General features: G+C 38.7%; 8 protein-coding genes and 2 pseudogenes across 9 annotated transcripts; 2 read left to right on the top strand and 8 right to left on the bottom strand.

Moving 5' to 3' along the window:
* Nucleotides 1–3,226: 3,226 nt before the first annotated feature.
* Nucleotides 3,227–4,336, top strand: LOC117637280 (beta-glucosidase 18-like). Its single transcript, XM_034372134.1, has 4 exons — nucleotides 3,227–3,473; nucleotides 3,669–3,771; nucleotides 3,860–3,953; nucleotides 4,055–4,336. The coding sequence occupies exons 1-4, from the start codon at nucleotides 3,261–3,263 to the stop codon at nucleotides 4,215–4,217; spliced, it is 573 nt and encodes a 190-aa protein (XP_034228025.1). The 5' UTR covers nucleotides 3,227–3,260; the 3' UTR covers nucleotides 4,218–4,336.
* Nucleotides 4,337–21,949: 17,613 nt separating this feature from the next.
* Nucleotides 21,950–24,821, bottom strand: LOC117637266 (F-box protein At3g07870-like). 2 transcript variants are annotated; one of them, XR_004587173.1, is made up of 4 exons: nucleotides 23,536–24,821; nucleotides 22,319–22,358; nucleotides 22,076–22,239; nucleotides 21,960–21,999 (listed from the first exon to the last, which is right to left on the bottom strand). XR_004587173.1 is itself a non-coding variant. In XM_034372119.1 (3 exons), exons 1-2 carry the CDS (start codon nucleotides 24,695–24,697, stop codon nucleotides 22,333–22,335), a joined length of 1,188 nt encoding a protein of 395 aa, XP_034228010.1. In that variant the 5' UTR covers nucleotides 24,698–24,821; the 3' UTR covers nucleotides 21,950–22,239; nucleotides 22,319–22,332. The 2 variants fall into 2 exon arrangements, 1 of the variants encoding a protein (XP_034228010.1); XM_034372119.1 differs by having other exon boundaries at nucleotides 21,950–22,239.
* Nucleotides 24,822–30,779: 5,958 nt separating this feature from the next.
* On the bottom strand, nucleotides 30,780–33,416 carry LOC117637290 (F-box protein At3g07870-like). Its single transcript, XM_034372145.1, has 2 exons — nucleotides 32,592–33,416; nucleotides 30,780–31,406 (listed from the first exon to the last, which is right to left on the bottom strand). Exons 1-2 carry the CDS (start codon nucleotides 33,190–33,192, stop codon nucleotides 31,372–31,374), a joined length of 636 nt encoding a protein of 211 aa, XP_034228036.1. The 5' UTR covers nucleotides 33,193–33,416; the 3' UTR covers nucleotides 30,780–31,371.
* Nucleotides 33,417–39,067: 5,651 nt separating this feature from the next.
* LOC117614990 (probable acyl-activating enzyme 16, chloroplastic) lies at nucleotides 39,068–54,067 on the bottom strand. Its single transcript, XM_034343950.1, has 18 exons — nucleotides 53,649–54,067; nucleotides 53,046–53,237; nucleotides 50,896–51,010; nucleotides 49,829–49,916; nucleotides 49,146–49,351; nucleotides 47,990–48,108; nucleotides 47,397–47,546; nucleotides 47,013–47,080; nucleotides 46,198–46,303; nucleotides 43,661–43,819; nucleotides 43,298–43,351; nucleotides 43,137–43,217; nucleotides 42,229–42,366; nucleotides 41,403–41,562; nucleotides 40,289–40,368; nucleotides 40,007–40,152; nucleotides 39,562–39,619; nucleotides 39,068–39,482 (listed from the first exon to the last, which is right to left on the bottom strand). Exons 1-18 carry the CDS (start codon nucleotides 53,889–53,891, stop codon nucleotides 39,390–39,392), a joined length of 2,256 nt encoding a protein of 751 aa, XP_034199841.1. The 5' UTR covers nucleotides 53,892–54,067; the 3' UTR covers nucleotides 39,068–39,389.
* A 3,842-nt stretch (nucleotides 54,068–57,909) lies between these two features.
* Nucleotides 57,910–59,863, bottom strand: LOC117615779 (probable glucan endo-1,3-beta-glucosidase A6). The gene is made up of 4 exons (XM_034344930.1): nucleotides 59,818–59,863; nucleotides 58,699–59,709; nucleotides 58,106–58,417; nucleotides 57,910–57,947 (listed from the first exon to the last, which is right to left on the bottom strand). Exons 1-4 carry the CDS (start codon nucleotides 59,861–59,863, stop codon nucleotides 57,910–57,912), a joined length of 1,407 nt encoding a protein of 468 aa, XP_034200821.1.
* Nucleotides 59,864–78,276: 18,413 nt separating this feature from the next.
* LOC117616743 (receptor-like kinase TMK4) lies at nucleotides 78,277–81,658 on the top strand. The gene is made up of 2 exons (XM_034346145.1): nucleotides 78,277–80,707; nucleotides 81,094–81,658. Exons 1-2 carry the CDS (start codon nucleotides 78,442–78,444, stop codon nucleotides 81,558–81,560), a joined length of 2,733 nt encoding a protein of 910 aa, XP_034202036.1. The 5' UTR covers nucleotides 78,277–78,441; the 3' UTR covers nucleotides 81,561–81,658.
* Nucleotides 81,659–85,021: 3,363 nt separating this feature from the next.
* On the bottom strand, nucleotides 85,022–88,553 carry LOC117637705 (receptor-like kinase TMK4). Its single transcript, XM_034372685.1, has 2 exons — nucleotides 86,128–88,553; nucleotides 85,022–85,883 (listed from the first exon to the last, which is right to left on the bottom strand). Exons 1-2 carry the CDS (start codon nucleotides 88,388–88,390, stop codon nucleotides 85,369–85,371), a joined length of 2,778 nt encoding a protein of 925 aa, XP_034228576.1. The 5' UTR covers nucleotides 88,391–88,553; the 3' UTR covers nucleotides 85,022–85,368.
* Nucleotides 88,554–99,937: 11,384 nt separating this feature from the next.
* On the bottom strand, nucleotides 99,938–101,239 carry LOC117616264 (agamous-like MADS-box protein AGL90). Its single transcript, XM_034345522.1, has one exon. The coding sequence runs from the start codon at nucleotides 101,229–101,231 to the stop codon at nucleotides 100,014–100,016; it is 1,218 nt and encodes a 405-aa protein (XP_034201413.1). The 5' UTR covers nucleotides 101,232–101,239; the 3' UTR covers nucleotides 99,938–100,013.
* Nucleotides 101,240–104,320: 3,081 nt separating this feature from the next.
* Nucleotides 104,321–108,751, bottom strand: LOC117614642 (annotated as a pseudogene).
* A 9,493-nt stretch (nucleotides 108,752–118,244) lies between these two features.
* Nucleotides 118,245–132,199, bottom strand: LOC117614651 (annotated as a pseudogene).
* Between the last annotated feature and the right edge of the window lie 9,044 nt (nucleotides 132,200–141,243).

Raw genomic sequence — 141,243 nt, forward strand, 5'->3', positions numbered from 1 at the left:
GGCATCTCTTGTGCTGAATAAGGACGGGGTGCCGAAGGCACCACACACGTCGGAGAGCGTGATGCCGAAGACACCTCATGCACCGAATGACTAAGGCTTGTATAACAAGCTTGAGTCCCCATACTTTTACTGTACGAAAGGGTGCAGAACGACACAATATCGCGTGGCGATTGTTGAAGGTATGAAGCTTGCATATTATGCCAATGTTCTAGTTAATAGGCTTGTGCTTTTCTTTGAGCTCATTGTGGAAGATCATCACCAAAGGTTATTGCTGATGGCTAATAATCTTGGGTTTTTTTCTTTTGGCTTATATGCCGATGATCTTTACCAATGACTATTGCTGATGGCTTAATAATCTTGGGTTTTTGCTTTTGGCGTAAATGCCGATGATCATTACCAATGACTATTGCCGAAGGCTAATAGGCTTGGATTTTTACCTTTGGCATATATGCCGATGATCTTTACCAATAATTATTGCCGATGGCTAATAATCTTGGGTTTTTGCTTTTGGCGTAAATGCCGATGATCATTACCAATGGCTATTGCCGAAGGCTAATAGGCTTGGATTTTTACCTTTGGCGTATATGCCGATGATTTTTACCAATAATTATTGCCGATGGCTAATAATCTTGGGTTTTTGCTTTTGGCGTAAATGCCGATGATAATTACCAATGGCTATTGCCGAAGGCTAATAGGCTTGGATTTTTACCTTTGGTTTATATGCCGATGATCTTTACCAATAATTATTGCCGATGGCTAATAATCTTGGGTTTTTTTTTTTTGATGTAAATATGGATGTGCCGAGGGCAATGATGGAAATGGTGATGATGCTTATGTGCTGAAAGGCAATGTGGTATGAGTTGTACCGCTTGGTCACTTTGTGAGTGACTGAAATATTTTGCCGAAGGCATATTTATGCTAAATGCCAAATAAGCATGTTAGTACTGGCTGCCGAAAGGAAATATTGAGTGGTGCCGTGCGGCATGTTGCATTTCGTGGAGTTTCAGAGAAGGGAAAACATACTTGTATCCATGCTTCTTCTTTTGCTGTACGCTTTTTCTCTTCTTCTCTTGGAGGCATAATGCCAAGTGCCACAAGATCAGTGGGCTTGAGAATTTTGACTTGCTCTTTAATAACTTTGCAAGGCTTCAAGTTTAGTATATTGTCAGTCAGCATTTAAGGTGAGGCTACCGTTCGGCAACTGGAAGAAATGCCGGAATAAGTGTGGCTTTGGTTGAGGGGCAATAGCGCTGCCGTTGGTGCAGTAGGGGATGCCTTTCGGCAGCCTCAGAATATTTTCCAAATTGAAAGCTGGATTTCGCAACTCTTGATTTGTCATTTAGCAGTCCCTGCAGTCCCCTTGGATTCTGATTACCATTCGGCAATTTATGCAGAACACAAGGACTAGACAATATATGCTGGAAATGGGCTGAAGATGTGTCAGCCCCAGCAAGCACCGGAGTTGCCGTTCGGCAAGAGACAAATGAGGTCTGTCTTTGAGGCTCTGATAGACCATTCATTAGAGAGCTTTTGTCCAGCATGGTGGTGCGACAGAGCTTCGTGGTTGCTTTCAGCACGGGTGGTACCAAACGGTAATGTCGTTCGGAACCCTTGGATGGCTTGAAAGATTGTGGTATTGAAGAGAGTGCAGAACGGCAATTTGGTTTGCTAGCCCTGAACAAGGACGTTCATCCTCTGTGGGGCACCAATCGGAAGCTGCCGATCTACTGGAGGTCTGGGAATATCAGTTGGCTCAATTCTGTCTTACCGAACGGTAGGATGATTTGTCCGGTTAGGAAGGTGGTTCCCAGGTGAGTCATGCCCGGCATTACCGTTCGGCAATTTGGGAGTTCGGACGAGAAGACAACACCTTGTGGTGCCAAGATTAAGATTTCGGCATGGGCCATATCTCCTTCGGCAGCTTCTCTCATGGTGGGGATGCACATGGGCATCCGTTAGATTGGAACAGGTTTTTGCTCCTTTAACCATGCAACGTGACAGCCACATTTGGTTTAGAAGGTGGCTGCTTCCTCAGTCACGGAAGTCATGCAGAGCAAGGGGCCGAACGGTAAAGGCTTATGATTTGAATGTGTGTGGCGTTCAGCATTCACCATTTTCTCTTTGGAATGATGAATTACGTGGTCTTCCCCTTGGAATTGAAATGGAGGTATTGCAGAACGGCGCTTTTGGATTTTATTGAGATGGTGGTTTCACCATGCAAGCCATGCAAAATGATAGCCACATTCTGATTGGATTTTCCTTAAAATATCATGTTCTGCAATTTGTTGCCTTAGCATTCATGGTGCTCCAACATGGGATTGCCGAACGGGAACTTAGGTGATGCTAATTGTAAGGGTGCCGAAGGGCACTGAATAAAGGGAGAACGATAGAAGCCTTTTGTGTCGATTCCCACAGACGGCACCAAACTGTTGATGCGAAAAAGTGGTTCAGCACTTTTTGGCCCAACTTAGTGATAATGTATGATGGATGATAGGTGAAGGTGAGGACCTTTAGCATGTGTGTGAAGATTTAGGCTAGGATAAATATACAGAAGACAAGATATACGTGGTTCACCCTTAATGAATGGGCTACGTCCACAGAGAAGTATATTCTCATTATTATAACAATGTGTATTTACATTTGTACATGGGGTTGGACCCAAATATAAAGGTAAGAAGGGAGAAGCCCTTGACTAAAGATCAAGCGCAACCCAATGATCCCTTCCTTAGTGGAGAGTGGTCTCCTTTTATAGATGAGGGGGAGTCTACACATCTTGTAATATTCCAATGTGGGACTCTTTGCCTTGCCTAGAGTTGCTTGGTGAGATATGGTATAAACAAGATTCACCTGCCCCACACAGATATTGTAGTTGTTAGCCCTCATGTTAAAATCCAAATCCCTCTTAGAATTTTGTTTAAAATTTGGTACGATGGTAAAGATGATGTCATGAGATATTGTTACAAGTTTATCCAAATTATAACACGTATGTTTATTAAAATCAAAACTGTAAATTCTAAATGATGAATCTTAAACCTATCACAAGTGTTATAAATTGTGTGAATTTGAGAATAGAAGTGTACAAAGAGTACACAAATCATACTATAGGTCTTTAGTTTTGTGTATTCTATTTACTGTTTATACAATAGAAGTGTACATGGAGTACACAAATCGTATGCAAAAAGTACGTACGTGACTTTCTTTTTTTTCTTTTTCCAAACAGGACATTTGATCCTGTAGTGTATGGAGATTACCCCGCTGAAATGCGCCATTGCCATGGCTTGGAGTTACCAAGGTTTTCCGCCAAAGAGAAACAGCTTTTGAGAGGAAGCATAGATTTTATCGGTGTCAACCACTATTCAACTCTATATGTCAAGGACTGTATTCACTCTCCTTGCCCCTCTGGGGGTGACCGTCCCATCATGGGATTTCTAAACACAACTGGGTATCGAGATGGGGTTCCAATTGGAGAACCGGTATATAAAACATACTACATTGTTATATCGTAAAACAGTATGACATAATATGTTGTCAGACTATCAACTTATACGATCTATAGTTTAGATTGATAGTCTGAGAACATGATCTTCTTTGTTGCCTAATTGGTTTTTGGTTTCCTTTCTATATTAGCTAACAAGGTCATCAACTCGTGTGTTGTCTTTCACATACAGACTGGACTGGCTGATTTCTTTGTTGTTCCAAGAGGCATGGAGAAGATCATTGACTATGTTAAGCAAAGATACAATAACATGCCCATGTTTGTGACTGAAAATGGTTAGTGGATGGCACAACTTGTTCATTTCATTGATTGTAAACAGATTCATATATCGAACAATTTTTTTTTGTTTCAACTATGTGGCAGGATGCACTTTACAAACACAAGAGAATGAACTAGAAGACAGGGATCGGATCAACTTTCACAGATCTTACCTTGCCTCTTTAGCCAGAGCAATAAGGTTTTTGAAAAACAATTAATTTGAGTCTCTTCGATATTCCTCAAAGCAATGATATATATAATATAAACGTGGAATATTAATTTTCTGATTTTAATTGACAGAAGTGGTGCTGATGTACGTGGATACTTCGTTTGGTCCCTGATGGATAATTTTGAATGGCTCAATGGATACACCAAAAGATTTGGCTTATATTATGTTGATCGGGAAACACTTGAGCGAACTCCAAAGCTTTCTGCAGGATGGTTTGCTAGTTTCCTCAGTTGATAACCAAAATAAAGTAATTAGCCAAATGGAACCTGAAGTTGCTGAAATGTAGTTTATATCACACATTCACTTCCATTTTGTTGCATGTTTCTCTCTTTTATTTGGAGGCATATATGGATATTGAAATTTCTATCTTATGTCCAAAGTTATGATTCATGATGAGTTTTCGGTTTTTTTGTTTTTGTTTTTTTTTTAAATTCAACAATTGTTGATGTCCATCACAACAAAAAATAAATGTCACAAGACCACATCGTTCTATCATGGCCATTATGTTTCTTTAGTTTATTTTGGGTTAATTTCAATTTAATACTCTAGACTTGTGCTAAAATATGATACGGATGCACTATCTTCCTATTTTAAGGTTTAGGTTCTTAAGGTTCAATCAATCACACGTTTTTTTGGGTCATATCAATCACACGTTTCTGCTAACAAATAATGAAGTCTTCTTGATCCATCAAACACAAAATATCTTTTTTTGGAAGAGAATGATGATGAGAGTGATGGCTATCACAATAACGATGAGGAGGACGAGGATGATGTGTAAGCATTATAAGGTCACACACTCGTTGTACTTGGCTGGGACTCCGAGACAGATACCAAAATCAATTCGAACAAGTATTATGAAGCTTATACATATGTGATTAAGATATTCTATTTAAGCATTGAAGTCCTAATATAATTAAAAAAGTTGGACATAGTGATCCGATTACTTGGTGATTAGGTTGAATTCTAATAGGATTGTAATGGGAGAGTCCTATTAGAATTACACCAACTAAAGCTCATTATAAATAGGATAGGTCTGTGCCTCTGTCAAGCACTGAATCACAAAAGTTCTTGAGCCCCATTGAGATAGAGTGATATACATAGCTTGTTAAAGAGGTGGAAGACTTGTCTACTGGAACAATGGTTTCTTCTGCAGGTATTTTGTGTATTATTTGTATGTCTGCTAAGATGTTGTAAGACTAACATGTGGTATCAGAGCCAGGTTTTGTCATACTTGTAATACCTATAAAGGCAGCAGCGTTTGCTAGAGGATAAACCAAATTCTGCAGTTTTTTGTTGTAAATTTAAAGATTACTTTTATGATTGGTTTACAAACCATTATGTAGGAAATTATACAGTCAATCCAAATAGTTCCTAAAGGATATCATAATCAAATAAAATAGCCAAAGCAATTTTTGTTGGTTATGATATATCAATTGAACAAAAGAAAAGGATTGAGTTAGTAACACATATTGAGATATAGAGAACAGTTTTGCCAAAGCAAAGATGTTCTATATGTTTTGGTATGTGTTAGCATAAAATAGTGCATGGCTTAGGAAAACTGTTCGAAAATTTTCTACTCAAAAGTACAAAAGTCTCAATGAAAGTCAGTTAGCATGTATCTGTATATTGGTTTTATGATCAAGTATTGCATATTAGAAATTCAAAACAAATGAATCCTAATATGTTTCCAGTTTTGGGGAAAAGATAATTTACTCTAGCATGTCCTATTCTGCAGCTTTGAACCTATCCTTTGTGAGTCACCACGCAATTGTTCCATTGACTGGGACAAACTACAAGAAGTGGTAAGAGGATGTGGATATAGTCCTGGGAATTATGGATATGGATCTGGCCCTTAGAGAAGATGAACCAGCAAGACCAGCAGATGGAGCAAGTGCTACTTAGAGATCAAAGTATGAAAAATGGCAAAAGGGAAATAGGGTTGAACTGATGATCATCAAAAGATCTATGACTGATCCTGTTCGAGGAGGTGTTCCTGATCTCAAGGATGCAAAAGCTTATTTGGCTGTAGTGGAAGAGAGGTTCCAACGATCTGAGAAAGCATAAACTAGTGCGCTTATGTGTGAACTGACAACAATGAGGTATGATAGGGCTGGAAGGGTCAGGGAATACATTATGAAATTAATTGAAATCTCCAGAAAACTGAAGGAACTAAAGGTATCTTTGTCTGATGTTTTTCTTGTGCATACCACTCTCAATTCATTGCCTGCTGAATTCACTACACTTAAATCAAGTTATAATGCTCAATGAAAGAAGTGGAATTTGAATGAACTCATAGCAATATGTGTTCAAGAAGAAGATAGGATCAGAAAGGAAAAAGTGGATCTCACAGTTAACATGATAACTAAAATCAACTCTCCAAAATCCTACCTAAATGGGTCTGCTAAAAAGGAGCCAGTCAAGAATGCTCACTTCCCCAAAAAGACCAATGACTTTAAGGCTAACAAAACATCCAACTATAAGTGTTTCTTCTGTAAAAGGCCAAGGCACATGAAGAAAGCTTGTCATAAATACAAGCGATGGTTAGAGAAACAAGAAGCTAAAGGTAATCTCCAGTCTTTTGTCTGTTTTGAGTCTAATCTAGTTGACGTTCCTTCTAATTCCTGGTTACTTGATACTAGTTGTTCTGTCCATGTCACAAATACTTTGCAGGGCTTTCTAAGAAAGAGAACTCCAAATAGGAATGAGGTCAATGTCTTCGTAAGGGATGGAACAAAGGTTGAAGTCAAAGCAGTAGGAGTCGTCAATCTTCAGCTAGGAAGATCGAGTCATTGTCTAGAGCTAGATGATATAGTCTATGTACTTTCCATGAGAAGGAATCTTATTTCAATTTCTAAGTTAGTTTTGTCAAATTATTCTTTTCAATTCAATAAAGAGGGCTTCAGTTTGTTTCATAATTTAAGTCTAGTTGCAAAAGGCCCAGTTGAATGTGGTTTATTTCACTCAAATTCCATTCCATATGCTCTAAACACTGAAATCATTCCAAATCCAACTCAATCTGTTAGGCATGGGCATCATAGGTTAGGTCATATCTCTAAAGATAGAATCCAACGCCTAGTTAAAGACCAAGTCCTACCACCAGTAGACTTCTCTGATATAGATGTCTGTGTCAATCATATTAAAGGGAAATTAACTAAAGGAAGAAAGAAAGGCTCAAACAGAAGTGGTCAACTCTTAGAAACCCATTTCCCATGCAAACTCTAGAAGGCCACAGATACTTCATAACCTTCATAGATGACTACTCTAGGTACGGCTACTTGTTTCTCATTACAGAAAAATCTAGTGCTTTAGAAGCTTTTAAAAATTTTTAAAACAGAAGTTGAAGGACAATTGGAACTAAAGATAAAAGTTGTTAGGTATGATAAGGGAGGAGAATATTATGGAAAATTTGATCAAACTGGCAGACACCCTGGACCTTTTGCTAAGTATTAGCAGGAATGTGGAATTGTTGCACAACACACCAATCCATGAACTCCAGAGCAGAACGGTGTAGCTGAAAGAAGAAATAGAACACTCAAGGACATGGTGAGGAGCATGATCTACAATTCACAACTACCTAATTACCTATGAGGCGAGGCAATAGGGATAGCAAACTACATCCTAAACCATGTACCAAGTAAGGTAGTATCAAATACCCCATTTGAGCTATGGACTAATAGAAAGCCGAGCCTCAACCATTTGCACATATGAGGGTGCAAGGCAGAAGCAAAAGTCTGCAATCCACAAGAGAAGAAATTGGATCCAAGACCATAAGTTGTTTTTTTGTAGGTTATCCAGAGAAGACAAAGGGGTACAGATTTTACTGTCCCAATCATACAACAAGGCTTGTGGAAATAGGTAGGACAGTTTTTCTAGAAAATGTCCATGAAGAAAGAAAGGCCACAGATTTCGTTTTTGAAAAGCTGGGTGAAATTGCAATTGAGCCAGCAAAGCAAAGTGTGCAAGTTCCACATATAAGTGAAATACAAGGAGAAGATATGGAACCTGAACAAGAACACGGGAATGAAATCCAAGTCCAGGAAACTCAAGATGTGAACAATGAAGTAGTTCAGCCACAAGAAGCACCAGCCCCACAGAGAAGATATAACAGAAATAGAAGACCAGCAATATCCCAAGATTATGTAGTGTATTTACAAGAATCAGAGTTTATGGCATCAGATTTTGAAGATCTTTTATCTTTCAATGAAGCAATTAATAGTCCAAAGGTATTGAAATAGAGAGAAGCAATGAAAGTGAATTAGATTCAATGAAAAACAATCAGGTGTGGGATTTAGTGGAGCTGCCAAAAGGAGTGAAGCCAATAGGGTGTAAATGGGTGTTCAAAACCAAGAAAGACTCAATGGGCAACATAGAAAGATTGAAGGCCAGATTAGTTGCAAAGGGTTTTACTCAAAAAGAAGGAATAGATTACAGTGAAACTTTTACCCCAGTTTCAACTAAAGATGCATTTCGCATTATCATGGCTCTTACTGCACAATATGACCTGTTTTTACATCAAATAGTTGTAAAGACAGCCTCTTTAAATGGGAGACAGGATGAAGAAGTATATATGGTGCAACCTGCGGGTTTTATGAAGGGTGGAGGAGAGCATTTGGTCTGCAAACTCAAAAAGTCCAATTATGGACTGAAGCAGGCATCAAGGCAATGGTACTTGAGGTTTGATGAAGTTGTAAGCTCACAAGGCTTCACAGAGAATCTAGTGGATGAGTTTATTTATCTAAAATTTAGTGGGAGCAATTTCATCTTCTTAGTACTTTATGTCGATGGTGTTTTACTGGCCACTAACAATTTGTCTATGCTTGCTGACACAAAGTTTTTCCTGTCATCACATTTCGAGATGAAAGATATGGGGGAGGCGTCTTATGTGCTAGGAGTGGAGATACACAGAGACAGAAGTCGAGGTATGCTTGGCTTATCAAAGAAGGGATACATAGAAAATGCTTAAAAGATTTAATATGTTATCTTGTGCATCTGGAGAAGTTCCTATTACAAAAGGAGACAAATTAAGTAGAGCTCAGAGTCCTCAAAATGAGTTGGAGAAAAAAGAGATGAAGATATCAGACCCTATGCATCTTTAGTGGGCAGCTTAATGTATGCTCAAGTATGCACAAGATCAGACATTGCCTTTGCAATTAGTGTGTTAGGCAGATTTCAAGCAAATCCAGGGAATGCACATTGGATGGCAGCCAAGAAAGTCAAGACATATTTGCAAAGGACCAAGAGTTTTGTGCTGGTTTATCAAAGACAAGAAAGCTTGGAGTTAGTAGGATATTGTGATTCTGATTTTACAGGTTGTCTAGATGATTTAAAGTCTACATCAGCATTTGTTTTCTTGTTAGCAGGAGGAGCTGTTTCATGGAAAAGTTCAAAGCAAAGCACTGTGGCTGCTTCAACGATGCAGGCTGAGTTTGTTGCTTGTTATGAGGCCACCATCCAAGCATATTCTTGGTTGAAGAACTTTATAACAGGTTTATGTGTGCTGGATTCGATTGCTAGACCTGTGCAAATTTTCTGTGATAATAGTGCAATAGTATTTTATTCTAGAAACAACAATAGGTCAGCTGTGTTGACGTGAGTCTCCTAATTAATCAAGGAGATTCACTTCCTTGATTAATTAAGGGATTTACTTTCCTATTTTTTTTTATTTATATAAGTGATAAATCATTGTACAATTAGGAGATACTTTCCTAATTCTTCACTATATCTAATTCCTTGTAAAACCTTCATATGTAAACTCCTATATATATATATCTCATTATGGAGAAGAATAAAGAATAACCCAAAGTATTCAAACCATATTCATATTTTAGCATGGTATAAGAGCCAGGTTCTCTTGTGACCTGTGCTTGCGTTCTTCTTGCAATTTAAGTGCTCTCATCACCTCATCTTCAGGGGGGGAGGGGGGGGGAGTGAAATAGATATGTTTCTCTTTCTCATGAAGATATTGCCTATTTCTTGACTCCGACGAGCCCATCTCTTCAGGGGGAGAAGGGGAGTGAAGAGAAGTTGTCTCTAAACCCTTATCTCAAATTTCCCATATTCAAATCCAAAACCCTAAATCAAATTCCTCATATTTTTTCCCATATTCAAATCCAAAACTCTAAATCAAATGCCTCATATTTTTTCCGTTGATGTCTCTAAACCCTTATCTCAAATTTCCCATATTCAAATCCAAAACCATAAATCAAATTCCTCATAATTTTCCCCAAATCCAAATCCATCAAATCTAAAGTCCTCAAATCCTCTTATCAAAATCCCTAAACACATACCCTCAAATCTTATACACATACCTCTTAAATCCAATTCCTACATCAAATTCATACATCAAATTCCTCACCTCAAATTCCTCACCTGCTCATATCATATCTTACTTCCGCTGCGATGTCAAGAACTCATATGATTCTCCATCTTATTGCAGACTCACAGAAGCATGCAGTGAACCTAGACTCCTTCTTCTATCACCACCACCAAAGGTTCTACTCTTCATACGTCCTCCAAGATCAGATATTGCATATGTTGTGAGTGCGGAAGAGTATTTTATGACTCACTTACCAAATTGGACATTCGGGACATATATGCACCAACTTGAGAAGGAGTGTTGACGTGAGTCTCCTAATTAATCAAGGAGATTTACTTCCTTGATTAATTAAGGGATTTACTTTCCTATTTTTTATATAAGTGATAAATCATTGTACAATTAGGAGATACTTTCCAAATTCTTTACTATATCTAGTTCCTTGTAAAACCTTCATATGTAAACTTCTATATATACCTCTTTATGGAGAAGAATAAAGAATAACCCAAAGTAAACCATATTCATATTTTGGCTAGTTTCGATGATGCAGAATTGTGAGAGTAAATTTTGCAGATCATTTTCAGTTATTAGATATGCATTGAGGTAGAATTTTTATATTTTGATTTTGCTTAACTATGAAGTTTCATATTTGGTTGATACAGTTTCTCATTATACTTCAGTTACGTATTATTTGTCTTCATGATTTATTTTCATGAATTAAAGTTTGAATGCAACCATATAGAGCTTCGTTTTAGAAGCATTAAGTGGACTTGGTGTATCTATATACATGCAGTTCACATAGAAAGAGCATATAGAGTATAAAAGCTTGAGCCAAAGCATGACAACTTCATTGGGGTTTTACAACAAACACTATATGTAATTTACCTTCTTTTGAAACATATACATCTCGTGAGATTGATGTATTCTACCTAGAACACAACTAACTTGGTTAACTCCAAATTTATGGTAGAAAGATGGGGATTGTTGCTTAAGAAGTCTTGTTCTTGCAAATATGGGCTTAGCCAAGTTGGTAAGAGCGGATGTGCTCCCCACTCTGCACCCGAGTTCAAATCTTCCTCCCCATAGTTTATATCGCTTGTATAAAAAAGAAGTCTTATTCTTTGTTTATTATTATGTTTTGGATTTAGAATTCTAGTTCCTTATAATATTACACTTTGCTTCTTTTATTTCGGCTGGCTATATTGTTTCTATTGACTTGGCTAACTTATTAAATGGTTGAATCGTTTACTCTAACATGGTGAAAGTTATAGATCAAATCAAAGTGATATTTTCTGTTGATAGCTAAGAAGGCCAAAAGGCCCGAAAAGAAAAGCTCAAATCCAAGATGCCCCCGTTCCTAGAACCTTGAATATAGGGGGAGATGGGAATCGAAGATATGTAGTAACCCAAAGTGAAATTTCACTCACATTTACCATGATATTACGTAATTATTTACTGTGTAAGAGGATCTTACTTATATACTCACAATTACCAAATATTAGCTTTCATAGTCAATATATTGTAGGATGTTACATGGGCCATATAGATATCCCTTTCCTTTTCGGACTGAAGACCCCACATATGAGATTGCCTGATTTCATATATATAACATCGAGCGCTAACTTTTGACCCAAAAAAAAAAACATCGAGCGCTAATTGATTAGTAAGTAAATAATTAATAATAATTTATTTTAATAAAATATAAATAAAAATCACCTATTCATGTACCATAAACACCACCACTTTTTCTTACTCATAAATTAACTACTTCGCTCACACATGCATAGCATGTGTAAGGTCTTTGCTTACTTGCATAACATGCATAAAATGAAAAAGATGGCATGGTCTCTTTAGTTTGCTATTTACCCAAAAAAAAGCATTTAGAATGGGTGAGCAGTCTTTACTTTCCTCATCCTCTAGATCTGTTAGAAAATTATAATATTTATATTTAATTTTTTAATAATTTAATGGAAATTAAATTGTGGAACTCGTGACTTTAAGTACATGACTTTTTGGTATGTATCCATTGAGAATAGTCATGTTCTTAATCGAAAAAAAATAAAATATTATTTATTTTGTTTGTAAAATAATAATATTTTATGTGATAAGTTGCATTGTTTCATAGAAATTGAAATATTGAACTTCTTGGCTTAAGTTGCATTGTTTCATAATAAATGAAACATTGCACTTCTTGGCTTATGGTTGCAACATGAAAAGACACATTTGTTGATATTTTTCAGTCACATCTTTTTTGAATAGAGGCCTTGTTGCTTATAAATAGAGAAGATTCTACAACATTTCATTTCATCCAATTGTCATCCAACAATAGTAGTTTTAAGAGCATTCATAGCATTATATTTTTTAGAAATATAGTGAGTGAGTAAGAGAGAATTCATACACAAGTTTGAGTTCGCTTTTCTTGGGAATTGTAGTGCTACTTCAACAAGAAGTCGATCATTGTATCCTGGGAGACGTTTGCCAAGTAAATCCTAAAAGCACCTGTGAGGAGGCAATTTCTTCTTAAGGAGATAGAACCAAGTTCTATACTCGATCATCTGTAAAGTATTCTTAATTTTCCTTATTGTTATTTTCTTGTATTTATTTCGAATTTATAGTGAAGTTTTATTTTCAAAATTCTATAAATATAGCAATTATCTTTATATTTATACCAACAAAATCATCATCACTCTTTTCTTCTCCATGAAATATCCATTTACTGTAGTCCATAACCATTTCATTTGCATATAAATGGTCCTCAACTTGATGTGGAGACCTATAAAGTAGGTTGTTGCCTCTATTACATGGGCATAACATTTCAGTGATCCCTGGTTTCATGTGCCCAATTGTGAAATTAATGAACTCTTTCACCCCATGAATAACTTGTGTTTTTCCCCTAGTGTGCATATGAATCCAACTCCTATCCATCTCTAATCAAACCCAAAAATGAAAGAAAAAAAGAAAGCAGTGGTGATTAGTCTAAATTTGGGTTTCATGGTCTTCCAGGTAGATGTATGAAACTAGCCTAAAGCAAACAAAATTGGTCAGAAAATCAATGGATTGTGAAATTCCACACAATATATAACAGTCTAATCAGGACATGCATTGTTTATATTAGAACATGTCCACTGCAAACTGAAATTCAAAACAAGCAGTAGATAAATAAAAAAAACGTAATAATCAAAACTGAAATCAAAATTGAACCTAAAATCAAGCTCTGCTTGGGTACCAAAAGAAAACCTAGCTGATTTAAGGACACAAAGTTTTGCTTAAAGCCTTTATTTATCAAATCAAACCTAGAGAACTAGGGAATTAGGGAATAGAGAATCAGACTCAGAGTCATAATCGTACTCAAATCAAACTCAAATGAAATCAAAACTAACATTCAAAGCAAAGAGAAATAGAAAGCTCACATGATATTGGGAGAAAACTTAGAAATCGAAACGACAAAGACGAAGAGGACGATACTCATCGAAGAAGACGATATCACTTTCTCTAGTCTCGCTCTGAGCTTGCTCGTCGAAGAAGACGGTATCGCAGGTCTTGCTCTGAGCTCTCTCTGGTCTCGTTCGTCAAAGAAGATGGTATCGCTCTCTGTAATCTCGTTCTGAGCTCGCTCGTCTTTTTTATTTTTTTTAAGATGCTTTCGCTCTTCTCGCTCAAAACACGCGCGTTTTGAAAACAAAAAATAATGTTTAAAAAAAGTTAATTGGTCACTGATGTATTAAATAACATAAGTAAGGCTAGCTTGGCGTATGTGTTGGTCACTGACTTTATTATTTAAGTTGTTTTGAGTGACTAATTTAAATACTGGTAAAAAAATTTAGTCATTAAAAAATGAAAAATATGTCTTAATTAATTTACTGACCATGTAGTATTATTGGTCATTAAATTCATTGTATATGTAACCATTATTAATGTGGTCACAAAGAAATTGATCACTACTGACCTTTTTTTCTTATAGTGGTATACGATTGTGGTTGGATGGGCCTTGGATTTCCAGATAGGAGTATCTGATAAAATCTAGAGCCCTAGAATTCTTGATAGTTTTATTTTTTTATTTATTTTTTTATGAGAACCTTTCCTATTGAGATGGACGATAACATACTAAACTCACACACTACACGGATGCTAGAACTTGAACCTAGGATCTTGTTTGAAACCACTCCAAGGAGTAAATACTTCAAACCACTCCAAGGAGTAAATACTTCAAACCACTCCACTCTTGATAGCTTAAGAACTTATCATTAGAGGTTTAAGCGAATCTCACAACGCATCAATGACTAGAAGACTATTGTTAACACAATTTTTTTTTTATCCTTCTCGTATTTGCCAGCTAGTCTCCCATGTCCCAGGGAAAACTAGCTTTATACCTTATTAGGCGTGTGCCACAAGGATTTGCCATCTTGTAGCAGACATGAATAACGTAGTCTTTAATATGATGGGACTTTCTTTAAGGATTTGCCAGTTAACAGTCATTTTTATCATTCATTTCTGTACCACAAGACAGCACCAATCTGTCACAGCGACAGGGAAGAATGCCAACTGGAAGCTAAAGTTGCTGAAATGTAATGATAATTGTAATACTTTTGGCCAAAATAATTTTTAAAGAGCTTAGCTGGCTACTTCATTTGGCCACACTAAAATCAATTTTGGGCTCCACCACTAATTGGGGGCATAAGAGAAATGAAAACAATGTCGTTGGACTAACCATCCTAAAAGAATTAATCATACAGTGGAAGAAGTTCGTCGGAGATTTACGTTGTTAGTGTTTAGAGATTTATATGGCCGATGGTCGGAGAGAATAAAGTGACTTGAGTTAAAACTAGAATTTGGGTTAAAAGAGTTGAAAGAAGAAAAAAAACATACGTCTTTTTGTAAAGAGGTTATGTCGTATGTGGAGGAGGAACTCAGGAGCAGTGTCAGATTCAGGATTCGAAATCTGACTGGGCAAAACTTACATTAAAAATTCAATGTTTTAAGTGAATCTCATTAATAAACATAAAAATATACACCTAATAGAGGGGACATAATAAGTCTTACCCTCAAATGCATCTCTATACATATTTATTTCGGCTGGCTATATTGTTTCTATCGACTTGGCCAACTTATTAAATGGTTGAATCGTTTACTCTTAACATGGTGTAAGTTATAAATCAAATCAAAGTGATATTTTCTGTTGATAGCTAAGAAGGCCAAAAGGCCCCAAAAGAAAAGCTCAAACCCACTGACCCCGTTCCTAGAACCTTGAATATAGGGGAAGATGGGAATCGAAGATATGTAGTAACCCAAAGTGAAATTTCACTCACATTTAGCATGATATTACTTATTTACTCACATTTACCAAACATTAGCTTTCATAGTCAATATATTGTAGGATGTTACATGGGCCACATAGATACCCCTTTTCGGACTGAAGATCCCCATATGAGATTGCCCGAGTTCATATATATAACATCGAGCGCTAACTGGTTAGTAAGTAAATAATTAATAATAATTTATTTTAACAAAACATATATAAAATAAAAAAATCTCCTATTCATGTATAGCATGTGTGAGGTCTTTGCTCACATGCACAACATGCATAAAATGAAAAAGATGGCGTGGTCTTTCTTTAGTTTGCTATTTACCCAAAGAAAAGCATTTAGCATGGGTGAACAGTTTCTTTTTTGGCACGTTACATGACATGGTCAAATTGTACAAGTAGAAAGAGTAGTTCGCATCTGCACTAGATCAACTAAATTTGTTGGATCATATAGTGTTGTCTAATCAAAATCGCAGATTTTGAATTCGTATCGTTGTAGTTGAGACGAAGTTCTTATTTTCTCCTTAAAGCTTCAGTTTGTCGTAATCAGGACGGACCTACCCTTTGGCTAACCTGGGCTATAGCCCAGGTGACTTTGTCTTTTTTCAGTCTAAACAAATTAGAGATATTTAGTGATATATCCATTCTTAGCACTAATATTATAAATAAACCCTACACCATTGAATTTCTATAAAGAAACCAAAAAAAAAACCCAAAAAATGACAGCTAGCCTTATTGAATTTAATATTGATTATTAAATTACTTTGATGCTTACTAAGTGTTTTGGATATTTTTATGAGATTTTGGGGTTGGGCTTGTTTTAAGAAATTAATGGCAGTTTTGTAATTTATAAGAAGTTAAAAGCCTCTTTGTTATGTTGTAAATGGGCTGTGGGGGTATTTCTAAAGTCCATTTCATATGAGATATATTTTATAATTTGAGCCCCTATATTAAGTATAATAGTGAATCTCCTAACAAACTAATATACCCAGCCAAGCCAAGGGACAACCATGCACTGCACTCTTTTAGTGGTCGTGCGCCACTTGGGTGCTCCACTGTTAGCCTATGACTTTCCAGTTCCACTGAGCACATCACACTAAAAAGAACAAAGATATATGGTCATGTTGTAAAGAAGAATGGGTGAAGCCCACATAGCCAACTAACATTTAAGTTCAACACAAAATCAAACCACACACCCACCAAATCAAACCACACACCCACCAAACCAAACCACACACCTACCAAACCATATCACACACCCACCAAACCAAGCCATTTGCTTTGCCTATAAATAGGCATTATATTTGCTTGTAATGTGTGATGAAATGAGAGAAGAGGAAGAGAAGGAAGAAAGAGGGTGAGTGAGTGAAGAGAAAGAGAGCAGAGAGAAATTCTCCTAGAGAGAAAATTCAGTGAGCCATACATATTGTAAACACTAAAGTTGTAGCCATATTATTTTATATAGTGAAAAGTTACTGCTGCTGCTCTCCGAGGACGTAGGCATAGCCGAACCTCATTAAATGCTGTGTCTCATCTACTTTACGTGCAGCTCAATATTCGCACATATCCCAGTTCATTTTATAACACGTTATCAGCACGAGAAGCTCTCAGGTATAATTTTTTTGTGCTGCACTATTATCTATACTACTAACCATTATGTTGATGTAAGGAAGAAAAGTAGTGGAGGAGCTGTGGTCTGCTAGAGAGATATACGAGCAAACCAACTGTAAGGATAAGCTCTATGCCTCTTACTTTTTCTATTATTTTATTATTTCTCTACACAACAAGTTCAACTTAATTGCAAGTGAAAAGAAGAAAAGCCAACATGATATGTCTAGCTTTCCACTAATATATCAATATAATAATATTATATTATTTGATTGTGGTGTTGATATGAACCCACAAATAATTGTCTTTACTTTATCCATATATATGGTAATTATATGGACTGTTTCACCTCCTATATTTTTTTGTGGTGGTTTTATCCACACACTTATTTTATTTATTGTATGGTGTAGGTTTATTACCCATACAACAGTATCTATTTAAAAGGGTGGTGCGGGTTTATCGTCCACGCCTTTACTTTTATTTAAATGTATGGAGCAGAATTAGTGCCCATACAAGCACGTTTACTTTATCTCAAATTTACTTTTATTTAAAGTATGATGTGGAATTAACCCTCATACTTTATGAATTTACTTTACCACACATTTAATTTTATTTAAGGTATGGTGCGGGATTAACGTCCATACAACAAGCAATTTAATTTATGAATTTACTTTACCGCACATTTAATTTTATTTAAGGTATGGTGCGGGATTAACGTCCATACAACAAGCAATTTAATTTATGAATTTATTTTACCGCACATTTACATTTATTTAAAGTATGGTGCGGGTTTATCGTCCATACCAGTAATTTATTTACCAGCAATTTATTTTATGGATTAATTGTGCTGTATGATGAGTTTTTTTACAGTATGCAGATCAGGACCAGAAGTTCCTTGATCCTCATCATACAATTACATCAGGACTTGAAGATCCTTGATGATGATATTGATATGAGAACTGGCAGTCTCTCCGGTACTATACTTGTAAACAAGAGATCGGACTTGAAGATTCTTGATCCTTGACATGTAAATAAGGACCTAGAGTTCCTTGATGATGTAACAGTACCGTATTGGTCAAAAGTGCCATACACATGAATAATAACTGTACTGGCAAATGTACTGCACACATAAATAGATATGTATTCATGACTTGATGAATAGTACTATTCACATGAATAGTGACGTATGCATAAATATTAACCATTTTGGGTAAACCGTCACTATATACAAAAGGGAACCTGCAGTTCCTTAAACTCATGGATGAACAATTAAATGAGATGCCAGAAGTTTCTCAAAATATGGACAATTATGTAAGGACTTGAAGTCCCAAAATATGTACAGAAAATTGTAAAAATATCCATACCATGAGAATATGTGATTTTGGCCTGAAGTTCAAAATCTAACAGTGTTGAGAACCTAAAGTTCCAACAGTTAAATGGACAACCCTTGAGGTATTATTGCAAATTGTGGTACACCACATATTTCTTTGGCATAAGAGAATGATGAATTTAATAAAGTTCGATTCTGTTATAATCACCTCAAGGAAGAAATATATTTTGTGAATTCCGGTTGTTAAAAATACACCGTGAAATGGATAACATCAGTATAAACCTCAAATAATGAATTGAGGCTCCCCACATATTTTGTTATATCTGGGCCGGAAGCCCATGGACCCAAATATATGAGAGATCCTGAACTTGAAGTTGTGGGTATATAGTAGTTAATGCTCTTCACTACTATATTGTGATATTAGCGTGGCTTTTACTCAATCCATATTTCATGTCCATTTGAAAAGGGCGAATAAATTCTGAGTTTGTGTTTAGCCCGGGCCAGAAGTTACGGGCTCACATGCATTGAAATATGAAATTTGGGAGAGTCGATGTGGTTATTTGAACCTATAAGGCACAAGGTTCCAAACTGTCATTTTGAAAAGACGTAAAAACCACAGGTACAAGTTTAAGAATGTGCGCAATTATTATAACAGGAAAGGAGCATATAACAGATAGATTTTTTCCACCTGCAATGAAGGTGCAGGCCCTGTAAAATCTATAAAATTACATTATGTTCTGGAAGCCTCTGAAGGAAGAGGACGGCGCCTCTTAAGCTTAGCCATGAGTCTCTCGTGGTCTCCCAAAATTCTTTCATTTGAGACCTGCAGCATGTCTAGCCTTCTCAGTGTATCAACGGAGTACGAACTCACCAGTTTCAACAAGGAATTATTCTCTCCTTTAAGTTTCTCAACCTCCTGTTGAGACTCATGAAGCATTCTTTGAAGAGACGAATTTTCAGTTGTTAGCTTCTGAACCTCGTTTGCTCTAGCACGCAAACGATCAGCCATGTTAGAAACAGAAGCAGCACTCTGAATACTAGAAGCCATTGAGTCATCAATAGCCTCTTCCTCAGACCTCCCTGTCAACAACATTTCATCCATTGGAGTAATGAAATTCCTAGCTACTATGACAGCAGTAGCATCATTCATCATCACAGAATCATTAACTGTGAGATGACGATTTTGGGATACAAAGGATGGATGCCAAACTTTGGAAGATTAAATGGAAGTTTAATCTAGAGAAGTTTGACAAAATTAAGGTTTTTAGTGCCTATAAAAGGAAGCACTTTCTACCCAGCAAACACGTCTGAGATCTGATCTCAAAAATCACCTGCGTTGTTACAAGCCTCCCAGCAACCAGAAAAAATCATCGAAGGCAAGCATCCCCTATGGAAACCTTCAATTTCATGCTTTGTTCTTCCATCTTCTTCCTCTCTCTCTCTCTCTCTCAAAACTCGCATCCAGAGAGAGCAAGCATCATCTCTCATCTTTGGAACCCTTCGATTCCAAGCCTTGTTCTTCCATTGCTTCCCATCTTCTCTTCTGTCAAATCACCCAGGAGCTTGACGAAGTTTTCGTCAAGCTGCTGGAAATATGCTAAAGCCACCCATGCTTCCATCTTCTTCCTCTCTTTCCATAAACACAAATCCAGAGAGCAATCATCATCTCTCATCCCTGAAACCCCTGCAATTTCTAGCCATATTCCTCCATCTCATCCCATCTTCTCTTCTGGAAATCGTAGCTCTTTCTCTCTCTCTCTCATGCTAAACTCATGAATGCTCAGCTCTCATGCCACAAGCTTCTCATGCCAAGCCAAGAATTTATTTGTAAGCTACTGTTGGTTTCATTAGTGAAGAAGACCAAAGTGTTTCCTAAGGCTCAGCTACCCTTTCGAAACACTCTTGGGGCCTGATCCTTGAACTCAGATACAGGGGCAGCTTCACCTGTTTCTCTTTTTTGGCAGCACAATCCCATTTGTCAGGCTACTGGAATAAAAAGACCCCTACACTTCCAAACCACATCAGCCACTCTATGTGATGAATGTTCACTCCCACTAATGTTTATTTCCATGCCAATATGAGCTCTGTGATACCCCAATCTTACACTATAGGATCCATCAGGCGTCCATGGCCAAATTCTTCTATCAGGACAGTCCGTGATGCCAACAGGGATATCAATAATCAAACGAATCAAATCTGGTCTTATGCTTCCTTCTAGAGCATCAAGATTCCAGGTTCGGTGAAGAAGATCCAGTAGTTGATTAACCATAACAGGGCCAGAGGGAGGAGGGGGGCCGGGCAGAGGGGTATAAACCCCTTGAGAATGAGGAATCTAGTTGTCTTCCGAAATATTTATACTCCCTCCATCCATAACTTGCATAGCCATATGTTGTTTAAACAGATCTCGACCATCAAGAAGACTCGCCCAAATCCATGACGGTCTGTGGCCAATTCCAGCTTGCATAAAATCCACATTCGGGAAATAACGTGCTTTTAGGATTTTTACCCATAAAGCTTGGGGATTCATCCAAATTCTTCAACATTGCTTCCCCACAAAGCCACATTGAAGCTATTCAAGTCTCGGAATCCTAAGCCTCCTTTCTCCTTACTAGCACCCAAGAATTTCCAAGCCTTCCAATGCATCTTGGATCCGAACTCAGAGTTTCCCCACCAAAATTTAGCAAGGTCGCCGTTAATATGATTGCAAAGACTCTTGGGGAATTTGAAACACCTCATTTACAAAAATGTTCTTATTGATTTTAATTATTATTATAAAAAATAAAAAATAAAAAATAAAACCGTCCTATTTATATACATAGGCATATACATTCCGTCTGAAATTTTGTTAAAATTCTTCACGGATGACACACAAGATTATCACCTTTTTAACAGCATTTTTGTCCAACACTTTTCGCTCAAGTCTCCTCCCACCCTATCTGCCTCATCTTTCTCTATACGCCTTTTCTCTTCACCTCATCGTTTTATTCCATGAGCTATATACATAAGCTTTAGAAGTGAATATACCAAATTCAATACCGAGCCTAATCTTTTATTCATGTTTCATTTGGTTCTCTCAAGTTGGAGCTCGAATGAGCCAAAGCAGGCTAAGCACGACACGAACTTGAACTATTAAGCCGATTTCAATCCTAGACAATATTACAACCTTATGCGGGGTGCGCTGCCCAACTGCTGCTTCACACTATGACCTTCCTTGCAGGAATGAAGTAAGAAATGCACACAAATTTCAAGAATTCTTGCCCGTCACTGTTACAGACTATAAATCCAAAAAATTTAAATAGTATATTATGCTTGAAGAGACAGGACAGCAAGGAACTTGCCTAAACAGGGAATCGAGCGACTGGGCACCACAGTACAGTGGCTGGGGCTTTGCCCCTTCCTAGGAGCGGTCCTAGGCTTGACCCCCCGCATTGGTGTGTGTGTGAGTTTGTAGATATTTATCGACCTTTCATTAGGAGAGGCATAAAATTAAAAAAATAAACAAAAGGGGTAATCGAAAAACTATTGGACTGGCTACCTACCTATGCAATACTTATTTCATACAAATTGCCTGCCCTTCAAAATGCTTCTGTTAATTCCTGGATAAGAGATTTACTTGCACAGATTCTCTATTTTCTCCTTGCACTGAGCAACAACTCTGTTCCTTCGAACTTTCATAGTTGGGAGTCATTAAACCACCATTGATCTGCAATTACAAGGTATTATTAATCAGCCAGACGGTCACATCTATACCTCGTGTGACAATGCGGGTATGGATATTTTACCGTAAAGGGCTCGCTCATACACGATGCACACCCTGAAGTCCTGCATGAAATAGAATGAAAATATTAAAGTGCAATGGTCTAAAAGATTACTTAAAACAATAAATTTACAGTTGCTCCCAACCCACCAAAATTTCCAGGTATTATTTAATAAGCATTTGTGACACTTAATATCCCATTTTTTTAATATTAGATACTATAATCTAACACGGAGGAATGTATGAATAATCCCATCAACTAGATGTTGAAAGAACTTTTTTTTTTCTTTTGAAGAAAAACAACAGTTTATTAAAGTAGAAAATCTGATTAGAAAGAGTGGATAAGGAATCCACAATATAAAGAGAAGGGAGAAAATAAAACACAAAAAAAGGCGAGTAAGAAAAACCTCAAAATTTGAAAGATCTAGTATCACTTCGCAGCTGCTAACAAATCCAACATTATAGAAGAATGATAATAATCCATAAACTCAGCTGAAAGCGATGCCCATAAAGCTTCGCAGGAACTCACTCTGTCCCAAAGTTCATCTACCCTCGTGCCCTTATAATCCTCAAATATTCTTATTGCACTCCATCCAAATTGTTCCAGGAAAATGCCAACAACAAGCACCCCCGTAATGTTTTGGCTTTCTTGCCCCTCCCCAAAGCCTCAAACTTGGTGCTCAGAAATTCAAAACACCCCTTAGGGATAACCCAACCGGCCTTCATCTCCCTAAACAATTTCCACCACAATTCTATAGCACAAGGGCAACGAAAACAATTCCAAAATACTATCCTCTCCACCAATTCAAATTACAAGATCCAAACTACCATTTGTCAGAAGTTTGTTTTTTGTTTTTTTAGAGGAAAAGATTTTATTTTGTAAGAGAAAACTGCAGTTTAGTGGACGTTTAATCGACCAACAGCAGAAGAGAAAGAGCATTAATTCGACAAACTACATCTAGCTTAAGAAGGCAAAATTAATTATAACACTGCAGCTTTCCTATCTAGAATAACATGTGTCACAAGTTAGAATGTTGAGCCATTTCTCAGTAACAACTGACATAACAGTAATTGGATGGATCCAAAATAACACACGGGGTGATGTGCAACTAAATGGAAAAAACTAAACAAAACTACACTAACTAGGCCTTCTATCACTACCATTAATAAAAAAATTACTTCGAAAAGTTCAAATTGCACAGAGCAAGAAATACAAAATGCCTGAGGATTGACATATGGTACCTTCAAGCTGTAACCCTCTGGCGATATCCTTAAGCGAAACAAAGCTCGGAACAAGGTCCCATGCCTCTGAAACCACTGAAGGTAATTGATCAACCTCAACCCTCACAAGGCCCTTTGTTACCAGAGCATAAGCCTGCAATCGATTACGATGTAACCCCAAGACTTGCCCTTCCTCAGTAAAATTCAATACTGAAATGCCAAAAAAACCAACTGGATTTTTAAACTCGTGCTCTTTAGTCCAAGACTCCTTCATTCCATAATCCTTCATCACCCAAACAATGATATCATCATTCAAGTTAAGAATTACAGAGAGCCAACCTTTCAATACTCCGAGCTTAAAATAAGTTCCATCCAGATCATAAATACAAGGGGGCAGTGGTAACTCTTGGAACTGCTCACTTTCGACATCAAAGGCACATACCAAACGGGAACAGTCACTACTACTGTGACCAATCCAATGAAGAAACCCATTGATATAAATCCCATGAGGAGTTACACCATCGAAAGAGTAGGCAGGATGCCCAATGTTTCTCCAAATGCCAGAGCCAACAGTCAAAACCATTACTTGGTCAGGTTGGTCAGGCTTTCCGTTTGGAGACAAAACCCGAACTAGCTTGTAGACCTCACTGATGGGGCTGAACCCAAAACCATAACGGTCACGTGTATCAGGATTTGGAGGTGTTGGGAGAGATAAAAACTCACCAGTAACTGGATTGGAGATGTGAAGATGACGGCTCAAGTCAAAATGGGCTTCGTAGTGACAGAGGAAGCCATTGCACGAGCCTACAATGGTCATACAAAGAGTTCGGAGACTTCTTATACTGAAAAGCTTCAAGGCGACGTCGTTTTGCCACCCGGCCCTGTCGAGGTCGACCAAGAAGTGGCCCCAGCGCGAGCGGACGCCAGTGACCAAGAGGCAAGCGGGTGTTCGCGAAAATAGTTCTTTGGTGAATTGAGGGTCTGAGAGGCAAGAACGCCAAGACTTGCACACTCGCTTGCATTGGATGAGGGTTTTTGTTGGGATTTTGCAGAAGATCTCCATTATTATGTGCTCTGGCAAATGCAGAAGGTAGGGTTTCTGATCATGCTCTTCTTCATCGTCGTCGTCTTCTTGATTTGGGGGTCTGTTTCTGTTGGTTGGCGGTCGTTTATTTCTCTTCATTGATCGAAGCGGTGTCGTTGCGGTAGGCTGGCTAAGATCGGAGAAGCGCCTCACTCAGAGACTCAGAGTTTGAGCTTGAAGAACGCTTCTTCAACCCAAGCTTCGTTAGAACCGAAGAGCAGAAATGAGCTAAAAAATGGGTATGAGCTAAAATCTGCTTCCCAAGCACTTATGTTTAGTAAAAATAAAATATTCTGATTATTTTAAAAGTAATGGCTTTTTGATAGTAATTTTTAAAAGCAGGCTCTATATTGGTTTTCAAAGCTGGTTTCAAAAGAAGTAAAGGTAAATCTTTAATGAATTTTTAAATTCCCAAATACCATCAGTAATTTTTTTTTTAAATGACACCATCTCCACTTTCACATCCAACTCTACTACTTGAACCACCACATTCACTACCTCCACAATCATCGCCGCCGCCACCACCACCACCACAACCACTACCTCCTCCACCACGTCCACCTCCACCTCCACCACCATTAATAGTACAACCACCACCTCTCCAAAACCTCCACATCAACCACCACCTCCACAACCAACACCACCACCACCACCACCTCCACAACCGCCATCCCCACCACAACCACTACCACAATCACCAACTCCACCTTCATCACTACCACCACCTCCATTCCATCACTGCCACTACCACTACCACCACATGATTAGTACATAACACTTTCAACATTATGTTTATTTTAGTCATTATTTGCAGTTACAACAATTTTATATTAAAATTTACCAAATGGTTTTGACCCTGCTTTTTATGCTAACAGCAATTTAAAAATATTGTTTACCAAACACGGAGCTGATTTACTTTACAGCTAATTATTTTCAAAGCACCGTAGAAGCAACTTTTTTAAAAAGTTACAGTAATTCCAAACTAGGCCTAAGAGCACTTCCAGCGCTTTGGGCTAGCCTGGGTAGAGGGGGCCCGAGGTCTGTTGCACAGTTCTAATGAGCTGGTGGTGGGGGGGACCTACAAACTAGACAAGCTCAAAGGTAAATCGAGCCCGAGCTTGTGCTCAAGGTTGATGACGTCAGCATTGATGCCAGGCTAGCGTCAGCGGACGGTATTCAATTTCTTTTACCTTTGGCGCGTGGAAATTTCAAAATTGCATGCAATGACACCAGCCTAGCATCAGCCCTGCTTTTTGCCAACAGCTACAAGCCACGTGTCATGTCTTGGTGTCTCTGATCCTAATTTTTCCTCCAATCCAACAATTGCCAATTTTTGTGTCTTAAAAAAAATTGAAAAAAAATTCTGAAATTTTTTTCTATAAATATCTAACAATATTCTTCATACATTTTGTTATCCTTATAGTATTATTCACTTTCCACACAAAATTTTATTCCCTTTCCAAATATCATTTGTGTAAATATACAAATGACATCTTCCATCGAAACCGAAAGCTCGTGGACAACCATGGAAGATGTTTTGTTGTGTGAGTGTTGGGTCCAATTTGGTCATTGCCTGATCATGGGCAATGAGATGAAGTTCTCTCATATGTAGAGAAAAATTCATGCCGATGTTTGTGATAGATCGGGTTTTGCTCATACGGAAATGGCCTTGGCTAGTAGGTGGAAAATTTTGAATAAACAGTTAGGGAAATGGAGAGATGCATTGGCAAAAGCGAGGGACAACATTCAAAGAGGCGAAAATCTTGGCAATAATGTAAATTATTTGTAATTGCCATTTTATTAAATTTAGTGTCCTATTTTTTAAAATTTTATTGCATTTCAATTTTTTTATATTATAGATTATGCAAGCATAAATGTGGTTCAATGCCACTGACCAAGACAAAAAATCTTTCAACAATCACTAATATTTAGGATTCAAAATGATTCCCACGAGTTCAATTGTTGTGTTGAATGAGGCGCCGCTCCACGATTCAACGGTATCGGATTTGCTGTTGGAGTCCTCGATGAATCAAGACTCACAAATCCGAAGGGAGCCGAGGCCTATTGGGAGATATGAGGCAAAGGTCAAGAAAGGAAGTAATTCCACCAATGATTGTGCAAAATTTTTGGAGCAAATTGCTCTGAACGGCACAATGAGAATTGAGAGAGACATGAAAAGATATGCGGATGAGAAGGCAAGAGATGAAGCATTTGCAAGAGAATGGGAGTATGCACACAAACAAGACATGAACAAGAAGGATCGGGAAACCATGGCCATGGACACAAGCCATATGTCCCCTGAAACAAAGTCATTTTGGAAGCTAGAATGAAGGGATGTTATGAGAAGAAGGCTTTTCCGTGATGATGGACCAAGCAACAATGATTCATTAAATGATGAAAACCATTAGGTTGTATTGCTTGTCTTTTATTTCATTAATGTATTGCTTGTCTTTTATTTAATTGGTTAAATGATGAAACTTGAGATGTGAATTTTATAATAAAAATGGATATGTGGTAACCGAAAATCTTATTCGAAAATTTTTATCTGAAATATGAGATATGAATTTAATAATAAATATTGACACGTAGCAACCGAAAATCTTATTCAAATTAATCGTTTAAGTTAAATAAAAAAAAAATAAGTGCATAGTTGTAAAACAGGAGCTTAGCTTTTATAAAACCTATACGCAGGGGGGGTGTGAAGTAGTCTTTATGATAACAGCTCACCAATTTAAAATTATTACTTATAGTGACAAATGACATTAAACACAAATATTGCTTGTGGTGATCAAGTAACCAGGGTAAATGCAATAATGTAAATGACACAGTATTTATTAACCCATAAACCCATAAGGGAAAAACTGGGAGACCAAGGCAGGAAAAGATTCAATCCACTCAATTGTAAAGTACAAGAAATATAGGGATATTAGCTCAACTACACACAATAGGCAGCTAACTATCTAACCTTCTAGCAAAGCACCATTTCTTTACTTCACAGCAACAGATTCTTTTCTCAACCTCGCAACAGCACCAAGCATAAGTTGCTCCCAATATGATGTTATGAAGTGAGTTGTGGTTTCATAAAATTCATCCATCTCAATCATACAAATGATTGAACTAGATAAAAGAAACCATGTACAGTTATGAATTAAAACCAAAAGATGTTTGAACTTTGAAACAAGGTTTTAATCATAAATACAATAATGAAACCAAAGCAGCCATTTAATCAAAGTGAGAATAAACTTGGAGTAAGTTTTATGCGTATGCAATCATACTCATAACTCTCAAGAATTCAAGATGACTGAAGTAAGTTTTTGAATGTTTAAAAACTGATACGATGATCTTTCAAAAACATGAACATGGAAGCATAGTAAAGGCTGAGTTTAAAACGTGATGCCAAATGCTTAATATTGCTGCCTCTTCATAAAACTAAGTTAAGTAGATATAGAGAACTGAACTACCAGTTTCAAGAAAGAGGAGATCAATATAAAAAACAGATTTAGTCAGGAACTTGGTTTCGAAAAAGATTGACTTGATAAGAGTGCAAGAGGCAGAGGATAATCCTATTTTATCTTTTTCAGAAATCAAGTGCAAGAAAGATATTTGCAATAAACTATTAATTGATTTCTGCAAAGGACGGATTAAAACAGATATAGGATGGATTGATACAAAATGAAACATAAAACATATTTTAAAGTGTGTATCAATCCATGTATATCAAACTCTGCTAATGTATGCAAAGTAACGGATGGATTTAAAACAGATAGGAGAGGATTGATAAAAAATGAAAACATAAAATGATTTTAAAGTTGTATCAATCCATGTGAATGTATGCACAAGGTTCTTACCTGTTCTTCACCAAAGAGATCTTTGGAAATCAGCAACCACTTTAATCTAACCTAGAGACTATCTCAAATATCTAAGGAGATTACAATGGTTTTGTTCCAAAAAAGAGAAGAGCCAAACAAAGCAACAATTACAATCCTTACAATAGTATTTGCCCTTTGCCATGGCAATGGGTGGAAACACAACAAATCTTGTGCAAGAGCTGACACTATTCATGTGAATAGTAACAGCCCTTGCCTTCCCTTGCCATTTCCACCCACAGTCCATGGCAAAGGGCAAGGGCAAGTAAGGGTAGGCACTATTCACGTGAATAGTGGCATCCCTTACAAAGGGCAAGTTGTGTTCCACCCATTACCATGGCAACCTAAGGGCAATCCCTATTTACATGAGATTAATTTTATTTATATGTGTGAGATTAATAATAATAAAATTGCTAGGCATGTATAAAAAAAATGTTTCTAAATTTTTCAGAATTTAAAATTTTTTTTTTTTTTTTTTTTTTACGTTGATGACGTTAGCACTAATGTTATCGCCCTCAGGCAATATCTCAAGTAGGGATGACAGAAATCCCTGTGAGGAAGGGCCCCCGACCCTAACAGGGGGAGATTTCGAGGCAAAATTGGTATCAAATATAGGGATCTCCGAACTTGAAAAATCCCTGACGGGGATGGTATTGGCGTCCCCGTCCCCGAAGTCGACCCGAAAAAATATATGTTTATATTTAAATAAATAAATAAATAAATTATATTAAATAAATAAATAAATATTTAATATTTATGTTTACCCCTAAGTTAACCTCCTTTTCCTAATTCTTCCTAATATTCTCTAGTCTCCAGCTGCACCTCTCTCTCCCTCCTCTGCTCCTAATTCTTCCTAATCCTAATCTTCTCTCCCTCCTCTGCTCCTAATTCTTCCTAATCCTAATCTTCTCTGTATCTCTAGTCTCAAGTCTCTCTGTATTTAAACTATATCTCAAGTCTTGATTACAAATCCACCGCAATCTTTTTTCTATATATAATTTATATGTGCTTGGCAAATGGCTTTTTTATGTGTAGAGAGAATATTGTTTAAGTTGAAAGTCTCAAATTCATAGAGAGGCCTTTGGTGGAGATTTGTTTTTAGGAGAATCTTGTCCACCTGCTTTGTATTCATATGATTTTATGAAGGAGAAAAACTTGGGGGATTGGAGGCGGGTATGGGGGATAGTCCCTTGACAGGGACTGGGACGAGGATTTCCTGAAACCTATTAAACGGGGATGAGTTCGGAGACGGGGACAGAGATGGTATTGTCATACCCGGCCCCTACCCGACCCATTGCCATCCCTAAGCTCAAGTTGTTTTTGCCTTTGTGCCTGCCCAGTATTATGGAGCCCACATCTGGCCAGGCTACTTGTTGCATGCTGGAGCTTGCTTCGCGGGCCTAGGGGGCCTCCTGCCCGAACTGGGGTGTAGCACTGAAGTGCTCTAATGGGCCTGGCCTAGCTAGTATATTTTTCTGCATTTCATTTTCAGGTATATTCTAACTTTTAAATTAATTTTCACGTGGGAAATTCAAATTTATACTCTTATATAACCAAATCCACGGATGATCATACATCTGTCCAACACTTGTTAAATTATCTCCAACCATATTTGCTTCTCGGAAGATACATCGAAAACAAAATGGGAGATTTGATTTAAATATCATGGACAACAGAATGAATGTTTAAGAGTACTTAAATATCCTTATTGACAATTTGTATTAAAACCTTCGAATCTCCCTTGATCTCTAAATTGGAACGTCGTAGTCTAAGAGTTGTTTGAAGAATACGACGAAGAGCCGGTTGAAGAGTACGGCTGGGGGTTGGACGGGGAAGAGGGGGCAATGGGTGGGAGTTGAGATGTAATAAGAGGGGTTGTTTTTAATCCTTTCTTTTTTCGTGAGGGAAGAACTGGTTTCACCTTAGGGCACGAAATGAAGTCTTCTCCCCCACCTCCCTTCTGCATCGGCCGCGATTCGCAACTGCCTTATCTGTTTTGCTTTGCATCGCTTAAGAACTCATGATCGACATTGCCTCAAGGCCAACCTAGACAAGGCTTTCTAAAACCTTTGTATTTATATACATTAGCATATACTTCCGTCTGAAATGCTGTCAACATTATTCGCGGATGACACTGATTATCACCTTTTAACGGCATATTTGTCAAACACTTTTACTCAACTCTCTTCTCCCACTCCATCCCTCTCAGCAGCCTTCTTCCTTCACCTCTCATCCATTTCCCCTGAACTAGTTCTTTCTTGTTTGTTCCTTCCTTCCAAATCTATTCATAAGCTTTAGAGGCTGAACATACCAAATTTGTGAACAAGTCTAATATTTTATTCATGTTTGATTTGATTCACTTAAGTATGACCTCAAATGTGCCAAAGCAGGCTAAGCACAAGACGACCTCGACCTATCAAACCAATTTCAATCCTATACATGATTACAACCTTATGCAGGGTGTGCTGCACAACTGCTGCTGCAAACTATTAGAAATGAAGTAAGAAATGCACAGAATTCAAGCATTCTTGTCTCTCACTGTTACAGACTATAAATCCAAAAACTTTAACTAGTACATAATGTTTGATGAGACAGTAAGGAACTGACCTAAAATGGGACTAAAAAAGCATTGGACTGGCGACCTATCTATGCTTTGCAATACTTCTTTCATATAAATTTCCTGCATTTTAAAGTGCTTTTCTAAATTTCTGGATAAGAGGTTTACTTGTACAGATTCTCTATTTTCTCCTCGTACTGAGCCACAACTCGTCCTTTGAACTTTCATAGTTGGAGTCAATAAGCCACTATCAATCTGCAATGAAAATGTACTATTAATCAGCCAGCCGGTAACATATATACCTTGAATGACAATGCATGTTTTCCCGTAAAGGCCTCGCTCATCCACAGTCAAGATTGTTCCAGTTTGGAAACACCCTGAAGTCCTGCATGAAATAGAAGGAAAACATTAGAGTGCAATGGTTAAAAAGGTTACTTAAAAGTTAAAGTGATACATTTAAATTCACTCCCACCCCATCCAAAAGTCCCAGTTATTATATAATAAGCATTGGTGACATTTCTTATCCCATTTTTATCATGTTAGATACTATAATCGAACACAGATAAATGTATGAACAATCCCATCAACTGGATATTGATAGAACTTTTTGTTTTCTTTTGAAGAAAAATAGATAATTATTAAAGTGGAAAAGCTAATTAGAAAGAGTGGATAAGGAATCCACAATATGAGGTAAACGAGAAAACACTAAAAAAAAAAAAAAGAGGTAAGAAAGAAAAAGCTCTAAATTTGAAACATCTAATATCACTTCGCAATTGCTCACAAATCCAACATTATAGTAGAATGGTAAAAATCCCTAAACTTAGCCGAAAGCTTCCCAGAAACTCACTCTGTCCCAGAGTTTATTTACCCCCGCGCCCTTATAATCCTCAAATATTCTTATTGCGCTCCATCCAAATTGTTCCAGGAAAATGCCAACAAGCAGCACCCGCATAATGTTTTGGCTTTCTTTCCCCTTCCAAAACCCTCAAACTTGGTGCTCAGAAATTCAAAACACCCCTTTGGGATAACCCATCTGGCTTCATCTCCCTAAACAATTTCCACCACAATTGTAAAGAACAGGGGCAAGGAAAATAAAATATTCCAACTCCGCAACAATGGAAACCAATTCCAAAATACTCTCCTCTCCATCAATTCAAATGACAAGATCCAAACTAACATTTGTCACAAGTTTGTTTTTCTGAAACGAAAAGATGAAACTTTACATCGTTTGAGAAAACTGTGCAATTTAGTGGACAAGTAATCCACCAAAGAAGAGAAAAGAACATTAATTCGACAAATACATCTTGCTTAAGAAGGAAAAATTAATTATGACACTGCAGCTTTCGTATCTAGAATAACATTTGACAGAAGTTAGAATGTTGAGCCATTAATTAATAAATAAATAAAATCTCTTTCCTCTAATACCCATTTCTCAGTAACAGCTGACAAAACAATAATTGGATGGATCCAACATAACACAAGGGGTTATGCAACTAAATGGAAGAAACTAAACAAAAAATGACTTTGAAAAGTTCAAATTTACAAAATGCTTAGAATTGACATATGGTACCTTCAAGCTGCAACCCTCTGGCAATATCCTTAAGTGAAACAAAGCTCGGAACAAGGTCCCATGCCTCAGAAATCCATGAAGGTAATCCATCAACCTCAACCGTCACAAGGCCCGTTGTTGTGGGAGTATAAGCCTGCAATCTATCCTGATGTATCCCCAAAACTTGCCCTTCCTCAGTAATAGCTTTCAACATGAAAGTGCCAAAATAACCAACCGGGTTTTTAAACTCGTGCTCTTTAGTCCAAGACTCCTTCACCCCATAATCCTTCATCACCCAAACACTGATAACATCACTCAAGTTAATGACAGAGAGCCAACCTTTCAATACTCCGAGCTTAAAACAAGTTGTTCTTGGATCATAGGAACAAGGTGGTAGTGGTAACTCTTGGAACCGCTCACTTTCAACATCGAAGGCCCATGCCAAACGAGACGGGTCCCTGTACCCAATCCAATGAAGAAACCCATTGACATAAATCCCATGATCATTCACTCTACCAAAATAGTTTTGGTAGACACAAGGTTTCCCCAACGTTTCTCCATGAAAAGAGTCGGGAGGGTGCCCAATATCTCTCCAAATCCCAGAGCCAACAGTCAAAACCATTACTTGTTTATGTGTAGGCACAATCCGAACTAGCTTATAGACATCACTGATGGGGCTGAACCCAAAACCATAACGGCCTCGAACTGTATCCGGCTTTGAAGGTGTTGGGAGAGATAAAAACTCACCAGTAACAGGATTGGAGATGTGGAGATGATGGATCGCCCCAAGATGGACTTCGTGGTGACAGAGGAAGCCATTGCACGAGCCTATAATGGTCGGTCGTATTAAAGTTCGGAGACTTTTTTTTTTATACAGAAAAGCTTCAACACGACGTCGTTTGGGTTGCAGGTCCTGTCGAGGTCGACCAAGAAGTGACCCAGGCACGAGTATCCAGTGATCAAAATGGAAGTGGGCGTTCGTGAAAATAGTTCTTTGGTGAATTGAGGGTCTGAGAGCCAAGAACGCCAAGACTTGCAAACTCGCTTGCATTGGATGAGAGTTTTTGTTGGGATTTTGCAGAAGATCTCCGCTATTATGTGCCCTGGCAATTGCAGAAGGTAGGGTTTCTGATCATGCTCTTCTTCTTCATCGTCGACTTCTTGTTTTGGGGGTCCGTTTCTGTTGGTTGGTGGTAGTTTAATTCTCTTCATTGATCGAAGCGCTGTCGTTGCGGTAGGCTGGCTAAGATCGGAGAAGCGTCTCAGAGTTTCAGCTTGAAGAAAGCTTCTTCAACCCAAAGCTTCGGTACAACCGAAGAGCTGAAATGAACTAAAATGGTATGACTAATGGGCCTGGCGGTGTGCTGGAAGTGGGCTCCTCGGAGTGTAAATCGTGCGGCTCACTTGGCCGCTAAGATAGGATCGCGAGCGGTGGAACCTGAGTGTTGGGTCGAGAGACCACCACCGTCTCTAGTTGGTGTGTTGGTGTCTGACGGCATGCCTTGCCCCTCAACTTGTTGATTTTTCTGTGGGAAACAGGTTTTATGCAAAGATGAAACTTAAACGCATACAAGATCATGTTTTCATCACGTACAGAAATCAAGTCCCTAAAAATATGACATACACAAAACATACAAATAAAATACAGAGGATTGTTTTGGATAGGTATATAGAAGAAATATGGATATCTCCATTCAATTGGCACCCTCATTGATTATCCTAGCAATATAAACAAATCAGGATTTGAAATTTTCTTTTATGGATCATGAATCAATCTTATGACTCAAATTTGATAATTTATCCATAGATCATAAAGAGTAAAAGCTTCTGACTTATGTTTTCATACTTGCAGGTTCTAACTGATTCAGAACAAAAAAAAGGTTAAAATTATTTAAAAAGGCATGAAAAGAAACAATGGAGAATGACCATAAGTCATCAATGGAGGCGAACGAACATGAAAATATAGCATCCCAATAAAAAAAAAATAAAAAAAAAATTCATATATACTCACCAATAACCAAAGGAGGGACAGTGGAGTGCCAATTGATGGTGTAGGAGGATAGCCGATGAAGAGGGCGAGAGGAGACGCTGACTGTAGAAGAGGAGAGGAACGAAGGAGAGGAGGGAGAACCAGCTCTCGCGTTTAGGCCTGGGCACGGTTCGGGTCGGGTCTAATTTTGAGTGACCCGTGGGCCGAACCGAGCAAGTTATCGGTTCTCGGGTTGGGTCGGGTCCAAACTCAAAGCCGAAAATGGGCCAACCTGTGAAGGTCCGGTTCGGTTCTGGCTTTTTTGTCGGTTTTGGGCTTTAGCCCAATACTAGTTTTTTTCAAGCCTCATTCACTTTTTTTGGGCCAAAGTCTCTTTTTCTTGGGCCAAATTGCCAAAACCTAATTAGTTTATTTATTCAAAAACCCAATTTTGTTAGTTTTTTTTTTTTTTTTTTTTTTCACAATGCCAATTTTTCAAACAGGCCATCCATTAAAGCCCATTTCTAAACTAAATCACAATCACAAGCACATGCATCATCCAACTATCAAATTAGTTGTTTCTTACAAGTTACATCCCATGACAAAAAAAGCAAAGGACCAAATTAGATTTTACAACCCATGACAAAAAATACAAGTAAAACACCAAATTAGATTTTAAATACCAAACAGATTCCCTTGTATCAATTAAGGGAGCTGCAAAAAAATAGACTTGTACCAGTAAAAGAGACGAGAAAAGAGAAATCCAGCAACTAACGAGCAAAAGCCACCCCAAATTTCAACAAAAGAGGCTCTATGTCCCTGTTTTTTCCCAGCACCATATTAAAAAACCCCTAACTGAAAAGCATTAGCCACATAGTTAGCCACATAGTTTAGAGAATGATTACGGTTCCTCTTCTTCATCATCCTCCATCTACATGAAAATGACCCATGAACTCATGTCAGATTAAACCACACGAGAGAAATTATCAAAGTTTATACCAGAAACAGAAAAGAATCACATAACCCATTACAGATTAAGCCAAAAAAAAAATCACAGGAATTAAAAACTAAGCCAAACCCATCCCAATTCAAAAGCGTCTCTACATACCAGAAAAGAGAAAATTTCATGTAGCTCATCAGGTCAAATTGGCAAAGAAAAAAAAAACATAAAATAGCAAAAATAAGCAAGACCCTTTTGAATTTATGGTGATTCAAAATGAAACAAGCCAAAGCAATGATTGTTACAGTGGAGAAACAACCACTACATAGTATAAGCACAAGTGTATAAAATAATGCTTGAAAGTAGCATTACTTTATTTTCCTCTTTCTAAGCATTACCTTTGAATCAAGGGGAAAATAACATCTGAATCTAGAGTTCATGTTCCGATGTAGAATCATTCATTCATCTGTGGGGTAGAAAGCTTCATTCTTTGTCCTTAGATCCTGTATAGTCTGGACGGTCATTTTATAAAAATGGTTACTTTTAAACTAAATGCTAGAAGCCAGCTTTTAGAGCCTGCTATTTTCTGCTTGGGAAAGCATCAAATATGTAAATTTGAGCAATGAATAATCCCAGTAAACGTTTTGATTTGGTCTGTTAATTTCACCCAAAAAAAAAAGTGTTTGCAGTTTTTGTCTCAAATCATTTTAACAGATCAAAACAAGTTATAACACCTTAATCAACTCAAATACACAGATCAAAACACACATATTCAAAACATCTTATAAGTTCTGTTCCAAAAAAAGAGAAAAGCAAACCAAACTATATAAGCTCTGTTCTAAAATTATATAAAACATATATTAGCATTTGTAAGATGAAACTTCAAACTTGCATAGATAAAACAATGAATGCATTTAATCAACAACGGGTTAAGCAGATTCATGCCAAAAACACAGATTCAAGACAACTCAATTAAATAAATTGAAATAGATTCAAGGCTAACAAATATTTACCTCCATTGATGCCAAAATTTGAAAACCTTCCATAGATTAACACAGTTCCATCATCAACAAAATTAACAGAGTCAAAACCTGCATAACAAAATTAACACAGTTCCGCCATCAACAAATCGTTATTCAAATAAGATACAAGAACATAAATAAAAACCAGAAGATGAGATAGGATGAGGTCGACAGAGAAAGGACATGAGATGGGGAGAGACGAGACGAGGCGAGAGAGAGAGAGAGAGAGAGAGAGAGAGAGAGAGATCGATTACAGTGAGGGTGAGGGTGAGGGTGAGGTCGGGAGAGAGACGATAGAGGTAGAGGGTGAGAGAGAGGCGGCGAATGAAACTAAGAGTGAGGGAGGTCGATTGAATTTGAGAGAAAGGTGAAGGAGCTAGGTTTAGTTGTGGTTGCGATCTAGTGCAAGCATCCTCAAGGTAAACTCTTCTTTTACCCAATAAATAGAGGCCACGTGGTATATTTGTATATTATTAATTAATGCTCGGTTCGGGTCAGGTTCATCGGTTCCATAAAATTTTGAACCGAAAGGCGAACCGTTGACTTCGGTTCGGGTCAGGTCCAGTGTTGACTTTTTCGGTTTGGTCAAAAAAACCTCATTTTTCGGTTCGGTTTGGTTTGGTTCGGTCGGTTCGTTCGGTTTATCGGTTTTTATGCCCACCCCTACTCGCGTTGGCTCGTTAGGCTTTTTCTGTTTCTTTTTTTTTTTCCTTTTTCTTTTTGGCCAATTGATAAATGCTAAAAGAAATAAAAATAATTTAAAATAATTTTAATTGATGTGGCTGTCCCCCTCAGCTGCCACATAAGGTAGTATAAGATGTGGTATACAAAATGTGATAAGAGTAGCATTATTGAAAACAATTTTGAAAAGTAAACAAAATGCTTAGGTTTGACATATCAAGCTCTAACCCTTTGGTGATACTAGACTGCTAGCTGAAAATAATTATAAAAAAAACTTTTACAAGCAACGACAATTGGGTAAGAAGGTAATAATATTGAGTTGTCCTTCCGAATCATTTTTACAATTTAATACAAAGGTCTAAAATATTGATAGTCCAAAAATACGGAAATTTTGATGGAAATATCGGAATATTATCCATATCTATAAAAAATTAAATAAAAACCACGAAAATTGTAAGAAAAACTTGAAACTTTTTATTGGAACTTTGGAGGATGCTTATTTAGTCAATTATCTATTAGTTTGTCACAAAAAATTGGAAGGAAATGCATTGCATGATAGATTTAACTAATTTAAGTTGATTATATAGTGAGCTGACTAAGTGACTCAGTATCACATAGAGTTCTTACGATAGCATATTAAACTCACACACACAACACGGATGCTAGGACTTAAACCCAGAACCTTACCTGATGGAGTAAATACTCCAACCCACTACACTAGTGGGTCATTTGCATCTTCATCATCTCTATGTGTAGAGTAAGTGTATTGTGAAGAGTAGTTATCAAATGATAAATCCCCAAAATAGTTTTGCATGTAATTGTTAACATGCCACCTATATGGATCCGAGATTGGTTGACGTTGTCCATGAGCAAAATCATTTGAAGATTGAGTCTCAGATTCTTTCCATGAGCTGCTCAATTCCTTCCTAAAAGGAATGAGATATGAAGGCTAGGGAAATGGTTGGTTATGAGTATAATCATAGTTACTACTTCCCACTCCAACAGAGTCCGAAGTTATAGATAACAAATCATATTCCCTTTTAGGACCTCACTTTGAAAGCAGCAAGGGTAAATAGTGCAGAATGGCCCCTATTTTTATACAAATTAAGAAGTAATTGGTTTCAACAGTCTCATTTTTATACATCCCAAAAAAAAAAAAAAATTTAATGATATACATGTGTGAACTTTGTCAAAGTGAGAAACGTAAGGTCCATCATTCCTTGCCTGTCCATGTCTCAATATTCAGAAGAAAAAAGAACTTACCACTTAGACGCCACAATACAAAGCAAACCTAGGATGACTAATTTTACAAGAGGAAACACCTTGAATCCCCTTTGTGTTTTTTTCCCTTTTTTTTTCTTCCTTTTTTTTTCCTTCATTACATCGATATTATAGCGATATTGTAACAAAATATTGCTGAAGTGTGAGCGAAATTATCGACGTCGATATTTTCCGTTATTCTCGATATTTATACGATATGTGCATTGATACGTTTCGAAATATCCGTAATTCGAAAAAATGATAATATCCTCAATATTTCGTCAATATTATCAATATTTTAGACTACGTTTAATACTGAGTTGTTCACAAGCTTTACGACTCAATCATGCAAAATTTGTTGATGAGCCTAGCCTAATCTTTTATTCAAGCTTGACTCTTTCTCTTACATTTGAACTCGAATGAGCCACAGCAAACTGAGCATGAGAACGAGACAAATTCGAGCTATCAAGCCGATTTACGGCCTTAGGCATGATTTCCATCATGTGCTGAGTAGGGTACGCAACTGCTGCCGCACACAGTTACCTCCCTTGCAGGTATGAAGTAAGAAATGCACATGTAAGCATTCTTGTCTGTTACTGTTACAGAATACCAAGACCAAATATAAGTACTGTACAAATTACATTAAATTATTACAAATATTACATATAAACGTATACAAGATTACAGTCAGGAACTAAACAAAGGAAGTTGAAAGTCTTGCACTGGCTACCGTTCCTTGTACCTAGGATATATGCTGCTTTTCATATACAGATATGCAAATCTACAGATTCTAATTAATGAACGAGGTTTGAAGAGATAGCAAGGAACTTACATAAACAAGTACTCAAAAGTTTATTGGAAAGGCTACATACCAAGGGCTTGCTAAACTTATTTCATAAAAAGTACATGCACTTCAAAGTGCTTCTGCAAATTCCTAGATTAGAGGTTTACTTATACAGATTCTCTATTTGCTCCTTGTACTGTGCCACGACTCTGTCCCTTCGTATTTTCATAGTTGGAGTCATAAAACCACTATCAATCTGCAATAAAAAGGTACAATTAATCAGCCAGCCAGTCACATCTGTAACTGGAATGACAATGCTTGCAACGATATTTTACCGTAAAAGGCTCATCCACAATCAAGATTGGTCCAATTTGAAATGAACACCCTGAAGTCCTGCATGAAATTAAAGGAAAACTATAAGGAAAAGAAAACATCAGAGTGCAATAGCCTACAAGGTCTGCTATTGTTCCTTTTGGATTGCCTCTGATGGCCATAGGCCATAGTCCTTTTTGGTTTCTTAAGTTTCTATGATTGTGGAAATAATATGGCTTTATGTTTTTTCTTAATGAACCTCGACAATACGAGGGGGTTTGATCGTTTTTTAATTATGACAATTATTTGCATGAGTATATAAGAAGAAACATTTTTATTTCCAAGATAACCCATGATTGAGTAATTAATTCTAGTAAGCACAATAAGTTGCACGTTGAGCCGAGGTTTGACATGCACAGTCACATGGTCCATCCATTATATCCGAAATAATTGAAAAATAAATTTTACCATTTTCTTAGTTCTTCATATAGCAGGCTTGTCATTTTATCCTTACTGAGGTCTGAGGCATTAACATCTACAATAGACAACTTTTTGGCTGCAAGTAAAACCTCTTCTTTGTTTGGAACAATTATTGCCCCAAGTCGTCGTTGATCCTACATACAGGAATGCCACCAAATGCATAAAATCAGTATGTGGCCTCTTAAAAGTGGCAGAATATAGATAACTACAGTTCTGGAAAGTCCAATACAGAAAAAGGAAAAGAACAAAAGAAAGCTGCTGAAACTCAACCTGGCCAACCACAACAATTTGTTGAATGAGACTACTTCTCATGGCAGCCTCCTCAAGCTCTACTGGTTCAACGTTTTCACCTAATTTTTCAAGCAACTTGTGTCAAAGAACAACCAAAAATACCAAGTAGGGTATTAAGAAGAAACAAAAAAGAAATGAAAATGAGTACTAAGGTATAAGATCGGCATCAACTAAAATACCTCTCACTAAATGACTGTTTTCAGATTTTAGAACATGGAAACCATAGATGCCCTGACCCACATCCAAACAACTTAAAACTTTTGGGAATAGTGAAGCCAAGTAAATTTGCGATCAGCATGAGCAAGCAACTAAAAGCTCTTAATTTGAAATGTAAATGAATAAATAGATAGAGGGGAGCTGGCAACTTTAATAACCCGTCCTTGAAGAAACACAAATTTCCATGTAGGATGTCCATCAATATAAAACGGGCACTACACAACACATACATATAAAAGATCTATACAAAGTATGAGTGTCACAAGCCCCAGAAAAAGAAAATGCTGAAAGTTAAACCAAATGGCATGGAAGGTAAAAGGCATGTGGGCAATTTCAGGGAAGCGGGCAATTTTCAAGTAAGTGAAATTGGCTTGGGTATTCCAGGTGGGGTGTTCAACCTCACTGAGTGAGACAAGTGGGTTTTTGGAGGTGGGAAGAGGGTTAGAGTATTATTCAGGTGCAGAGTTTTAGCAGTAATTTGGGTGAATGACAAGAACAGAAGAATTTTCAAAGAGTCTTAGGAGGCAGAGGTGGAGGAGCTGCATGATAGTGTGAAGTTGTTGTCATCCTTATGGGCATCTATTAATAATATTTTTAGATATCTGTCTGCAATCCTATTAGATGGGAAGGCAGCAATAAGCTATGATTTAGTGGGTATACGGATAAGACAGGATAGGAATTCCACTATTTTCTTTTGATTCTGTACTTTGAGGTGGGTTTATTGTCCACAGGTTGTATTGCTTGATTTCTATTAATGAAGGTTTCTTTTTCAATAAAATAAAATCAAATGAAATTTAGGGTTTCTATTTCAAGTATTCACTTCCTAGCAAGAAGATCCATGACAGTGTAGCAGAAGAAGATTAAGATTTTAGTATACCTGTTGAAAGGACTATAGTATCCTTTGCGCGTCCTTCCAGGACAACAACACCTCCACAACGACGGCTTCGCCCTGTTGAGTGGTGAGGAGCAATCCAACCAATATCTCCAGTATTCAGCCAACCATCCTCATCTAGTACTTGCTCTGTAGCCCCTGGATTCTAGTTGAAGTGTGAATGCGAAAAGGTCACTTGACATCTTAGGTACGGAAAATTTTTCGTGAATTCTGATTATAACATTAAAAATAAAATTCAAAAGTGCAAAAAATCAGACATTGTTCAGAAGAAGACTAAGAATTAGAAGAGAAAGGTCACTCGACATCTTGAGGACATCATATATGTATTATGCTTGCCTGCAAATATTTGGTTCAAGACAGACACTTACCATGCCAAACCAGTTCAGTACCTCACATAGTAAAAAAAAATTAATTTGGGTTGCTCCCTAACGAATACTAGAAGACTACTGCTGATATTACAAAGGAGTTTAGAAAATCTTTTCTTGGGGGACAAAGACTCTTAAAGAACATACAAGATTCCTGGTTATGAGGTTCCGTTAAGAATGTCTATGTTATGTCTTACGAAGATTTCCCTGGTTCCAGATCACACTCATGCAATTTAGATATAACAGAGCATCTTGAGAAGAATGCACAAGATAAGCTTTAATAACTTCACAGTATTATAATACCCAAAGTTTTATGTCATTACCAAGTTTGCAGCATTTTAAATCCATGGAACTTATTTATACAAAATGACTACAAATTTTTTAGCATATATCTGAATAATTCAAAATTTAGAAAGCATATTTTGATTAACTAAAATTAATGTCACCTTATAGTATCCTTTCATCACTTGTGGGCCCCTAACTTTTACAATGCCAGTTGAACCTGGTAGGAGAACTTCACCAGTTTCAGATTCTACAACTTTGAACTCTGTATGTCGAATTGGAGAACCAACTGAACCAAGAACCTTCAAAAAAAAATTCAACCAACTAAAACACAATTGAATATTTTGGAAAATAATTTATATAAGCTAAAAATTTAAATTAAGATATGGTAAATAACTCTCTGTTAGGAATAGGATTAATTCCAGCAACAAAGGAAGTAAGTCAGTGATTGTTTATGGTAACAAGATAACCGCCAAGATTTGTGAACTTGTCATATTCAAAACTGATTCTGTTTGAGAACAAACTATCTTACCCAGAAATTCAGAGCCATGCATAAAATATATAGATCTTCGGTCTTTCCACCCATTGCTCATTGGTTTTGGGGTACTATAATTCTATATGGTATCAAAGCAGGCAAACTGAGTACCAAACTTACTGGTGACATATGATTATTCACCCAATATAATCTGTCCAAGTGTTTGGTTCAGTCATGCCACACTTGAGGGAGCATACTGAGAATATAATCCCACATTGGGAATTCCAAGCCTTGCACCACAATATATAAAATATTGCGCCTTTCATCACTTACAATCACTTTTTCTTTTTTTGACATTTACAAGCACTGAGAACAAATTAGGGGACTCCAAGTGATCCTATTGATTATCATTATAGTTCTTAGAATATTTTTGTCAATACAACTTTGAATTTAACTCCTACAAAGCAACGATAAATTCTTCTGAACGGTACTTGTTTATTTTATTCTATTTTCTGTTATCACATGCATTATCAGAGGTGCCATTAACCAAAAAGTAGATCTTGTACATTTTAATGTGAATTAGATTGTATTTCTTACATTACAGTTTGGCCTACGAGCAGCAATAACAGGAGAAGTCTCTGTTAAACCATATCCATTCTGCACTTTCACACCAATTGCCTGCAAGTGTACAACAGTAATATGAGAGCTGATTGTCCAAAACTTCTCTCTGGCCAGAAAAATATGTCTGAGAGTCTGACCTCAAAAAACTTATCAACATGTGGCGGCAAACTGCCTCCTCCACTAATGCCAGCCTGAAGGATGTGAAGGAAACCCCGTCATTCCATTCAACAGCAAAATTGCTAGTTTATGGACGGTATATACTTAAAAAGATCCAGAAAAAGCAACAAGAGAATACAAATTTTCCTCACAGAGCATAGAGACTTTTGCAAATGAGAAACAAAATGTAGAAACTAACTGAGTAAAATAAATAAGCTAAAAATATGATGACCACTGATATTCCGGTGATATGTGAAAGAAACCCACAAAATACCCACTTTTCACAATGTTAAATTCCAATAAAAAGAAGGTGACCACAAGAAATGATTTAGAAAAAAGACAACCTTTGATATTCCGATAGCTGAGTGAATTTTACTATAGACTAGTTTCTTTCCCAACATATGCAAAGGCCATAAGATTGCAGCAACAATTCTTGCCCACAACCAATCATATACTGAAGCAAGATATGATGGTTGCTTCTGGTTCCTTGTCAAATATGTCCCCTATCAACCAAATTGAAAGAATCGGATACAATAAGATCGAAAGGAAAACTAATTGTCAACAAACAACACAGTAGACATAATAAGATCAATAATCAAGTTCGAAACCAGTTGTAAATCAGTTTGATACAAGATGATAGCGAAAGATTTACCAGAAGATTCAAATACATTAGTCAAACCAAGTTTTTTTGTTAATTTTTTATAGGACAGTCAAACAAAATTATGAAGCAGTAGATTTATTACAAAATACCAATTTAACTGGGGGGTCACACATTTTCAAGGCTGCATAACTGATTTAGTTATTGATGTTTTCGGAGAGTGAACGTATATTCTAATTAGGATCAAGGATGAAAATATCGGAGATACAGATATTATCGGGCCTTCAATTTACGGATATTTCAGGGGATATATCGATGTCGTTTTAGGTATCTCGGAAAATCGACAAAAAAGACAGATATTGGCTTAAAAACACGGAATTTTGAAGTGAAACTTTCACAGATATTAAGCACATTATCAATGAATGTATTGAACAAATAAATTTCAAAATATACTAAGTATAAGATATGCATATGATGAAATCCACGTGTATATAATGTGCGATGAAAATCCTGAAAATAAATACAATTAGACTTAACACAACAAAGACAACATCATTCAAACATAACCCAACCCAACCGATTAATATATAACCCACATTATATTACAAGAGTTAGATTTAATGATAAAGGAAATGAGAGAGAAGATTAGGTGAAAAATAAAATCAAACACACAAGAAACCGAGCAACCAGAGAGAGGAAAGGAAGAGCCAATATTAGAGCTTGGTTTTTTACATTGAATCAGTGGCTGGGACCTATGATTATTTTCAAAACAGAAGACAAATTTCTGGGTTATTTGTCTGGTATTGGGAATTATCGGTAAATATCGAGGATATTGGGGATATATTGCCAATAAGGAGGAAGAAATAGGCTTACCCTCCTGCATCTGTATCGACACCTAAAAATAGGGATATATCAGGATATTGGCCTATATTTTCATCCTTGATTAGGAATCTGGAGTGGTTTCCTAGTTTGTTTACAGGTGTGATTAGTATTCTATTTGAACCCTTTTAGAGTTATAATTAATGTGTTCTATTCTCCCTTCTTTTTCTGAACATGGTATTGGAGCATGAGTTCAAAAGCATCCTCCAAAACTGCTATCTGAGTTGACATTTGGAATCTAATGCCTCACTTAAGGTACTCGAAAAGTCTAAATCTCTCCACCGCATAGCTGATGTGGGACCCAAAGTATTACATTGTGATTCAAACTTGGCTATTGATAATCCTACCCACAAATTTAAAATATATATCTGCTCTGTTTTGATGCCGAAAAGTGTTTAGCCCTGTCATTGCAGTCAACTACATGATACCATGAACGCACACAATGTCTGTTGTAGACGCAAGTAACATCATCCATCTTGTAGGTAGGCACATGATGTCCAAGTTGTTATAGTAGGCAAAATTAATTTTAGCGGGTTCTTCAAGTGGAGCATCAAAATTTTAAATTTAGAAGTTTTGGCTGAACTTGTGACAAACTGATTCCCTAAATTTACAATATCACATTCAAAGAAAATTCACGACTCATAGTCACAATTATTCAAATTGGCCAATTTATAGCTGACTTTCACGAGTTAAGTAACATGACCTCTATGACCTGAAATCAAAGAACCTCCAATGCTTAAGTTAGACTTGAGAGATTCCAGAGTACTAAGTTTTGTAACTTTAGATCATGTACCTCAAATAGTTGAAGGCCTTGGTTATTTATACTGTTCCAAGTAGTCTGGATTGTTCTCAACCATTGATGGTTATGTGGCGTGAGTCTAGAGGTTGAGTTGAACTCAAACGTCCTGTCTCCCTTGCCAACTAGCCATTTGGCTTGGGAGTGCGGGTGGTTATTTGGTGGAGTGACCCAAATTTAATGGGTCACTAACAGCTTGATGGGAATTTTAACCAGTCATGGTCTGGCTCCAATGATCTCCTTTCGATCGTGGAGCCCAAAAAGGCTTGCTAGCCCTTTCAGGCTTATTACCCTCAAGCCTGTCTGGGTTTGACAGGGGATTTCTTGGCCCAATGCATGGCCCAAGTTTTACCTTATAAAACAAAGGAGCTTCCTCCAGAATGTCGTCATTCACAACCTAATTAATGTGTAATTAGCTGTGTGCTCTTTCCAACTTCTTGGTCGAGGTTGTTTCCATCTCTTTGCATTGATAGAGTCCATGTTTAAATATCTTATTGGGTGTAGAAAATGTGTTCCCATTTCCCCAGTGTTCATATTATCTGTTTAGTATGGCCAATGAGAATAGAAAATAGCTGGATTTAAACACGAGAAAATGCTGAGTATTGTACCTCATAAATCCTTTTAAACTCCATGTATGCTAAACTGATCCTTATGAATGTAAGTGCAATAAACTTACGAGCTGCAGAGCTCGTAGAGATCTGTTTCTGAATCCCACTGCAAAGGGAATGTAACAAAAATATTAAAGAAAAGAAAGGAGGAAGCTATGAGAAGGAAATAGTTTACTGTACCCCAAAAAAAAAAAAAAAAAAAAGGGTCTAGATAAGCAAGATCGTGTCATTTAGATAAGCAAGTTCATCTGTAACAATAAGAAACACAACCGAAAAACTCCTCAGCCTTGCTCAGAATGAAATTTTTGTTGTTGTCTAGATAAGCAAAATCATGTCGTTTAATATGCTAAAATGCTGAAAAGTTAAAGTTTAGAAAGCTAAACCTTCTTCAAGAAGAAATCTGAAAAGAGAACTAGTGCTCTGATGTCATAATAGTAACCATTCAAGGCTCTATTTATACCCACCTTTAGAAACAAAAATAAAATAATAATTACAAAAAACAAAGAGGTTTTAACAGTAACCCTAATGAAAAACTATCTTTAACAAACACAAGAAATGAATAATTTTTCTACAATATTTTTAAAGTTGATGATATGTGAACGTTGTAACCACTTGAGAGATCACAAATGCTTTTCTCTGTAACAAATGTGTGAGACACATTCTGTGACGAACGTTAAAAAACAAAACAAAGAGAACAGAAGGTAAAGAAAAGGACACATGTTCACACAAAGAAAAAAAGACAGTTGTCCGGAACACTTTTTCATGAATAAAAAACAGACATCTGCAATACCATAATTCCCAAGAAAAGGACATACCTGTAAAGTGTCTCATACACTAAAGGAACTGAAATTATGTAATTTGGTTGATAATGTCGCAAATCATCCTATCAAATAATATATTCAATTAGAACATCATAAAACCAAAGAAGCATATCATATAATTGGATGTGAAATAATTAGTTTTTTCCCACTTTACATCACACTGACAATATTCTTGTAATTTTTCAGACTACAGGAAAAAGTTAAGGTAAAGTTATTTCCAAAGAAAAAGTTGTTAGAATTGGAGCAATATGCAAGCCACATCCACAACCACCCATTCATGTACTTGCTCTGGAAATAACATTTCCTAGGAGTAAAATAATAATATAGTAAAGCAAACTAACATCCATGAAAATCAGCAGCAATTCAAAATAGTAATACCTTCAAGTTCCTCACAGTTGTGTATACTTGCTCGATTCCATACGTAAATATGAAATACTCACAAGCTCGTTCATAAGCATGCCAAGGTGGAAGCATGCTGAGAAATCTGTCCCCAACTTCAGCAGGTACAACATCCCAGAGGTTTTTTATCTGTGAAAAGAACAAACCAAATGGCCTCAAAACCGAGTTAAGAACTGCGGGAAAGACATTCATTGGCTTCAATTATAAAATAAATAAATAAATAAATGAAACTGGGGAGGGTATTCCAAAATGCAGTAAATAGGCTGCAAAAGCAAAGCAAGGCAGTAGTGGGAATCCTCAGAGGCCAAAGGCATTGTCAGTACATTAAGTCATACATCATAAGTTAATGGACTCATGGTGAGATAGAAGTTCCATATTACCCACCAGGTTTGCAAATTATATGGAGACATTCTTTAAGAGATTAATTATGTCAATTTGGCATTTGATATGATGTAAGGTTTGGGGAAGGGTTACCTTATGAGTTTTTTTTTTTTTTTTTTTTTTTTCGGGTTTTGTTTTATTCTAGATATTACTGCATTGTCAATAATACCAAGGTTATTCGACATACAAACCTGATGCAACAGATTTCGATGAGTAAGCATGACACCTTTTGGGTTCCCAGTTGTTCCACTTGTATATACTAGTGTAGCAATATCATCTGAGTTGATGGCTTCATGCACATACTGTTGCCCTGAAATTAAGCCACATGCCAATTACAGCCCATTTACCACAAGAGAAGAATATTCTATAACTGATAGTAGTGCATCGAAACTAGAATTAACAGCACAGTAATTTTTATTAAAGAAATACAGCTATCAAGTATGCCAAACATTATTTGCATTCCCAAAGTCTGATCACACTATAATCAATCTTCCATTACACTTTTAACCCCAAAAAAAATCTTCCATACTGGCCATATCTCTGTCTGGTTACCGCTATTGATACATAATAAACATGAAAAACACCAAGAAAATTTTGCTCTTTTTTTCCCTTTTGTATATGAAATATAGAGAAGAAGTGTAAACACCAAGTGAATTTGCAATGATCTATCTTTATATACATATATACGTACATATAAGGAAATGTTCTCTTGTCAGACAGCGACATATTATGCTTCTAGACTGTTAATCTCAATCATTCATCAAGCAGATTCTTATTTAAATATGTGCGTCAATTTTTTGGCAACATAACATGTCAACTTTCAGTAAGAGAATACCACCCTGCATATGCCAAATCAAGGTTTAGGACTTATATCCTACTTTTCCATGCCTTTGGTTTTAGTAAACTCTTGAAGGTCAGGTCATTGTCACTAATCTCTAGTGCTAAGTTTCTAATTACTGCGCAATTAGGTATCTTACATGTTAACAAATGTTAATCATCTGTCAAAGATTAAAAACCAATAAATTACAGATGTTTTTTTACGTTAATAATATTCAAGTTTACTGTCATACGTGTCGATGGCACACACTATTTTCTCTTTACATGTGCATGTTCTAAAGTTTCATTTAACATTTCCATGTTTTAAAACTTTTCATTTATATTTCTGTAAATCTGGACTTCCCGTATTTCTACCAACATCAACATTTTCAACCATGTTTACATCAAAAAACTTATGTTTTTTGCAATGCATGCTTTATGATACCAAGTGAATGGAAAACATAAAGTTGAAAAAGGGGGTACACGAGTTTGAAACCGAAGTTCAGGAAGGTAGACAGATGGATGACATACGTGCATCATTAAAATCATGAGCACTCTTACGACTCTCTCTTCCCAAATCTAGAATCTCCCTGTAGTTAAAAACAGGGATCTTCCCTCCACTGGCCAGACTTGACTTGTCCCCCCAAAGCAGGATTACAAATTTCATGACAACCTTGGAACTGAATGCTTCTGCAATCCGATTGAATAATTCAGGACTGTCCACAGCAAGTGCAACACTGTAGTAGCGATGAAGTTAAACTTAAGATAGTTTCATGGTTTCATAAAGGATAAACAGAAGGAAGCATGTGTTCGCAAATACATAAATGTACATCAGCATATGATATGCATGTTTTTGTAGGTCCCAATGGTTTTTAATGATCTCAAAGCCATTTTTGAGTTAAAAGGAAAAGAGAGAGAAAAAAAAAAAAAAAAAAAGAGCTCCTACTAACCTCATAGAATGCATTGATTGTCAAAGAGTAACTACTTCAACATTAGGAATTAAAATATTAATAAAAAACTACACATGACAATGTGTAGCAAAATAGAACTCAATGAGACAAGCCATGTTACACATTAAGATTGGAAGTGAATCAAAAGATGCATATTATAAAACATAAGATATCTTATGAATCATATATATTATTGAGACGACGACGGTGGAAATTGACTTGGATAAGCAAAACATAAAACTAAAGGGAGAGTTTTTCCCAAACCTCTCAGAGTGATCATATATTTGTAATAACTCTTCAACTGAGGACCTTGAACCTCTTACCACATTGATTGCTCCAGTGGCCATTATACCTAAATGAAAAACAAAACATGAGGATGAGAATTACTATTCACTAATGAAATATATTAATAAACAAAAATATAAAATTAAGTATCATGTGTAGTAGCTTAAATTGCTTTCATGTTTCCCTAGAATACGATTGAGCTGCTAAGCATTGTCAACTTTCATACTTTTTTATAAGAAACCACAATTTTACTATAAAAAAACCATAAAGTACAAATAGTGAACAAGAAATCCACCAAAATACAACAACCAAAATCTTAAAACTAAGACACCTCTCATAACAAAGAGCACAATTCAAGATGTCAATGGACAGAAGTAAGCGACAACTCAAATTTTGGATGAACCAACGACAACGAAAACTATTCCCATAATACCATTTTAAGCAACGAGTGAAATCTTAACAACAAACTTAAAACAAAAATCCTATGCATTTAGTACACAAGTGAAATAGATTAGATTGAGCATAAAGGGCTGATATCCCAACAACACTTTCCTCACTTCTCCTCTTTGACCCCGTATTAGTTCCAAAGTGATCTGAACATAAACGAAATCAAGCCAAATAAAAACCTACAACCATAATTCACAAGCGGACTACACTGGAAAAGTAAGAAATTAATTCCGCAATCATACTCACACATCTAACATCAAATAAGTCCAATCATATCCCAATTGATTAGATTCCTCTGTGTTACAGTTCTAACTAAAGCTGCTGTAAACTTACAGAAAGACTCCTTTAGGTTACTCTGATAGGTGACATACGTTTTCACAAAAAAGAATTACTGCACCCCTTCAACTGCTTGCACATAATTTAACCTCAAAAGCCTTATCCAAAAGGAAGAGCTGGATGAACTTGAGAGCAGTTACTATCACAAAGGGCATAAACCAAGGAACTATAAAAGCCATAAATCTAATATGGAGAAGAATACATGATGGAATAGAGGATTGTTTTAATCACACATTTATAGGCCAAAAATGGTAAAAATGTACCCTGATCTGCAACAAGCCAACGGCATGAATTATCAGCAAAAAGTGCAATTTTTTCTTCAGGCTTTACTCCAACAACTCTCAGGCCTTCAGCAAAATCCAAAATTTCCTCTTCTAGCTGCAATTTCAAAGTAGGTATTTTATCTTCTTATTAACACTGGAAGACAGATGCTCATTGGATTTATAAAAAGTAAGCACAGAAATAATCCTATAGGTAAACGAAATCACTAAAATTATTTGATAGACGAGTAAATTGATAAAATGAACTAAGTTGGTCGACCCTCAATACTTATCACTGAGAGATGAGGACATATCAAATCCATGCAAAAAGTATAGCATAATCCAGAAAATCAAATATAAGCTAACAGAAACATTTTCCTTCTTGTTAAAACATGCAGTTAAGACTTTAAATAGTGAAGCAAAACTACATTAAAAAAAAGAAGAAGAAGAGTTAACCAAGGAAAGTTGGAAAAAAAACAGGATTTTAAAACTTGAAGTAGTTAATGAATTATCATCCGAAAGCCATGCCATTGACCCATGATACATGAGTTTACAGCCAGAATTTTCAAAAAGATCCCGAACAATTTCTTTTCAAAATTTCAGGTTTAGTGTGAGAGAGCTGCAAATTGATGCATTTAAATTTTAAAGTAATAAAGAAACAGCACACTCCTCAACATGTCTAATGACCCACATGTTGCTTACCTGGTAAACCACGGCCCTCCCTTGCCTTCGCATTCCACTAAGAAAAACATCGTAGAATTTTGATCTAAATTTGGTACCACTATCATCCCAACTTAGGAACATTGAGATCCTTTTCTAAGAGATATCAATTTTCAACATCAGATTTCTTTTAATTTGTAAGCTGCCCAGTAGTTAAGTGTTATTTAAATTAAAGGTCAATTTATTTATAATTTCCAAAATTTCAGAACATAGGCAGTACTAAGAGTTCATTAATTTTTCTATTAACTATAATTGCGAGTCTGTTTATAGGGATTTCAGTAGTTTTGATAGTATCAACTTTCACAGTTCCTGAATTTAGTCTTCAACTCACATCAGATTTAGAAATTAGAAAATATTTAGTACCCTAATCGTGTGTCTGTAAATATTTCGATATAGTGAAGAAAAAATTCAGAAAAATCTTCAAGCAACTATACTCCTTTTGAGAAGGCAGTTCTAACCAGAATCATAATCTCCAAAGAAATCTGTGTTAAGAAATATTTTCTTCCAACTCGTCTCCTCTCATTCTTTTTGAGAAGGCATCTCTAACCACAGCCATGATCTAGACAGACAACTGCATAGAGTAATTTTTTCTTCTAACTTGGGCTTCTCCATTCTTTTTAAAATTATCAGATGAACAAGAATCTCGTTTCCGTATTAATTTCCAGCATACCTGTAAGATTGAAACAACAATCCACACCTATTTTCTTAAGTTCATCATCAAACTCTACTTTCAAGACTCAAATACCATGTCTTTGAAACTAAATAATATATGGTAGCTAAGCTAAGTACAATATCCAGTACCTTCATCAAGTTCAATATGCAGTTTCATTCTTGCTCACAGATCCTACTTCAACCCACAAACTTGACAGTAATCAAGTGTACAACAACACTAAGAAATTAGCCACCCTGTTAAGTTAACATTTATGTCATTCGCACAGTCAAACCCTTCAAATTATCACCATTTTCTAATTTGTGTTAACTTAAAATTGATCCCAAACTCCATATTACACACTAACAAACTGAAAATGCTAAAATGAGTATTAATATTCCTAAATCCTAAGGCACAATCTTCACTAATATACAAAGGAGTAAAGAAACAAAAAAGAGGAAAAACAGTTTTTGATCCATTGCAGGCCCATGCAGGGTTCTGGAACAGGAAGTAAGCTCCTAGCAGAAGAACCAGGAGGTAATCCTCTCAATGGATAGACCCCCCATCCCCTTCTGAAGGAAGAAACTAATCCCCAAGCCATTTTCTTTATTGACACTGGAGAATTTACAAGTGCAAGGAATGATGCTTTGGGACCCGATTCCTTCAAAGTTCAGACGCTTGAATATGGAGGCAATGGGATACAGCATTTAAAAAAGAAAAAGGAAAAAATAGTCGTGACAAAACAAATATGATGGGGAGAATTAAAAGCGGAAAGAAAACTAACCTGTTTATAAGTCATACTTGAAGGTGGATCATGGTATGGATCAGTCAATGCTACGTGATCACCATATCTCTCAGCTGAAGATCTCCAAATGTCCGGCACTGCGTGCCACTCACCGGACACAAAGGCACCATTCCTGTCTAGGAACGCACTTTCTAGAAATGGTGAATACCTTCTTATCTGCATTTCCTCTGTCTGTAACAGAATATTTTGAATACAAATATATGTCAGTTCCCTCTATCTCTGTTTCAATCCATATATTTTGGATCATCAGAGCATATACGTTGTCTTATTCCGTACTTTAAAATTAATCTGCAAAGCATCTGATATGAACATGTTCAATTTCTCTAATACCAAGCACCTGATGGCATAAACGAAACCTCACTTTTTAAATGTCTATGAATGATCTAAACCCCAACTTCTATTTCAGGAAAATGCCATCTCATGCACATTCTCACTAACACTGATAGAATTAGTAACATTTGGCAGGCAACATTACGAACCAAAACATATTAAAAAGAGCAGAAAAATGACAATACAAATCAAAAAAAGACCAATCAAAGTAATAAATTCATCGAAATTCTCATAAGGGTGTTCAAGAATCACCTTTGATTGGCAAAACACTCGGAACCCACGATTCAGAGGGAACCCACCTCGCCTTCCATTCCATGTTCCAAGAAAGACTTGCCTGGTTCTGAATTTATAGTTAGAAAAGAGGAATTGAAGGGCATGCCCACATTGAGAAGAGCTAACCAAGACCAAGTTGTTCCTTACGGAAATGGTGGCCATTTGATTTGCAGAAGCAGAAGAAGAAACTGTGGAAATTGGGTTTACCACAGCTCCAAACATAGCTCTGTTTTTGTAACTGTAGGTTTGACTTCCTATAGACTATGGATAGAGTCATCAGGACACAGATAGGAAGCGAGAAAAACAAAGACAAGAGCTCATACTGTTTGACAAAGTGTAATGGTTGGGATCTTTAGCCGACCAAATATATAAAGTGTGATACTGATAGATTGGGATCTTTGAAGTATTCGCCCATTACAAGTTACAACAACCAACTTTGAATAGTGAGAGAGAAGATCTAGGGGAAGTTGATCAAAGTGCATTAATCGCTTCGACCAAAAAAAGAGTGCATTAAGTGAAACCTGTCGCGCGGACCACAAACATTAATGTTTTAAGGGCAATCACGTGAAATTGAAATTTTGAAAAGTAGACAAGTTTTTATTTTTATTTTTTGTGCAAATTGGAATTCATTAACCAAATTAAGAGGGTACAACAGTATCATTAAGTAGGAAAGGCTCCAACCAAAGGCTCTTGAATCCAAGTTACAATAGAGATGCAATTTAAAGCATGTTTAGCTAACATATGACCAACCTGATTACAACCCCTTGGAATGAAAAAAAACTGAAATATTCTCAAACTATTGCACACTCCTCTTAACATCATCAATGAGATGCGCATACGGTGTAAAAGACTCCTCCTCATCAATAATTAAGTTATTAATCACTACTTTTGAATTGGACTCAAACATATGATAGAAGAGTGTTGGAAGTTTGAATGAAATTCAAGGATATTTGTCCCACATTGGTAGAAAGAAGAAAGAGTGAAATCTTTGTAAGTGTGGAAGTCTCACACTTATTAATAAATGGAAGTTGGGCAAAGTAGAAGCAAATTGGGCTTCAAATTTGATTGGGGCATTGAATATTATATAGATAATATATAATATTTTAAGGGAGCTGATTTTCCCACTCAAGTGGACAAACCCTATTTTTATTATCAAAATCCTAGAAGGCGACACCTATAGAATTTTAAGCACCGAGAATGGGTGAAATTACTGTCTTTAGGACATTGCATCAAATCTGCAAGCCTCTATCTCGAAGTCAAGACAGTTCATTTATTTATTATTTATTGTATTTCAAATTACAGTTCGTTATAAATTCAATTTCGTTGGTGTTTATATATTGTTTATATATATAATCATTTTTATTAGTCGCTAATTTTTGTTTATCTAACAAAAAGAACCCTGCATCCCAAGTCAAATTCAACTTGAAAGTGCCTTAATCTCAGCATGCTTGGGGGAGGTGGCGATGTCAAGGGGAAGCGTCATAGCTGCCATTACTTCACCTTTGTCATTTCTAATGACAGCACCAATTCCACCATCACTAGGAATATAAGGTGCATCTATATTGAGTTTAAATTTACCAACAGAAGGGGGAGACCATTTGGATGTGTTCTCAACAACTATATTAGACTCCTTTCTCATTAGCCTTCCTCCATACTCCTCAGCCACCTGCAATGCTCTATTAAAAATCATCTCCTCTGTTTGAGAGCAGGCTTCAAACACAACCTTGTTTCTGTTTTGCCAAATGCTCCGGCAAATGTATACATGCAATTCAAATTTTGAAAGAAAAACAGTAGCAGCCTCAAAGAAATCACCATAATGACATCTCCAACCCAAATGAGGCTAAATCCAAATTTCTCCCTTTTAAAATACAAATATTCATGTATTGCCCGGACTCAAACAGTTTTTTCCTCCAACCATGCAGACTCATAATTTGAGTTTGCAACTTTATTAAATTGTTTAAAAATGGTTAACACTTAATATATATTTTTCTCGTTAATTTTTTTGACATTTTTTTCGTTTCAAACTTCGTGAATTGATTTTTTGAGAATTTTAACCTAAAAAAATCCAAAATATAAAATTATTTTACTTAAAATAAGAATAAGTGCAGGAGCATACTAAAAATAACCAAAAGGAGCAAGTTCAAATACAGCCATTAAATTATTTCACTTTAAAATAATAATAAATAAATAAACCAAAAAGAGCAAGTTCAAATACAACCATTGGATGCAAATGGTCAATACTCCAGTGCATGCCATGTGTACAGTTTTAATAAGTGAAAGTGGATGACTTTTTATCATGATGTGCCTGCTCCTTCAAGTGGGTTCAGTTTGGGCCCCACAAAAATTATTGACTGGACTGCTAAATAGTCCCAAATTCCGCCTGAAGCTAGGTAATAATTTACCTATACCTGCGTTGGGGAGAATTTTTGGACTAAAATCCCAAATTTTAGGTTTAGCCCCTTGCATTGGAGATGGGGGACAAACGCAGCCCTTTAAAAACCTCCACAAATTTCACTTTCTCCCCGACTTTTTGAGCGCCAGGACAACTCCAAAACTGCATGAAAGAACTTTTCAGAATTTACGTTACAAATGGGGCAAGAGTCATCATATACTATTTTCCCCTTGACTAAATTAGTTTTACGAGAAAGAGAGTTATGAATGGCCCTCCAACTAAAAAAACTGAGTTTGGGAGGTATCTCCACAGTGGTGGACTCAGAAATTTTTAGCGAAGATGCAATATTGACTAAGTATGAAAAATGGTTTTTTGGAATAATCATTTTCTCAAGATAATTTTTAGCGGCTTTTATTCCTTACACATCAAATAAGAAAACTTGATTTTATGGGATTTTAGTATGAAGTATATATTGACTTAATGAGCCATCATTTTTAGCCTAAATTGTATTTTGCACTAAAACCAATTTTTCATATTTTGATTTGGTGGGAATTTGATTTTCTAGTATTTTTATTTGGAAATGGGGGGTGCTTCCTTATTTACATTGTAAACTTAAGTAAATTGAGTAATATAAAAATAAATGAAATTAAAAGGACAAAGACATTTATTTAAATATTGAAAATAGAAATAAGGTAATCTGTACACCAGTTGAGCAAAAGGACAATTTGAAGCACCTACAACGAAGAAAGGTGTAGCTGCACCTCCTTGCTCCTTAATAGGTCCGCCACTCCAGGGATCACACTTTTCCCCAAATGGACTTTTGGTCACTTGAGTTAGAGGGGGAGCCAACATCCCCATGGCACTTCTTATTTTCATCATTCCCAACCTGTAACCACTTTTTTTTATGTGCAAGAGCCAAAAAAAACAAACAAAAACAAAAACATACTAAAAGGGTATTGCCTTTTTTTTTTTTTTTTTTTCATTTTTTAATACATAAAAGCGATAGTATTTTATTGATAAGTAGGAAAAATACAAATATAAAAACTCGAACTAAGTCCTAGAGGATTAGGCGAGTACCTTTATATCAACGGATAATTGCTTTTAACCAGTTAAAATATAGACATGTTTTAAGCCCTTCCCTTTAAAATAATGTGTTTTTAGAGATTTTGGCAAGACTGTTTTAGCATTACGTATTTAGTAACTACCAAACAGAATCACGACCACCAGTTTGAAAAATTGTATTTAAAAAAAAAAAAAAAAAAAAGAGCAAAATAACTCAAACAATGTCGAACAATACTTCATTTGAAGGTTTTTAAACTGTGTTTAACCCTTCATGATAAAGCTGATGATGGTTGTTTTTTTTTTTTTTTTTTTTTTTTTGGTAGTTTATTTTTTTGCCCGCATTGTTATGTCGAGTCTAATGAGAAATTTATTTTTATTCTTAATAGTAATTTTATTTTAGGCCTCAAGAAAATTGTCCGAATAAAAATTTGATTCTCCAAGCAAGCAGTGCGAAAAAAAAAAAAAAATTGAATTATTTTTTGATTTATATCTATATGCCATCTTAGAGATCATGCTAGTTACATCCTTCAAATTATATTAGAGTGACCTCACAAATTGAGAGCGCAAACTAAAAATGCACCACATTGTTTTTTCTTTTTTTTTTCTTTCTTTTTCGATCTGATACAAAATGCACCACATTGTTAATAGCCTCCCAAAAAGTATGACGAAACTGTGAATGACAAAGTGGTTGAACACGGCTCCAATATCATCCAGAGGTGTCCCTAAAAGTATATTTCTTGGCCTGATGCTATTATTTTGCTGAGAAGCGTATATTTCTGGTCATCCTCAAAGAGTCACACTAGGGAACTTGCAAGATCCATGACCTGCTTAAATTGTATATCAAAAGTAAAAAACCAGAAGAGAAAATCGAGAGGACTAATTAATCGCTTAAGATGAGCGTATGGATAAATACTATTAATTCCTTGAGCGCATGGGTAAAGGACATCTTCCATTCCATTAATTGCAGAGAAAGAAAACTTACTGGGGTCCACAGTTGTTTGCTCTGCCAGCCCATTGAAATAGCAAGTAGCTCCATGGCTCCTAAACTTGGCCCAGTAGGAACTGAAGGCATAGCTCGCATGCAAAATCTCTGAAACTGGTTCATAGCACTCCTTCCCTGTTGAAAGCGCATCACACGTACCATTCCCTGCACTACTACTGCACAAATTGTTTAACGCCGAATCTAGCTCATCATTATTTACACCCTTAGCCACCACACACCACACCATGCCCTTGTAAGGACTGTTATTATTCGCTTCCGGCAAGGGCTCGTGGTCCTCCGATCGCCTTTTTCCTATAACCAAGGTCTTAAATATTGATATTAATAAAAATACCAAAATTCCAAAAATGCAGGTTTAGCGAAAGAACGAGTTTTGTTATTTGTATCATCTCAATTAACTATCTAGTGTATCATTTTTCTAATTAAATATGTTTTGGTTTATATATTAGAGAGACAGATTTTACACTCAACAGCCAATTAAGATGGTACAAATAATTTTACTTCGATATAGATAGAAATTATATGAAAATTCTAAGTAAAATCATGCGATAAATGAACATATTTTAGGAGCTTGCCTGTCAAGTCAATGTCATAAATGGGAGTTCCATCAGCATGCAACAAGCCCCAATGCCTCTCTGTCCCTGGCCCTGTCTTTTGATTTTCATCAAACAATGAAAATATGAACGTAGGTATGACTACACCAGGCCTAGCTGGTGTCCCAAGAGGTGGCTTAGCGACCATTCTATGTATCAAATTTCGGTTATATGTGGCTGCATTATGTATATTAGCACCAGGCTGTTCGATGTCACCGGAATTAGGCCAGCCGGTCTCCGTGATCAAGAGCCGGATGTTCGGGTACCCTAGCTTGGCCATGGCATAGATCAATGAATCAAGCATTTGGTCTAGGAGGTTAGTGTAGATCAACCCGCTTCCTGGGTCAGTGTAGTAGTTAGTATTGTTGTTTCCTCTAAATAATGCGAAGTCTAGACTAATGCTCGTAGTGTTTGAAGACCATGGAAAAAAAGGATACACATCAATGAACATAAAGGAGTTGGTCCGGTTCAAAAATCTTAGCATTGGGGCCATGACCGAATTGGAGATATCGGGCCTAAACATGCTGTTCGATGGTGGGAATGTTGATTGTAACACATCCATGGCTAATGGGGTACCCACTTTGATGTTTGTGATATTTTGGGCTTTGAGGGAAGACTTGATTTTAGTCATGGCAGGGACAAGATCAAGCCACATTTGGCGATCTTGGTCCGAGGAGTTGTAGCTAAGGACTTCGTTGCCTACAAGGAGGTACCGGATCATGGTCTGGGGGTAATAGGGAAGGACATTGTTTCGAACCCATTCATCGGCTTTGGCTTGGTTTGATGCAATGGTTGAGATTTCATTGTTTGGGACCATAATTGAGACTTGCAGATTGGTGCCAGACAGGAGGTTTAAGATTTCCGGGTTGGCGTCGTAGAGCTTCACACGCCCTGCATTCATGGATTTGATGAGCTCAATGGAGCTGTTTGGGGATGGCAAATTGTTGCCAAGCTGCCCATAGTTTATGCCAATTTTGCTTGAGATCTCTGCAACTGTCAAGTGGAAACAAAAAAGGCGTTAGTGGAGACATGAAAAAGGGGTTGCATAAATGTACCAAGTAGCAAAGTGATGATTTTAACTATATGGCCTCACAAACTTACATGAAAGACCAAGGAGAGGGAAGAGAAAGAAAACCAGAGGTCCCATTTGATCTCTTGCTGCTTTGATCGTTACAGAGCATGGGATATATGTTTTAGAAGCATAGAGCTCTCTAACATGTATATATATACTGCAGTGATCTTTTGTGAGGGTGTGCAGAAGGTGTGAGTATGTTCAAATAGAGCTGAGATTAGATAATTTAAATGTCCATGCAAGAAGTTCTAATTTGGCAAATTATTACCTGAGTGATCTTTTGTGAGGGTGTGCAAAAGAAATCTTGATTTCTATTGGTTAATATGTGGTCAAAGAAGCGAGCAAAGCATAGAAACAAGTGGCATTGATTCATAAAGTAGAAGGCAAAGATTGTGATATAAAAGCATATAGGTGATATGGAGTTTTCTTGGCTTCCATTAATTTTCTCGTTCTTTCATTATACATACAAATCGTTCAAATTGGATCACATACAAAGCTAACCTTAAGTTAGCACAAGTGTGGATTAGGGAATTAATTTTACATATGTACTTGTGCGAATTAACGATTACCTAGTGCATTGAGAATTTAGGAAGCTTATCTCTTTTACAAAATTTAGCATCATATGTCAAAGTACATTGAGAATTTATCAAAAATAGCCAAAACATGACCCCTAATTTCAAAAATGTCAATTTTTGTAAAAAAATTCAAATATAGCAGAAAACTCACCTAAATAAACACAAATACCCTCAAATTTAAAACCCACATAAACTTAAAAAAGAAAACCGTATTAGATTGGGAATCTTTGTACATAGAGTTTGTTTGCAGATGTATTGCTGCCATAGTCAAACGGTGAGTGCAGTTCTTCCTTGGTTCTTCCTTCAATTTCTTCTTCGTTTCTTTGTTTATTCTTCATCTATATTTATAAAATTTCAATTCTGGTTTTGTTGACTTAACTCTTGAGCCCTATCCAAAGTGCTATGATTTAATATCGTCAATTCGCTTTGAGCCTACATCCAAGTTAATATGATGATTCTGACATATGTGTAGCAGAAGATGTAATCACATCCTAATGTTATTAGTTCATCAGTATGGACCTTCAACTAACTTGGATGTGTCTAAGGTTTATTTGGTATCCATTCAGTTTTGTAATTTTTCTGTTTCAAATGTTAAAGTTCTTGCTTTTACTTTGAGTGTCAGGAGAAAGCCAGTTTACACTCGAGTTAGAATACATCAAATAGAACTGGAAAGCTAGTGTGTAGGCTATTATTACGACTTGCACATATTTTTCCTTTATTTTGTCAGTGATCTTGAATCTTAAATTTTATTTTACTGCACATAGAATGTGGAATTACTCTTAAGGCCTTTGAATTTGCATCCAGTTATGCATATGTTCTTTGTTGTAGGCTATTATCCTGCTGCTTATTTAAGTAATGCCTTCTTTTCTTCCTTGTTGTTCTCTTTGACTTCGTTCAAACTACAAATACAGAAACAGATGCATATGTTCTCTTTGAATTTTATCCAAATTTTTTATATGGTATGTAAGGCTAGATTTTGTATGCTCCAGATTGCATAAAAGTTGATATTTGATATCATTATAGACAGATCATATCTCTATGCTATTTCTAATTTCATTTTTTTTTTCCATAGTTTAAAAGCTTTATTAATTTCTACTCTGTTTCATAGTTAATGTTTTTGGTTTCATTGTGAATTTTTGGTTTTGTAGTGTTATTTTTTAATTAATATTTTTGGCTTACCTTTTTAGGAAAATGTCTAGTTTGACAATTTTGATTAACTATTGTGGGAGGTGGGCTAACTCGATGTATAAAAATTGCAAAAGTAAAGGACTACTTGTTTCTGACAGGACCCGACCCAATTTCCGCTTTGGAAACCTAGCCGACTCCTGTGCGTGTCCGACACTTGGCGAATGTCGAACACAAATGACCTTTTTACCCCTTTCCTTAATTAATTTTCTTCCGACTTCTGCCGAAAATTCGGTAGAGTCTCCCCTGTATTTTGACTATACCCAAAGTCTTCCACCTGTCAAACAGTCTCAAAAATCCTACCAACGGCCAGACTAATTCAACAAACAGATCACAACCTCAGTTTCTTATGTTCAACAGGATATCAGAGCATGTTTATACAAATTTACAGGATGAAGACAAAGTTACAACGAAATCCTACACTTTGGTGGTGGGTCGGGAGCCAAGCTGATGGCCCGGGTGGTTTCCTTCGTTCTTCTACGGCCTGGGGGCGAAAAACAAGTTAAAATTGTGAGTGGACAAAAATAATGCTCGGGAAAATCGTTTGAGAACATAATAACCCCCGTTTGAAAAACATAGGGATATAAAACTAAAATCTGATCATAATCAACTCGAGATTCCAATAAAACATGGATAAACATAATTATATAAATATTCACGTACTAAACAAAAATATATCGGTATAGCACATGTCTGAGTATCGAATGTATTGGAAAAAATGAATGAAACAATAACTGCATTAAAAGTTTAAAAATCCTTTAAAACTGCCACCTAATTGTACCCCTGATAACCGTCAACTCCCTGGCAGGTGTCGGGCGTCACACAGACTACCCGAGCCGCAAACTGACGAAATCAGGGGACTATGATCGGCCTGATCCGCCGGCAGGTCCTCGGTGACACCAAGTCACTCAAGTCGCTCAGGCAGGATGCAGGGGACCGTAGTCAGCCTGATCCGCAATCCTGGCAGGTCTCGGGGACACAGAGTCAGCCGAGCAGCAATCCTGGCAGGTCTCGGGACACCAAGTCTGTCGAGCCGCAAATCCTGGCACTCACGGTCCGAGCGTCCCCGGAACTCGTGAGGCAAGTCAAGTGCACTGACTAACTGAAATCGGACCGGATGTCTGTCGACATCGATCCAACTCTGGGTAATCACCAACTGTAGGGTGGGTACATGGTGGTCTAAAATAACTGTTTCTGATAAAATCTGATATCCTCTGAACTATGATAAATCTGAGCTAAACCACTGTTTTGGGCTCAAAAACCACAAATCTGCTGATTGGCTAATTTTTATAAAAATCAATGTATTTGCATAAAAAAATTCATGCTAAATCACTTATTCAGGATCAATTATAAAATCTTTTTAAGAAAGAAAAGTCCACCCACTGCTGGTCCGAGCTAGCTGGACCTCTCGAAGGTCCCTCCTGTGGATTAGCTGGACTCCTGGTGCCTGCTTATCCAAGAATAATAATTTAATAAACTGCTGGGTAAATAGAATTTAAATTAAATAATCTGCCCCCGGCTCCTAGAAATACGTGCATTTCGTTCCAGATTACTCCTATGCCCACATTAGCCTTTTTTAGACACTTGGACCAGTTTTGGAAGGTCCGACGCTCAGCTAAGCGATAAACTGTCAGATCGGCCGACCTGAGACCCGTGGGGTCCACGGTGTCCGATGGCCAATCTGATCATCCCTGAAAGTTTCTCATACAGCGGGAACTATGTTTTACGAATTTGGTTCGAATCGGAAGGTCGGATTGGCCAAAATCGCGTTATCGCTTAAAACTCAAACCCTAGCCCTAGGGTTCGCGATTCCGGAGTATCCGGGACTCCGAGTAGCGATCCGTCAAATCCTACGCGATCCTGAAATCATGTAGACCGACATATCCAAAATTCAGCGCGATCCAACGATTAAACGACACTGCTCCCGCGGATCGCGCGATATGGAAAATCCGTTCGGGGCTCAAACGGACTCCGAATCGAGATCCGCGAAATCCCACACGCTCGTGACGACACGAGGACCTCAAAACTGGCCAGATCCATGCCACCACCCTGGCCCACGCGCCGCCACACGCACGGGCAGATCGGGTGTCCAAAGCGATTCGGGTGCGCCGAAAAATCTTGGAACCGAGACTCCAAATTCCTATCCTAGGTAAAACACCCCATTTGGAGTCACTTTTATTCTTGGACAACCCCCAAAAAGTGGCCGAAAATGGCCGATCACGGCGGCCGAAGTTCGGCCGATTTTCAATTCGAAAATTAACCAACCTAGAGGTGAAATCGATCTAAACCCAGCCAACCATCAGTTAGAGCACTCAAAATAGGTGGAAAACCATACCTCGCTCGAAAGATTTGGTTGAGAAACGAGGGAGAACGAGTGGCTTGAAGTTCGGGTGCAAAACCGGCGGAAATCGCCAGTTTCCGGCCAGCTTCGGTCGAGCTGTGGGCGGCGACTGGTCGGGGAAGGTCGGCGACGTCGAGGCGCGTCGAATGGGACCGTTGGCTGGGGCCGCCGTGCCCTATGGTGGCGGCGGCTGAAGCTGGAAAGAGGAGGGGCGAGCTGCGTCGCGCGGAGAGAGAGAGAGGAGAGAGAGCTGACGCGGGGAGAGAGAAGAGAGAGGGAGAAATAAAAATCTGACTTTTCCAAATTACCGTTTTGCCCTTCGCGATGTTTTGATCGTATTTTCTTCGTTAGAATTCCGATTCGGGTCTACTCCGTGTCTACGGACCCGTTTCGCCGTGCTCTACGCAACGGCGCAAGCGGAATTCCTGAATTCATTCTCGATCAAAAAGTCAAATTTTCCCCTATTAAAATATGCGAGGGCAAAATCGTCTTTTGGCTATAATAAAGAAATCTTAATTTTTTGATATTTTGGTTTGGGTTCTTACAATCTACCCCTTAAGAAAATTTCGTCCTCGAAATTTACATACCTGTTATTCGAAGAGATACGGGTACTGTTCCCGCATCTGGTCCTCAGGTTCCTAGGTAGCCTCTTCCACTGTATGACTCCTCCACAAAACTTTCACAAGAGGGATCTCCCTCGAGCGCAAAACTTGCATCTTTCGATCCAAAATTTGCACTGGCTGCTCTACATAAGTCAGATCTTCTTGCAGCTCTATCGGTTGCTCCTCCAGTGCATGAGATGGGTCTAGAATGTACTTCCGGAGCATCGAGACATGGAATACATCATGCAGCCGAGATAAATCTGGAGGTAAAGCAAGTCTGTATGCCACTGGGCCTACTCGCTTCACAACCTTGTACGGGCCAATATAACGAGGACTTAGCTTTCCTCGCCTTCCGAATCTTATCACGCCCTTCCAAGGCGAAAGCTTCAGAAATACCCAGTCTCCAACTTCAAACTGGAGGTCTTTTCTCCGGTTATCTGCATAACTCTTCTGTCTATCCTGGGCTGTTTTCAGACTTTCTCGGATTATCTTCACCTATTCTTTCGTCCGCTCAACATCATCTGCCACCTCCAGTCGGTTCTCACCGACTTCATCCCAATAGAATGGAGTTCTGCACTGTTTTCCATACAAAGCATCAAAGGGAGTCATTTTAATACTTGCCTGGTAGCTGTTATTGTATGCAAACTTCATTAGTGGCAACTTCTCATCCCAGTCGTTTCTGAACTGTAATACACAAGCTCTCAACATGTCCTCCAGAGTCTGAATTGTCCTCTCAGACTGACCATCTGTCTGAGGATGAAAAGCTGTACTGAACTGCAACTGGGTCCCAAAAGCTTCATGCAACTTGGTCCAGAATCTTGAGGTAAACTGTGGATCTCGATCGGAAGTGATCGAAACTGGTACTCCATGAAGTCTTACTATCTCATCAATAAAGAGCTGGGCCAACTTATTTAACGTATAATTTGCTCTTACTGGCAAGAAGTGAGCAGACTTCGTGAGTCGATCCACGATCACCCACACTCCATCATGCTTATTTCGTATTCGGGGAAGCTTGAACACGAAATCCATCGTCAGATGCTCCCACTTCCACTCAGGAATTGGAAGGGGCTGTAACAGGCCAGATGGTTTCTGTCGTTCCGCTTTCACCTGCTGACAGATTAGACACTTTCTAACATACTCTGCTACCTCCTTCTTCATAAAAGGCCACCAGTAATGTTCCCTCAACGTGTGGTACATCTTAGTACTCCCGGGATGCATGGCAAAAGCTGAGCTGTGGGCTTCTTCAAGAATTTCCCTCTTCAAAGTTTCATCATGAGGAACATATAATCGGTTACCCACCATTAGAGCTCCATCGTTCCTCACTGAACAGTCTGTTCTAATGCCACTCTCCACTTCTGCTCGAAGAGTACAAATCAAAGGGTCCTCTGCTTGAGCTGCTATTATGCGTTCCACCAATACAGGTCGCACCTGGAGACTAGCTAACAATGCTCCATGTTCATCTATACCTAGCTCAACTCTGAGCTTTCTCAATTCAACCATCAAAGGTACATACCTTTCTCGGAGATAAGCTACTGAACCAGATGATTTCCTGCTAAGTGCATCTGCTACTACATTAGCTCTCCCCGGATGGTGCTCTATGGTACAATCATAGTGTTTGATCAGCTCTAGCCATCTCCTTTGTCTTAGATTCAACTCCTTCTGAGTGAACAAATACTTTAAGCTCTTGTGATCAGTGAAAATCTGACAGGTGGCTCCGTACAGATAGTGCCTCCAAATCTTCAAGGCGAAAACTACTGCTGCCAACTCCAAATCATGTACAGGGTAATTCAACTCATGCTTCTTCAGCTGTCTAGAAGCATAAGCGATCACCCGACCATGCTACATGAGTACACATCCAAGGCCCTGTTGGGAGGTATCGCTGTAAATCACGAAGTTACCACTATCATCTAGAAGTGCCAATACTGGAGCAGTGGTTAATCTGGTTTTGAGCTCATTAAAGCTCTTCTCACACTCATCTGACCATTCAAACTTAACTCCTTTCCTTGTCAGACGGGTGAGAGGCGCCGCTATCGTAGAAAAACCTTCCACAAAGCGACGATAATACCCAGCTAATCCCAGAAAACTCCGTACCTCTGTAACACTGGTTGGCTGTGGCCAATTCACTACTGCCTCCACCTTCTGAGGATCAACATAAACACCGTCTGCGGAAATCACATGCCCCAAGAAATTTACTCTGTCTAGCCAGAACTGGCACTTACTGAACTTAGCAAACAATTTCTTCCTTCTCAGCGTCTTCAGTACCAGTTCTAAATGCTTCATATGTGCCTTCCGACACTTGGAGTACACCAAAATATCATCTATGAATACGATGACAAAGCGATCCAAATAACGTCGGAACACTCTGTTCATCAAATCCATAAATGCAGCTGGGGCATTTGTCAATCCGAATGGCATCACCAAGAACTCATAATGCCCATACCTGGTTCGGAAAGCTGTCTTAGGTACATCTTCTTCTTTAATCCGCAACTGATGGTACCCTGATCTCAAATCAATCTTGGAAATACACTTTAGCACCCCTCAACTGATCAAATAAATCATCAATACGGGGTAGCGGATACTTATTCCGCACTGTGACTTTATTCAGCTGCCTGTAGTCAACACACAGCCTCATGGTACCATCCTTCTTTTTCACAAATAATACTGGAGCACCCCAAGGAGAAAAACTGGGTCGAATAAAGCCCTTATCTACCAATTCCTGCAGCTGCACCTTCAATTCCTTCAATTCTGCTGGGGCCATCCTGTAAGGTGCCTGGGATATAGGGCTCGTTCCTGGGAGGAGCTCAATAGTAAACTCAATCTCCCGATGAGGAGGTAACCCAGAAAGGTCATCCGAAAATACATCTGGAAAATCTCGTACTACTGGAATATCTTCCAACTTTAACTCCTGCTTCCTGGTATCCACCACATGTGCTAGATAACCTGAACATCCTTTTCTGAGCAACTTCTTTGCCGTCATCGCTGAGATGAGGCAAGATGGGAGCACTCTACGCTCACCATAAAATGTTAGTTCAGGGCGTCCAGGGCTACGGAGTACTACTTCTTTCCTGAAGCAATCCATTGAGGCATGATGCTTAGCTAGCCAATCCATGCCCAATATGACATCCAAGCCCACCATCTCTAGTGGAATCAGATCTGCTTCCAAACATGCGTCCCCCACTAACACTGGACTATCGCGATACACTGTACCAACATAAAAGATCTCTCCTGTAGGTACAGAGATCGCTAACTCATCCCGTAAGGCTGATAGTTTGACATCAGCGTTGTGGGCAAAACTAGGAGTAACGAATGAATGCGGAGCCCCAGGGTCAATCAAAATTCTGGCAGGGGTCCCAAAAACTGACAAAGTACCTGTAACTACATCTGGGGATGCTTGCGCCTGCTGCTGAGACATATGATATACTCTGCCGGTAGCTCGGGCACGCCGGCCCTGTCCCTGCTGCTGACTGCCACCTCTACTGGCAACACTAGTCTGGGCTCCACCGCTGGACGAGGCTCCACCAAACTGGGTTCTGCTCTGTGTACCTGTCTCTCGAGGTGGGGCAACAGTCGCTTCACCACCTTGTAACAATAGTGGGCATTCTCTCAAGAAATGCCCCTGTTGACCGCAATGGAAACACCCGGTAGTACCCTGTCTGCAGGTCCCGGAGTGAAATCTACCGCACACTGTACACTGGGGGCTTCTCATCCTGCCAGCTGTAGATGGTGGCTGCCTACCAGCACCCCTGGCTGAACTGCTCGTAGGTCGGCCTCCAGAACTACCACTCTGGTTTGAGCCTCCACTGGAACTGATTCCTGGTCGAAAGCTTCCAAAGCTGCGACCACTAGACGATCCAGAGCTGTAACTGCCTCTCTTGGATGACCCCTGACTAGGACCACCCGTCTCGTACTATCTCCTCCGAGGTTCACCTCGGGCTCTAACCATCATCTGACTGCTCTCAATCAGTGAGGCTGACATCACCAGATCTCCGAAATTAGTCAGTCGCTGACTAATCACAATGTCTCTGATAGAGGCCTTCAGTCCCCTAGTAAACAGCAGGCACTTTTTGCTTTCATCCTCTACTAACGGTAAGCAGTACTTCGATAACTCATTGAACTTCTTCTCATACTCCAGTACCGTCATAGATCCCTGCTCTAGCTGCAAAAATTCCTCCATCTTCATGTTCTGGTAAGCCTGAGGATAATACTGACTATCAAAAACCGCTCTGAAAACTGGCCATGTGATGGCTGCTGGATCTCTATACCTTCTTCTAACCGACTCCCACCAAAATCTCGCATTCCGAGTCAGGAAGAATGTGGCCAAAGTCACTCTACGATCTTGGGGAACTGCCATTACCTCCATAATTCTTTCCATCCTTTCAATCCATTCCTCAGCCACAGCTGGATCACCATCTCCGTCAAATTCTGTGGCCCCAATCCTTTTTGCTTGATCCGCATATCCCAAGGACGGGTCTCGAGACTGCCCGGCCTGGGATAGGCCCTGTGTCAAAAGCTCTAGAGTCTGCTGGAGGTTTGGGTCTCCCATCACGGTGGGCATAGGAGGAGCGGGCCCTGAGGGGCCTCCCACAAACGACTGCTCAACCGGTTCCTGGACCGGTTCTGGGGTAGGAAAATTCTCTGGTTCTGGAGGGGGGTCCTGTCCCCTTACTCGGGACGACTGTCTCGTCCCCCTACGGAAACCACCACGCTTCGGGCCCATTTTCAACTGAAATAAGAACAAGGGTTTAGTAACAAGTAGTAGGGTCTACAGGAAGTAAAACCTATGCTCTGATACCAAGTTGACAGGACCCGACCCAATTTTCGCTTTGAAAACCGAGCCGACTCCTGTGCGTGTCCGACACCTGGCGAATGTCGGGCACAAATGACCTTTTTACCCTTTCCTTAATTAATTTTCTTCCGACTTCTGCCGAAAATTCGGCAGAGTCTCCCCTGTATTTTGACCATACCCAAAGTCTTCCACCTGTCAAACAGTCTCAAAAATCCTACCAACGGCCAGACTAATTCAACAAACAGATCACACCCTCAGTTTCTTATGTTCAACAGGATATCAGAGCATGTTTATACAAATTTACAGGATGAAGACAAAGTTACAACGAAATCCTACACTTTGGTGGTGGGTCGGGAGCCAAGCTGATGGCCCGAGTGGTTTCCTTCGTTCTTCTACGGCTTGGGGGCGAAAAACAAGTTAAAACTGTGAGTGGACAAAAATAATGCTCGGAAAAATCGTTTGAGAACATAATAACCCCCGTTTGAAAAACATAGGGATATAAAACTAAAATCTGATCATAATCAACTCGAGATTCCAATAAAACATAGATAAACATAATTATATAAATATTCACGTACTAAACAAAAATATATCGGTATAGCACATGTCTGAGTATCGAATATACTGGAAAAAATGAATGAAACAATAACTGCATTAAAAGTTTAAAAATCCTTTAAAACTGCCACCTAATTGTACCCCTGATAACCGTCAACTCCCTGGCAGGTGTCGGGCGTCACACAGACTACCCGAGCCGCAAACTGACGAAATCAGGGGACTATGATCGGCCTGATCCGCCGGCAGGTCCTCGGTGACACCAAGTCACTCAAGTCGCTCAGGCACGATGCAGGGGACCGTAGTCAGCCTGATCCGCTATCCTGGCAGGTCTCGGGGACACAGAGTCAGCCGAGCCGTAATCCTGGCAGGTCTCTGGACACCAAGTCTGCCGAGCCGCAAATCCTGGCACTCATGGTCCGAGCGTCCCCGTAACTCGTGAGGCAAGTCAAGTGCACTGACTAACTGAAATCGGACCGGATGTCCGTCGACATCGGTCCAACTCTGGGTAATCACCAACTGTAGGGTAGGTACATGGTGGTCTAAAATAACTATTTCTGATAAAATCTGATATCCTCTGACCTATGATAAATCTGAGCTAAACCACAGTTTTGGGCTCAAAAACCACAAATCTGCTGATTGGCTAATTTTTATAAAAATCAATGTATTTGCATAATAAAATTCATGCTAAATCACTTATTCAGGATCAATTATAAAATATAATTATAAAATCTTTTTAAGAAAGGAAAGTCCACTCACTGCTGGTCCGAGCTAGCTGGACCTCTCGAAGGTCCCTCCTGTGGATTAGCTGGACTCCTGGTGCCTGCTTATCCAAGAATATTAATTTAATAAACTGCTGGGTAAATAGAATTTAAATTTAATACCCTGCCCCCGGCTCCTAGAAATACGTGCATTTCGTTCCAGATTACTCCTATGCCCACATTAGCCCTTGTTAGACACTTGGACCAGTTTTGGAAGGTCCGACGCTCAGCTAAGCGATAAACTGTCAGATCGGCCGACCCGGGACCCGTGGGGTCCACGGTGTCCGATGGCCAATCTGATCATCCCTGAAGGTTTCTCATACAGCGGGAACCATGTTCTGCGAATTTGGTCCGAATCGGACGGTCGGATTGGCCAAAATTGCGTTATCGCTTAAAACTCAAACCCTAGCCCCAGGGTTCGCGATTTCGGAGTATCCGGGACTCCGATTCGAAATCCGTCGAATCCTACGTGATCCTGAAATCACGTGGACCGACATATCCAAAATTCAGCGGGATCCAACGATTAAACGACACTGCACCCACGGATCGCGCGATATGGAAAATCCGTTCGGGGCTCAAACGGACTCCGAATCGAGATCCGCGAAATCCCACGCGCTCGTGACGACACGAGGACCTCAAAACTGGCCAGAGCCGTGCCACCCCCCTGGCCCACGCGCTGCCACACGCGCGGGCAGATCGGGTGTCCAAAGCGATTCGGGTGCGCCGAAAAATCTTGGAACCAAGACTCCAAATTCCTATCCTAGGTAAAACACCCCATTTGGAGTCACTTTTGTTCTTGGACAACCCCCAAAAAGTGGCCGAAAATGGCCGATCACGGCGGCCGAAGTTCGGCCGATTTTCAATTCGAAAATTAACCAACCTAGAAGTGAAATCGATCTAAACCCAGCCAACCATCAGTTATAGCACTCAAAATAGGTGGAAAACCATACCTCACTCGAAAGATTTGGTTGAGAAACGAGGGAGAACGAGTGGCTTGAAGTTCGGGTGCAAAACCGGTGGAAATCGCCAGTTTCCGGCGAGCTCCGGTCGAGCTGTGGGCGGCGACTGGTCGGGGAAGGTCGACGATGTCGAGGCGCGTCGAACGGGACCGGTGGCTAGGGCCGCCGTGCCCTGTGGTGGCAGCGGCTGAAGCTGGACAGAGGAGGGGCGAGCTGCGTCGCGCGGAGAGAGAGAGAGGAGAGAGAGAGAGCTGACGCGGGGAGAGAGAAGAGAGAGGGAGAAATAAAAATCTGACTTTTCCAAATTACCGTTTTGCCCTTCGCGATGTTTTGATCGTATTTTCTTCGTTAGAACTCCGATTCGGGTCTACTCCATGTCTACGAACTCGTTTCGCCGTGCTCTACCCAACGGCGCAAGCGGAATTCCCGAATTCATTCTCGATCAAAAAGTCAAATTTTCCCCTATTAAAATATGCGAGGGCAAAATCGTCTTTTGGCTATAATAAAGAAATCTTAATTTTTAGATATTTTGGTTTGGGTTCTTACAGTTTCAGTCAAAATTACATTTGAGGAACTCCAAAATAAAGTGTATGACATTGCCAATGTAGACCGAAATGAGTATGAGGTAACTATGAAAGTGATATATGATGCAATGAAAAGTGCATGGCCCACAAAGATAGTCGATGATGATGATCTAAGAGCTTTTATTTTTGAAAGCCTTTCGAGGTCTTAGAAGATTCCATTGTGCATTACAGTGAAACGTAAAGTATTTTCTTATGTAAGTGGTAGCAATCAACAAACTCCACTAGTTGAGTTCGAACCAATGCCAATGAACCTCAACTTGGGTACTCAAGGTGATTTAGAAGATTATGAGCAAGATAAGGATTTGGAAGATGACTTGGGAACAAAAGAATTGGAGGACTCAGAATATGAAGTGGAAAATAATACAACACATTGGGATGAGTTGCATTATGAGAACATGAAATTTGAGGATATGCCACATGTAGAGGTTGATAATATTTTTCAAGATAATGTTGCCTTTGAAGAAAACATGAGATGTGACAAAGTGCCAGCTATCAACGTGCAATGTGATGAGCCTAACTCTAACAATCCAACTGCTCCAAACAAGGATAAAAACATTCTACATGGATCAGACATGACAGAGCTACGTAATTCAAGTGGAGATATAATTATATGTTAGGTGTCTGAGACTAAGGAGGATTTAAAAACAAAGTTGGGTATCGATGCTATGAAGAAAAATTTTGAGGCATGAAAGCATTCGGAAGGCTATCTCCACTACATTTCCTGATGCTCATCATGGGGCATGCATATTCCATATAAGTCAAAATCTTAAGAACCACTTTATGACAGGACCGGACCCAATTTTCGTCATTGGAATACGAATGTCGGGCACAAAAGACCTTTTTACCCTTCTCTTTTCAAATTCTTTTTACACTTACCCTTAGACTTCTGCCGAAAATTCGGCAGAGTCTCCCTTGTATTTTGACCAAACCAAAAGTTTTCCACCTGTTAAACAATCAAATAAATCCACACCAACTGCCAGAATATCTTAAATAACAGATCTCAACTCCAGTTTTTTCAGTTTCAAATAGATATTAGAGCATTTTCTAAAGTTTTCAGGGTTCCAAGGATTTTCCACAAAACTCTACCTTATTTGGTGGCGCGGAAGCTATGAACGGCCCGGTGGTGGATCCTGCGCACTTCTACGGCCTGGGGGCGAAAAATAGGTTAAAAACGTGAGTGGACAAAAATAAGGTTCTTAAAAACAAGCTAGAACATAATAACCCCCGTTTGAAATACATAGGGATATAAATCGCTAATTTGTCTCTATGTCAAAACAAGGTATTCAAATAAGCATGTAAAGCATGTTAACGAATATACTCGTATACTGAACAAATATATAAGGATATAAATGCCCGAATATCAAAGAAACTGGTATAAAATAACTGAAAGTCATAGTTGAATAAAAGAAAACTTAAAATCATTTGAAAATACCACCTATTTGTACCCCTGTCATATCCGTCAATTCCCCTGGCAGGTCTCGGGCGCTACGCAGTCTACCCGAGCCGCAAACTGGCGAAATTAGGGATTATATGATCGCCTGATCCGCCGGGCGGTCCTCGATGACACCAAGTCAGCTCGCCAGTCGCTCTCCGGGATGCAGGGGACCGTAGTCAGCCTCGATCCGGCAATCCTGGCAGGTCTCGGGGACACAGAAGTCACCCGAAGCTAATCCTGGCAGGTCTCGGGACACCAAGTCTGCCGAGCCGCAAATCCTGGCACTCACGGTCCGAGCGTCCTCGTAACTTGTGAGGCAAAGTCAAGTGCACTGACGTAAACTGAAATCGGACTGGATGTCCGTAGACATCGGTCCAACTCTGGGTAATCACCAAATAAAGAGTGGGTACATGGTGGTTCTAAAATAAACTATTTTTAGAAAAATCTAATAGCTCACTGCCTTTTTGTGAAACTGACATTTAACTCCTGTCTCTTCTGATAGAGTTCTCAAACTCTGCTTTTTATATTACTTGAGCTTCAGTAACTAAACAACACGTAAATCAAAGCATTGTACTGCTCACATCACGTTTGAAATAAATAGTTCATAAAACTTCTTCAAAATCAAATAATCAAATTAACCCATATAAACTGACTTATAAAAGCTTATTTGTATAAAATCATTATAAAATCATTTAAGTAATCTCATTTATATAAATCATTTATATAACTCCTGCAGATAAAATCGTTTATGAAAGAAAGTCCACTCACTGATGGTCCGAGCTAATTGGACCCTTCGAAGGTTCCTCCTGTGGGTCGACTGGATCTCTGGGGCCTGATTATCTATGAATAATAAATTAATAAACTACTGAATAAAAAGAATTTAAATTAAACACACTGCCCCCGGCTCCTAGAAATACGTGCACTCGTTTCAAGTTACTCCTATGCCCACATTAGCCTTTCAGACTCTTAGATCAGTTTTGGAAGACTCAACGCTTGACTAAGCGATAAACCACCAGACCGGACAATCCGGGACCCCGTGGGTCCGTGGTCTCCAATGGCAAATCTGGGCTTCTCTGAAGGTTCCTGATAGAGAAGGAACCATGTTCCGCGAGTTTGGTCCGAAACGGACTGTCGGATTAGCCGAAATCGCGTTATCGCTTAAAATCCAAACCCCAGCCCCAGGGTTCGCGATTTTGGAGTATCTGGGACTCCGATTCCCAATCCGTCGAATCCTACACGATTCTGAAATCATGTAGACCGACATATCCAAAATTCAGTGTGATCCAACGATTTGACGACACTGCACCCAAGGATCACGCGATATGGAAAATTCGTTCGGGGCTCAAACGGACTCCGAATCGAGATCCGCAAAATCCTAAGCGCTAGTGACGACACGAGGGTCACAAAACTATACAGAATTACTTCACCACCCTCGCCCACGTGCCCCAGCACGCACGGGCAGATTTAGGTGTCTTAAGCGATTTCGGGTGGTCGAAAAATCTCGGAACCAGGACTCCAAACTCCTATCCTAGGTAAAACACCCCATTTGGAGTCACTTTTGTTCTTGGACATACCCCAAAAAGTGACCAGAAATAGTAGATCACGGCGGCCGAAGTTTTGGCCAGATTTCAAGTCGAAAATTGATCGCTTTAGAGCTAAAATCGATCGAAACCCATACATCCATCAGCTAGAACATGAAAAATAGCTGAAAAACCATACCTTACTCGATCGATTTGGTGGAGAATTGAAGGAGGAAATCGAGCTGGAAGTTTGAACACGAAATCAGGCGAGCTCCGGCCACGGAAACTCCGGCGAAGGGTCAGAAATGACGGCGGTCGAGTGGTGGTTCATTTGGTACCAACGGCGGAGATCGGCTCCAAGCGTGGTGGCCGTGGCGACGATGAGAAGGGAGGAAGATCGGCTGGCGCGGGCTGATCGGGAGGAGAGAGAGAGAGAGAGAGAGAGAGAGAGAGAGAGAAGAGAGAGAAATGAGGAGAGAGAAGGGAGGAAGGGATAAAAATCTATCTTTTTAACCAAATTACCATTTTGCCCTTCGCGGTATTTTGATCGTATTTTCTTCGTTACAAGTCCGATTCGGGTCTACTTCGTGTCTACGGACTCGTTTCGCCGTGCTCTACGCAATGGCGTAAGCGGAATTGCCAAATTCTTTTTCGATCAAAAAGTCAACTTTTTCCCTATTAAATAATGAGAGGGCAAAATTGTCTTTTTGCTAGAAGATATTAATCCTACTTTTTAGATATTTTATTTCTTTTTAGTTATTTTGTTTTGGGTTATTACACTTTAAGCATGAAAGAGCCCATTTGCTTTATTTTAGAGCTGCTAAGGCATATCATATTCCCGAATTTGATCGTCATATGGTGCAAATATTTAATGTTGACCCTCATGTGGGACTTCATGCAGCTGGATGTGAAAAGCGAGCTCGTGCGTACTTTAATGGGAAGCGGTACAACCTAATGACAACAAATATTGCTGAATATCTCAATTCAATCACCAAAGATGCTCGTAAGTTGCCTATCACCAATTTTATGGAGTATTTACGAATGAATATACTTCAAAATTGGTTTCATAAGCGTCGCAGCTAAAATGGATTCAGATTTGACGGAATAGGCTAACAAGTTGGTGCAAGAAAATAATCAAAAAGGATTATCATTGCAAGTATTTTGAATTCATTATCTTTTTTTATTCGTTGTTGCAAATATTTAATTTTAAAGAAATAAAACATACTAGGAGCTTGTCCTTGATATCCTTGGCTGCAAAAAAGGCTACCAAATGAGAAAGAAAAGTTAGTAATATTAATAGGCATATCATTCAATTTTAAAAAATTATTGAATTCGTTTGTTCTTTTGTTTAAGGAACAGATTTGTTGAAAAGATTTCCAATAAAATGTTTGGGGAGTATTTATAATGTATTTAATTTTTCTTGAATATACAGGTTTCTCCTATTGAGGCATACTCATTTCATGTATACGATGGAAGTTGTGTTGAAGTTGTAAATTTAGAGGAGAACTATTGCACATGCCGAGAATTTGATCTTGACCAACTACCATGTGCACATGCTTGTGCTGCATGTAGGCATTGACAAATTTCGTGCTACCCATTGTGTTCAAAATATTATACTACAAACTCATTGGTAATTGCGTATGTAGAACCTATATGGCCAGTTGGGGATCAAACATATTGGGCGGTGCTTGATGATGTACGGGACAGAATTGTGCTACCACCAATATTACACGAAGAAGGCACATCAGGCGTAAGTAAAAGAGAATCCCATCACAAGGAGAAGAACCATAAACTCATAAGTGTTCAAGATGTGGTTCAACTGGCCATTATCGACAAACTTGCAAGAATTCGATTGCAATACATCCGATTGCATTAAGTATATTTTTTCAATGTAGATCATTTTATTGAATTTTTTGTTCTACAGACTACCTCTAAATTTGTGACAATTTTTGAAGAATTAAAGTTATGTGAAATATATATATTTTTTAAGTGAGACGAGGAAATTATACTTGTGCATTGATTCAATAATTTTCTGAATTTTTGGTTCTAAATACTTTTTTTTTTTTGGCCAAATAAATACATACATTTTATTTTGGAGACAAATGGGAGAGAAGAAGAAGAAAAGAGATATGCAAATGAGAGAAGAAGAAAAGGGAAAGAGAGATGGAAAGAAGAAGAAAGAAAAAAAAAAAAAAAAAAAGGAAAAGAGAGGGAGTGACGCTGGAGACAAACGGAAGAAGAAAGAAAAAAGAAATAGAGAGGTGATTGGAAAAGTGTTTGAAGAAAATATTCCAAAGTTTTATTTAATAAGGGTTTTTTTTTAATAGGTTTATGTGGGTTTTAAATTTGAGGGTATTTGTGTCTATTTAAATGAGTTTTTTGCTATATTTGAAATTTTTTACAAAAATTGACATTTTTGAAATTAGGAATCAAGTTTTCGCTATTTTTGTTAAATTCTCAAGTACTGAGGGCTACTTTAAGTTAGACTCCATTTTTGGACATCAATAATTTGAAATAACGTTTAATTTAGAGTGCTGCTAAATGAACCCTAAAATTAACTGAGTACGCCCTATAATCTAAGTTAACACTAATATTTTAATCAAAATGTAAAATTAACTAAGTACACCCTATTTAACTACCAAAAATAACCCTAGTACAACACTCTAATACCAATCCTAAACTAGGTTTCTTTTTTTACATGAATTTGTGCCCTCTTTTCAGATTTTGGGTTTCATTAAAATCTTTAATTTCGTAATACCAATCCTAAACTAGTACTCGCTGTGTTATTCTTGAGCACCAAGCAATACGAAGATTTTTCTACGTCTGATAAGGGTTGAATATAGTGAGTAAGGTGTACTTATTAAAATTTTATTTGTTTCACAATTCATTATATCTTTTTTGTTCATTTTATATTATGATAAATTAGTAATTCAATAAGTAGTTTGGTAGTAAGGTGTACTCAGTTAATTTTAGGGTTCGTTTAGCTGCAATCTTAATTTATCACTACATTCATCTAGGAAATTAGACAAACTCAATTCTACAGACTGAAACTCGCATTAGAAAATGTTTTCCTGTTGAAGAAGCTAGCTTAAAGTAGTTTTTTAAGCTTGTGACAAAAAAAATATATATATTTTTTTTTCAAGTTTTGGCAAGAGGCTGACTATGCCTAAACCGGCGCCAATGGCGTTTGTTCAGGGCAGCTTCCAGCCGCCAGAATGGAGGCATTGGAAAGTAAAGTCAAGGAATTAGCAACGAAAATGGATAATGGTCCAAGCATTTGGTGTTAAATCTACAAGTTATCACCTAATTAACCAAAGGAACCAGACGCATCTCTCACTCACTCTAACCCAAAAATGGTTCTGCTGCTGCAAACCAGGCTGGCTTTCTTTCTAGCACTCTGTGTACTCTTCCTCAGCAGCAGCACAGCGGCAGACGACTCAGATGTGATGTCGAAGCTTGCAGAAGGCCTAAAGAACACACCCGAAGACTGGTCAACAGGAAAAACCTACTGCGACTGGGAGGGCATCAAATGTGACGGAAACAGAGTCACCTCCATCAACTTAACCTCCAAGTCTCTCTCTGGCTCTCTCCCTTCAAATCTCAACTCTCTCACTCAGCTCACCACCCTCTCACTCCAAAGCAACTCTCTTTCTGGCCCCTTTCCTTCTTTAGCCAACCTCTCTTTGCTCCAAGAAATCTTTCTTGACACCAACAATTTCACTTCCATTCCTTCTGGGTGTTTTCAAGGCCTCTCAAGCTTGCAGGTTTTGAGCATGAGCCAAAACATCAATCTTGTTCCATGGGTTTTGCCCAATGAGCTCACTCAAGCTTCAAGCTTGGTCACTTTAGCTGCAGGTAATGCAAACTTATATGGGTATTTGCCTGATATCTTTGATTCCTTTCCAAACTTGCAAAATCTGAGGCTTTCTTACAATAATTTTTCTGGGTTTTTGCCCAAAAGCTTTTCTGGATCTGGGATTCAAAACCTCTGGCTTAACAATCAGCAATTTGGGTTATCTGGTACGATTGAAGTTTTATCAAACATGACCCAGTTAAACCAGGTTTGGCTCCATAAGAACCAATTCACTGGTCCGATCCCAGACATCTCAAGGTGTAAAACTTTGTTTGATCTTCAGCTTCGTGATAACCTGTTAACTGGCATTGTGCCAGCCACATTGTTGTCCTCAACTGCCATACTAAACGTTTCTTTGGACAATAACAAGCTGCAGGGTCCTCTGCCTGTGTTTTGGTCCAATGGGAAAAAAGCCACATTTGATGGTAATAATAGCTTCTGCCAAACCAAACCAGGACCTTGTGATCCGCAGGTCAACACTCTGCTTGAGGTTGCAGGGGCTTTAGGGTACCCAATTTCGCTTGCTGAGTCTTGGGAGGGAAACAATGCTTGCGATAGATGGAGCTTCATTGTTTGTGATACGCAAGGAAAGGTTATCACTGTGAATTTTGAGAACAAGCATTTCACTGGGATCATTTCGCCTGCGTTTGCCAATTTGACATCTTTGAAAAATTTGGTGTTGAAGAATAACAATTTGACCGGGTCGATACCGGCCAGCTTGTTAACCTTGCAGCAGCTTCAGCTTCTTGATGTTTCAAATAACAATCTTTTTGGGGAAATTCCAAAATTCCCATATACGGTGAAGTTAATTACAACAGGCAATCTCTTGATTGGGACTACTCCGAGCTCTGGAGGGGGAGGAGGAGGAACTCCATCCGGGTCTGGTTTGAATGGAACTACACCCAATGGGAGTCCGAGTCCAGCTCCTGCTTCGGGTGATTCATCAGTGTCTCCTGGTATGATTGCTGGTATAGTTATTGCTGTTGTAATATTCATTGTGGTGATATTGTTTGTGTCCATCAAATGTTATGCTAGTAAAAAGCTTGGGAAACTTGGAAGGGTCGATAACCCAATGAATGGTATCAAAATTGCTAAGAGTGATGTGATGAGTAGTGCAAATGGGTATAATGGAGTTCAAAGCGATTTGCATAGCCAGAGCAGTGGTGATCTTCATGTTTTTGAGGGTGGAAATGTTGCAATTTCGATCCACGTTCTTAGAGACGTGACAAACAATTTTAGTGAGGATAACATTTTGGGTAGAGGAGGGTTTGGAGTTGTTTATAAAGGTGAATTGCATGATGGGACTAGAATTGCTGTTAAGAGGATGAAATTTGTGGCAGAAAGCACTGAAGGAATGAATGAGTTCGAGGCAGAAATTGCATTCCTAGCTAAGGTCAAGCATAGGCATCTAGTTGCTCTTTTAGGATACTGCATCAACGGAAATGAGAGGCTTTTGGTGTACGAGTACATGCCACAAGGGACATTAACACAGCACTTGTTTAATTGGCGTGAGAACGGCGTACCTCCTCTTACTTGGAGGCAGAGAATCACAATAGCATTGGATGTGGCAAGAGGAGTTGAATATCTGCATGAATTAGCTCAACAAAGTTTCATTCACAGAGACTTAAAACCCTCTAACATTCTTCTAGGGGATGACATGAGGGCCAAGGTGGCCGACTTTGGCTTGGTAAAATGTGCCCCTGATGCGAATTCTGTTCAGACTCGGATAGCAGGGACGTTTGGCTATCTTGCACCAGAATATGCAGGTGAAGAATAAAAACACTCTTAATTTTTTATCTTTTCATCTCTTAGTTGAAAGAATCAAGAAGCACTGCCTAAACCTCAAGGATATCAGATTTTCAAAGCTAATCTTATGCCTGTTGCATAAGTGCAAGCTAATCTCATGCTTATTTTCACAAGTTTTTAGAACTCCACAAAAGGAAGGAAAAACAGACAGTTGAGTTCACTTGGAATTGATGCTACTATTGTCTAATTGTCATAATTTGGTTTAATTCATCCTTCAAAAAGTATAGCACACATGTGGTAAAATTTAAATCCCCTTCTATTACCTCTCAAGAATTTATGAACTCTATGGCAGTAATGTAGTTATGCTAGAGAACTGATGTCTCTGAATCTATGTCTCTATAATCAGCTACGGGACGAGTGACGACAAGAGTAGATGTTTATGCATTTGGAGTGGTGTTGATGCAACTTTTGAGTGGGAAGAAGGCCTTAGATTATACAATTCCAGATGAAAGGTCTCTCTTGGTTACATGGTTCCGCAGATTCCTTATTAAGAAGGAATACATTCCAAAGGCTATTGACGAAACTCTTAAGAACCATGATGAGGAGACAATGGAGTGTATATGCGAAGTCGCTCAGCTAGCAGGACATTGCACTGCTCATAATCCATTCCAAAGACCAGAGATGAGCTATGTGGTCAACAAGCTGGCTCCTCTGGTTAGGAATTGGAAGCCTACCAGTCATGAAGAAGAAGAAAAGTATGGCATTGATCGGCACATGAGCCTTCCTCAAGGATTGGAATGGCAAGCCAATGAAGATGCTTCTGATGTTGAAGTCTCTTGGCTTACCCGTCTTCCCAGAAGTTTAAGTTGTTAGGATTTTGGACCAACAATTGTTTTATATTCTATCACTTCCCCTCATATGTGAGCCTCTTTTCCACTTTTGAAAAGCAAGAAAATTTCTGGGGTCCCTAATGGTTTCCCCTACAAGTCTATCTATTGAAATACCAAGTAGGACCCTGGCTCCCTACTGGTGGACATTTTGAAGCAGCAACTAAATTCTCATTTAACAAATTTAATAGTAGCCAACCTTTCTTCTTAAGGATCAGAATAAAATACTCCAATCGAAATGCTAATCCGGTGTAACAAACAAAACCAGGTAAGAGCTAAGATGTAACCTTTTGTGAAAAAAACGGAAGAGAAAACGAGTTATGGCATGCTTGAAATTGCTTTTGGTCATTTTCTAGCAATAAAAAGCGTCTTTAAAAGATTTTGGCAGAAAAACTTAAAGTTGATTGTAGGTTATAAAAACACTTTTTAAGAAGCATCAGAAAGCACATCCAAGTCATTTTAAAGAAAACATTACTTCGGGGGCATTCGGTATCCTATTCAAACAGGAAACTCAAAAACTTTGGTTTTTCTTATAAACAAGGAGTTCTTAAATCTATTTTTAAGATTCAAAAACTTGTTTGGTATGCAACTTGAAAACTGTTTTCAAATCTTAAAAAATTGAGAACTTGTGAGTTGTTAAAAAAAAAAAATTGAAAAAACAGATATTTTTTGTTTTTAATAATTGGGGTGTTTTTTAGTTGTTCTTGAGTCTGAGTTTTTAAAAATAAGGCTACCAAACAGGTTTTCTTTGTTTTGGACTCAAATTTTGTTTTTGAATTTAAAAAGTTGTATTCAAGTTGAATACCAAACAGGTCCTCAATTTTTAATATAAATTTTGTAGTGCTTCCAATAAAAACGCTTTAAAAAAACGCTTATAAGCATAACTGGGGGCATAGTCCTTCGGAAATTACACATTTTATAGAAGGGTGATTTGTTCAATGGTAGGACGGTTATGTCTTTTTATATACTTTGGTAATGACATGGATGTCCTCTTGCCATTCTATCAAATTGAGCTCTTGCTTTTGATATAACCAAAATGAAAAAGAAGATGATCCTACTTTCTTTTGGAGAATAAGATTCTTTGTCTTACTGGTAAGTTCTTCACTTGAATTGTGCTATTGATGTTGACTTTATTATTACTGAATTGGTTTCCTGTGTTTATTGTTGGGAGAGATAACTTTGTTACGCCATGTCTAGATAAATACTATTTTTGAATTACTATGGGTTATGCTAGTGAAATACAGTCATACTCTTTTTTCAGATGTTGATATAAAAGCTTGACTTCTTTTAACTGAGAAAATGAATGAATGTTGTGGGTATTTTCAACATACATGTGACCTAAATAACCATGCTCAATTAAAATTGCTAGGTAATTGGAATGTTATATTGGTTATGCTCTAAATATAACTCTTTATATGCTGCCTAAATAACCAATTTCGTCCAAAAATATCCATCCATGTGAGGGAAATGTTCTTTTTCGATCATGAAATTGGACGGAAATTTGGACATGTCCTTGAATTGCGATTATAAGGGTCAAATCACCATAAATGAAACAATGAAAACCAAAGTAAAAACTGAATTTTTGTCAAAATTATACATATGTCTCCACCTCTCTTTCGAAAATTGCGGAGAAAAAGGAAGAAAATTAAACACAAGGTCATGTTTAATAGTGGGAAAAGACTAAGGTTGTTGTTCTTGACCTCAATGAAGACTAAAGTTAACAACGGTTGCTATCTTGAGAGCGTGACTTTGCAGGCAAAATGTCTTTTGGTGCGTTTCACATGGTGCCAAAGTATAATGGAATCCATTGAGGCTTTGAAGGGCTAATTTAGCTTAGCAATGGCAACTAACGTGTTCATGGGGTTTCTTCTTTGGGAAAAAATATGGGAAATGGTTGACTCAACTTTTCTTTTTCGCAACTCAGAAAGGCAAAGCACTGCCAAATTGCCAACGCCAAAATGGTTGTCGAGGAGCGAAGCTAGTGAGCAGTTGAATCACAAACACCGAATATCATAGCATGTTTAGTGGTGGTGAGGTTTGAACCAGATGTCAGTATTTTCATAACTTAGTAATTTATTACGGAGTATAGACTTTTTCACCAAGAAAACCGTTATAACAAAAGAAAAACTTGTGTTTTTTTTTTTGTTTTTGTTTTTTGTTTTTTGTTTTTTTGTTTTGGTTGTTGTTGCCAAATTTAGAAAGGGGAGGGAAAAAACTCACACACAGGTACTATAAAAACTTGAACTCAAGACCACTTAATGGGAGTACACCAAAGACTTGAGCCAATCCAACTACACCCCATTGGTAGAAAATTATTGTTATTGAACTGCAGAGTTATTATTGAACGGCAAGATTGAACTCCTCAAGACACCCTCAACATAAACCCCTTTATATAAATGTGAGTATGCCAACAATTTTGTACCTATGTATATATCCAAAATAATGTCCCTAATCAAGAGGTAATAATCAAAATTTAGTCTTCCACTCGATTTTAATGAAAAAGAGCTGGCGAGCTCACACATTGGAAATGACTTTGACTTGCGAATCAGTGGTCTCAGGTTCAAACCTCCATGGCAAATTGACAATGTGTGAGAAACCTCCCCTTTCCCAATATCGCTTGTATAAAAAATAAAATAAAAATCTTATCCAATAATTTTTTTTTTTAATTTAAAAGAAAAACATATGCTCTCCTATGCATGTGTTAGCCAAAGTTAAAGCACCTTGTCTGGCCTATGATTGCAACAAATTGCAATTTACTTTATACATGACAGCTCAAAGAGGCCCAAACCAGGATATATGCTTATCCATGACCTGCTTTGGCTTTGACATTCAACCATAAAATCCTTGTCCTTATATCATTCCACATAACACAATCAATCAGATTATTGGTTTCTTGGTCTCTGTCTCCTCTTTCTTACGTCGCTAAATTAACAATCAATTCACATGTTGGAAAAAAATAAAGGCTGGCCGATATCAATTGAAAGGAAATATATGCTTATATTAAGGTCCCTACAACATGTGCAGCACTACAAAAGTCATCTTCAAAACAAAAGGTCCACTTTTCAAGCCACCTAACATGTTTCCTTCCAAATCCTCTCTTCTCTTCCCCATGTGCAATTACGTACAGCTTCAACACCACCACCGAATTCCCTTATAAATATTTAAAACAATACATCTACAAACATGCACATCAACTATACTAACATGCACAACTCTCTCCCTCTCTCACACGCATATCAACCTAACCCTTTAACAACCAAAATCTTTGTTTCTTTTTTCTCTGTCATCAAATCTTGCAAAATAATAACTTGAATCTAAGCAGTCCTGTTGTTACACAGCCTGGAGAATCATTCAAACACATCAAACATAATGAATGATTTGTCATAAGAGCAGAGCAAATTGGCAACAGTCCAGCCAACATGCATTATTCAAAGTAAAAGAATATCATTAGAAAAAATTGCCTTTAATGAGTATGGTAATAGAATATTATACAACTTTCTTTAGTTTCCTTCATTTTTCTTTCTCATGATCACCAACTCAATCTGTTAGCTATCAAAGAATCAACAACATAAAGTTTTTACAGGTTTCATGCAAGCTCATTAGTAACATAAGGATTGTGAAAACAACATGAAAAAAGAATAAATACAAGAATCTTTGATACACGGGTGATCCGCTGGGATCAAAACTTCTTGATGCATTACCTGCATTTTTACACTATCGTATCTTCCTCAACCCGACATTTTTCGGTCTCTTTTTCTTGGTTTTTAAAAGTGAATTGATTTCTAGCTTTTATATCATCGACAATCCATCGAATCGAATGAATCAGCAAATCCGGAAGGTTTTGAAGGGATGCTTGATTGAGTTTGAGAGTAGGACAGATCATCAAACATCCTGGAAGTACCTTCATTGGCTTGCCATCTTTGCAATGCTTGAGGAAGGCTCATGTGCAGGTCAATGCCAGAATTTTCTTCTTCTTCATTGGTGGTAGGTTTCCAGTGCTCAACAAGAGGACCCAAAATGTTGACTGCATGTCCCATGTCTGGTCTCTGGTATGGCTCACGAGCAGTGCAGTGTCCTGCCAGCTCAGCAACTTTGTATATGCTCCCCATTGTCTCCTCATCAGGGTCAAGAGTTTGATCGATAGCCTTTGGAATGTTTTCTTTGTTGACAAGGACTCTGCGGAACCATGATACCAAATGAGACCTTTCATCTGGCATGGTATCATCTAGGGCTTTTCTGCCACTCATCAGCTCCATTAACACTACTCCGAATGCGTACACATCTACTTTTGTCGTCACTCTGCCAGTAGCTGATCATAGAAACATAGATCCAAAAATGAACATTCTATTATCACAACATATATATCATAAAGCAAACTGAATCCATATCAAAAAATTTACAAGGGATTACAGTAGGTCCTATGTAATTGAATAGGCATTTTAAATTGCAGTTTTGCAACATACATGTATAGGATTAGCTTGATCTGTATCTCGAAGCTTAGGAAATTGCATGATTCTTTCAATTAAGGGATGAGAGTCTAGAAATTTTCTTACCTGCATATTCTGGTGCAAGATACCCAAATGTCCCTGCCAACCGTGTCTCAACAGAATACTTTCCGTCGGGGGCATTTTTAACCAAACCAAAGTCAGCAACCTTTGCCCTCATGTCATCCCCCAGAAGTATGTTAGATGGTTTCAAGTCTCTGTGAATGAAACTTTGTTGAGCTAAGCTGTGCAGATATTCCACTCCTCTTGCCACATCCAATGCTATTGTTACTCTCTGCTTCCAAGTAAGTGGAGGTACTCCGATCTCACGCCAATCAAACAAATGCTGTGTTAATGTCCCTTGTGGCATGTACTCATATACCAATAGCCTCTCATTGCCATTGATACAGTATCCTAAAAGAGCAACCAGATGCCTATGCCTGACCTTAGTGAGGACTGCAATTTCTGCCTGAAACTCATTCAACCCTTTAGTTCCCACTGCCACAGATTCCATCCTCTTAACAGCAATTTTAGTACCATCATGCAATTCACCTTTATAAACAACTCCAAACCCTCCTCTACCCAAAATGTTATCCTCACTAAAGTTGTTTGTCACATCTCTAAGAACATGGATCGAAATTGCAACATTTCCACCCTCAAAAACATGAAGATCACCACTGCCCTGGCTATGCAAATCGCTTTGAACTCCATTATACCCATTTGCACTACTCATCACATCACTCTTAGCAATTTCGATCCCATTCATTGGGTTATTGACCCTTCCAAATTTCCCATGCTTTTTACTAGCATAACATTTGATGGACACAAACAATACCACCACAATGAATATTACAACAGCAATAACTATACCAGCAATCATACCAGGAGACACTGAAGAACCACCCGATGCCGGAGCCGGACTCCCATTGGGTGTAGTTCCATTCGAACCAGACCCGGATGGAGTTCCACCTCCTCCACCTCCAGAGCTTGGAGTAGTCCCAATCAAGACATTGCCTGTTTTAATTAACTTCACCGTATATGGGAATTTTGGAATTTCCCCAAAAAGATTGTTATTGGAAACATCAAGAAGCTGAAGCTGCTGCAAGGTTAACAAGCTGGCCGGTATCGACCCGGTCAAATTGTTATTCTTCAACACCAAATTTTTCAAAGATGTCAAATTGGCAAACGCAGGCGAAATGATCCCAGTGAAATGCTTGTTCTCAAAATTCACAGTGATAACCTTTCCTTGCGTATCACAAACAATGAAGCTCCATCTATCGCAAACATTGTTTCCCTCCCAAGACTCAGCAAGCGAAATTGGGTACCCCAAAGCCCCTGCAACCTCAAGCAGAGTGTTGACCTGCGGATCACAAGGTCCTGGTTTGGTTTGGCAGAAGCTATTAGTACCATCAAATGTGGCTTTTTTCACATTGGACCCAAACACAGGCAGAGGACCCTGCAGCTTGTTATTGTCCAAAGAAACGTGTAGTATGGCAGTTGAGGACATCAATGTGGCTGGCACAATGCCAGTTAACAGGTTATCACGAAGCTGAAGATCAAACAAAGTTTTACACCTTGAGATGTCTGGGATCGGACCAGTGAATTGGTTCTTCTGGAGCCAAACCTGGTTTAACTGGGTCATGTTTGATAAAACTTCAATCGTACCAGATAACCCAAATTGCTGATTGTTAAGCCAGAGGTTTTGAATCCCAGATCCAGAAAAGCTTTTGGGCAAAAACCCAGAAAAATTATTGTAAGAAAGCCTCAGATTTTGCAAGTTTGGAAAGGAATCAAAGATATCAGGCAAAGACCCATATAAGTTTGCATTACCTGCAGCTAAAGTGACCAAGCTTGAAGCTTGAGTGAGCTCATTGGGCAAAACCCATGGAACAAGATTGATGTTTTGGCTCATGCTCAAAACCTGCAAGCTTGAGAGGCCTTGAAAACACCCAGAAGGAATGGAAGTGAAATTGTTGGTGTCAAGATAGATTTCTTGGAGCGAAGAGAGGTTGGCTAAAGAAGGAAAGGGGCCAGAAAGAGAGTTGCTTTGGAGTGAGAGGGTGGTGAGCTGAGTGAGAGAGTTGAGATTTGAAGGGAGAGAGCCAGAGAGAGACTTGGAGGCTAAGTTGATGGAGGTGACACTGTTTCCGTCACATTTGATGCCCTCCCAGTCGCAGTAGGTTTTTCCTGTTGACCAGTCTTTGGGTGTGTTCTTGAGGCCTTCTGCAAGCTTCGACATCACATCTGAGTCGTCTGCTGTGGTGCTGGTGGTGGTCAAGAGGAGAAGAGAGAGTGTTAGGCAGAGAGCTTGTAGGGTTCTCAGCGGACCCATTTCTGGGTTAGAGAGAGAGAGAGAGAGATGGGTTTGGTTTTTCCCTCTGGTTTTGTGAGTGAATGGGGTTTTGTACAAACAAAAGGCAAGCTGGGGAAGGGTGCTGCTCTGTTGGGGAATGGGCTGTGCTAGGCTGACAGAGTTCTGCTCACGGCTCTTGAAACCATAGGGTTTTCTTTCTTTTCTTTTTCTTTTTCTATAGTTTCTTTTTTTAATCTTTTTATTTTTTTCTGAGATTTTGTTAAGTTGGATATTATATACGGTAATGATGAGCTGTTATGATCTTAAAATATTTGGGAAAAACATGGAGAACTGACTATTTTGATTCGTCATTTATAATTTTGAGATTGAAATATGAAATTAGAGGTTAATGCAATAAATAGAAATAAAATTGTTTTGATTATCTAATTAGTTAACTGAACCCTTATTTAATGAATTGGACTTGTAATGTGATTGAACTTTATATAACTAGGTAATTAGTTGTCAGATAAAATTATAATTATCACATCAAAATCCTTTGTGTTAATAAATTAATAATGTCATCAATTCTTTTGTTTGTACAACTTTTTTTTTAAGTGCACGTGATAGTCTAAATTATATTGGGAGGGTGATTTCTCACACACAAAAAAAACTATGATGTTGTGTGAATTCAAATTTAAGACTTTTGATGTGCAAGTCAAGGTCCTTCTCAACTGAATTAGACACGTTAGCCAAAAAACATACATTCTTATGATCATTATGCTTTTCTCCTCTTTTTTTATGTGGGGACATGGCATATTTTTTCTATTCGATGATTTATAGATGGTATATGTGTTATTTTTGTGGTTTGAATTTAGTAGTAAACTAAAGCAAAATCCTAAACAATTAGCCTTTTTAATAAAAACAACCATTTTTCTCTCATCTTCTATGTTTGCAGTTTTGCCATAATTTTTAGAAGTCAATTGTGTTAGGCTAACTAATTGTGTTGTTCATAGACTAACTTGCTATTCTACATTTACTAGTGTGAGTTGTTCTTTTTTTCGACACAAATGATATTAGAGAAGAAGAAATTCGAACACAAGACCTTAGCTTAGGTGCATATATAACTTCTTTTAACCACTTTATCTACAAATCTTTATTAGTGTGGATTGTTTTTTTTTATTGAAGAACATTAAGTAAGATGTATTGCTTAAAAATCATTAAATTTCCGTTGAATAGATTAATGGATCGTCATTCTTTTTTATTAAAAAAAATTCATACGAAATCTAATTTCCCCTTTAATGAATAAGAAATATCAAATGATTTGGTTAAAATTTCATCCTAGTAAGCGTTTAATTTTTCTTACTAGTACCTTATAAATCACGCTCTTATTATTCTATAAAAAGCAATGTACCATGAAATACAATCAAAACATTCATATTTCCCCAGCAATGGTTTCTTTTAAATAGAAAAAGAAAAACAAAAGTTTGATGTGGGCCATACGTGTGAACAAGGTGAGGCCCACAGACGCAAAATGATACTCTGGATTTGAATTGGCAATGGGTCCCGCAAATGACAGTTGGTCCTTAGCAGATAACGCGTGGACTTGACACCATATACTCCCACGGTTTATTCTTTCGGAGGTTTCCGTGAATTAACGCCATTTCTCTCGTTTCATCATCCGTAGACGTTCTCTTCCAACCGATGAGCGCTGAGCCGGCCGAGCCGATTCACGATAGACGTCGCAGGCCGTGGCCAACGCGTCTCTAGACCTTTGTTACATGCCACAGTAGCTAGTAGCACTAATATTATTTCAATTTTGTTTAAAGGGTTAATCGTTTAATTAGTTCTTGAATTTAGACCCGATTTGCATTTGAGTTCCTCAATTTCTAAAATCATTTCTATAACTTTATTTTGTTTAGGACAAATGGTTATTCCGTCAATTTTGTTAACTTTTTCTATTAAATGCAGGGGTAAAATAGCATTTTTATATTAAAACAAAAAATAATAAAATATATATCTTTAAAATAACAATAAAAGAAAATCAAATAAAAAACCAACCAAAAAAATTCAAGTTTGAGGGGGCGTAGAGATTAGGATAGAGTGGGAGAGACAGAGTTTAAATTTTTATTTATTTATATTTTAATCAATTTAATACAAAAATACTATTTTACCCTTTCATTTAATAGAAAAGTAAACAAAATTGACTGCAGTACCATTTTTTCTAACGAAATTGAAGTTGAAGGACCACAAGAATGATTTTGGAAATTGAGGAACTCAAATGCAAATCGAGTCTAAGTTTATGAACTAATAAAACGATTAAGTATTTGTTCTAAATTAATTTCAAGTCTTTTCATCTTTTGATTTTCATATCCTCAGAGTAACTTCAATGACCTTTTCAGTCACTTTGGGATGCTTAAATATGTGAGTTATATCATAAAAAAAAATCTCTTCAACAGCCTTATTAAACTCAGTTATCAAAGCTGCAATCTTTTTCTCTCTTTTCAGGACTGGTAAGTTGACTTTGGCTCTTCAAAACATTTAATTTTACTTTGATAAAACAAAACCTACTTTGAAAATGTTAAAAACATGCATGTTTTCTTTTCAGATAATAAATACATAGACATTCTTCACATGTTTTCATATTTTTTTTATTCTTTTTCATGATATTGCATAAATTGAATTGAAGAGTTTGTTGGAGTAAAAATTATTCAAGTAGCAAATAAACCTTCAAATTGTAACATAAGTCAACAAACTTTAATTAGAAAGAGTTTAATTTGCTAATACTATTGGAGATGCTCTCACTCACATGTCGAACTTTTCTCTTTCACTTAAGGGTGGGCATTTGAATCAATGAACTAAGTTGAGCAGAGTCCAAAAAAATGAAAAAAAACTGTGTTGACCAAAAATGTCAACTAGGCTAAAAAACCGAACCAGATTGCTTTGGATCTATTCCCATCCCAATTCTTGTCTTTAATAAACTGGTACAAACAGAAAGAAAAACAACAAAAAGAATCACATGGAGGGGCGTAGGAGCTGGGTAATTGGATCAAGGGTATTTAGGGGTTGATTTATTGGGATAGGGAGAGTTTTGGGTCTGTGACACCTGAGGGTGGGAAAGATTTGGGGCTTGGGGTGGCAACAAATCCAAAAGGGAATCTAGAATGAATTTTGTTGATGAGGGAGAAATGGGAATGGTTGGGAGGTGTAGGGGCTTTTTTGTTTTGGCAGCTCTAGATGGGCCAAGGCTACTATGAACAAAGAGTGGGTGATGTTGTCTCTTTGCATGAGTTCCAGAATTAGACCCCAAAAGCACTTCGAAAGCTTATGGATTCTTATGGAGTGCTTTGGTTTCTCTCACCAAAAGGATTTGATTACTATAGAGAATCACAATCTTGGGCTTGCCCTGAGGAGCTTATGGTGTAGGAGCTAAGCATCCACAAGTTTAGAGAGAGAGAGAGAGAGAGAGAGAGAGAGAGAGAGAGAGAGATTGGGCTATTTTAGAGGGAAATGAAAAAGCTTGGTGATGTTTGGAATGGGGATTTCGAGGAGAAAAACCAAATTGAAGGGGAAGATTGAGGGTATTCCAGTAGCTAGAGAAGTTACTTGCTCACTTTTGATGCGTTGAGTTGATAAGTAGCAGATGCCTCCTTTTATAGGTGCTCGAAGCCTCTTATTTCCATAAATCCATAGCTGGTTCTCCCAAATTTTGCCAAGTCTTCTTCTTCGTTTTCCATTCACTTCCTCCAATTCACCCTTTTAAGTGAAACTTGCTTAATCCAAGCACATTAGGACAAAGTTTGTTGGAGCTCCAAAGTCGTCTTGCAGCTGGCCTATGCAACACCTTCCATCCTTGGTAATGCTCCCTCTCCTTTTCTTTCCTCGTTTCTTACATGAGCTTGTAGAGGTCAAAATAGGTAAAGGTGATGGTCTAAAAGGTGCTTCACTTTCAGCAGCCCGTGTATCAACGTGCACGTGGGTTTGGTTTTATTATAACTTGTTGGTTTGGTTTTAGTTTGATTTTAAAGAGGTGCTAGGATCTCTTTTCTCTCTCTTTGCTTACCCATGTGATTGGGCTCAAGATTTGGGCCTGAGTTCTGGTTCTCCTAAGCAGCCCAAAACCTCCACCTTTTGAATTATTAATGAGCATTATTAGACACTCATAACTATCCACACCACAACACACTCAACAAGCCCAATGTATTTACGTGGCTTGGGACCACTTAAACCTGTCAGGTGATTTGGCACTAGAAAATAGGGGGTTTTGCTTGGTGTTGCGCGTTATCTGTAGGTTATGTATTTGCTTGGCATGACACGCATATCGAAGCTCATGTAGGCACTTTGTAATTGTGTGGCAGATTTTTGCATACCCCATTTGGGCTTTTTTTGTTACAACAAAGTATTGCATTGGGGTTGAAATACATTTAGGCCTTCTCTTGAATTTTTTGGTCCTCAACATTAGCCCCCTTGATTATTTGGGCCACCAATGTGCAGTAAAGTGAGCTAAATAATCAAACCCAGCCCAAAAATCAAATAACTGGCAGTGACGTGACATTTTTCTTCCCTCGTGTGTTGTAACACTGGGTTGGCAATGGGTCGTGTCGTGTCGGGATAATAAATGTGTCAAAAAGCTCAACCCGAACCCAACCCATTTAATAAACGTTTCGTGTTGGGTTCGGGTAGTCTTTTATCGTGCGGGTTTTGAGTCTTGTAATGGGCTCATAAATAATAACATACATGTTACAAAACTCACAACTGAAAAAATTTAAATTAAAAAAATGGAGAGAGGAGAGAAAATATAAGGAAAAGAAAGAAAAAAAAAGATAGAGAGAGGAGAAAAGAGAGAAGGAAAAGGAAAAAAATAGAGAGAGAGGGAGGAGAGAAGAGAGAAGGAAAGAAATTATATATTAAAAAAAAAAGGAGAGAAAACTAAAGAGAAGGAAAAGAAAGGAAAAAAATATGGAGAGAAGAGAGAAGGAAAAGAAAGAAAAAAAGAGAGGAGAAGATAGACGGAAAAGAAAGAAAAACAAAAGAAGAAAAAGAAACATTATAAATATTAAAAGGCATAGTATATAATCACAAAGTTGTATGTAGTATGGTGGATAAAGTATTGGAGAGGAATGAGGGTGATGGGGGTTCGAAACCCCTTGTGTGTGTTTTGAAGTCTCTATTTCTCTTTATTTTTTTACAGGTTGCCATGTATTACACGACGTTTACACGACCCGTTTAATAAACGGGTTAAACATGTGTTTTAATGGGTTGGCAGGTTGACCCGAAACTCATCCGTTTAATAAATGGGTCATAAGGGGTTGACCCGAAAATTACCCAATTATTAATCGTGCGGGTTCGGGTCGTGTTTTTTCCTTGCGGGTTTCGAGTCGTGTAACGGGTGGTGTAAGAAATTGCCACCCCTAGCTATCGTCGAGATGTTTTTTTCCAAGGCCTTTTATTTCCCCTCGGTGTCTCTTCAAACCCCTCTTATTTATCTCATGAATCAGAATGAGGAACTGATCCATAACTGCTAGAAATAAGCCCCTCGCCAGACTTGCTATTCTATCTTTCCAAACCCTCGATCTCTACTCCTTTATATCCTTGGAGCTTGTGGGTGCAAGAATCTTTCCTAAACAAAGTACCTTATGACAAAACTCACAACAATTCCCTTTGGGAACTCATGACAAACGCTGAACCTGTCTGACATCTTACTGGTGTCGGGCCCATATTACCAAATTACCATTCTTGCCCCCAAATTCCAAACCACCTAGGTTAGATGACAGGACCCGACCCAATTTCCGCTTTGGAATTCAAGCCAAGTCCTGTGCGTGTCCGACACCTGGCGAATGTCGGGCACAAAAGACCTTTTTACCCTTATCGTTTCAAATTCTTTTTATACTTTCCTTTAGACTTCTGCCGAAAATCTGGCAGAGTCTCCCCTGTATTTTGACCAAACCCAAATTTTTCCACCTGTCAACAATCAAATAAATCCACACCAATTGCCAGAATAGAATAACTAAATATTCACCAACTCCAGTTTTCCACTAAAACGAGATATCAGAGCATTTTCTAAAATTTACAGGGTTTTAAGGATTTTTCCACAAATCTCTACCTGATTTGGTGGCGCGGAAGCTAGAGATGGCCCGGTGGTGGATCCTGCGCACTTCTACGGCCGGGGGGCGAAAAACAGTTTGAAAATGTGAGTGGACAAAAATAATGTTCTTGAAAACGATTTATAACTATAATTGACAGGACCCGACCCAATTTCCACTTTCTAATTCGAGCTAAGTCCTGTGCGTGTCCGACACCTGGCGAATGTCGGGCACAAAGGACCTTTTTACCCTTCTTGTTTCAAATTCTTTTTACAATTCCCTTAGACTTCTGCCGAAAATTCGGCAGAGTCTCCCCTGTATTTTGACCAAACCCAAAATTCTTCACCTGTTCAACAATCAATAAATTCACACCAACTGCCAGAATATCTCAGATAACAGATCTCAACTCCAGTTTTTCAACTTCAACTAAATATCAGAGCATTTTCTAAAATTTTCGGGGTTTTAAGGATTTTCTACAAAACTCTACCTTACGTGGTGACGCGGAAGCTTTGAATGGCCCAGTGGTGGATCCCGTGTACTTCTACGGCCTGGGGGTGGAAAACAGATTGAAAATGTGAGTGGACAATAATAAGTTCTTGAAAACAAGTTTATAAGCATAATAACCCCCATTTAAAAAATAAAGAGTGGTATAAATCGATGTTTTGTTTGTCTTTCAATAGAGGTATTTAAATAAGCATATAAAAACATACTGATGAAGATACTTGCATAACGGAACAAATATATATGATATCAATGCCTGGAAAATCAGAGAGGTTGATATAAAATAACTGAAAGTCATAGTTGAATAAAAGAAAACTCAAAATCCTTTGGAAATACCACCTACTTGTACCCCTGTCATATCCGTCAATTCCCCTGGCAGGTCTCGGGCGCCACGCAGTCCACTCGAGTCGCAAACTGGCAAAATCAGAGGACTATGATTAGCCTGATCTGCCGGCAGGTCCTCGATGACACCAAGTCAACTCGAGTCGCTCAGGCAGGATGCAGGGGACCGTAGTCAGCCTGATCCGCAATCTTGGCAGGTCTCGGGGACATAGAGTCAGCCAAGCCGCAATCCTGGCAGATCTCGGGACACCAAGTCTGTCGAGCCGCAAATCCTGGCCCTCACGGTCCGAGCGTCCCAGAAACTCGTGAGGCAAAGTCAAGTGCACTGACATAAACTGAAATCGGACTGGATGTCCGTAGACATCGGTCCAACTGTGGGTAATCACCAAAGAAAATGGGTACTAGGTGGTTTTAAAATAAATTCCTTTAGAAAAATCTGATTAATAACTGAAATCTCAAATTGTGCTGCTATTTCATCTGCCATAAGCCTCAAACTCTGTTTTCTATAACTCTTTAGCATGCGTAAGTAAGCAGCACAAAACTATGGGACTATTTCTGTACTAATCATGCTCGGAAACATAATAAAACTTATTCAGATAAACTCATTTATAAAACTTATTTATATAAAATCACGATAAAATTATTAAGTAAACTCAGTTATATAAATCATTTATATAACTCATTTAGATAAAATCATTTATGAAAGAAAGTCCACTCACTGATGGTCCGAGCTAATTGGACCCTTCGAAGGTCCCTCCTGCGGGTCGACTGGACCTCTGGTGCCTGATTATCCAGGAATAATAAATCAATAAACTGCTGAAATAAAAGAATTAAATTAAACATCTTGCCCCGGCTCCTAGAAATACGTGCACTCAACTTAAAGTTACTCTTATGCTCACATTAGCTTTTTAGATAATTAGAACGGTCTTAAGAGACCCGAAACCTCAATAAACGATAAGCTGCTAGATCGGCCGATCCGGGACCCCGTGAGTCCACGGTCTCCGATGGCCAATCTGGGCTCCTCTGAAGGTTCCTTACAGAGAAGGAACCATGTTCTGCGATTTTGGTCCGAAATGGACTGTCGGATTAGCCAAAATCGCGTTATCGCTTAAAATCCAAACCCTAGACCCAGGGTTCGTGATTTCGGAGTATCCGGGACTCCGATTNCGCAATCCGTCGAATCCTACACGATCCTGAGATCATGTAGACCGACATATCCGAAATTCAGCGCGATCCGATTATTTGACGACACTGCACCCACGGATCGCGCGACATGGAAAATCCGTTCGGGGCTCAAACGGACTCCAAATCGAGATCCGTGAAATCCTACGCGCTCGTGACAACACGAGGGTCACAAAACTGCACAGAATTACTTCACCACCCTCGTCCACGAGCCCCAGCACGCGCGGGCAGTTTCGGGTGTCTAAAGCGATACCGGGTGGCCGAAAAATCTCGGAACCAAGACTCCAAACTCCTATCCTAGGTAAAACACCCCATTTGGAGTCACTTTTGTTCTTGAACATACCCCAAAAAGTGGCCCGAAATGGCCGATCACGGCGGCCGAAGTTTCGGCCAGATTTCAAGTCGAAAATTGATTGCTTTAGAGCTAAAATCGATCGAAACCCATACATCCATCAGGTAGAACACGAAAAATAGCTGAGAAACCATATCTTACTCGATTGATTTGGTGGAGAAACGAAGGAGAAATTCGAGCTGGAAATTTGAACTGGAATCGGTGAACATCTGTCGGAAATCGTGATTTTCCGACCAGCTCCGTGCGGCCCAAGGGTTGAGGTCGGTCAGGTCTTGACGGCGAGAGGGAGGCGGAGCCGACGGTACCTTTGCCCGAGATCGGCTTGGCCTGTGGTGGCCGGGCCATCGCCTAGAAGTCAAAGCGTCGCACTGCTGGGTGCGACGGGAGAGGAAGAGAGGAGAGAGAGAGAGAGAGAGGGATAAAAAAATTTGACTTTTTTCCCAAATTACTGTTTTGCCCTTCGCGACATTTAGACTATATCTTCTTCGTTACAGCTCCGATTCGGGTCTACTCCGTGTCTATGGACTCGTTTCGCCGTGCTCTACGCAACGGCGCAAGTGGAATTCCCAAATTCTTTCTCGATTAAAAAGTCAATTTTTTCCTATTAAATAATGCGAGGGCAAAATTATCCTTACTTTTTAGATATTTTCTTTCTTTTTAGATATTTTATTTTGGGTTATTACAATAATAACCCCCATTTAAAAATAAGTAAGGATATAAATCGAGGGTTTGTCTATATTTCAATACAAGGTATTCAAACCGGCATGTAAAAACTTACTGATGAGTATGCTCGTATAACTGAACAAATATGTAAAGATATAAATGCGCGAATATCAAAGAAACTGGCATAAAATAACTGAAAGTCATAATTGAATAAAAGAAAGCTCAAAATCCTTTGAAACTACCACCAATTTGTACCCCTGTCATATCCGTCAATTCCCCTGGCACGTCTCGGGTGTCACGCAGGCTACCCGAGCCGCACACTGGCGAAATCAAGGGACTATGATCAGCCTGATCTGCCGGCAGGTCTCGATGACACCAAGTCGACTCGAGCCGCTCTGGCAAGATACAGGGGACCGCAGTCAGCCTGATCCACAATCCTGGCAGGTCTCGGGGACACAGAGTCAGCCGAGCCTCAATCCTAGCAGGTCTCGGGACACCAAGTCTGTCGAGCTGCAAATCCTGGCACTCACGGTCCGAGCGTCCCCGAAACTCGTGAGGCAAAGTCAAGTGCACTAATGTAACTGAAATCAGACTGGATGTCCGTAGACATCGGTCCGACTGTGGGTAATCACCAAAAGCAAATGGGTACACGATAGTTCTAAAATAACTATTTCTGATAAAATCTGATATCCTCTGTACTCTGGTAAATCTGAGCTAAACTGCTATTTTTGTCTCAAAAACCTCAAATCTGTTGCTTGGCTAATTTTTATAAAAATAAAGATATTTTCACAATAAAATTCATGCTATAACACTTATTCAAGATCAAATAAAAAATATAATTATAAAATCTTTTAAGAAAGAAAAGTCCACTCACTGATGGTCCGAGCTAGCTGGACCCTTCGAGGTCCCTCCTGAGGGTCGACTGGACCTCTGATGCCTTATTCGATCGATTTGGTGGAGAATTGAAGGAGAAAAACGAGCTGGAAGTTTGAACTGGAAATCGGCAAACAATGGCAGGTTCCGGCCAGTTTCCGGCGTCCCCGCGGCTGAGGTTGGTCGGAGAAGAACGGCGGGTGAGTGGCGGAGCTATTAGGACCAATGGCGGAGATCGAGACGGCCTGTGGTGGCCGCTGTCTCGATCGGAAGGGAGAGAGGTCAACGGAGTCGCGCGGGAGGGAGAGAGAGAGAGAGAGAGAGAGAGGAGAGAGGGAGCTGACGGGAGAGAGGAGAGAGAAGAGATAAAATTTGATTTTTTCCCCAAATTACCGTTTTGCCCTTCGCGGTATTTTGGCCATATTTTCTTCGTTACAACTCCGATTAGAGTCTACTCCGTGTCTACGGACTCGTTTCGCCGTGCTCTACGCAATGGCGTAAGCGGAATTGCCAAATTCGTTCCCGATCAAAAAGTCAACTTTTTCCCTATTAAATAATGCGATGGCAAAATTGTCTTTTTGCTAGAAGATATTAATCTACTTTTTAGATATTTGATTTCTTTTTAGATATTTTGTTTTGGGTTATTACATTAGACTTCTACTGGAAAACTAGCAGCGTCTCCCTTGAAAATGGCTCGAACCCAACATAAGGTTAGATTGCATAAACTTCATTAAGGTTAATTTTGTCATTTACATTAGTTTTTTTTTTTTTCAATGAGATCATCAATTTTTGGACAAGCAATCAACAAAAAGGAGTTTTGTGAAAAAAGACTCAAACCTGAGGGGGCATTCATGTAATTATTGAGACATGAGGGTGTTTTGTGAAAACACAAGAAACCTTATGGGGTGTTAGTATAAATAACTCTTCAAAATTTTCACTGTCTTCATCATCTCGATATTATCGATATTATAGTGATATTTTAGCAAAATGTTGCTGAAGTGTGAGAAAAATTATCGACGTCGATATTTTCCGATATTATCGATACTTATATAATATGTGTATGAATATGTTCTTAAATATCTTATACTCGAAAAAATTATAATATCTTCGATATTTCGTAAATATTATCGATATTTTATCCCTTACAGGATATAGTCTCAACACCTTGGGCATAAACTTGTGCCCACCGTTCTCAGTGCTACATGAGATCAAATTCTTTGGCAAGTGTGTTAAAGCATTCATGTATGCAGTCCTGATCTCTTGGACCCCTGTAGTCCAAGAGATTTATGGTCACTCACCGTTAGATGTAAATTCAACGGTTGACTTGAATCGGGTAATAATCATTTATGTCATATTGCATTTATATATATCATTTTGAACCATTGGATTAATATCCAACGGTGGGTGACCACAATCTCTTGGACTCCTGTGGTCCAAGAGATCGGGACTGTTCATGTATGTATGTGTATGTTAGCACTTGAAAAGAAACATGACTAATAAATAAATTTATGATAAGAAAATACTTTATTTTATTAAAAAGGAGACATTCGCACATGTGTCAAACATGATGAGGAGAAAGGAAAAAACACCAAAAACAACATAAGGAAACACTAGAGAAGTACATTGCATTCTTTTGTACTTCCTTTTATGATCAAAGGTGCATTGCAATTCAAGGAGAGAATGATCTTTTCCGGGTTTTGCTAATATCATTGAGAACCCCAGCATCACTTCCAGCATTACTCTCTCCAGATAACCCATTTGGAAGTCCTGTATCACTACCAGCTCCATGAGGCACCCCAATATTGCTTCCAAAACCCCCTGTTATGTTACTAGGATGAGGTATATGCCCCTCTATATTATCATATCCTCCATTAATCCCTCCAATATCCTCCGCATCATTTCTCACATTACCACTGCTACTTCCATTAACATTCCCATAATGAGTTTGCAGTAACCCATTATTCACATGGGGCAACCCTATACCACTTCCATCACTGCTCGCTCCCAAATTCTCATAAGACCACTCTATATCATTCCTATATTTTCTGTCGCCAAATCTCCCAAAGGACGTGCCGAAATCACTTCCAACATTGCTCATGTCACCCTTAATATTTCCATACATAAACCCTATATCACTTGATCTACTCATTCCAAAGTTCTCACTAAGCAGCCTCATCTCTTTAGAAACATTAATACCGGAAGTGCTGCCAAAAGATGCATGTGGTGGCAAACCCATGTTACCCATAACATTGCTAATGCTAGCAGTAACAACAGACATGTTCTGACTTTGCTTCCCATTTTCTTTGCTAAAATAATTATACAAAGACTCTGTAGGATTCCATTCATCGGGGATAGTGGTGTTTTCCGCATCCCCACCCTCATGAGGAGAAAAAGCACCTAAGGGAAGATTTGCCTCATGCCCGAGGTACTTGATCCGTTTCCAGATCTCTTTTATCTTCTCCTCCAAAAACAAAACCAAACAAGTTAGTTCACAGGTTCCAAATTCATTCAATGGCTTACCTTCTTGAATTTGGGACATGATGATGTTCATCTCCATCTCTTTGTTCTTTCTGTGAGTTTTTGTCAGTTGTTCTTTCAATTTAGCTAATCTATCATCAAGATATGTCTCTTGGTTCATCATCTTCTTGCACCGATCTACTTCTGGTATCCTCTGAAACCTTGCGAGCAATTCTTCCGCAATTGGGCGTGAAGGCCACACAACCGGCTCCTTGTCGTCTGGGCCATAAATAATGGCAAAGCCACTCACGTCACACAAGATGCTCAACTCACTCAATTTTTTCAACAGGCCTTCCTTCCTTTTTCTGAAGCTGGTTTTCCTAGCACTATCATTCGTTATCCATGCTAGTTTGACCTTCTTCCTAGTCATGGTTGATATGCTATTCTATTGATGGGATTTCTTTGTACCCACACCAAGGAAATTATATAGGAATATGAAGAAGACTCAACAACCTCATTGTCAAGATAAATTGGATATTTTCGAAATCAAGGATGCAATTCCATTTTGGTCATCCAAATTGTTATGCATTTTAGTTATAAAATCTATGTTATAGATTTTGTAATTATGGCGTTTACTATTAAGTAAAAGAATTTAATCTCTTGTCTGACTAAGTTACGCAATTTGTTACTATTATATGCTAGTGTTGGAAATATATTTGTTCCATACGTAAATCAGTTGTACTTTTAAAGATTCAATGTTACGTATTAAACCACAAATAAATTCGTTGGTAAGAAATTAGGAAATTAAAATTAGAGATGAAAATAGGGGTGAGAAAAGATCAGATTGGCTATCATACGCTCATTGCCAATTTGATTTTCAATAGACATCATTTTCCCGCCCCATCCTGACAGTAGCTATTATTAGGGTGGCAATTTTCGATATGACCCGATACACTACTCGAAACCCGCACGATTAAATTTTTAGGTCAACCCACCATGACCCATTTATAAAACGGATGGATTTTGGGTCAACTCACCAACCTGCTAAAATACTTATGTAACCCGCCAACCCGCTAAAATATGCATATAACCCGCCAACTTGCTACCTCATTTATTTGTTTATTCTTCATTTATTTTTTAATTTTTCTAATTTTTTTAGTTCTTTTAGTTCCTACCACTTAGTGGGTTCAATACACGACTCGAAACTCGCATGGAAAATTAGCGGGTCAATCTAACATGACACGTTTATTAAACGGGTCGGGTTTGGATTGAGTATTCTTGACATGTAAATGATCCTGACACGACACAACCCATTTCCAGCCATTTTTTCTTTTTTAAATTTTCTTCTTTTAAATAACTTAAAATTATTGAATATGCACAAGGTTAATTGTTTATTTTTTATCATGAGATTATGCAATTAAAGTTTCAGTTTTCCCATTGTGATTATGTCATTGTATTTTTTTTTTCTTCTAACATGTTGTATATTCTATTAGACCTGAATAACCTATAGTTGGTAAGAGTAGTGGAGAGTTTACTCAAATCTTTCGGAGGACCGATTACAATAGTCTTTGAGACATGCTTGACTAATATATCATACTCCTTTATTTGTATGGGTTGGTCATGTTTGATATAAACTTATTTCGGCCATTATGGTTAATTATCTTTATTGGTGCATAATTGATTTATTCATGGTTATATCCAATGTTTTAATATTGATGGTTTTGGAAATATCGGTAGTTTAAAATTACAGAAATTTCGATGGAAATATCGGGATATTTTCGATATCGATAAAATTGAATGAGAATCGTGAAAGAAGATTAAACACACCATAATCATTTATTTATAATAATTTACTACAATATTTTACACTTTATCCATTGCATTATAAGATATATGAGTGACTTAGTACCATATAGAGTTCCTATAAGGTTCAAATTTGAGTTATTTACACTAATACCTCTTGAGGTTTTCGACTTTTTCACAAAACTCCTTGAGGTTTTAGACAAAGTTGATGATTTTATAAATAAAAAATTATTCTCCAAATGACAAAGTTGGCCTTTGAGATTAGATTGCAAATACTTCATTAAGGTTAATTTTGTCATTTGCGTAAGTTTTTTTTTTTTCAATGAAATCATCAATTGTTGGATAAACAATCAGCAAAAAAGGGTTTTGTGAAAACAAACTGAAACCTCAAGGGGTGTTCATGTAATTTTTTAGACCTGAAGGGATTTTGTGAAAACAGAAGAAACCTCGTGGGGTGTTAGTATAAGTAAATCTTCAAATATTTCATTGTCTTCATCATCTCGATATTATTGATATTATAGCGATATTTTGGCCAAATGTTATTGAAGTGTGAGAGAAATTATCGATGTCGATATTTTTCGATATTATTGATACTTATACGATATGTGTATGGATATATTTCAAAATATCATATACCCAAAAAAACGATAATATCCTCGATATTTCATCGATATTATCAATATTTTATTCCTTGATTATATCTAAGGATGTTTGTATTAGTGAGAGAATGTAAGAACTTTTGGGCTGTCAATACTTTCTTAACTTTTTATTGAAGTTTGAAAGAAAATTGATATCAGTTATAGTTAGGACCCAAAAGTTAGAAAAAATGAAATGAAATAAGGCCCGTTCGTTTCCATTTTCAAGGGCCATTTTCTGTTTTTGTTTTCTGTTTCCACTTAAAAATGTGTTCGGTTACTTGTTTTGAGAAACAAGCTTAAATCGTTTTCCTTGTGTACAAAAGTTGAAAACGATAAAATATCGTTCTCGGCGTTTTCTGAAAACAAATGCAATCCAAATCCATCTGCTCTTTCCCTCTCGCCTCTCGCCTCTCGCCTCTTTCTCTTTCCCTAAAGTAAAACCCACACACGCCACCACATCCCTCTCTCTCTCTCTCTCTCTCTCTCTCTCTCTCTCTCTCTCTCTCCTACTGCCCATTGCTGAGAAAATCCGAATATGAGGAAGTGGCCATGACCCATAAGCATATTCAATGATGTGCACGCTTATGGGATTTCCTGTGATTGTATGATGATGTTAAAGTTTTTGGTGTTTCTGTATGATGGATTGGTGAAGAAGATGACTAGGAGAGAGAGAGAGAGAGAGAGAGAGAGAGAGAGAGAGAGAGAGAGAGACTGTTGTGGATTTGGGGGTGGGATGGGTTGAGGGATAATCTGTATTTATTTTGACAAAATAATGATTTGGATGGATAAATAATTATTCTTAGATGCATATACTTGTTTAGTTTATTAATTAACCAACAAAATTCAACATTTGTATTTATCATTTTCACTTATTATTAAAGATAATTCTAGGTTTTTTTCACATTAGAATTTTCTTATTGTTTTAGTTTTTTTTTTTTTAAACCAACGTAGCACAAATATACTTGAAAAATAACTCAAATATTATTATTCTCAAATTATACTATCCGATACAATACATTTTCACTATTTTTATTTTTTGAATATGTTTTCAAATTAATCTATTAGATGCATTCTCAAATCATGAAAATGCAAATTCGTTTTCTCGTTTTACATTCTCCAAAATCATGAAAGTGTTGCCACAAGATGCATGTGGTGGCAACCCCATGTTACCCATAAGAGCACTTCCACCCATTTGCCCTTTGCCATGGCAAGGAGAGGACTAGGGCAGCTACTATTTACGTAAATAGTGGCTGCCCTTGCAAAAAGCAATGTGTGTTTCCACCCATTACCATGGCAAAGGGTAAATACTATTCTTTTGTTTTTTTTTGTTTTTTTACAAATTTTTTACCTAAACAATTAATTTGGATAATATTTTCGGATAAGATTTTTGGGTTCATATGTGTCAATATTTATTATAAAATTCATATATCACAATCGGAAAAAAATTTCGGTTTCAAAATTCAAAATTCAGATAAGATTTTCACCCTCTAAAATTGCGCCACGTGTCATCTCTATCGGCCTAAATTTTCTATAAAACCAGAGGCTCAGTTCATACCTCTCACACCAGATCTTCCCTATATTTTCATTTATCATATTTTAGAATTCATACTCCATTCTCAATGTCAGACATGAACTAGGTCTTGGAGAGGTAAGAGCGAGAAACTAGATAAAGAAGGCGTGGACGAGCTGAAGACAAAAGGGTGCAGGGAGAACTAGATCAACCAATTGTCATAGCAGTGGCTTTGCTTGATGAAGAAAACCAAGGCCACCACCATGGTTCACAAGTCGGGCATGGCCCGAATGTGGACAGACATATGCATTTTCAGGGTAAGAATCTTCTTGAAGATTATTTTATTCCAACTTCTCTATACTCTGATGTTCATTTTAAAGGGCGATATAGAATGTAACCTCATTTGTTCAATAAAGTCATGCATGATATTTGCAATTATGATGAATACTTTGTTCAAAAGTGTGATGCTGCTGGCGTTTTGGGACTTCTTCTCAAGCAAAAGTTTACAGCTGTTACACAAATGCTGGCGTATGGTTTATCTGTTGATTAGGTGGATGAGATTACCCGGATGAGGAAGTACCCGGATGGAGAAGTCCACTACTTTGGAGAGCTTGGTAAGATTTTGTGATGCAGTTGAAACTCTGTACACCAGGGACTACCTGCGCAGACCTACACCTAGAGACCTTCAACGGCTTCTACAAAAAGCCGAAGCCCGAGGATTTTCAAGAATGATTGGTAGCATCGACTGCATGCATTGGCAATGGAAGAATTTCCCAACTGCTTGGCAAAGAGATTTTAGAAATAGGAAAGGACAAAAAAGTATCATCCTTGAAGCCATTGTTGGATTCGATACATGGGTTTGGCATGCCTTCTTCGGAGTTGTCGGATCTCAAAACGACTTAAACGTGCTGGGTCAATCCCCGGAGTTCAATGATGTTTTGAGAGGTGAAGCCCCGAATATCATCTATGAAATCAATAATATTGTCTACCAGAATGGGTATTATCTAGCAGACAGCATCTACTCGAGGTGGACCACATTTTTGAAATCAATTCCGCATCCCCGATCCGAGAAGCAAAAATTATTTTATGCCTATCAAGTGGGTTACAAAAAAGATGTGGAGAGGTGTTTTGGTATCCTCTAAGTCCCAGTAGGCTATTATTAGGGGTGCGGCACATATGTTTGATGAGGAGGTGTTAAGGAACATAATGATGACATGCATCATCCTCCATTACATGATTGTGGAGGATGAGTATGATTACGATGCTGCAGATGTGTACGAACCGGATCCCATGAACATGACCTTGACAAGAATTTATGAAAAACCCATGGGGCCAAATGGAGAACCATTAGAACATGAACCGTTGGTTAGGGACGGTCGTTTCATGACCCGTATGATTGATCGATATATGGAGATGCAATCGTCTTATATTCATGAATGACGTCAAGTTGACTTGATGTAGCATTTATGGGCGGTGAAAGGCAATGACGGTAAATGAAGTGAAGTGAAGATGTTTTTTTATTATTATTTATAAATATTATTTTCTTTGGTTGTGTTTTATTTTTAGTTATGTTTTGGTTGTGGTTTTATTTTTTTTAATGCTTTGGTTGTGGTTTGTTTTTTAGTTATCCTTTGGTTGTGGTTTTTTATGTACGGAATGTTTTGAATAAAAAGGTATTTATTGAGTGCTTTCTTTATTCACTCAAAGAAAACCATTACAAGTAATTAAGAATTAGTACTAATTAAATAAAATACATAACTAATTTTTAAAACAAAACATTAAAATACAATGAACTAAAAAAAAAAAAAAAAAAAAAAGCAAACTAACTTAATGGTTTTGATCATTTAACCAATCCGTGTTGCTAGGTCCATCATCACAGAAAAGTCTTCTTTCATAACATCCCATCGTTCTAGCTTCCAAAATTGTTTTGTTTCATGGGACATATGGGTTGTATCCATGGCCATGGTTTCCCGATCCTTCTTCTCAATGTTTTCTTTGAGTACATACTCCCTTTCTTTTGCATATTCTACTTGAATTGCCCTCTTGTCTTCTTGGGTTTTCATGTTTATTTCAATTCTCATGGCGCTTTGTCTTGCAATTTCCTCCAAAAATTTAGATATATTACTGGTACAATTACTCCCTCTCTTCGCCTTCGCCACCTTTCTCCCACTAGGCCTCGGCTCCTTTTGGATGGAATCTATAAACAAATCCGATGTCGGTGAATCATGGAGTGGCGTCTCGTTCAACACCACGGCTGGACCTGTTGGAATAATTCGAAATCTCTTACAATTCTTCACAACTTCCCAACATTGGTCACGGTTGAAATTTTTTTGCCTTGCTCAATAGCACCATACCACATTTGTGCTTGCATATTCTATATAAAAAAAAACATTGGAAATGCAAGAAACTTAAAAAAATATTGGCAATGCAATAAATATAAACAAAATAATGGAAATGCAAGAAATATTAACAAATTATTGGAAATTCAAGAGATATAAACAAAATATTGGAAATGCAAGAAACATTTAAATAAATAAAGAAAATGCAAGAAACATTTAAAAAAAATTAATAGGACATTAAAATTAATAAAACGAAAATTACAAATAATTTACCTCATTGCTAAGATTTTCCTTGCTTCTATGGTTGTCCATCGCTTTTGCCAAGACATCTCTCCATTTCCCTACTCTTTATTGAGAATTTTTCACCTACTAAACAATGCCATTTTCGTATGGGTCGAACTCGATCTTCGGTATGAATTTTTATTCACATATAACAGAATTTCATCTCATTGCCTGAGACGGGACAATGACTAATTTGGACCCAACACTCACACAACAAAACATCTTCCATGATGCTCCATGCCACTCCGGTTTTGATAGAAGAAGCCATAAGATGATAGAGAAAAATAAAACTTGAGAGTGAAAATATTGAGTAGAAAGTGAATAATAGTTGAAGGAGAAGAAAATATATGAGGATTTGGTGTTAAAAGTGAAAGTATTGGTTGGTATTTATAGAAAAAAATTCATTAAATTTTGGGTTTTTTTTTTTTTTAAATTCGAATTTATTTCATTATTTTATTACAAAAAAAATGGTTGCCATTGGATTGGAGGACAAAAAGTGATCAGAGAGCCTAGAGGACGCCACGTGGCTGCTAGCAGTTGGCGGAACGAAAAAAAAAAATTCAAATTCGAGGACTGACGCTAGACCCAAAATTCGGGCTCGTGCGTGAGCTGAACTTCCTGCCCAGACTCGTGGCCCCCACCTCCTACTCGGACCAGCCCTTGTTGCTGGAATCGTTTTTTGGGCCCTCAACACACCCCCCACCCTGAGCTGCTGGAAGTGCTCTAACATTGCTACTGCTGGCACTAACAACAGACATGTTCTACTTTGCTTCCCCTTTTCTTTGCTAAAATAATTATACCAAGACTCTGTATAGGGTTTCCATTCATCAGGGACAGTGGTGTTTTTTGCATCCCCACCCCACCCTCATTAGGAGAAAAAGCACCTAATGGAAGATTTGTTTCATGCCTGAGGTACTCGATCCGTTTCCAGATCTCTTTCATCTTCTTTTCCAAAAACAAAACAAAACCAAACCAGTTAGTTCACTAGTTCCAAATTCATTCAATGGCTTACCTTCTTGAATTTGGGACATGATGATGTTCATCTCCATCTCTTTGTTCTTTCTATGAGTTTTGTTATTTGTTCTTTCAATTTAGCTAACCTATCCTTAAGGTATGTCTCTTGGTTCATCATCTTCATGCACCAATCTACTTCTGGTATCCTCTAAAACCTTGCGAGCAATTCTTCCGCAATTGGGTTTGAAGGCCACACAACCAGCTCCTTGTCGTCTGGGCCATAAATAATGGCAAAACCACTCACGTCACATAAGATGCCCAACTCACTCAATTTTTTCAACAAGCCTTCCTTCCTTTTTCTAAAGTTGGTTTTCCTAGCACTATCATTCGTTATCCATGCTAGTTTGGTCTTCTTCCTAGTCATGGTTGATATTGTAGGAGCAAATTTCCCCACGAGAATATTCGATTGGAAAGATTCCCTTTTCTTCTTCACCGCCTCTTTCTCCCTGCAAAATAGAACAAATAAGAGGACCACACCCAGGGGGTGTTGGCCAAAGGCCCTCCGATGCCTAAATTAGTTCAACTGAATCGTATAGAAAACAATAGCTAATGGGGTACGGAGATATGTTTATAATATAAACCGGGCGGCCGGAGCCTTATGTAAAAGAGAGAGAGAGAGAGAGAGAGAGAGAGAGAGAGAGAGAGAGGGGAGGTAGCTAGGGTCTGTGAGGGAAGATCTCTACAGAGATTTTAGTAATAGTTCTGACGTACTTCATCCTTGTGCGTAGCCAAGTATTTATATTGACATTGAAGAGGTTGGTGGGGTTGGTGTAGTTGGTGAGGTTGGTGTGGTTGGTGTAGTTGGTGAAATTGGTGTATTTAGGGATTAGGGATTTAACCGAATTCCTAATTAAGGCGAGGATCAAATACATCCAACTTGAATTAGGTAATTTCGCAATTAATTCAAGTAACCCCCAATTTGATTAGGTAATTCCCAATTAGGTTAGGTAATTCCCAATTAAGTTAGGTAACTCCCAATTAGGTCAAATAATTCCCAAATTGATTGGCCTAATTATTTAACCTAGGGTTCAGGTTTAATTTGGTTCCCACAGATATATTATTCTATTGATGAGATTTCTTTGTACCCACACTAAGGAAATTATATACAAATATGAAGAAGACTCAACAACCTCATTGTTTGGCAATTTACTTATAAAATTTATGTTATAGATTTTGTAATTATGGCGTTTATTATTAAGTAAAAGAATTTAATCTCTTGTCTGACTAAGTTAGGCAATTTGTTACTATTATATGCTAGTGTTGGAAATATATTTGTTCAATATGTAAACCAGTTGTACTTTTAAAGATTCCATGTTACGTATTAAAGCACACATAAATTCATTAGTAAGAAATTAGGAAGTTAAAATTAGAGTGTTTATTATTAAGTAAAAGAATTTAATCTCTTGTCTCACTAAGTTACGTAATTTGTTACTATTATATGCTAGTGTTGGGAATATATTTGTTCACTACGTAAACTAGTTGTACTTTTAAAGATTCAATGTTACGTATTAAACCACACATAAATTCATTAGTAAGAAATTAGGAAGTTAAAATTAGAGATGACAATAGGGGTGAGACAAGATCAAACTGGCTATCATACTCTAATTGCCAATTTGATTTTCACTAGCCATCATTTTCCCGCCCCATCCTTGCAATAGCTATTAGCTCCCACCTATCTTTTTCTTTTTTGTAAAAAAGATTTCTTTTTTTAAATAACTTGAAAATTATTGAATGTGAACAAGGTTAATTGTTTATTTTTAATAAGAAAAATTTGCATAAATACTATCTAAACTTTTAGGTATGTGTGCCATTACCACATAAACTTTTAATTTTTTTATTTTCAACCACGTGAACTTTGTAAAGTGTTGCAATCCACCACCTACGGCTAACTCCTTTAAAATTTAAGGGCATTTTTTTCAATGCACTATAACTAAAACTAGTTATAAAAAACATAGTTTAAAAAAAGAAAAAAAGAAAGAAAAAAGAAAGTTAACCTAGTTATATCATGCATCCGCTGTCCCCATTTTCCAGGTCCCTCCAAATCCCTTCTTCTAATTTTTTGACAAGTGTCTACCTACTAAACTCTGATATAACTACGTTTAATTCTAATAACATAAAATAAAAATAATAAAAACTAAAAACTAAAATAGAAAAACAAAAAAATCTAGCAGGCAAACCTCGCAGCCACCACAACCCACCAAACCCCATCTCATCTGCCATGTGCACCTCTGCTTTTCATTGCCAGCAAAGCTACCTAGCAGCCATCAAACCCCTAACCAATTTTCGCAAGAGCACCTCGTCGTTGCCTCTCTCTACCCCTTTCTCTCTTTCGCTTTTCTCTCTCACTTCCCCTCCCTCAGTTTGGTCCCATATTGTACTTTGTGTTGCAAGTGGCTGCACTTGATATATTTTTTCTTATGGTAATCGTTGTTGCCTATTTGATCTAACCCAATTAGAATTGAATGGAAATTCGAACTAAAAATACCTGTAGGATGACTAAGAATGCCTAGAGGGGGGTGGATAGGCCAATTAAAGATTATAATCAATAAACAAAAATTAAACTTTGGTAGCAGGATTGATATGGCTTATCAATCCTGAAACATGCTGAGCATACATTTTGGAAAAGGCCAAAGGAGAGAGAAATATTTTTAAAAGAAGTCAAAATGGACACAAGTGTCCTTATTTATTTTTGAATTTCCTAAGGAATCCTTTACATTTGCATGTTTTTGGTTTGAAAGTTGATGGGTTTTTCTGTCTTTTTTGAAAAAGTTTTGGCTTTTTCCAGAACTAAAAGTTTTGTTTTTGTGACTAAAACCTAAAGTTACTTAAAAATAAAGGAACACACATAGAATTATTTTACATGCTAAAACTCCACCTCTGGGAAAAATTCATGGGACCCCTCAATCCAAAACAAATATACTATAGAATGATGATTACAAGAAGTACTCACACACTGATCCTAGACACATTCTAGATAATGTTTACCGACTTTTTCGTAACTCAACTTCTGTCACTGGATGATCTTCAACACTCTTTATGTTGAACGCAATACTGGTCACAATTGCTTTAAGCTCGCCGGAGGAAAACCGCCACTACGGTCTTGGTGCCCTCAACCGTATGAGTCACCGACGTGCATATGAATGCAATATGAATGATGAAAGAATTTGATAAATCACCAAGTAAACATGGAGCACTTGATGACTTATCTCAAAAATATGCACAACAGCTTTCTCTTGAAAATTCAATATGCTCAAAACCATATATGTCGAAAGTTGTGTGTTCTCAAAAGAGAGGCACACTTCTTTTATTCAAAACTCACTCTCCTAGTCAGCCGGAAACCAAAGAGTCCACAAACACTCTTCAATTATGACTCTCAAATTTAGTCCAACATGGACTCTGGTGAAAGACGTCAAAACAGGAGACCAAATACTATTCAATTATGGATATTAGTTTTGATTCAATATGGACTCTAAGTGATGACACTAGACGACCACTTTTATGAAGAAACAATTATCTCCTAAAACAAGTTCATTAGGAGATTAGCACGGTGCATGTCACTCTAGAAAACACTGATATTTTAACTTAAATCAAAATCACATTGAAAATAACTTCAACTAGGAATCCTATTGTGAATGCATGATTATGTCATGATTTAACTGAAAACAAGTTTCTCATATCGATCAAGTCATGCTTTGAAGATCCGGAATTGAATGTGTAGCGCTAAAACGTCCAGTAAACAATATTCACACATTAATTCCCAACCTATGCTAGAATCTAAGAAATGATAATACAATTTTCATACTAACACAAATCATTTGAGATTCGGACTAGTTTATACTAGGGTAAAAGGACCAAATTCAGGGGAGGGTGCAGTGTGGGAGAGAAAGAAAGAGAAAGAAGATTGGGATTGTTTGTTGGTGGAGAAGTGGGGCGGGATCATGACCTGATGAGGAGGGGTGGGTTGTGGTGGCAAGTAAGTGTTTTTGTTTTGCTATTTTAGTTTTTAGTTATTATTATTAAATATATTTTTTTATATTAGAACTTAATGGTGTTATATTGAAGTTAAGTAGGTAGACATTTGTCAAAAAATTAGAGAACGGACATAGAGAGACATGGGAAATGGAGACGGACGCTCCCCCTTCCCCTACCCCTCCCTTTTCCAACGCCAATTATCTCCCCAGCCTCTCACCCCCACCAACCTAACAATTTAAGGCAACAAGCACGTCCTTTACCCTAGAGATGTTGTAGTGCGTGCATGTATATGAGAGAGAGAGAGAGAGAGAGAGAGAGAGAGAGAGAGAGAAGGTTTGGAGTTTGGACAGAAAGCATCAGATCAACAGCAGAGGAGTGTGGTGCATCAAAGGACTCAAAGCACCGAGCCTAATTTTGATCACCACCATCAACGGACTCTATATCTCTCTTTTTTTTTTTCTTGATATCTCTTGTAGTGGGTTGTAGAAATTGAATAGCAAATTAATAATTTTTTTTTTTTGGGTACCTTCTTTCCCTGCATATAGCATTAATTCTATAATAGAAAAAGCATAGTTCCATAGTTCCATGGCTTCCAACACTTACTGAGCGAGTGAGAAAAGGTAACCTCACAAAAAGGACATTCAAAAGAAGAGGTGGTCATGGTGTTTGGGGCTGACTGAAATATATGATCGCTATAGTCAAACCATGGCACAGCCATAGCAGGTTTAGAGGGCCTCGGTTTTTACTGCTATTATACTTGTTTTCAAATTTTTAAAGGAGCCCCCTTTTTAAAGGGGTTTCAGTGTCGTCGCCCAGACCGCACACTCCATGAACCAATCGTGAGCTAGGCTCCTCAGTTTTTACCCCAAATTGGGGTTTTCTTGTGTTCCTTACTTTACTTTAAGTTAATTAGTACTGGGAACAACGTGTTTATCTTGAGTGTAGCATTGTTATGGTCTTGTCTCATATTCTTGTCGGATATATGTGAAAGCCAGTAAACCCTTTTATCTTTCTTGATCTATGTACTTTTAATAGGATTTCACTAATAAATCTATTTTAGCATGACATAATATACAAAAAACCCTTATAGAAACTATTTAGAGTGAAAAACTCAAAACCAGCCACTTGTTATTTTCTATTTGATTCTTATAAAATTTTAATACGCTAATAGGTTTTTAAAGAGTGCTGCTAAATGAACCTTAAAATTAACTAAGTACACCATATGATCTAAGTACACCCTAATATTTTAATCAAAATATAAAATTAACTAAGTACACCCTATATAACTACCAAAAATACCCTTGGTACACCATAATACACTCTATCACACAAAGTAAAGAAACAAAATTGAAAGCCTTTGGACAGTGGCGGATCCAGGATATTTCCTTCCAGGGGTCAATGTCTAAAGGTGAAAAAAATTTATACAAAATATACTCATAAAAATGAAACGATAATATTAGAATTCATAATTCATAGAAAAAAACCACATTACAATTGTCCAAGACGAGTTTTCATATTCTGAAAACGTAGCATTATCGAACTCATCTCTAGAAATATCCACATCTCTCGAACTCGAACTACCCACATTATCCGAACTAGAAGTAGTTGATGCGAACCTTCTCTTAAAGTATCGTTCCATAACTGTATTGGTAGAAATAACCAATCAAACATCAACAATATTAAAAAGCCATAACTTATGCAAACTAACCAAAATAAAATCCAACAACTAATCAAATTTACCAATTATTATCTAACATAACACACTAATTTATTCAAACAAACTAACCAAAACTAGAAGCCCTTAATTTATTCAAACTAACCAAGAGATATAATCTTACATAAAAGTAAAATCCTAATTTATTCAAACTAACTAACCAAAATCAAAACCCCTAATTAATTGAAACTAACCAAGATAATCATATAATCTAACATAAAAATAAAACCCTAATTTATTCAAACTAACTAACCAAAACCAAAACCTCTAATTTATTCAAACTAACATAAAAGCCCTAGTTTATTCAAACTAACAAACTAAAATAAAATCTCAACAACAAAAAACAACAACTAATCAAAAAACACTAACATATAAGAATCTTTACTAATTAATTAAAGCATAAAGAAAATAGGATAACATACTCTCAAATTTGAGGGATAAATCCACCTTTGAAATCAAATTGAATTTTGGAGGCACTTATTCAATTTTCTGCTGCCCAGTGCCCACCGCCGACGCCACTTTACTGCCTCCACCGACTGATTTGTGAGGGGGGAGGGAAAGCCACCATTGAATTGGATTGGAGGTTGGTTGTTTTAGTTGGGGTTGGAATTTAGGTTAGAGAATTTGATATTGAGAAGAAGAAATGGGTTTTGAAACTGATGGGTATCGGGCTGCTGTGCTGTTGTTTTGTTTTGTTTTTTTTTAACCTGTGCCAAAACGATGTCGTTTTGGCCAGGTGTTATTAAAAAAAAAAAAAAGTATAAGTGAAACGACGTCGTTTTGAAGAATAGCGCGCAAAAAAAAAAACCTTAAGTGCAACGACGTCGTTTCGACGTCGAGGGCGCAAAAAAAAAAAAACCACTTAAATGAAACGACGTCGTTTTGACGTCGACCAAACAAAAAAAAGAGGATGCGCGCTGTGCGCAAGGGCTGCGCTGCGCGCAAGCTCTCCACAGCTGCACAGCAGCACAAGAGTTTGCCCCATTGGGGCATTTCATTGAGCACCTTGCGAGGGTCAATTTGGGCGGCTCTAATGGAGGATTTCAGAGGTTGCAGGGGTCAATTGACCACCCTTGCTCCTCTGTGGATCCGCCCCTGCCTTTGGAAAGAAAAAAGAGAAACGTATCCCACCAATAGTCGGTTCCTCTCGCAACCACAAAGTGAAAGAAACCAAATGCCAAAGTGTTTCATTCAGCTAATAGATTGTATACCTCAAACGCCAAAGTCTTACCTACACAAAAACCAAAAAATTAACTGAACCAAACAAAATATCACCTTAATTGCAACCACAACCACGTCTCTAGAAAATCATCTTCATGATTCTTGTACAACATCATCAGTATTTATTTTCAATATGTTTCCAACCATTATCTACAATAAGGAATCGCGGAGGCAAGACAATAATTCAAGTTTAGCAGATAAATAGAACAGAGAAATAGCCTCTTACATGTTTCAAGGCAAGACAATAATTCAACGCAAGAATCATTCAAGTTCAATATATCTTTTTTGGTAATTTATATTATGGTGAATTAGTAATTCAATAAATAGTTTGGTAGTAGGGTGTACTCAGTTAATTTTAGAGTTCGTTTAGCAGTACTCTTTTTAAATGAATATCTCTAATTTTAAAGCACTTTTTGTTACTGAGAGGATGCACACAACCTTATGAATAATTTATGTGACCCAATAAAAGAAATTAGGGCAGACATATCATAAAAGAATGAACCTTTTCGAAACTACAATTGAGTCTAAGAAATAAAAGCATATCCGGCTAGTTCAACTCCAGATGGCCCCAACGCTCTTTTCAAAGCTCTTCTTTTATGTTGGCAAGTCTGGGAAGCTAGAAATAACACGGTCTTCAAAGGTGTTACTCCTCATCCTGTCCGTGTTCTCAATGTGGCTGGACAGGTTGGCTTGGAGTTCTGGAACCAAAATGTCAAGCACGTGAAGGGTCCTTCAGCCCCGCTCCATATCAAATGGAAACCTCCTCCATGGGCTGGGTCAAGTTAAACTTTGATGGCTCTGTCGTAATAATGTGGCTGCCTCTGGTTTTGTTATCCGTGACTCTGACGGCCATGTCTTACTCGCTGGAGCTAAGAACACTGGTGACAACACTATTTCAGTGGCTGAATGTATGGCTCTTCGTGATGGCCTTGCTTATGCGATCCATAGAGGTTGGCGGAATATCCTTGTGGAAGGGGATTCAAAGCTCATCATTAATTGTGTTAAACAGGAAGCGGATCCACCTTGGAGTATTTGTACCTTGATTCAGGGAATTAAGCTCCTTAGTTCTTTTTGTGGTGATCTATCCTCCAATCATATCTATCGCGAGACGAACTTCACGGCGGATGCCGTTGCAAATTTGGGTCATGGGCTCAACCATTCTAAGCTGTGGGAATGGGGCTTGCCTTTGAATTGTTCGGTTCCTTTCTTTTTCGACCTGTTTGGACCTGCGTGCCCGCGTGGTTTCTGTTTGTAATTTTCTTTTTTCTTATAAAAAAATAAAATAAAAGCATATGCTCAATTCAGTATTTACCAAAAGAAAAATGGAGTTTTTGTCAGGAAATCTGGCTTATGTGATTTGTGCTAAGACATTAATATTGGGCCTCTACAGCTATAGAATCAAAGACAATATTGGATGCCATGATCGGTTGAAACTTTAATAAGATCTGTCCATTCGATCTTTATTTGATAGCATATGTACAAGCTAGGGTAGCTCTTCCAAATTAACGCAGTTTTAAAATCCCACATCGGCAGCTCGTCCAACAGTAAAAGGAATTATCTGGGATTGCGTACCCACTATGGGTAGGTAGCAATTAACAATTTATATGAAATATTGTACAATGGACGTTCGTAGAGGAAGAGACCCTACGCCTCAGGTTAAAAGGGCCACCCTACCCATTATGGGTAGGTAGAAATTAACTCATGATATGACATACCATGAACAAGGGATGCCGGTGGATGAAACCACAACGATCAACTTTTTTGTGTGTGTTTGGAGTTTGGGCCTAACACAAACAACTCTAGGCCTAGCAAGTCTACTCCCAAATCCCATCCTGATCTAAGGCCCACATAAAACGACAAAGTTTTGGTACAACTTACAAATAATGGAAGAAAAAAAACTTTGTTTTTGGAACAATCAGCTTAGTGGGTCATCGTCATGAAAGGACTTAATCAAAGAAGAATGGTGGTGTTAAAACTAATTTTTCAAAGGCGTGTGGCGTGGGAGTGCTTTGGAACGAGGCGGCAACTTTGTTTTTGGGTTTATGAACCATGCTTAATTTTAGTGATGTGAGTGTTATAGTTATTTTCGCAACTTTTGTCTATTTTAGTTTTGCCTTTTTGAGGATTGTTGTTTACTTCTTTTATTATCTTTTATACGTATTAGTTGTACAGTCCCGATTTTTTGGACTACAAGGGTCAAGAGATTTGTGGTCACTCACCGTTGGATGTAAATTCAACGGTTCACTCACTCTTTCACTCCTTTTAAGAAACTTTTACCGTTGGATGTTACATCCAACGATGAGTGACCACAGTCTCTTAAACCCCTGTGGTCCAAGAGATCGGGGCTGATTAGTTGTATTGTTAAAATTTATTGAATTAAATTTTATATTTGAGAAAAAAATTTATATTCAATTACTTGCCATATTTTTACTTGTTCATGATTACGTGTGAATTTAAATATGTATTACCTGAAAAGGAGCTGAGGTTTGTTTGAGTTAATTATATAATGTCCCAAATTGACTAAATATTTCACTGAAATTTCAACTCAACTCTCTTCTCGGAACTCTTCACTAATAGTTTTGTAGGTACTTAAATTATCCTGTAAACCCCATCGAATTTATTTATTTATTTTTAAATAAATCTCAAGTGAATGCACCCCAATCATAGGTACCTATTAGAGAATTTTTATGAACATGAATGTTTCAAGAAGATATCAATTTGGCACTAATGGATAACTTTGGCACGAATTCGTTGTAAATCTATGCCTAAAGATAACGAGTTCATATTATTTTTGCGTATATATATATATATATATATATCTCGCACAATTGAAGATAAAAGAAGCAAGACAATTGCATAAAATCGAAAGGAAAATAGCATTAATTCATTACGAAAGAGAAATTGAAACATGGATTAAACATGATAAGAAAAATTTGAAAATACAGCTAACTCAAACAACAAGGTAGATGTACACTGTAATTGAGGGAGAAGAAAATAGATTCTGCCAACTTTTGCTAACATCATAAGGAAGCCCATCATCACTTCCAACAATGCTACCTCCAAATAGTTCCGGAGGCAGCTCTGCATCACTTTCATCACTGTTACCACCCGAAAATTCACAAGGAAACTCTATACGACTCTCGGCACTACCTTCGTGTCAAACAATATGGGTATAATATTTTTCAGGTCGTATTTCATTTTCCAAAAAAATGTATTTATAGTACAAGAATATAACCCTAGTAGGGTCAAACTAGGAAACAAGATAAAAACATAATTACACAATATCTATACAAAAAAGAAAGAAATATAATCCTAATAAACTAGGAAATAAATATCCTAATTAAGCTAGGATCTCGCTAACACTCTCTCTCAAGTTGGAGCAAAGATGTCACACATGCCCAACTTGTCAAGCGAGTTGAGAAAGACAGTAGTAGACACAACTTTTGTAAGAACATATGCCAGTTGATACTCGAATGATATAAACAGAAAAGAAATAATTTCAGCATCCAACTTCTCTTTAACAAAATGTCGATCAACCTCCACGTGCTTTGTACGATCATGTTGCACAGGGTTATGCAATTGCAATTGCAGCTTTATTATCACAATACAAATCCATGGGTTTCTAGGGTCCAAACCCAAGATCTCTCAACAATCTTCTCAACTATACTAACTCGCACACACCTTAATCCATCCCATGGTACTCGGCCTCGGCACTAGACCTAGACACCACTTTTTGCTTTTTACTCATCCAAGTAACAAGATTACCACTAACAAATGTGAAATACCCAGACGTAGAACATCTATCAGTGACTGAACTAGCCCAATTAGCATCCGTATACCCTTCCACATCTGTATGACCATCCTTGCAAAACATTAACCATTTTCCAGGAGTTACTTTTTGATACCTCAAGATGCGCATCACAGCACCCATATGATCTTCACTAGGAAAATGCATAAACTAACTCACTACACTCACTGTATATGCAATATCAGGACGTGCATGAGATAAATAAATCAATTTCCTCACAAGTCGTTGATAACGCTCTTTATCTGTATGGACTTGATCAGGATACAACCCCAACTTATGATTTTGTTCACTAGGGGTATCAATTGGTTTACAATCTAACATTCTAGTCTCTGCAATTAAATCCAAACTATACTTTCTTTGAGACAGAAAGATACCATGTTTAGATCTGGCAACTTCAATTCCAAGAAAGTACTTCAAATCACCCAATGACTTCATCTCAAACTCGGAAGCCAGATACTTATGAAGATTTTGCATTTATGCTTGATCATTTCCAATCACAATCATATCATCAACATAAATAATTAAAGCTGTCAATTTACCTTTATGACGCTTTAGAAACAAAGTATGGTCTGAGTTATTTTGCAAATACCCAAATTTCTTCATAGATGCTGCAAATCTCCCAAACCACGCTATTGGAAAGTGCTTCAATCCATATAAGGACTTCCGCAGCTTACACACAACACCCTCCTTAAAGGTTACAGGAATACCAGGAGGGAGATCCATGTAAATTTCCTCATTGAGGTCACCATGTAGAAATGCATTTTTGACATCGAATTGTAACAAGGGCTAGTCGCGGTTAGCAGCCAGGGACAATAGTACACGCATAGTATTGAGCTTTGCCACTGGAGCAAAGGTCTCCAAATAATCCACTCCATAGCCAATAGATAACAAGTTACAATGGATATTGGGAACTAGTAATGCATGAGACAAGGACAGAGTAGGAGTGAGAGAGATTGTGCCCTCACTAGTAATTGGAGAGGGCAAGCCATTAGCACTAGTTATGTATGGGTCATAGACAACTCATAAAAAAATTTAGTATCATAAGTCATATGATCAGAAGCACCAGTGTTAATTATCCAAGTATTAGAGCCAGTACCTGGAATAGAATCAGAAACACACAAATTTGCAGAGACAGCAGCAACAACATCAATAATGGAGTTATCACTCATGATTGCAGCAGAAACTCAACAGATCACGACATAGTATACAATGGAACACAGCAGAGACACAAATACGACAGATGCACTAAGACAACAGAGTACACAACGGAACACAGCAAAGGCACAAATACGGCAGATGCACAAAGACAGGCACGAACACAGCAGAGGTACGAACACTACAACACAACACACAAACCTAAGAGGGCACACACGGCACAGGTAGAGAAAAAAAAATATGGGGATAGAACACGGGTGTCACATCCCGGGATCAACTTCGCCGTAGCACGATATTGTCCGCTTTGGGCCCCACTCTCTGCCCGCACGGTTTTGTTTCTAGGAGCTCACGAGCAACTTCCCAGTGGGTCACCCATCCTGGGATTGCTCTGGCCTCCAACTCGCTTAACTTCGGAGTTCCTACGACTCCGAAGCCAGTGAGCTCCCAAAAGGCCTCGTGCTAGATGGATGCCGGTGTGCACATATAAGGCACATCACCCCCTCTCCGTTGGTTGATGTGGGATCTTACAATTCACCCCCCTTAAGGGCCCGACGTCCTCGTCGGCACACTCACACCACACGGCAGAGTGGCTCTGATACCAAATTGTCACATCCCGGGATCAACTCCGCCGTAGCACGATATTGTCCGCTTTGGGCCCCCTCCCTGCCCTCACGGTTTTGTTTCTGGGAGCTCACGAGCAACTTCCCCGTGGGTCACCCATCCTGGGATTGCTCTGGCCCCCAACTCGCTTAACTTCGGAGTTCCTACGACTCCGAAGCCAGTGAGCTCCCAAAAGGCCTCGTGCTAGATGGATGCGGGTGTGCACATATAAGGCACATCACCCCCTCTCCGTTGATTGATGTGGGATCTTACAATGGGTGGGCACAACACACAGGTCACCAGAAAAGTTGGCTATGATGCTAAGTCAAACAATATAGGTAGAATATTTTTCAGGTTGTATTTTATTCTCTAAAAAAAGGTATTTATAGTACAAGGATGTAACCCTAGTAAGGTCAAACTAGGAAACAAGATAAAAACATAATTACACAATATCTATACAAAAAGGAAAGAAATATAATCCTAATAAACTAGGAAATAAATATTCTAATTAAGTTAGGATCTCGCTAACACTTCGGTGACCATGCTACTGACAGTACCCAATCCAGTATCCCAACTGCTGCCTACAACACTATTCCCATTTTTAGGGAACATCCCCAAACCCATCTCACTTCCACCAGTAATGCCTCCATAATTCACCGGAGGCAGCCCCATATCACTTCCAACATACCCTTGACCTTCAAAATTGTCAATTTTATTGGCCAACCCTAAATCACTTCCATCATAATTGCTGCCTCCAAAGTTCCAATTGGGTAACCCCATCTCATTTTCATAAGTTAAACTACCAAAATATGTAGTTGAAGGTACCCCTAGGTCACTTCTAACACTACTGGTAGGGCTATTAGTGTTTCAAATTTGCTTCCCGAAATCTTTGTACCATAACAAAGACTCAGTAAAATCGCCTTCAATTTGGCTCATGTTTTCTAACTGGTCTCCACTTTCCTCAGAAGGAATTCCTAGTGGATGAGTAGGATTAGGCTGCTCTAAATAATCAATTCGTTTTTGAATCTCCTTCATCATGTCCTCTAATGAAAAAACCAAGTCACTTAGATCATTTTCTTCAAATGCAAGCAACGACTTACCTTTTTGAATAACTTCGTACAAGATCTCATTCGTGTTCAACTCATTGTTCTTTTTTAAAATCTTCCTGATTCGCTCTTGCATTTTGGTTGCCCTCTGTGGGAGCAAAATTCCCCACGAGAATATTTGGTTGCAAAGATTCCCCTTCCTTCTTCGCCGCATGTTTCTCCCTACAAAATATAACAAATAAGAGGACCACACCCGGGGGGTGTTGGCCAAAGGCCATCCGATGCCTAAGTCAGTTCAATCGATCAGTAGAGAAACGATAGCTAAACTAGGGTACGAGAATATGTTTATAAGGTGAAAACTGGGTGGTCGGAGCCTTATGTAAAAGAGAGGGAGAGAGGAGGTGGCTAGGGTTTGAGGGGAATTTTCTGTAGAGTTTCAGTAGGAATTTTAAACGTATCTCAACCCTTGTGTGTGGCCATTTTTTTATAGTGGTCTTGGAGGCTAGGGTTTCAGAGGAATAATTTTGTAGATGGAAAGGAATTATTCCTCCCCGATTTAGAATTGATTTGATTAATTAGGGATTTGATTAATTAGGGTAAATCAAATCCCAAATTGTGGTAGGAATAAAATCAATTCTCAATTTAATTAGGCAATTTTCAATTTAATTGGGTAACTCCCAATTAAATTGAGTAACTCCCAATTAGGTTGAGTAATTTCCACTTAGATCAAATAATCCACAAATGGAAGAAATTATTTGACCTAGGGTTTTGATTTAATTTGGTTACCACAAATGGCCCCCAGCTTTTGCATGGCTCGTGGTGGTATGTAGATGTAAATTATCTGTTGGACTGTCCAGCTGTAACTGGGCTTCCTTCTTGGATTTGGGCTTCTACTCGGAGGAGGTTTCTGACTTGCTAATTTTATGAACACCCAATTGGAATGGGCTTGAAACTTTTCTTGGAGTTGGGTTCCTAGTAGGAATGGGCTTGCGATTCCTTCTTGACCTAGGATGCCCAACCTGTGTAAATGCAAGGCTTCACTTCGCTCTTCTTCACATTGCAAACTTAACTTCTCTACTTTCTAGCTTGAGAGAGATCTTGGAGAATTTGTACTGCTTGTCGAAGAGAGGAGTCGTTGTGCATCCCAAGGTAAGTCGAACACGTATATTTTTTTTTCTCCTTTTTTATTTTTTATTTTTACAGTGATGGCCAGCTGGGGGAAGCCCGGCTAGTTGTCGTTGCTACTGGCGACGGTTGGTAGTGGGCAACAGCTGTGGTGGAGCAAGTGGGCCCAAGTGGACCAGCTGCTGCTTATCGTCGCAGGTCTAGGATGGAGCATGATGGACCTCATACGTTGTGGGCCACGTCAGCGGAGCGAGTATCGAGAGGAGGTTGATGGTCTGCCCCCTGACCAAGATGTTGAGAGATGGAAGTAGAACGTTCTAGACAATGATGATCTGCCTGCAGAACAGAAGGAGTGTTCTGCCGAACCCCCCTAAAAAAGGAAGGTTGTTGTCCAGTCTTCAAGAAATGGAGCTGCAGCTTCGCAGGCAAAGGATGTATCTCCATTGAGGAAGAAACCAAGGCTCCCTTCTACTAAGAAGACATAAGTAGGAGCCGCTCTCCCTTCATCTGCTAGGGTTACGCACCTCTGTCGGCGCAGACAACAAGAAGGTTGGCGGTATGTGAAACACTCTGTACATCCCACTCAAGCCTCATGTTGACAAGCTTGGAAGCGATGATCTGCTCCTGGAAGTGGTCCGCTTGCTAACTAGTTCACCTGCTGAGAGGTAAAGAGATGTTGGTATTCCTCTACGAAATAGAGACTCGTTTGCACCAGTCAAGGGATAGAGATCGAACTGGGAGGTGTGCTCATCTGCCCAACTATTGCGATCCAGCTGTTGAGTCATGAGTAGTCAAGCCTGGAGTTGATTCAGCATCGTCGACACATTTGGAGGTGAGGATGGCGGTGGTTGAGAAGACTAGAGAGTCATTTGTCCGGGTGAAGGGTTCTTGTACAATGTTAGTGGCTGATCCCAAGGTGGACAAGTCCATCCCTATAGGGATGCAGACGTGCCTGATCTGCTGAAAATGAACCTCCTGTCAAGCCCGTCTGCTTACTTCAAGGTGGTTAATCATATCGATCAGGCTAGTGATCTTGAGACAGTCTCAAGTCTTCCCTTGGAAAAATAAAGGGAAGCAACATTTAATCTGCTTCAAAAGGGAGTAGTTCTTGCTGTTGAGACTATCTGAAACTTGTTTGCTGTTGCCTCCTCTATTGCTGCTGACTTGGTTAGTAGAAGAGATGCTTACTTCCGTCTTGAGCGCAAGAATGCATGAATGCGTACAAGCTGGGCTACTTAGACTTCTAAAATGGAAATGATCCTTTCTATGCCATTAAAGATGGAGACATCGAGATACTCTGTTATGACTTGCTTCCTATGCAGAGTGAGCAGGTTAATGCTGTGAACGTGGAAGGAGCTGAAGAGCAGGAGGTCGAAGAGGATAGAGCAGAGGAAGACGCAGTAGATCAGATGATGGCAGATGTCATGAAGCAGGCAGATGGAGCTGCTAAAGGCATAGCTGATCAGGGGGATGCCGAAGAGGCTGCAGATCAGAGGTTTCTTGCTGGCGTCTCGGAGTAGATGAAAACTTCTTTATATCTTTTCAGCTTTTGTAGTTTGCTTTCTTGTTTAGAATAATTGGTTTTATTTGACAATCTTCTTTTTGTTGAACTTGGCCGGTTGATCAGCTTGTTATGAAAATTTTAGTTATTTTTTCCAACTTCAATTTGCATATTGACTTGTGAACTGCTTGAGTAACCAGCTTGTGTTTTGATTGCACATTTCCCTTTGAGGATTTATGAGTGCCAAGGTCCTTTTTGAGGGACTCCAGGCGTGCTCTGCATATCCCGTAGAATGGTTCCCCTTAGGAAGTTGGCGAGTGTCAGGGTCTCCCTTGAGGGACTCCGGGAGTGTTATGCGCATCATGTAGGATGCCTTAGTCGTTGCCCTACTTCTCCCGAAGGACGCTGCTTATGGGCAACTGCATGACTATCCTATCTCCCTTAGGAAATGGATAAGAACTTGGATACCTCTCTTAGAAAACATAGAGAACTTATTTTGGGAAATTCTTGGCACGTCTTACGTCTCCATTAGGACGCTTTTTAGGGGGATGCGTCTCCCGAAGGACGCTTCTAGTCGTCGCCCTGCGTCTCCCTTAGGATGCTCTTTATGGCCAGATATGAACCTGGATACTTTCCGTAGGAGGCATATAGACCTTCTTTTAAGAAATTCCTAGCACACCCTGCGTCTCCTTTAGGACGCTTTTTAGCTGGCTGCATCTTTAAATAGACGCTTCTAGTCGTCGCCCTACATCTCCCTTAGGACGCTCCTTATGGGCAAGTGTATGACTATCCTGCCGCCCTTAGGGAACGGATAGGAACTTGGATACTTCCATTAGGAAATTCCTGGCGCACCCTGCGTCTCCTTGAGGACGCTTCTTAGCGGGCTGGTCTCCCGAATGACGCTCCTTATGGGTGACTGTTTTGCGGTGATCTGCTTGCCAATGAACTGAGAGCCATTGTTGGTAACCAGCGACTATGGGTAGCCTAACCGGCAGATAATGTTTCTTCAGATGAATCGCTCCGCATCAACTTCTTTAGTAGTGGATAGAGCTTTGACCTTGATCCATTTAGTAAAGTAGTCAGTGGCGACGATCATCATGTCCTTCTTGGCGGGTGCCGGTGGCAAGGGACCCACTAGGTCAATGGCCCATTGCATGAATGGCCATGGACTATTTTGTGGATGGTAGACTTTGGCAGGCAAGTTAGGTGGAGTTGTTGGCAGCAATTACATTTCTTAACATATTCGGTGGAGTTGTGTCGCATAGTAGGCTAGAAGTAGCCTATGTTTAGAGCATTCTGGGTGAGTGACCTACCCTTAGAGTGATTGCCACACTCGCCATCATGAATTTTGCAGAGAACCTCAAGTGTTTGCAGGTACTTTACGCAGGTGAGATGAGGGTCGAAGTATGATTTGCGGATGAGCTTGTTGCCGTACATGTAGTATCTCACGGCCTTCTACTGGACCTTTCTAGCTTCGGACTTGTCCGTTGGTAGGTTTCCATTCATCAAGTAGTTGACAATGGGGTCTTGCCAGTTGGGGTCCTCGTCAATCTGCATTGTGTCGATTGACTCTATTTCTTCCATGCTTGATTGGTCAAGGTGTTCGACCTGGATGGAGCAACTGAACTGGGTGTCCAGCGCTGACCCTAGGCTTGCCAGTGGGTCTGCATGCGCATTCTCTGCTCGGAGAACTTATTGGATGGTGAAGGCAGGAAACGTCTTCAACAGCTCTTGAACTTTGTCAAGGCATAAGATCATCCTCAGGTGCTTCGCCATGTATTCATCTAACGCTTGATTTGTGATCAATTGAGAATCTAAGTAGATGGCTAGCTTCTTAATTGCGAGTCCTTTTCAAAATGCAGGCCAGCGAGCAATGCCTCGTATTCTGCCTCGCTGTTCGAGGCCGGGAAGCCAAGCGTGATAGCTTGCTCCAACAGGGTTCCATCAAGGGTGGTGATGACAACACCTGCTCCAGCTCTCTTTTGGTTCGACGCTCCATCTACGCGTAATTGCCACATGTCTTTGGATAGGCTAGGTTCAGAGGAGGTTCTGTTCGCTTTCGAACTTTCATTCTTTTTGTTGACCAACTTCTCTTCTTCGGCCAATGGGGTGAATTCTGCAACAAAATTTGCTTAAGCCTAGGCTTTTATTGAAGTTTTTGGCCGGTAGAGGAGGACATATTGACTTAGCTCTATAGCTCACTTCATGAGTCGCTGAGAAGCATCATGGTTGTGGAGGATTGATCTCAAAGGAAAGTCGGTCATGACGATGACTCGATGAGCTTGATAGTAAGGTCGCTGCTTTCTTGCAGAAACTACAATAGCTAGAATGAGCTGTTCCAATTTCGAATAGCGAGTCTCTGCATCAATGAGAGCTTTTGATGTGTAGAATACTGGATGTTAGGCCCCCAGCTCTTCTCGGATGGGAGTTGAGCTGACAACTGAGTTGGACACTGCCAGGTACACGAACTAGTCCTCACCAGGGACTGGCTTTGAGAGCATAAGAGGTGAAGTGAGATAAGTCTTCAGATTCTGCAAAGCTACTTCGCACTCATCATTCTAGTCTCGAGAGGAATCGGTTGAGGGCTGCTGCTCTGCCCGTCAGACTTTGTTTCTCCTTCACTGTGGAGGGTGACTTCATCTCGAAAATGGTTTTGATTTAACGTGGGTGTGTCTCGATACCTCGTTGCGTGACTAGGTATCCTAAGAATCGGCTGAAGGATACACCAAACGTGCATTTACTTGGATTTAACTTCATGCGATGCTGACGAAGCAGGCTGAATGCCTCGGCGAGATTTTTGATGTGATCTGCACGTTTTGGGGCTTTGACCAGCATGTTGTCCACGTAGACCTTCATAGTTTTATCGATCTGCTCCTTGAAGATTTTATTCACGAGCCTTTGGTAGGTTGCTCCAGCACTCTTCAGCCTGAATGACATGACCTTGGAGTAGTAGGCCCCTCTCTCGATGATGAAAGAAGTTTTCGCCTTGTCATCCTCATGCATCAAGATTTGGTTATAGCCAGAGTAGGTGTCCATGAAGCTGAGCAACTGATTGCTAGAAGTGGAATCCACGAGTTGGTCGATTCTCGGTAATGCCCTTTTCTTGTTTTGCAACCAGAACAACGTTGGCAAGCCACTACGAGTAAGAGACATCTTCAATGAAACCAGTAGCTAGGAGTTTATCAATCTCGGCTTCGATGATAGCGACCCACTCGGGAGCGAAATTGCGTCTTTTCTGCGCCACTAGCTTGCTGGCAGTAGGGGTGGGCGCGGTCCGGTTCTCACCTTAAATCGAAATCGAAATCGGTACTATTTAACCGGTCCAGTTCGGTCCAGTTTAGCCAAAAAATTTCAAAAATCGGCCGGTTCGGTTCTGACCGGTTCCGATTTTGAACCGGATTATTAATTTTTTTCAAAATTTTTTTTTATAGAAAATAATACTAATAAATAACTTATTTTTTTGGCTTAAAAATTAACAAATAATCCAATTCATACATTTATAAATTTTTTGAAGTTGAACTTGGAAAAATAGTGATTATACAATTTAAAATATGGCATTAGATTTTAAACATTTGTAAAAATAAAAAACTATTTATATGACTGGTCCAGTGCGGTAGGGTGTAAAATCGGAGCCGGAACCGGTCCGGTCCGATTTGTTGACTTTTTTGATCAACCGATTTTTTTTCACCAATTCGATTCGGTGTTCCAGTTTTTCGGTTCCAATGCCCACCCCTAGTTGACAGGGTTGACGTGGGGTCGATGACAGATGATGTTTGGGTATATGGCAGGCATATTTGACGGCGACCATGCGAACATGTCTTTGTTGTTCTGGAGGAAGGTGGTCACCTCTACCTTCTCGTCTAGTTTTAGGCGTGAGTTGATCCGGCTTTTCTGTCTGGTTGGTCAGGATCCAAGGATATTTACTTGATGCCCTCTTCGGGTTTTCATTTTTCTTCAGGAGAGACCTCTGGACAGATTTCCTCGGGTTGGTCCTGACGCTTTGATTGCTATAAGGGAGCAAGATTCAGTTGTTCAACCTCCTTCAGATCTGCTTGGCTCACAGGGAGGAACTGTGCATGTTTACTTTTCTTCAGCCCTTGGGCGGAGCATTTCCTCGCCATTGCTTGATTGCTGTTGATTTAGCCGATACCGCCCCTAGGGATTAGGTACCGGATTTTCTAGTGTGTGGCGGAGGTGATGGCGTTGATCTTGCCTATCCATAGCCTGCCCATAATGCCGTTGTAGGGTAAGACCTCATTAATAACCGTGAATGTTTGCGAGCTGATTACAGGTGGGGAGTAGACGTCAAGGTCTATCGTGCCCACGGTAACCGTTGTCGCACCATTAAAGCCGGTCAACGATGTGGCTAATTTGTTGATCTTTGTCTCCAAGCCTATCTGCTAGATGATCGCCAATTATAGGATATTGGTTGCGCTGCCCTCATCTGCGTGGATTTGGTCGACCATAGCCTGAACGATTTGAATGCTGATGACAAGGGCATCATTATGTGGCATGTCGAGGTCGATCAGATCTTTCTTTTGAAGTCGATCATAAGATCATCTTCTGCTGGTGGAAGGTCGGTCGAGATTTGGGAGATCACAGTGGCCTATTTGACCTTCCTCTTCTTTTCCTTGCTGGTCAGCCCAGACTTCTCGGAGTCGGCTAGGATTGTGTTAATTCTTATGACCTTCGGGGGCGGCTCCTTGGTGGTCTCAATCTTCAATCCGCTGGATGGCCTGCTTCGCAATGAATTTCGTGCAGTGACCTTCTCTCACGAGGTCTTCAAGATGCGCTTTCCAAGCAAAGCAGTTGTTTGTAGTGTGCCTGTGCGTCCCATGGAAGGTACAGTATTTGCTAGTATCCTTCTTGTCTGAATCTCCTTTCAAAGGTGGCAGTCTTCTTACCCAAGGTTTGTCCTTCACTTAGGCTAAGATTTGATGTATGGGGATGGTGAACTTGGTGTTGTTCTCTCCTGCCGTAGCATCTCCTTGTGGGAGCGACCTGCGCTTGTCCTTGTTCCTGTTGCTAAATCTGTCGTTTCTTTCGCTTGGCCGCTTAGTCGGCTGATCTTCCTGCTTTGTAGACTTCTTTGCGGCGATTCAATCATGATCCCAGAGCTTATAGCGTTCAGCAGTCGCATAGACCTCTGCCAGAGTCTGGCTGGGAGTGATAGTCAGCTCGTGGTACAAGTCGTGCTCAGCTGGAAGGCCTTTCTTGAAAGCAGAGGACGCGATTCGGTCGTTACATCCTACAATGTTGGCCTTTTCTGCTTTGAATCTCTTGATGTAATCTCGAAGGGATTCATCGGACTTCTTGCGCAGGTTGTACAAGTGGTCAGGGTTCTTCTTGATTGTCCGGTAAGATGTGTATTCTTTGGTGAAGACGTAAGCCAGCTTTTTGAAGCTGCTAATCGATCCGGATGGAAGAGTGTGGAACTAGTCTTGTGCTGCTCCTCACAAGGTCATCGCAAATACCTTGCACATCAGCGCGCCATCAGCCTTGTGGAGGATCATAATACTTTTGAAGTGTTTTAGGTGGCTCTCAGGGTCAGAATCCCCTTTGAAGTGTGTGAACAAGGGTGTCGAGAATCGCTTTGAAGGAGCGGCATACTCGATTTCGAGGGTGAAAGGCATTTGACTGGTCTATCTCCTTCCGTAGTGCATCTTCGAAATTTCCCCCGGTCTTCAAGTCTAGAAGTCGGTCATTTACAAGCTTCTCAACGTCTTCCGCACAAATTGCTGGTCGGCCACGTTGGCGACCTTCGCGATTTGAGCGACGCTAATTGACTTACTTGTTGGTCTGCCAGGTTCGAACTTCTCGTCTGCGCTGCCTAGGCGGCGTGTTGGTGGACTGCACATGTGAAAGATTCTTTGTAGGTTGTTGACGAGAATTGACTCTTTTAGAGTGAGCAGTGGAGCGCCTTTCCTCATGGTCCTCATTGTGAGGGTTATCCAGCTGACCCCCTTGGGGGCCTAGTCTTTCGTGAATGCTCTTCTGCGAGTGGACAGTTGGGCGCATTTCTTCATGATCCTCGTTGCGATGGTTCTCTGGCTGACCTCCCTAGGGGCCTAGCCTTTGATGTACTTTTCCTTGTGGGCCCAGGCAGGTGCGGACGTCAAATCGTGGGCCCAGCCTTTCGCGCACGTTGTTCCTTAGACTCAATCTGCTCTGAGTGTGGCTCGTAGATGCTTGCGACATGTCAGCAGGCTGATCACTTTGTTGTCCCTCGCCTTGTCTGCTTACTCCTGCTCGACCTGCTCGGTACCCGTCCTGCCTACTGGCTCGTTCGTCCATCATTTTCTCTTCGCCTGGTTATCCAAGGCCAAGGTTTTGAGCCAAGCTTATTTGGTTGATGAGCTGCCTCATTAGATTGCTTTAGTCGTCCATTCTCTAAGCTAGCTGGTCAATTATCAGATTAAGGTCTGCTTGACTTCGTGGATCGGGAGGAGGGAAGTGTGTGGAGCCCAAATGTACATGGGCTAGGGTTTCATTGGAAGTGTACGCGAGAGCGTGCGTCGAGCATGGAGGCAACGGAGGGAACGCTTGAAGTTGCTCCAAGATCGGGCCTAAGTCGGCGGTGGTAACGAGCCCACCTTGATGGGAGTTTCCACCATGCTCGGTTGCGGTGGCCGGTGCAATGATCTCAACTGCAAGTCCAGTAGGTAACACGGTGGTGAGAGGTGGTGGTGCCACCATGTCGATCGCGGGATCATGGGTGGAGTGGCTTTGGGTCGTCGCTGATCGAGCCATCGCGGCAATTCTGCCTCTCGCCTTCTTGCTTCCAACCATGGTTGTTTGGAAGGCTTCGGTGGATTGAAAAATAGGAGTAACGGATTCCTTGAGCAAGATTGAGTATAACTCGTGCTCTCAATGAAAGCACCAATTTGTGGAAGCAAATTTCCACACGAGAATATTCGGTTGCAAAGATTCCCCTTCCTTTTTAACCGCATCTTTCTCCCTGCAAAATAAAATAAATAAGAGGACCACACCCGGGGGTGTTGGCCAAAGGCCCTCCGATGCCTAAGTCAGTTTAATCGATCCGTAGAGAAACGATAGCTAAAATAGGATATGGGAATATGTATATGAGGTGAAAACCGGGCTGCCGGAGCCTTATGTAAAAGAGAAGGAGAAAGGAGGTGGCTAGGGTTTGAGAGGAATTTTCTACAAAGTTTCAGTAGGAATTTTAGACATACCTCAACCCTTGTGTATGGCCATCTTTTTATAGTGGTTTTGGAAGCTAGGGTTTCAGAGGAATAATTTTGCAGATGGAAAGGAATTATTCATCCCCGATTTGAAATTGATTTGATTAATTAGGAATTTGATTAATCAAATCAATTCCAAATGGAAGGAATTATTTGACCTAAGTTTTTTATTTAATTTGGTTACCACACCCTCTCCTTCAGGTAAGTCTCTTGGATCATCATCTTCTTCCACCGCTCTAGCTCTGGTATGTTTTGAAACCTTGCAAGCAATTGTTCCACCAATGGGCAATCCGGCCACACAATAGGCTCGTCAGCATCACTTCCATAAACAATTATAAAGGCGCTAACATCGCATAAGTTGTTTATCTCACTCATTTTCTTTAACAAGCATGCCTTCCTCTTTCTGAAGGTGGATTTTCTAGCAGCATCATTCTTTATCCATGCAAGTTTGACCTTATTTCTAGCCATGGTTGAAGCTATAAAAAATTTTGATGCCCTCTCTCGATTTATTGAATACTTATATACACTGAAATTCTGATGTTCTTCAGTCCACCCACCAAGGGGTAATATATGAATATATTAAGGGTAGAATTTCCAAACAAATATAATTGGAGATGGTAAGTTATCCAAAACACTTTTAATTTTAAATATTTATTTATTAAACAACACATAAATTCATTAGTAGGAAATTAAAAATTAAAAATTAGAGTTGACAATAGGGTGAGAAAAAGCCAGATTGGTTATCGCACTCTCTCATTGGCAATTTGATTTTCAATAGTCATCATTTTTCCACCTGGCCCTTATATTAGCTATTAGCTCACTCCAATTTTTTTTTTTTTTAAGAAGATTTTTCTTCTTTTAAATAATGTGAAAAAGTGGATCAAATTCTCTCTCTTCCCCCTTAAAGTGCTCCCGAGTTTGATTCACATAGGAAATAATTTTGAGGCAACCCTTCATTCCCTTCCCAAACAAATGACCAAAAAAAAAAAAAAAGAATAGGTAAAAGAGGCCCACTATATGAAAAATAACAAAACAATCCCAAAAATAATTAAGAATAAAGTTGGACCTCAATTTTTCGAAGGCCCTGTGCCGCTGCCCAACCCGCACACCCTCTGGCAGGCCTAAGCTTGATTCCTCAATTTTACCCAATTTGGGGTTTTCTGTGTAATCAATTATTGTGTTCCTTATATTACTTAATTAGTTGTTGGATATGTTTGTTTGCCAAGTGTGTTTGATCTCGAGTATAGCTTTGTTAGCGTCTCATTCTTGTTGGATATATGTGAAAGCCAGTAAACTCTCTTATCTTTCTACAAAGGACAGTGGATGAAAGACCCAAGCCCGTTTAGGACAGTGGACAATGGACAATGAAACCCGGAGATAAAGCCGGACAAGGAGACAATGGACAATGGACCCGGAGAATAACGCTTAGACTATAATGAGGGCTAAGTTATAAGGGGTAAGTTATAAGGGGTTCAGTTTATAGCCATCAGATCAATCCAAGGGCTGGGGAGAATTGAGATTAAGTTTCACAATTGGGTAGGTGGGGAACCCAAACCCGAATTGAATATCCAGCACGTCCAAAAGAAGAAGAAGAGGGAAACAGGACCGAAAAAGAAGCAGAAGAGGCAAATTCGAAGTCTGAACAGAAAACTCTCTCTCTCTAAAACCCAGAGGTCTGAGAAACCAATGAAGGCAACGGCTAACGACAGTTGAAGGCAACGATTCGCCACTCACGTTCTCCAGACCCTGAAAAAGTAGTTATTTTGAGTAGAAGGGGAAAAGTGTGGATTCCAAATCAGTGAAGGGGCGAAGCAGTGGAAGGGGAAGGAGAGAAGCTGTATTCGTTGGAAGTGGTAGGTTCCATTTGTGGAGCAAAGAAACAGAAACACCCCACACAGACGCCTTGCAATAACCAGCATTTGGTGAGTAATTTATGGAATTTGAGTTTAGGGTTAGAGTAATGGTTTTCCCCAATTTGTACCATAAATGTTGTTAGATTTGGCATCTGGAAGTTGTGCTTCAGTTGCATGTTAATTTTTGCTTGGGTATATGTTAAAAAAATAATGAAAATCAAGTCAATAACAAGTGACTAACATGTCAATAATGATGTGAATAGATAATGGTGTTGAATTGGAGGAGGCCCTCAAAACCTTCCACATTTGAAGCAGTGCATAGTGCAGATTATCTCTCTGGCGCTAGAATATGTATATATATATATTTTCAAATAAATATGATTTCCTCTGTTACTAAATTTGCCTGAGAAACATGAGAAAAGATAATAATAAACTCATGAATAGAAGTGCAAAGCATTTGATGAGTAATTTATGGAATTTGAGTTTGGGGTTAGAGTAATGGTTTTCCCCAATTTGTACCATCAATGTTGTTGGATTTGGCATCTCTTCTTTGTGCTTGAATTGCATGTTAATTGTTGCTTGGGTATATGTTAAAAAACGAATGAAAATAAAGTCAATCACATGTCAATAACATGTCAATAACATGTCAGTAATGATATGAATAAGATAATGGTGTTGAATTGGAGGAGGCCCTCAAAAACTTCCACATTTGAAGCAGTGCAGAGTGCAGAGTACCTCTCTGGCGCTAGAATTTATATATTTTTTGAAATAAATATTATTTCATTTGTTACTAAATTTGGCTATGATAAATGAGAACAGATAATAATAAACTGATGAATAAAAGTGCAAAGCATTTGAAATAAAGGTTGATCTATGACGATTGTGGATGACTGAAGAAAAAGCTAGAAAGAAAGATGAAATCTGACAATTGCTTAGCAAGCAGATAGCAGAGTAGATGCTTTGCTTTGCTTCCTTCCACTATATTTCTTATTTATGTAGTTTGTGTTGTGTATGAAATGACAATAATTGTGATGTGTGTGAAGTGCAGAACTTGCCTAGATTGCACTCACACGAGTATGGATCCATAAATAAAACAGGTGAAATTGTTTGTAATTCACATAAGCATTGCATTAACATGTATTTGCACAAAATGTGTCACATTGCGTTGATGATGTTAAAGCCTGTGATCAGTAATCCCTATGCTCATGTACTTTGTAAAATTTGTAATGTGCCTGGTTGACTAGTTGTGATTGTGCAAATACATGGTAGTATATGTGTTCACGTTATTTCACATTGTATTTGAGGAAATGGGATCCAACGTGGAGCTGGTATGGCCAGAGGCAGAGGCATATTCGTCACGGGTGAACAACTGCTCACATGCAAATTCATCTCTAGCTGCACTTCGAGCGAAGTTGAGTGCTGAACAATTAGAACAATTCAAGACATCATGCTTTGGCCATCTTCTGAATATAGATAAGATTCAGTTTAGCGGGCAGATTGTGCATGGGGTTGTGTTGCGTAGAGTAGCGGGGCAGGGTGTGAAAGACTTGGATGGACTGAGTTTCTTATTAGGGTGTGACGTTGCTCAGTTCACTCGTCAGGATTTCTGTTTGATCACAGGGCTTCGTTTTGGGGAAGTGCCTGAAGTTTCCAGTGGAGAGAGTGATGAAATCAGACTTCAGAAAAGATATTTTATAGACGAAGGAATTACATGCAATGCTTTAGAAGAAGCATTTCTGAGGTGCACAGAGGAAGATGACATCTACAAGCTAGCTCTTGTTTACTTTGCTGAGTTAGTGGTTTTGGGAAGGGACAAACATTTGAACATCAATCTAAATTACCTGACCCTTGTAGAGGACTTGGATGCGTTCAACAGGTATCCGTGGGGTTCGGTGTCCTTTGACAAAACCCAAGACAGTCTATTTTCTGCACCAACAAAGTATGTGAAAAGCTTTGAAAATGAAGAGGGAAGAGGGAAGGGGAAAAGTAAGGTAACGGGAACAAGCCGGAGAAATGAGAAGGGCAAGAAGGATAAGCATGGTGAAGCGCAAAGGAGTGGCTGGAGTTTTAAAGGTTTCACGTATGCTTTCCAGGTACATGGTAATAATGTTCATGTCAGTTATGTTTTGTTTATCTTTAAAACATAAATAATGACTTTTGTCCTTTGAATTGTGTAGATTTGGGTATATGAATTAATTCCAAGAATGGCGGACCTGAATTACTGCAAGGTTGTTGATCCGACCGCTGTCCCGCGTATTTTGCGATGGAGAACTACTACGTCTGTTCCAGAGATGAGAAAGTTGAACAATTATTTTTTCCAGAGCAAAGAGGTTTGGTTTGCAGCCCTTGGAACTATTGATAAGATTGAATGAAATTATAAAGTAGAATGATTTAATATGACTATTGTCTGTATTCTGAAACAGTCAGTTCAGTTGCGGCGCTATGTCCGAGTGAAGAGGAAATGAGACAGCCATATTGGAGTTGGCCACAGGATCGCCCTGCTGTTGTCTCGGCAGAGTCAATTCCTTCTTCATGTGGTGATCTTGATGAGTTGAACAAGGTGGTAAGCTTGTTGAGGTCCGAGTTGTTTCAAGTAAAGCGGGAAAAAGACATCCTTCACTTAAAGGTCATACGGATGGAAAAACTGTTGGACCGATGTTTAGGTCCTCAGTTTGAGCAGGAAGTAAGGAGGGACCTAGCTTTTCTGAAACAGAGGACGAATCGCTGTGTCGTCTCACATCTATTTAAAGGATATGGGGGATATCCGGAAATGGATGACCTACTTCAACAGGATGAAGGGCCAAGTAACATAAATGAGGGGGAGGAAAAGGAAGATGAAGGGATTGAAGGGGGTGAAGGGCCAAGTTATAGAAATGAGGGAGAGGAAAAGGAAGAGGAGGGGATTGAAGGGGGTGAAGGGCCAAGTAATACAAATGAGGGAGAGGAAAAGGAAGAGGAGGGGATTGAAGGGGGTGAAGTGCAAGGAAAACCAAGTGAGGTAGAGGAAGGGCAAAGGAAAACAAGTGAAGGAGAGCAAGTGCAAGTAAAAAGTAGCAAAGGAAAAAAAGGCCAAAGACAGAGCAGTGAGGGAGAGGAAGTGAAAAGAAAGAGCAGTAAGGGAGGGAAACTGCAAAGGAAAAAAAAGGAGGGCAAGGAAGTGAAAAGACAAAGAAGTGAGGAAAAGGAAGTGCAAAAAAACCAATGTGAGAAAGAAGATAATGAAGTCATGTTGCTTGGGGGTGACATTGGCGAGAGCACGGAGGGGACACAGCTTGAGTTTAGTATCCGGGACATTGATTTGGATCAACACACAGCTGTGCTATCTAAGTTGAACGTCTGGTTGAATCATAACGGTAAAGCTTCCGCACAAGGGGTCCAATTAAGGAAAAGGAAGAGGATCATTCCGAAGTGGAAGATCATTGAAGCCAGTGAATTGGTTCCAAAAACTGCGGCACAGACAACCGGACTGAAGACGTTAGACCCAATGAAGGCGATTCCCCATGATGATCTGGTTAATTTGCTGAAACTTTGTTGGGAATGGCGCCAGGACCCAAAGTAAGTCCCTTGCAATTATAAGATAGAAGCATGACTGTATATAATTTTTAATATTGGCCATTTTCTAAAACTGTTTTATATTCATAGTTTGGTGATGCAATTTGGAAACGTGGAAGCTGAGATTGAATTCTTGGCTTCCCTCGTGAAAGCTGATGGTTGGCTGAAAGGAGATGTAAGTGTAATTGATTATGCATTTGTTTTAATGTCCATAGATTATGAGATTGACAAGAAAAACATGTTGCAGCACCTTGATTTGGGGTTGTATCTCATGCGGAAGCGACAACAACAGTTGGAGGATGTTGAAATAGCTGACTGGACAACCACCGATGTTTTTTTTTATGGTATGTCATCGGCCTTGACCAAGTGCCGTTAATAATTACACATTATCCATACACACCTTTATCGGAGGTGTTTAACCATTGATTGTTTTGTATTTCACAGAATCACATAAGTACTTGCTTTGCGGAGAATAAAAGGAAAAAACAGCAGGTTGGGTGGAAAATCAGAAAAAGTTTACTAAACGTTGTAAATGGGAAGGTTCCTCCGTGTGGGATGGATTGGCAGAACGTCTATAAGGTGTATACCCCATTTATGTTGACGAAGCACAAGCATTGGGTGGCTGTAATGATTGATCTGGTATTGTGTGAAATCAAAGTGTACGATTCAAAGGTTTCACTAATTCCAGATGACATCGTAAAGGAAGAACTCGCCCCGCTATCAATTACGCTTCCAAATCTTCTCAACACCATCGACTTTTATGAAGAAGGTGTTTATGCAAACAATTGCAGCCGAGATTGGTGGTGTCTGTGGCCAATAGAGCGTGTGGATGTTCCACAACAGTCAAATGAGTAAGCACAACTTTTTATTTATTTTTATTACTTTGAATTGTCAATTACGTTAGAATGTCATTAGTTGAATTGATCGAGTTCTTTTTTTGCTTCAGAGGCGATTGTGGCATGTTTGTGTTAAAGTACATTGAGCTTTTCAGCGCTCAGCTTCCGTTAGCTACTTGCACCTCGCACAACATGCCTTTTTTTTCGGTTGAAATTGGCTGCGGAGATAACAAGGGGAGATGCTTACTTCCCATGATATTGGTTGAAGATGACAAATGGTACATCAGAAGGTTTTGGGAATGTCCTTTCTCAAACTAATGTAAATACACAATATTCTCGTACGGGGGCTTTTCGAATTGTACCGCTAACTCCTCCATGACATTTACATGTTTGTTAACCAAACTGCATTTAATTGGAATGTTAAGACTGCATATGTGAATTGGGATTTGAACATGGCCTTTTAAGTGTATTACATCATTGCAATGCCATATGTCATTGTTGATGCAAGCCACCATTAATCGCAATGTGTTGCATCATAATAGGTGTCTAAACATGCGAAAGGTTTTCGGCAGCTCAGTACCATAAAAGTAGAAACAAAGACAATATACACAAAATGAACAACAATTCACTTGCGTTTCGACAAGCAATACACACACAACAGACAAACAATATACACAAAATTGGCCTGCCATATTCAGACAATAGACATGCAATATACACACAGTATACATGCAATATACACACAATAGACATGCAATATACACACAATAGACATGCACTATACACACAGTATACATGCAATATACACACAATAAGGTGGAAGCGATTTACACACAGTAGAGATGCAATATACGCACAATAGTAGGAAAATATACACACAATAGACATGCAATAATGATGCAATATACACACAATAAGGGAGTGTAATAATGATGCAATATACTTCAGTCCCCAAGTACACCAACCCATAAGGAAGTCGTATTGAATACGATATTAAACTTAACAGTTGTTCTTCCTACTAAAAGAAAGAATAAGGTCCGTTTCCCCCCTTCATTCTTACTTGAGTGATACTTGTGGCCCCAATAAACATCCAATATTGGGGCAATGATATTCCATATACATTCAGCAAACTATCAATAAACCTTCAATAAACATTCAATATCGGTTCTATAACATGCCAAATACATGCAGTTACTAATAATAAAGAAGGAAACACTCCTCTTAACTTCAATAAACATTCACTATTTGTTCAATAACATGCGAAATATGAGATTATAATAATAAATAAACCTTCAATAAACATGTCAACCATCAATACATTGTCAATAAACATTCAATATCGGAGCAATAAAAACAAATTAATGCTTCGTATGATTTTATCGTATTGGCCCTGTCTTGTGATTTTACAAGCATTCGTTATTACTTGGTTTTTGAAAGTAAGTGTTGGAACGTTTTTGCGTGTTTTCAAACAAATTAATGCATTTGTTGAAATTCAATGCCAATCCACGTATTTGAAGAACAAATATTACAAAATGGGTTTAGGGTCTCATTGGTGGTGCGTGCAACATGTCTTGTGCGGGAGAACTTTCACAAACTAGGAGAAACCGTGCAGTTAAATGATCATTAACAGAACAAATAAAATGACAATTGATACAACTAATAAAACTAGTACCAAGTCCTTAATGGACTTCAGCATGTTCAGCACTCTAGCATCATACGTGTCATCTTGATGTTCTGCTTCAGCGGAGGTTACATCAACCCATTCGAATCCATTGCAACTGGTGGCTCCCTAATTGCAGGCATCATATATGGAAAATAATTATGTCAGAGTTAGACATAGGTGCTTTTCACCCACATACATATTCTTTAAATTAAAACTTACATAGGAGGTTAGACACTTCCAGAATGGCTTCCCTCGATTTTTTTTCAGATTTTGAAACCCGAAGCACCATTGTAGCTCCACAATAGTGACACCTCTTTGTTTGAGCGGGCGATGAAGACGAAGACATGTTCAATCTTCTCAGTTGTAACTCTTCTCACTCAGATCTTCTCACTGAAACCTCTTCGGACTCATACCTTCTCACTCATAGTTGTGATTCATACCCCTTCACTCATAACCCTAAACTTGTAACTCATCTCTCTCTCATCTCTGCCCAAATCGAGTTATATTTATTTTTTTTGGGATAATTTGGTGGGTTGGTCACGATGTCGACACATGTACCGTCAGCATTGTGACATCTCTTAGCCCGAAAAGCAAAATAAACTACTTCACTACCAATTATAATTTCTGAAAAATGAGGGGACAGTGCTTAAAATTTATTATTTTATTTATATTTCATTAAGGCAACTAGTTGGATAAGAATCCGTAATTATTGGTTCCATTTTAATAACATTACTAGGGGTAGTTGGGGGTGGGAAAATGGAAAAGTATATGATGGGACCTTCTGTCACTAGTCAGTAATCCATCACATTTGTATCAATGAATTTGATAGTGGGATAATCCCAAATATGGCTATGCAAACAACGATTTAATTAACTTTTTGACTGTCTGTCTCTGTATGCACCGTTTTGACGTTTTCCCTTCTTTTGTCTTCAGTTTTAATTCACTTCGGTTCAGTGTCTTTGAAAACGGTCAACTTCGAAATTCCCCACCTGGAAACACCTTTTCAAAACACTATAAATCATCCGCTAAAACAAAACGTGTACCCCAAATATTCTCGTTTTGCACCTCTGCCACTCCTCAAATCGTTCCATTCCAAAAACTGTTCAATGAATTCGAAACACTTCACTACAATCGGAGGAAAGAGAAGGAAGCATGTCCATTTGGATATGCCCCAAGCCTTCATCCCGGAGTCCGCTTGGTTTCAAGTGATGTTATACGTGGCAACCGAATCATCGAAAGATCTCTTCCGTATGGCATCTGTGTGCCCATTGTTCCAAACTTTGGCAAACAGTCCACAAGTGTGGAACACCATTTCAATGGCAAAGTACCCATACCATCCTATCTGGTACCATTCCAGACCTGCGGTCCAGCATTTCTTGGAACAATGCAGGGCTTGCGATAACCCTGAGTCCATATTTAGAGAAGCATTCGATGTTTTTTTCAAGCACGGTAAGGTGGAAGCGTTGTCTGGGATGCGCACTGCAGCCACGGCAGGCCATATGGAAGCGGCTTATGTAGTTGGACTACTTGGTATGTCCGAAATTGGTCAGTCAAAAGAGGATGCATTACAATTCTTGTGTTCTTTGAATCACACAGCATGTGTTGCAA

The sequence above is a fragment of the Prunus dulcis genome, chromosome 1 (genome assembly GCF_902201215.1).
Source record: "Prunus dulcis chromosome 1, ALMONDv2, whole genome shotgun sequence".
NCBI lineage: Eukaryota > Viridiplantae > Streptophyta > Magnoliopsida > Rosales > Rosaceae > Prunus > Prunus dulcis.

Excerpts from the sequence above, each read along its gene's own strand:
- LOC117637290 (XM_034372145.1), bottom strand. The coding sequence starts at position 33,192 with ATGGTTTTGACTGTTGGCTCTGGGATTTGGAGAGATATTGGGCACCCT. Across the intron at positions 31,407-32,591 it reads CAGAGGGTTGCAGCTTGAAG|GACTTCAGGGTGTTTCCAAA; the intron begins GTACCATATGTC and ends TATTTCATGCAG.
- LOC117616264 (XM_034345522.1), bottom strand. The coding sequence starts at position 101,231 with ATGACTAGGAAGAAGGTCAAACTAGCATGGATAACGAATGATAGTGCT.
- LOC117637280 (XM_034372134.1), top strand. The coding sequence starts at position 3,261 with ATGCGCCATTGCCATGGCTTGGAGTTACCAAGGTTTTCCGCCAAAGAG. Across the intron at positions 3,772-3,859 it reads CATGTTTGTGACTGAAAATG|GATGCACTTTACAAACACAA; the intron begins GTTAGTGGATGG and ends ACTATGTGGCAG. Across the intron at positions 3,954-4,054 it reads TCTTTAGCCAGAGCAATAAG|AAGTGGTGCTGATGTACGTG; the intron begins GTTTTTGAAAAA and ends TTTAATTGACAG.
- LOC117614990 (XM_034343950.1), bottom strand. The coding sequence starts at position 53,891 with ATGTTTGGAGCTGTGGTAAACCCAATTTCCACAGTTTCTTCTTCTGCT. Across the intron at positions 43,820-46,197 it reads AGTTTAAAAGGATTTATGAG|GGGACATATTTGACAAGGAA; the intron begins GTACAATACTCA and ends TTTGGTTGATAG. Across the intron at positions 40,153-40,288 it reads AAATTGTTGTGGTTGGCCAG|GATCAACGACGACTTGGGGC; the intron begins GTTGAGTTTCAG and ends TCCTGTATGTAG.
- LOC117637705 (XM_034372685.1), bottom strand. The coding sequence starts at position 88,390 with ATGGGTCCGCTGAGAACCCTACAAGCTCTCTGCCTAACACTCTCTCTT. Across the intron at positions 85,884-86,127 it reads TCTTGCACCAGAATATGCAG|CTACTGGCAGAGTGACGACA; the intron begins GTAAGAAAATTT and ends TTCTATGATCAG.
- LOC117637266 (XM_034372119.1), bottom strand. The coding sequence starts at position 24,697 with ATGAAGAGAAATAAACGACCGCCAACCAACAGAAACAGACCCCCAAAT. Across the intron at positions 22,359-23,535 it reads CAGAGGGTTACAGCTTGAAG|GACTTCAGGGTGTGCATCGT; the intron begins GTACCATATGTC and ends TATTTCATGCAG.
- LOC117615779 (XM_034344930.1), bottom strand. The coding sequence starts at position 59,863 with ATGGGACCTCTGGTTTTCTTTCTCTTCCCTCTCCTTGGTCTTTCAT. Across the intron at positions 59,710-59,817 it reads CCCTCTCCTTGGTCTTTCAT|TTGCAGAGATCTCAAGCAAA; the intron begins GTAAGTTTGTGA and ends TCCACTTGACAG. Across the intron at positions 57,948-58,105 it reads GCAAACAACTGTGGACCCCA|GTCATGGATCTTGCAAGTTC; the intron begins GTAAGTTTTCTT and ends CAATTTAAGCAG.
- LOC117616743 (XM_034346145.1), top strand. The coding sequence starts at position 78,442 with ATGGTTCTGCTGCTGCAAACCAGGCTGGCTTTCTTTCTAGCACTCTGT. Across the intron at positions 80,708-81,093 it reads TCTTGCACCAGAATATGCAG|CTACGGGACGAGTGACGACA; the intron begins GTGAAGAATAAA and ends CTCTATAATCAG.